General features: G+C 34.7%; 3 protein-coding genes across 3 annotated transcripts; all 3 read left to right on the top strand.

Moving 5' to 3' along the window:
• The first annotated feature begins 29,940 nt into the window (after positions 1-29,940).
• LOC123654483 (glutamate synthase [NADH], amyloplastic-like) lies at positions 29,941-43,784 on the top strand. Its single transcript, XM_045590383.1, has 10 exons — positions 29,941-30,008; positions 30,411-30,580; positions 31,855-31,940; positions 32,243-32,365; positions 32,456-32,565; positions 32,643-32,740; positions 32,988-33,239; positions 33,549-33,670; positions 43,349-43,471; positions 43,779-43,784. Exons 1-10 carry the CDS (start codon positions 29,941-29,943, stop codon positions 43,782-43,784), a joined length of 1,158 nt encoding a protein of 385 aa, XP_045446339.1.
• Positions 43,785-48,049: 4,265 nt separating this feature from the next.
• LOC123654185 (glutamate synthase 1 [NADH], chloroplastic-like) lies at positions 48,050-69,644 on the top strand. Its single transcript, XM_045590108.1, is given in 28 exon segments — positions 48,050-48,178; positions 48,278-48,365; positions 48,698-48,817; positions 49,521-49,648; positions 49,961-50,085; positions 50,832-50,976; positions 51,386-51,594; positions 51,753-51,898; positions 52,335-52,444; positions 53,311-53,444; positions 53,762-53,947; positions 54,618-54,766; positions 55,402-55,538; positions 55,826-55,952; positions 56,790-56,938; positions 57,482-57,623; positions 58,041-58,274; positions 59,652-59,914; positions 60,579-60,715; positions 61,645-61,728; positions 61,829-62,019; positions 63,091-63,291; positions 63,859-63,984; positions 64,365-64,453; positions 64,632-64,800; positions 64,802-66,465; positions 66,887-66,973; positions 67,415-69,644. Coding segments are annotated over 28 exon segments (5,580 nt in total). The 5' UTR covers positions 48,050-48,069; the 3' UTR covers positions 67,546-69,644.
• Positions 69,645-77,098: 7,454 nt separating this feature from the next.
• LOC123654482 (vitamin K-dependent gamma-carboxylase) lies at positions 77,099-100,281 on the top strand. The gene is made up of 10 exons (XM_045590382.1): positions 77,099-77,123; positions 77,196-77,360; positions 80,199-80,354; positions 81,688-81,853; positions 86,195-86,380; positions 88,236-88,399; positions 90,386-90,864; positions 92,352-92,847; positions 92,947-93,290; positions 99,170-100,281. The coding sequence occupies exons 1-10, from the start codon at positions 77,099-77,101 to the stop codon at positions 99,281-99,283; spliced, it is 2,295 nt and encodes a 764-aa protein (XP_045446338.1). The 3' UTR covers positions 99,284-100,281.
• The last annotated feature ends 31,412 nt before the right edge of the window (positions 100,282-131,693 follow it).

Here is a 131,693-nt window from a genome sequence, read left to right as displayed (position 1 = left end):
TAAAAGGATCCAATTCCATTCTTTCAATTTAGTTTGGTTTTGAATCTTCAAAGCATTTTGTTGACGTGTTTAAGGTTATCCAAAAACTCTTTGAAATCCAAATAGAAAAGGTAAAAAAAAAATAGTATCTCTTCCTAAACGTTTAACATAAATTTAGGAAGAGGTACTAATTTTTTTAACCTTTTCGTTACGCTACGCGTGAATGCCACTGCATAATGAACCTGTGCCATCAGACTTGTAACTTGGAAAAGAGTGCAATCATAGTTGCGAATTAGGAACGTGTGACCAAAGCGGCAAAGCGTTTTCTCGAACTGTCTACGTTCAGAACATTTTTAAAATCACAATCTTACCGGTATCCCTCTCTTTGCAACGTATGCTTTTTCAATTCATTACTTATCTATTTTGCTGTTTTATACGTCATTAACATGCAGAAGGATCCTAAGTCTGCCGTTTTAAATAGAAGATTCCACCATCATCGTCATCGCTACTCAAAATATTCAGTTATGAGATTGTACGTTCCCTATATAAGCGTTGGGTGTTGTCATTAAGCGTCAAATCATCCTCAAGTAAGAAAGTATGAAAGATCAGACCCTATTATGAATCAAAGCTAAAGCGTAAATGGCATGATGATCCTAAAGTGTGTCATGGGCAAGCCTGATCTCTATGTATTTAATCTGAGCGGTCAAGGGCATTTCGAGGTCATAAAGATTAGACGCAGCCGAGAAGCAGGAGGCAGTATTATTGCCTGATTTAGCTAGGACATGTCTTTCTTTCTTTTTTCGGTTTTTCTCTTCTCTTCCTCTCTCTCTCTCTCTTTCTCTTTCTCTTTCTCTTTCTCTCTCTTTCTCCCTCTCTCTCGGCTGTTTGGTAATACCCGCAAGACTTAAATCACCACCATTCAGTACAATTGTTGGAGAAATATTTTAGTTCATCATAATAATTTAGTTGGTATATGATAGTAAATAAAATCAATAATGAAATATGATACAAGACAATAATTATTAACTACTATTGATGTATTCATTCAAGCGGTATAAGTATCAACTACGCAGTCTTGTAATCAGATGATACAATAGTTAACTGTGGCTTGCGGTCTACCGATCATTGTTTGCACGCGACAGATACACTTACACTATATCCAGGTTTATATATAACGTATGTAAATCATTACAAATAAGTACATAATAGAATTACTATTGTCATAACACGTCTTCCTATTTAGAATGTCTTAAACTATTATCATTGTCATCTTAGGTTAACATAACGTAATACATAGCCTAGTAATATGTACGTCACACGTGAGATGTTGATTCTATGCATTTACACCTTAATATTCTTTAGTACGTTTTTGTATATTTGTGTTTCATATATATCGTTAAATTTATCTTATATTTTGACTAAATCGTGATTTTATTTAGAGCGAGAGGTCTTACAGGGTTTATTGCGAAAATTTTTGTACTCTTAGCTTGAAAATTCATACATTTTTAATTTTAAATTTTTGTACTCTTAGCTTGAAAATTCATACATTTATCATAAGAAACTTGTTATATTTATAGAGGTTTTACAGATGTTTCTCCCCACCCTATGCGCATTCTATCGGATGCAGCAATTTAAAGACGCATTATCTGATAAACGCTCGTAGCAAAGAAAACAAGACATAATGAAAATTGCTCAATGCACATAAAGCGAGATATGAAATATTTGTAGAGAATTATAAAAGTTTATGAAGAATAGGTAAATATATGACTACCGAATCATTCGTAGCAATGTTTAATGATGTTGTTTTTCATATCAAGAACTCAGTATAACTGATTTTCCAGTATCTTATTGATAATTAAATAGTTTTTTTACTTTAAAACAAATAAAATAAATTTAATCTAGTAACCACCGTAAGCTTTAGTGGATGATGATAGCGTACAAAACTATATTGATTACTAGCTGACCTGGCAAACTTCGTATCGCCTTATTTTTTTTTTCTTAAATATAATAATTACATATATCAAAACAAAATATACCCTATCTTTCAAGTTGGATCAAACTGCACACGGTGTGCAAATTTGATTAAAATCGGTTAAGTAGTTTAAGAGTTCATCGCGGACAAACATTGTGACACGAGATTTATATATATTAAGATTATTTGTCTAGAAGGAACTATTAATAACTATTCGAGGAGTTGAAAAATTGTAAACAAACTAGTCTTAGGATGAAAAATTGCTATTAACAGCTGTTGCCTCTCAAGCTTAAGTACTGCTAGAGTATAATACATGATTTATTTAAGTACTGACAAGAAAGCTTGAGTTTATCATTGTATTGAATCATACTCAATTGTCAGCTACTAATGTACTATGGAAAACGTTATTCTCAATTCAAAAATATTCACCGGGATAGTTTAATTGATACACCTCGCGGTTATTTTTATGCTAAAAAAATTATCAAGAGTGAATAAAATTTGAAGAACTATGTGATGCATGGTTTGCGACCAATGTGCGAGCTTCACGCGCATTCTTTCCGCGCACCTGCAAACTGTGGAATGACCTTCCTCCTGATGTTTTCCCTGAGCGCTATAATTTGGGGGTTTTCAAGCGTCGAGTGTATAGGCATCTTTTTCCTAAAGGCCGGCAACGCACCTGCAACTCCTCTTGTGTTGCAGATGTCCATGGGCGACGGTAGCTGTTTAACATCAGATGGCTTCGTATGCTCGTTTGCCCCCATTGTCACTATAAAAAAAAAATGTCAATTTTTTTATAAATAGGTACGTTTCTTAGATTTCCACTTGCCATGCTGTGTGCCAGTATTTTTCTGGATAGTGTATCTTTTAAATGTTAAATTTATAATAATATTGGAAATTACTTCGATTTTTTAAAATTTGTCAATTATTAACAGACAAGTATTTACTCATTATTACATAAGTTGATGTTAACAAGATATGAATTCTGATATGGCAACGTGTGGACAGTCTAAGCAGTAGTAGCCAATTATAAATACAGCATTGAAACTATATTCGTAATGTTTGGTCAAAGTTCAGTTTATGAAACTCGAATCGGAGCACTCGTCCCTGCTCAATCAAAACTATTGTCGTCTGACCCAACTGTAAGTAGATAATAGCAATCTCAATATATTATTGCGTCTAGTAACTACGCAGTTGCTGATTAACCGATCGCTCTTCATTTCGGTAATGCAGATCTAGAAAGGTATGATGTTGCAATTTTTGTATGGGGTAAACTTTGGTCAGAATTTTAGTCGCATGATTTTATGAATCTTTTAGAAATTTCTGGAAATAAAGTACCTTACGCGTTGTTTTAGATTTCCAAACATATGCAGCCCTAAAATTGTAATGATTTCAGTAGTTTTGCGTGTAAGACTATGTTTTTAAATATACACTGTTTTGTTCGTCATCATTTCAAATATATTCATTCCCATATTCTTTCTAAAATATCTTCTAAGAAGTTTGAATCGTTACAAAGGACAAAAATTATCTACTTAGTAATTTGAATAACTATTTACTGTGTTAATTACTTTGGTAATATGTTTAATGTTTTACTCTTTGCATATATTATTACCTATAATTATGTAGGTAATAATGATCTATACGAAATAATATAGTTTCGTTGAATTTGTGGTAGAATCCAAAAAATTAAGAACGTAAAAGACAAACAGTCTAGAGCAAGTTTAGGAGAAAGGAACAAATCACAGACACGCGAGCCATGATACAGTTTTAGTAACGAAAGTAATTAAGGAGTAAGGTATATATATAACTAGACATAACAGTCTATGGGTTCTTCGACCGTAACAGGTTGCATAATGTTTGATGAAGTTTTTTTGCGTCTGAATAAATACTAAAAAGAAGAATACGATAATATTTACTGTACAAAGAAAGACATTTTATCAAACGGTAATTAATACTTTTACAATAAAATTGGACTTGAATATAACAAAAAAAAAAAAAAAAAAAATAGTACTCATACCAGTTAAGGTTAATTTTTAATGGTTACATTTCTGATTAATGTCAAGTGTATGCAAAGTTTGATACGTTATTTACGTTTCAATATGCCATTGGTTGTAACCATGTCGTGTTGGTTTAATTACGACTGTATCTCAGATTAAATAGGCACTAATTGAGTTTGCGCTCCGAACATTGGTTGAAGGACTTTTATTGATTACCTATTACAGTCTTATTTGCGTCGAACAACTATTTATTAGCTACAAAATGACTAAATACCTTTTTTTCGTATTTATTTCGTACTTCGTTTTGTTAGGCTTCGTTTGTCAAGTTAAAAATTTGAAGCATACATTTTACAATATTTGGTACAAATTATAGGCGTAACTCAATTTATAAAGTCGAACGAAAGTGTCAATTACCTCATTTTCACGAAATACGTGACATCATATTTTATTAAATTTAGTGCACGGTATAATAAAACTTGCCTAGGTGATAGAAATTAATCCTTTAACCACGCTTTTATCGCGTGATGCCTTTAGTGCCGCTAAATATAGTTATATAATATACAGTATTTTGAAACAGTGTAACTTTCTGGATCTGGATTTATATGCCTTTGCTTCTATTCTTATAAAGCTAAAGCATTGAAATGCTGTCCACTACGCTTTATGATCCTTTGACGAATCTATCTTTGATTGGTAGCACTAAACAAGTATTTCATTTCCATTCTTCCGTGAATAGTACCTTTTTAAAGTTTTTTTTTTTTGTTTGACATAAAGTTCTTCTAATAACCATTATAACCTTCAGTCTTAGTAGGTACGAGCAAGTTCGCGTGACGAGAAATGGAAATTAGAAGACTTTTACGACTATTTCCTCGGAGACTACAGGTTACAAATTATTAGTATAGATCAGTATATAGATATAGTAAATGCGAAGTATATGAAAAAATATTGCTCTTAAATAAAACGAGTTTAAATCGTCCTTAATACTTACGCCAGAATGTGGGTGCGATAAATTCCTTTCTGAATTTCTTATATCAATAGGAATTCTTCCATGATTGGAAGCAATCATTTATGACTTGGCTTCCATTTATGTCTTATATTTAATTTACGTGTTGTATTTATGACTGTTTTATATTGTGAAGTATATGAGAGTATTTTAGTTTGTTGTATTCATCATTATCATTACAGCCTATACAGTCCACTGCTGGACATAGGCCTCCACAAGTTTACGCCAAAAATAACGTGAACTCATGTGTTTTGCCCATAGTCACCACGCTGGGCAGGCGGGTTGGTGACCGCAGTACTGGCTTTGTCGCACCGAAGACGCTGCTGCCCGTCTTCGGCCTGTGTATTTCAAAGCCAGCAGTTGGATGGTTATCCCGCCATCGGTCAGCTTCTTAAGTTCCAAGGTGGTTGTGGAACCTTGTTATCCCTTAGTCGCCTCTTACGACACCCACGGGAAGAGAGGGGGTGGCTAAATTCTTTAGTGCCGTAGCCACACAGCAGTTTGTTGTATTATTTATAATGTATTGCTTATTAAAATTGTGATATAATTTGAAAGGCCCGGCTAATGTCTGTATATTCAGAATTCTATATCTACTTCTATTTTTGTCTTATAAACTTTCAAATTTCCTTATTCATTAGCACGACTAAATTATTTTATCACATATTGCTATAGTACCTGCATACGATTCAGCCTGTAATATCCCACTACTGGGCATAGGCCTCTTTTTCCCGTGTAGGAGAAGGATCAGAGCTTATTCCACCACGCTGCTCCAATGCGGATTGGCGGAAATATGGTACCTACACGCTTCACAAATTCCATTGGAGTTCTTAAAAACAAGAAGGATAATTTCTGATGATTTTCTCATTCGCTTTTCATCATACCTTCCAATGCACTGTGATCAGAACATTCTGTTTGATTATATTGGCGAGTTTGATGAAAACCATTAAGTCAGTTTTCAAATTTTTTTTTTTTTTTTTTTTGTGAGAGCTCATATAGCAACGACTGGAACAATAACAATATTATGAAATTGTACAGTATTTGGTCAAATAAAGAATTTATTATTAAAAAAAAAACAAGCTCTGTTTTCCTAAACCTTCCTTTTCGTATCTACATTTAAGATATTTACAGAACATAAATTTTCTTATTTAAGCATTTTGAATTTTAATTTCAAAGAATGAACTTTATAATTAATCAATTTAATTTACTTTAAAAAAAAATTACCGTCATGGGAAATTTGAAGAAAATTTGTTATTGTATTTGATTAAAGAGATATCATTTAATCATTTCGTAAAAGTCAGTGACTTGTATTGACACCAATGTCTTACAGAATTGTGTAAAACTTGTATATACCTCTTATAATTTCTACTGCGCAATTACAAAGTTAAAATACTAAAATTGTTATGAGGTATGTAAAACTGTTTTTAAAGGATTTACGAATTGTCTTGTATTTAATGCCATTTGTATTTTTTTTATTTCCCTGTGTGGCTACGGTAGTAAAGAATAGCCACCCCCTCTCGTCCCGTGGGTGTCGTAACAGACGACTAAGGGGTAACACAGTTCCTCTACCATCTTGGAACTTATAAAGCCGGCCGATGGCGGGATAACCATCGAACTGCTGGCTTTGAAATCCACAGACCGAAGACGTCTTCGGTGCGACAAAGCCAGCCCTGCGGTCACCAAACAGCCTGCCCAGCGCGGTGACTATGGGCAAAACACATGAGTTTACGCTATTTTTGGCGTGAACTTGTGGAGGCCTGTGTCCAGCAGTGGACCGTGACAGGCTGAAATGATTTGTATTTATTTATGCAAAAGATTGGTCGGATGATTTACCCTTGCACGCGTAAACTATTGAGCCAATTGCAATGAAACTTGGTGGTATATAGAAAGCTGGACAACCAGAATTACACATAACCTTTTTACCTCGACATATCAATAGGGTTAGAAGTTATGCAGGTATTATCACGAACACACGTGTGTAAATTGCCCATTACGCTATAAAACTTATGATCTATCTTACATTTCTTACATATATATTGTGCAATAATGCAATTTGTTCCAAGAAACAAAATACATGAAAAAGATAAGTCCAATTAAAAGCGATTTGTCAGTAAATACGAAAATATTTACATTTATTTAATGATTAACTTTCCCTGCCCTTCAATCTGAGTTCAAGAATAAGATTAATTTATAAAAATATACATTTATAAATATTAATAATGAACTTTGTCATTATTAATTAAAATGTTGCGACAGCTTTTTAGATAGGAAAAGCTTGCCTAGTTCTTGAAATAAAAAAACTTTTAATCGTAGCTATAAAAAGAATAAAAATAAATCATATATACAGGGTGTCCCAAAAAGTAGTGATAAGCGGAATTCCAGAGATAGGGCACCCCTTGGGGTATCCGAATCACCCCTATGTATGTTCAGCGATTTTGCATAGTTTTCGAGTTATGAATTTTTTTATATGTTTTTGAGAATTTTCCACCTGAACAACTTTAAAAATTTCTAAAAAAAAAGATTGAAGACTTTTTAGAATTTTTGTTTTTGTATCTAAATAGTCATGAGCTGTCGCTTCCCGCTTAAAAGATTCAGCTTCTTAACTTTGATGGAAATTGTGAAAATCTAAGTGTAAAGTGAAAATTTTACGTTTTGAGAACTATGACTTCAATTTTCAACTTAGAATTAAAAATCTAAACAGGCAATTTTATGGTTTCTAATTAGGCTTAAAAACTTTTCCAAAGTCTCAGCTTTCATAATCATAAATAAAAAGTTGTACTTAATGGGGCTACTTTTGCTAAAATTTGCCTTCAAAGACATCAAGGTGGAAAATTCTTAAAATTACCAATTTGAATAAAAAAAATTTTTTTGCTCAATTTATTATTCCTTTAAGGTTAAATAGTTTTGTCGGCGCTCTAGCTGGGTCATACGTATAGGATTCGTGCGGAGGAAAATGATAAATCCGTAGACTGAGTGATATGGTTCCAAAACGATGGTGCTCCATGCCACTTTGCAAGAATAGTCAGACAACATTTAACAGAAAGATTTAGAGACAGATGGATCGGCCGTGGAGGGCCCATTGCATGGCCGCCGCGGTCCCTAGACTTGAATCCAATTGATTTCTTTGTCTGGGGATATTATAAAGAAATAGTTTACGCTAAAAACATTAGCAACGTAGCGGAGTTAAGACGAAAATTGAGGCAGGCAGAAGAAACAATTAAAAACAACAGAATAGCATTCGTAAGACTCAAAGAAAACTTTTTAAGACGATGTAGAACATGTATCGAGCACGAAGGTCGACATATTGAAAACTTATTATAATAAATAATTTTAAGACGATTACTTTTCGTTTTATTAAACCTAAATAACCTCCAAATGTTTATTAAATCTTCGATCTTAGTTTTCTTACAATCTTTTGGTTGGTTAACAGACTAATTAACTTTTACGAATGCTATTCTGTTGTTTTTAATTGTTTCTTCTGCCTGTCTCAATTTTCGTCTTAACTCCGCTACGTTGCTAATGTTTTTAGCGTAAACTATTTCTTTATAATATCCCCAGACAAAGAAATCGATTGGATTCAAGTCTAGGGACCGCGGCGGCCATGCAATGGGCCCTCCACGGCCGATCCATCTGTCTCTAAATCTTTCTGTTAAATGTTGTCTGACTATTCTTGCAAAGTGGCATGGAGCACCATCGTTTTGGAACCATATCACTCAGTCTACGGATTTATCATTTTCCTCCGCACGAATCCTATACGTATGACCCAGCTAGAGCGCCGACAAAACTATTTAACCTTAAGAGGCTCCCCCTTCTCAATGACCTTGAGCATTTAGACTTTGCCACACCCCACCCACCCGCACTTCACCTGATCAGTATTACGCAAAGGTTATTAAACTCGGCCATCTACCGGCTCTAGCTTGTACTACTTAGGACATGCGATTGATCCGTTTCCTAGAGCAAGAGCTTGCGTACAAGTTGTGATCATCCATAATTATTATTTAATTTTCTTCTTGTCGTGTCGATCATTTAGGCTATAAAATTATATTAATTACTAGTTGTTACTTGTTGTTCAGTTCGCAGTTATAAAATAAATAAATTTCTAAAATAAAAGTAGCCTAAGTTACTCCTTACTATATCAGCTATCTGCCAGTGAAAGTTCCGTCAGAATCGGTCTAGCCGTTTCAGAGATTAGGCGGAACAAACAGACGTACAGACAGACAAAAATTGTCAAAATGCTATTTTTGTGTATGTATCGTGTTACATCCATATGAATTTAGTAAAAAGCGGTTATTTTAATATTAAAAGCAGCCGCTCCAATTTTATTTGTATAGATATACTAAATTTATATTTTATTCTATTATCGGCTCGGTGAAGATCGACTTTAGGTTCGGATCTTAGACCACAAGCGTAAGCAGCTTTACATTTAAACAGCTCAAAATTAATAATTTAAATTATTTTTTTATTTGAAGTAAATACAACTGCAAAATTCAACAGTAAGTCTGTCTACCTGTTACATTTTGATGCCTATCTTGGATTAAAAAAAGTAAATAGATTGCGCGTAAGCAAGAGCAGCGTGCGATGACGAACGACACATGTTCCCCGTACAAAGGCCTCTGGCCGTCTGCCGCGGGCCGCCTGTCGCCCGGCAAATAACCAAAAATTATATTTTTACGATTTTCTAATAAAATACTGCACTTAATAAAAAACCCTTCTGTAGAAATATTAAGTACAGGATTCTTAATTAATAAAAAATATATTCACTATTGTAAGTATTAAAATTAGAAAGCCTATACGATTTTTGTACGCGAAAGGAGGTCCAGGTAAACAATTATTTCTCTTTATTTAGAGAATTTTATACAATTATCTTACAGTCACATTAATAAACTGAATCCGAGTTACAACATATATTTATTTGATATTTTTAACGTAACTTTAACGTATACTTTATAGCACATGAAAACGGCCGAATTTGTCTGGGATCCCCTTAAAGGAATAATAAATTGAGCAAAAAAATTTTTTTTATTCAAATTGGTAATTTTAAGAATTTTCCACCTTGATGTCTTTGAAGGCAAATTTTAGCAAAAGTAGCCCCATTAAGTACAACTTTTTATTTATGATTATGAAAGCTGAGACTTTGGAAAAGTTTTTAAGCCTAATTAGAAACCATAAAATTGCCTGTTTAGATTTTTAATTCTAAGTTGAAAATTGAAGTCATAGTTCTCAAAACGTAAAATTTTCACTTTACACTTAGATTTTCACAACTTCCATCAAAGTTAAGAAGCTGAATCTTTTAAGCGGGAAGCTACAGCTCATGACTATTTAGATACAAAAACAAAAATTCTAAAAAGTCTTCAATCTTTTTTTTTAGAAATTTTTAAAGTTGTTCAGGTGGAAAATTCTCAAAAACATAAAAAAATTCATAACTCGAAAACTATGCAAAATCGCTGAACATACATAGGGGTGATTCGGATACCCCAAGGGGTGCCCTATCTCTGGAATTCCGCTTATCACTACTTTTTGGGACACCCTGTATATTGCTAAATTTATATTTATTTTTTTCTTAAAACATAATACCCGGTATTAACAAACGTCATAATTTCAATTTCTGTAGAATTGTTAATCTATATTATTACATATAATAAAATGGTAGGAAAGTCAAAACTGTACATTGAATATTTTTTTTAAAGAATACCTGGGGTGTGAACTACAATCGATACTGAAGCCAAATACCTATACTCGTATATTTTTTAGAATTTTTGTCAGTTTGTCTGTTTTTCTGTTTGTCTGTGTGTATGTCCGGGATAAACTCAAAAAGTACTGCATGGATTTACTTCAAATTTGGCACGAATATTATTAAAAAGTCGGGTCAACACATAGGCTACATATTATCACGCTATCACCTACGGGGAACGAGCAGTGAACCTTTATTTTTTTAACGCATTCTGTAACAACGTGTTTTCTAACGACGCATATTTGAATGTTGTTGTTATTATGTTAATAACCATGCTATATGCTAGCTTCACACTATAAAAATCACGCAATATAAGTAACTTAGGCCGATAAACATAATTAAAATTTAAATGAATATAAATAGTAGGTATCAAGACAATTTTAAAGCATTTTAATCTTTAAATTTTTTTAATCTATGAGATTTCAAAAACATCATCATCAATCCCTTTTTGGATATAAATAATTTAAATTTGACTTTTACTTATAAATACTGTATATTATATATTATTTTTGAAAGTTACAATTATGTAATCCGGTAATTTATGGCGACAATGATGTATCATTGTCACAATAGCGAAAATGCAAGAGTCCAACGAGATTATTTATAGGTGCTATGTCTCCTCGGTAAAAGAGAAGCGAAAATGTAATCTATAAACATTTGTAGTAATCTATAACAAACACTTGTCAACATAGTGATAAGAAAATTTATGACATAAGATACTTCTAATCGTTTTTATTAGAAGTAATTATCGCTAAGAGTTGCATTCATAGAGATAAAGAGAAGTGGCGACGAGTTGAAATGTACTTCGCTACTTCAGAGCGTAAATATTAGCACTACAAGACAATAGCCGGAAAAACAAAGGAAATACTGTATTTAAATGCGCAAAGGGGTTCTTTTTTTAAAAGATCTTTAAAAAGTAGTGTTGTTATATAACTAAGGTATAAAAAGACAGTTCAATGTAACAATGTATTTAATAGAATTAAGTATATTATAGACGATACAGCTGGAATGTTTTATAATGTTCTAAGTAATCCACGTATTATTCTTTACTAGCGACCCGCCCCGGCTTCGCACGGTTACAAAAACTATCAGTGTTCCTCTACTATATTATGCATATATTATACATATAATCCTTCCTTTGGAATCACTCTAATACAAATAAATAATAAAACAGCATCGAAATCCATTGCGTAGTTTTAAAGATCTAAGCATACAGACAGCGGGAAGTGATTTTGTTTTATATTATGTAATGATGATCTCCAGCTATTCACATCTAAAATCATAACATTACTAATGATTTATATATTTCTTTAAAACATACAAGTCCATCTGATTGTTTGTGTATGTTTAAATGTTTTGTCATTTATTTATTTATTTATTTACACTTTTTGCACACCAACACAAAAGTAACATAAGTTTAATGAGATTAAAAAAATAATAAATTTTCATTAGTTGCAACAGGCGGTCTTATCGCGAAAGCAGTAATTTCTTCCAGGCAACTAGCCTGTTAGCTAGCCTAGCAGAGGACTAGAATTGATTGTTATTGGGGATAGGAGCGCAAAATAATTGCTATCAGTCATAAACATAAGTATATATTATATATATTCATACATACACATATATGTATATATTATATATATTCATACATACATTTGTGTTTTAGGCCGTAGATGAATGTCGTTTATATACTCGTCAAAAGTGTGTCTTAAAATCAAAATACATGTTTTAAAAATATTTTTCCGTAGAAGCAGAGTGAATTATGCAGTATAGCTATGTTCAAAATAAAACTAACGGCGTTGCTAACAAGAGGGCCTTTGATGCTAAGCTCTTGAAGTCTAGTAGGTTTTATTCTGCATCATGAATTCCGTTACGCAAAGCAGCTTTCTGAAAAATCTCGCATAATTTATATTCAATAGAGTCGTACATAAGTATATTAATATAATAAGTTGTAATATGTATAAAATTTCCTAGTAATATTTATAATGCAAAAGGTTATGAAGATAGATTGATAGAGTATGTATAAATATAAAATATCTTCATGAAAAACTATTGAAATTGTTGTAAGTAAAAATGAAAGATCTTTACAAATGCATAATGACGCATAAGGTATTATCCCAAAATGTCCGTAGAATTGAGTCACGTCAAGAGAAGTCAATCAGTGTTGTTCATAAAAAAAGTATGTTTCATCAATTATACTTTTATTTTATCACTCAATATATTCAAAATTCCATTTATTTACAGACTTCGTCGCGAACTTGTACATGTATTCTCGTATTTATGTTTAAATTACGTAAAACCGACTAAATCTAGATTGAGGTGCAAATCTGCAAACAATGTATTTTGAACTTTTATTAGATATTACGTACGATTATACTTCAGTATGAACTGGTTTAAATCAGTCAAACAACGGCACTAAAAATAAAATCAAAATTATATTTTATAATTTTTAACCGACTTCAAAAAAAGGAGGTTACTCAATTCGACCGTATATGTATATTATGTATGTTCGGGGATAACTTCGTCGTTTATGAACCGATTTTGATAATCCGTTTTTGTTGGAAAGAAAATCTGCATAACTTTTTACTGGGCGTACCGATTTTAATGATTTTTAATTTAATCGAAAGCCGATGTTTTTCAATTGTAATCTTTAATTATGCGTATTTACTTGACTATGTTTTCGTCTACCTACGCTGTATTACTTGTAGATATAATTGAAGTCGGTTTTTTTTTTCGTTTGCCTGCAAACCCAATTATGTATTGATAATAAGTGCTAAAGCCGTTTCGTTTAATTTCTTTAATTTTTCGCTCTCATTAAAGTATTTATGACGACCCGCAGTACATGTTGGTTCGAAGCGACCTTGTTACCATTAAATTTTTAATAGGTAGTAATAACTTCACTTTTAGACGGTTTATCTAGATGAAACCTTAGATTTTAGGTTGATCGTCCGTGATTTTTAAAACTGCGTCTAATTTCGTGTTGCAGAATATTTGTAATACGGGACTAAACAGATATATGTACATGTAAACATTTTAAATATAAATTTTGGTTTTATGAGGTAATCTCGCAATACAAGTCGTCTATTTATGTGGAGACGTCGGTCGATTTCAATTATATTATACGTAAAAAATATACGTTTTTAAACGATGGTCACTAAGAACACTTCTTATTTTGGAACTACCGATATTTTGGCGCCTTTGCTTGATGTGAGTCATGTGTAACCACATTGCGCCGGCGACATTGCCGAAATATTGAGAATTAAAAAAAAATCGCGGTAAAGTCCCGTAGAATAATAAAAAATGGAGATACTTTATTTGAAGAAATTGTCCATACAAATGTAACTATATAGTAGACTAGCTGTGCCCGCGACTTCGTCCGCGTGGAATTTAACAAAAAAGTTATTGTTCAGTTCGCACAGTTATAAAATAAATTAATTTCACAAATAAAAGTACCCTAAGTTACTCCTTATTACATCAGCTATCTGCCAGTGTGTCCTCCTGTCAAAATCGGTCCAGCCGTTTCAGAGATTAGCCGGAACAAACAGACGACAGATAGACAGACACACAAAAATCGTAAAAAATGTTATTTTAGTATATGTACTGTGTATACATCCATATGCATTTAGTAAAAAGCTGTTATTTCAATATTACAAACAGACACTCCAATTTTATTTATTTTTATAGATTGTATATCACACATTAAAATCCTAGGCACATATTGAGGTTACGACAAAAGTTTTGTGATTTCGTAAGTAACGAGAAGTGACCCTGAACTAAAATAATATATTTGTCATTTTAGTGTTCGTGCAACATTTATGAAAAATACGATTTCAGTAGGCAATGCGTTATTTCAATGATGACAGTTATATAATATCCAAGTTTATGTACAGCGAGCAGTTTTGTTTTGCAAATTTTGTCAGATTACCAGCTAATTTGTTGCTTAGACAGTCAATTCTGAGTTGCGGAACCTCGAATACAAAATGTTTACATATTGTTACGTAATTAATTTTCAGTAAGTAAAGAAAAATCCTACTGAACTGACAACAATTTTTTAGTGCTTATCAAATTGCTATAAACATTGATCTATAAAAAAACCGCTATAGAGATTAGATCTTATCGTCCAAATGAGTGGTATTTCGAACTGAATAAAAATAATTTTTCCAATACCAGCTGGAGCTTAATATAGCACGCTATCTACAACATATTCGTGAATAATATAACGGGTTTTCCATTATAATACAGATAAAATTTCCATTGTTATTATTCATGACAATAGTAAACGGTAAATTAATTTTTTGTACATTGCACATTTATATCTTTACTTTTATATAAATTGAAAACCCTTTTCAACTTATTCCCTCTCGTTTGTAGTATTTCTAGGCTTTGTTTATGTGCGTGCGTCTTAATACAGGATTATTAAGAAGAAAATAATTATATACAATTTGATTAATGTATCAAGAGGTTCATCATTACATCATTACATCGTTACAGCCTATACAGTCCACTGCTGGACATAGGCCTCCACAAGTTTACGCCAAAAATAACGTGAACTCATGTGTTTTGCCCATAGTCACCACGCTGGGCAGGCGGGTTGGTGACCGCAGTACTGGCTTTGTCGCACCGAAGATGCTGCTGCCCGTCTTCGGCCTGTGTATTTCAAAGCCAGCAGTTGGATGGTTATCCCGCCACCGGTCGGCTTACTTTTAAGTTCCAAGGTGGTAGCGGAACTGTGTTATCCCTTAGTCGCCTCTTACGACACCCATAGGAAGAGAGGGGGTGGCTATATTCTTTATTGCCGTAGCCACACAGCTTTAATCTATATAATTATATTAAATGAATGTTTGTCTGTATGTCCTTTATAGTAATGTAAACTATTGCATTTGATCATGTCATGATATTCAGCAAAGTGTTGTGAATGAGCCCAAAATTAAAAAAAAAGCGTAACAACGCGTGCTAGGTAGAGCTAGTATACTTCATATTTATAAACATTAATTTACGCAATTATACGTCAACTTTACGCTATCATATGTAACAAAGACACGCGTGCGTGGTTCATAGGTCTTGACTTTGTATTTATTATTATCTTAAATTGATTTACTGAAATGTTTTCTACAAAATATAAGACGGTTCGAAATCTAAACGAATTCGTTTTTTAAATATAGAATTCCATAAAATTCTTAAGAAACGTTTGATTATTAAATAATACATAGCTAATAGGTTTTTATTCCCAAACAAAAAAACCGACTACAAATAATAATAACTTCATAAGTGAATCATTAGGGGAATTAATAATATAAATAATTATAACAGTAATAAGCTATGAGATACACAACAATAATACAATTGAATTGCGAACCTTACTTTTTTAAAAGTCGGTTAAAATGTAGCTATATTTTAACCGCACTTAAATAAATTTAAAGTAAGAAAACTTTGTTATTTTAAATATTACAATCGTGAAACTGAATAAACTTTTCCTTAATGAAATTTCGCACACTTATCTTAATCTTAATATATATAAATCTCGTGTCACAATGTTTGTCCTCAATGGACTCCTAAACCACTTAACCGATTATAATAAAATTCGCACACCATGTGCAGTTCGATCCAACTTGAAAGATAGGCTATATTTTATTTTGATATATTAATTATTATATTTAAGAAAAAAATAAAGAAGGCGGTACAAAGTTCGCCAGGTCAGCTAGTAGGTATATATAAATCTCGTGTCACAATGTTTGTCCTCAATGGACTCCTAAACCACTTAACTATCCATTAATTAATTATCCATAAAAATACATAAATCAATAAAACATTACACACACTATCACGAATTTGACACACACACGCGCATATATACACTTTTAATTTAATGTTCAAACTTATAATTTAACTTAATTATGCTCGAATTTCGAACAATGGGCGACCATTAGTATCATATGAAAGCTTGGAGCGAGTACGAGGGACGAAATTGTAAAAAATAATAATAATAATTCAATGACCTTATTTAATTACAACAAGCATATTTATAACATACTAGCTATAACTGTGCGAATAATTCTCACTGAATAAGTATAATAATTATCTCCTTACAAAATAGTATTCATACGAGAGTTGATTTAAAATTGATCGAAAAATTTATCGACCGTCAATCATGTTGACGTTGTTTCAAAATTAAAGCCGTCATATATATAATTTTAAAAATTAATTAATTTACAAAAACAAAAGCAATAATAAATTTTTTAGTTGTTGATGCCGGTAGACCAAGTAATTATCTATAAAATGATATATAATTTATGTAGAGTAGTTGTGAGGTTTTATTCTAAAAAGGGAGGTAAACATCTTAACACTAAGCGTATTAATTTAATATATAAAATTCTCGTGCGGTGTTTGTAGTTAAACTCCTCCAAAACAGCTAGACCGATTCTCATGAAATTTTGTGTGCATATTGGGTAGGTCTGAGAATCGAACAACATCTATTTTTCATACCCCTAAGTTATAAGGAGGGGTTAAGGGGGCTTATAACATATTTTTATGAAGTTTTGTGTGCATATCGGGTAGGTCTGAGGATTCGCCAACATCTATTTTTCATACCCATATAAACATAAGTTATAAGGGGAGAGGGAAAATTAAGGGGTTAATAACATATATGGCAAAACAACGTTTGTGGGGTCAGCTAGTATAATCATATGATAGTTCTGTGACGACAGTAAAAGTGTTAAAGAAAAGTTTTATTTTATTCTTTTTAGCGCCTTAAAATACTTTTACTTTTAATTTATTTTTTTCTTTTTAATTATCGCTAGACAAATTTCTCAGTCTGGTATTTACAGCAAATCTTTTCATTTGATACCCATAAACTAGAAAAACATAAAAACCTACTCGTTTTCGAGTTACTCTAAGCTAGCCCTTTAATTTGATACACATATTGTAGGAGTGCATTAAAAATAACTAGTCCGCCATCTTGGGTTTTCCGCCATGTTGGATTTAGAATGACGTCACACAGCTAACCACGCATTGGCATCGAAACTAAATGTGTATTCAAAATTTCAGCTCAATTAGTTAAAGGTATGTGCTTCAAAATTGAGTTGCAAGATTCCACCCTTACAAACATACATACTTACATTGCAAGTAAAATAAAAGCTTGTAAAAAATACATTGTATTTTTTATAATTGTATTTTGCACTAGTGCCGCTTAAAGATATTCTGCGGATTAAAGATACTGTTTGATAAAGATTTATAATAGGAGCTCGCGAGCACGCGAAGAACTCGTGGGAGATACATTTTTGACAACAAAATATTATCGGTAGTTTTTGTTTATAAGTGGAAAATTTTAAAAATTAGTTGAATGAGAATATTTGTATGAATCTGTAAAACAAGCTGTACTCGCAATTTCATTCGCGATTACAATTTTCGATTTTTCTTCCCTCTTTTCATAGGGACTGTTGTACATCTAATTCGTAATATGAGCTCAAATCGTGCTTCTAGTAATTTCAGATCGTGCTTCTAGTAAAGTTCTTAGTAATTACCAAGTCATGCACGCCCGCTCATATACAAAGATAATGTTTAAAAAACGGTTTGCCTATAGATATCGCTCGTGGATAATATTTTTACGTATAAAATTGATCAATTTATTATGTTTGATTATTATAAATTTTGTTTCACCATTTGTATCGACTACTATAAAGATATTAAATAAAGCTGGCTTATGTGACTAGCTATGTCTAAAATCTGTGTAACAAATGACAAATGTGACGATCCATTTACAGTTATATAATAATAATATTCTTTATAAAAGTGTCCAGTGACTCATTTTGGTTAGTAAACAATATTTCTTACATACTATGTTAGTTTAATTATTGCAATTTTTTAAATAAATAAATGTTACAGTTACTGTTACAATACACACGAATCACCGCTGCACCGTTTCATTTGCAACGGCACAGCAATGATTCATATATATGCAATCCAGTCTTACTGGGTATCATGCCCAGAATTCCGTTGGCACTACCCAGTACTCTACGCACCAGCGACCCACATCTTTTTCTTATGAGGGCGTAAAAACAATCAACACGCGCTTCAGCGAACATCCCTGAGGCGCTGCAGTATCGAGGCAGCCCCAACAACACCCTGAACGCGTTATTGTATTGAACGCGAAGAGCACAGACACAGACTATTTTTTGGGTTATAAAACCCAAAAAACAGTTTAGATATGTTTGTGTATGTACATGTGTATTCAATGTAATGTTGTTTTTTTTTTTCTATATTTTTCCTCTTAAATATAAACTTTCTCATTGTACCTTTCTTGTCCTGATATGGCTGATAGAAAATACTTTTACCAAATTTTTTTTTTGTACACTTAAAATAGGATGATATATTGCGTAATAATAAATGAAAAAGAAATAAATTAGTATTATTGCGTGATAATTATTAATTATAATAATTAATTCGCAATAATCCTAATGAGCTCGATAACAATCATCATATTCAACAAATCATCAATTAATACAATACCCATGATCACATCGTGTACCTATCGGTTGAGCTTGTTAAACATCAGCTTATAATAAATGATATTATATCTTGTATCGCGATCATCAAACGTGATAACGCCGATATATGAATTTAAAATATAGGTACTTATAAAGTAATCTCTAATTATGTTTGTTGTTGTTATGTAGCCTATGGGCGCAGTGTGCTTACCCTGCTTAATGCTTCGAGGGTAGTGGGTTCGATTAGGAACTTAAATTAGGGACACAAGATCCCGTTTAAAAGTTACCTGTTTATTTATTTTTATTTATTGTGGATTCACAACTTAGTTATACAAAGAAAGTTTTTTAATTGAAGTAATAAAAAAATACATACACATTTTTAACATAAGTTATTATATAGTTACGTACTTGTGTATAAGTTTTTAATTTTTATTAAATAACGTTATACGGTTACATATCTCTCTAGAGATTCTTATTGATTCAAGAAAAGTTTCGTATATGTTCTGACTTGGTTATTAATCAATATACACACACACACAGCTCTATAAATTTTTTATCTAAATGTTATTGATACAACCGCTCTGGTGTAGTGTTGCGAGTAGTTGCCTAAAACACCGACGGTTTGCGAGTTCGATTCCCGTTCAGGATGGATATTTGTATTTGTACAAATATTTTTTTCGCATTTGGATGTCTGTCCTTGTGGGTCTGCCCACCATGCCTCGAAAAGCCGTCCGTCCCGGTTGTTATCATTAAATACCTGATAGCGATCGTTACTCATAGTAGGGAACATATCCGCCAACCCGCATTGGAGCAGCGTGGTGGATTAAGCTCCAATCCTTCTCCTGCAGGGAGAAAGAGGTCTTTTTAGGCCAACAGTGGGATGTTACGTATGTATCAAATCATAACAACACGGCGCGTAGAAAACCGCTGTGGTTTGATCCTATTGCGGCGTTATTTTTAGGCATACGATTCAGCCAGTAATATTCCACTGCTGGGCATATCTTGGGCTCTTTCTCCATATAGGAGAAGGATTGAAGCTCAATCTACCACGCTGACGCACTGCGGGTTGGCAGATAACCCCTTCATGAGTAACGATCGCTATCAGATATTTATGATAAAAATTAAAGAAATATTTGTAAATATGTACCTACAAATATCTATCCCGAGCGGGATCGAACCCGCAAACCGCCGGTGTGTAGGCGCCGGTACGTCACACGCAACGCTACATCAGAGCAGTAATTATTTAGATTTAGGAATAACGATAAACGATGATCTACCTCTCAACCTGTTAATAATATAACGTAAAAACAATCTTAGTATGTCAAATATATTTTACGAATGTTTTGAAAAAGAGTTTGACACACTTAAACTTTCAGAATGTGAATTACGTGACTTTTAAAAAACAGTGTAGATTATCTCATGTGCTAAGCTATGAAAAATAATAAATACTTCGCGTTTTCCAAAACTTTTTATTAATGAAAACAAACCTAAAAGAACCAGTAGCTTCTACGATTTTCTGAGGAACTCTTCAACTTTATATTTTTAGAGTATATGAGAGCGAAAAAGAATCCAGTGATTCTTAAAATAGTATTCCTTTTTGTAAAACGGAAAACAAACATATCTCTATCTTTTATATACCTAAAGAACTTTATATTATAATAAATAAATAAAAAAAAATTAACTATGTACATACAGAACAAATAGTACAAAATAAAACACACTAGTAATAAGTACTATGTATATACATATGTACGAGGTGCTATTGTCAATTTTTGAATATATTGCGCTTTGCCCTACATACGCACAACTGAAGCTTCACATATAAAACTAATAGGAGGAATAGTGGCTTCGCTGATTACCATTCACGATAACGAGTTGTTATCACGTGCGAGCTCCGTGATCGTAACAAATTTATCTTTAGTGCACCCTTGTATTATTATATTGTGTTAGGTATAACCAGTAATCTCTTCCGTGTGAGGTATATAACATATATTCAGGTCATAAATGACGTCGATATTAATGATATTTGAAAAAGTTACACCATTTATGTGGTAAGTTTATGCCAAACTTTTAACAGTAATAGATAAGATTTTAAGCTTTCTTGGTAATAATAATAATAATAAATACTTTTTATTGTACACCACAAAGAAACATTACAACAAAAGTGATACATGAAAAGAAAGATGTACAAAGGCGGTCTTATCGCTAAGAGCGATTTCTTCCAGACAACCTTTGGTCTTTTTTTTATATAACTAGATCGGAAAACAAACTTACGGCTCACGTGATGGTAAGCGATTACCGTAGCCTGCAACACCAGTAGCATCGCAAGCGCATTTCCGACTCTATCCCTAATCCCCGCCAGGAGCTCTGGTCACCTTACTCATCAACAGGAACACAATACTGTTTGAAAACAGTATTATTTAGCTGTGGTCTTCTTTAAGGTCGAGGTACTGTCGGGCTGCTCCATATTTTGAACAGGAAATTTCCTGCTGTGCCGTACTAAAAATACTAAAATTAACAATTTCATTCGAATGGGACATACCGTGATTATCATTTTGATATTCCTGATATTTTGGAGATGTCGCTGACGCCGTGATTACGGAACGACTCTAACAATAAGTATAATAACGGCGTGGTGGATTAAGCTCAAATCCTTCTTCTAAATATGGAGAAAGACGCTTATATATGTATACCCAGCAGTGGGATATTACACGCAGAATCGTAATCGTAACGATAAGTCGTAGTCGTGTCATAAATTGCGACGTAAAAACTTAATATTACAAATATTAAGCTGGTGATATATATACATATATACTGTGTAAAGTCAGCCTTTTTAATGCAGGAATGTGAAACAAATGATTATGAATAGGGTAAAGTTCGCAAGCATCTAGCATTATTAAAATTCTTAGCATAGTTTATGTTTAATAACTAGATTTTCCTTTTGCCATTGATAAACTCGTATTCGGTCTGATTAAGGGCGTATTTAGTGCAAACAATTTTTGAGTATTAATTTTAGTTTCTGACTTTAGAGCCGCAGCATATAAAATAAGTTGTTATTGTAACGCTATCAGTGCCTACATACAGTAACAAAACACAAAGCTAGCCCTGATTTACTTTCATCTCCACTATTTTGTCTTGTTTATATTATTTGCATATTAATATTATTCAGTTAGGGTTTATTTATTTTTTATTTATTTATTTATTTATTTTTATTAATCAGCACGGATTTACACCACTTACACTAATTAACATTTCAAATAAGTCACATTAATTAACATTCCAAAAAAAAAAAATTAAATTACAATAACAAGTTAGATTCATAAATTGATCATAATAAAAAGCATAAAAACAAACCAAAGAAAAAACAGAAAAAATAAGTAATAATAGTAGAATTAAGATTCAGCGTTACATCACGGTCCAGGAATAAACCCGCAAATTTTGTGTTTGAATGACGCGTTTGATTCTATCCGGGTCAGTTCAGTTCATGTTTTATATAGAACATTAGAAAAACTGAAAGAATAGATTATTTCCAGTTCTCACTTGGTAACAGATCCGCATAAACATCCTACTCTATGAATCAAGAGCACGAGTGCACGCGAGCCAAATCCTATCATGATCGCTATGAAATATTACCGTCAAGTGTCGTGTGAGTAATTCGTTTCCAAGTATGACCCCTAAATGCTCCAGTGTCTCTATCGTAAGACCGACACTATTTATCAAATGTATAAGTGTCTTTTCGTATCTTAAGATCAGAAGTAATGGATTATAATAATATGTGTAATTGTGTATGTATATATGTATACATGTATACTATATCAGAAAAAAAAAAGAAAATATGCGTTCGCACCTCTCTCTCTTGCTCCGTTCGCCTCGTTTGATCACACTTTTCGTAACGCTCTCGTCACGCATTCATCAGCTTACAAACAAGTTTTAACTTCAAAATCGAATGTGCTTTAGACCACACGACTTTTTACTTGACTTTTTTAGTTGCCTCTACAGTAATTTTCTATCTTCACTAACATATCTCCCTCTCAACTTCCGTTAATCTCGCCCGATCACACTTTTCGTAACGTTCTCATCACGCATTTACCAGTTTATTTCCTAAGTCGAGTCAAGTGTGCCTAAAGAAGTTTTACTTTAAAAACTTCTTATAAAAGTCGGTTAAAACGATCGATACTTATCACTACAACATACAAACGAAGGTAACAGCGGACACTACATAGTTTCATTTAGTTCTAAGTATACTTGAACGTGTGTTATCTATTACACTATTGTAACATAGATACATTAAAAGAAACTACTCATCTGCGAGCGCACTGGCAAGCGATCTAATAATTGTTTTTGTTATTGATCACGACTGACGATATAAGATGCCGTTTATTTGTTTATGCTATTCTTGTAACGTTAAATTTATATCATCTCAAAATATATCCTAAAATAACATCTTGTCAATGAGAATTCTCTAAAAGTTATTTATTAACTACTCAGATTGTATTTGAAATTAAATATATATATCCCACCAAAAACATTTTCATGTAAAATGTTGCCAAGACGAGATCATATGGCTCGCACTGTCAAAAAGTTATCAGATCTCATGTAGAGCCAAGCTTCTAACTCTACACGCCCTAACTCTACAAGCCCTAACTTCACAAACTCTACACCTTAGTCAAAACATGTGGCTTGGCCGTTTCGTTACTACCGGCCGATGTTGTAGATGACAACTGCTGGTGAGGTGGACTACTGCTGCTGGCGATACTGCCCCCTGCCTCTTCATTTTGGCCCCGTCGCGGGACAGCATGGCTGGTAAGTTGGTAACGGCCAAGCCACATGTTTTGACTAAGGTGTAGAGTTTGTGAAGTTAGGGCTTGTAGAGTTAGGGCGTGTAGAGTTAGAAGCTTGGCTCTACATGAGATCTGATAACTTTTTGACAGTGCGAGCCATATGATCTCGTCTTGGCAACATTTTACATGAAAATGTTTTTGGTGGGATTTCACTTCTTTTTGTAAGTTGCTTATGACAATATTATAGATGCATTTTACCTCCGACACATTTTATACCATAAATATCATCCAATTTTCACCATATTCGGTTCAAGCACGCTGTTTTTGATTTTATGTCTAACTGATATGCAAACGGTGATCTCCGCCAAAACTTAAAAACCAAAATTACAAAATGTAAATTTTCGACATAAACTAATAACCGATTTCAATTTTTTAATGTATTTTATTATTATTGTTATTTATAACAAGGCGTAACAAGGAGTCCCTATATCAATTTTCAGACTTCTAGCATCAAAATTTGCGGAAGTCTCATACAAACTTCCATCCCCTAGTTTAAGGGGTTGGGGGGTAAAAGTTCCAAGTTTTAGAATTTTTTTGTTGTTTGTGTACTAATACTAGCTTACGTACCAAATTTCAGCTTTCTGGGACTTCAGGAAGTACTCTAAGAATTTTGATGATCATCAGTGAGTGACGAAATCGGGGTTTTTTAGATATCAATAAAATCTAAAGTATAAGAGCTATGCAATTGAAACTTTATACGTTTAATAAGTTCACTATTGACATCATATTCCCAGAATTTTGTTTATCTGGTATAATCCAAACCCAAGTTATGAGGGTTCAAAAAAACGACGAAGCACTTCGAGAAAAGATAGGTAGTGCTTTTCTTTTTTTTTTTTTTTTTTTTTTTTTGTCTCGTCTTGGCGGGGGCACTACCGTGCCCCCAGATATATGTTTTAGGTAACAATCTGATTTATATATTTGTAATTATACGTATGTATATTATATCCAGTCAAGGTGAGAACACATGAAAATCTGTTTTATACGACCCGGGTGTAAACCGGAGTAGTATATATAAAAGAGAATATCCGTTGAATCCTCTTTGCTGGTTTTAGGTTATCAATTTTATAATTTTTGTATACTAATGTTATGTTGCGTTGTTTCTTAAAATTACTTAAATTGTATATTTTTTTGTGAGTTACAGCCGCGGTCGGTCTTATCTCAAAGGTCTTTGAACTTTATAATAAAACGAAACATGAGGAAATATTTATGTAAATTAAAACAAACGGTGTATATTTGTGTGCTTTGCTCAACTTTGACCTTTACATAATTTTGTTCATGCAAGCTCTGTTTCTGGCAACGTTGACTGAAATCTGAATAATATTCATATTCGTAGTTATACGACCTTTAATAAAAAATGTAACCATATTTAAAAAAAATTACGTAATACAGATTTCGTTTTAATATGAAATGTAATTTAATGGAAACTTGCAGTATTTTTTTGTTAAAAGTAATCAACCGAACACTTTGTAATACATCATATCCTATTAATCCTACTAATATTATAAGTCCGTAAGCTTATGATGATGGATGGATGTTTATTTGGTACTCTTTCACGCAAAACTACTAAACTGATTGTAATGAAACATGGTCAGTAGATTTTTTTTAAGTACGGCAACCTAATGGCAAGGGATTACCGTAACTTATAAACGCCTGTAACAGCAGAAGCATCGCGAGCTCGTTGCTGACGTTATACCTAATCCCCGCAGGCGCTCTGGTCACCTTACTCACCACAAGAACACAACACTCTGCTTGAAAGCAGTATTATTTAGTTGTGATCTCCTGTACTTCCACAGTCGGGCTATCCCATATTTTGAGGATATTTCCTGATGTGCCCTACCTCGGTTATAGAAAGCTGGAGATCGAGCATAACAAATAGGCTAATTTTTATCCCGATATTCCCACGGGATCGGTAATATATAATTGATTAAAAAAATACAAATTCTCGTACATAATAAAGTACAAAATCTGGCCTTGTAAATAAATTAAAATTTAGACTAGCCAGCCTTATCTCATCTTAGCAGTTTCTAAAACAGGTTCTCGTAAATAATTATCTTTTTCACCGTCCACTAAGTTCAGCGTCCGGTACCGTATCTGTGCGCCCGATTCGTTCGCCACATTGGCACATCTCCAGCGCAGCATTCCTAGTGTCGTAGTAAACATACAGCGCACCATGTGCTTTATTTACCATGTGATAGGATACCTATATAAAATATGTCTACCTTGTCAATTAAAAGATAATAAACAAGTGGATAAAGCGAGATGTATTAAACTACATACAATTTCTAAAAGATGTATGTGATAGCACGCAAAAAATGGCAAATACTTGTTGATTATTTTAAAGAGTTTAAAATGCAGGTGGGTACAACTCAGTCGTATTAAATTAAACCACCTACTGTGTAACATATCTAACGATAAGCCATATACCTACGGGAAAATACAAGCAGTTGCTTACGTAGAAAATAGGTTTTTGTTTTTTGGTAGATTTCATATGTATCAGAAGTTAAATTACTGTTGCCTAAGGCCTTTGAGCCTAAATTACTGTTTCTATTTGAATGATTTTTCGTGTGTATAAGCTTGAGAAGTGGTGTGTTTGACTTCCAGTAAACGTGTACACGACTCCCACGACAGCGTGAGTCCGAAACACTGTCAAGTATATGACATATATATGATAATAATAATAATAATAATACTCTTTATTGTACACCATTAAAAGAAACAACAAAAAAAAAACATAAAATGAAGATGTACAAAGGCGGTTTTATCGCTGAAAGAGCGATCTCTTCCAGACAACCTTTGGGTATAGGACAAGAAATAGAAACTGCAGTTAGGTAGTAAACAAATAATTATATAAATATGATATAGATATGGATAGAAATTGCAATCACTAACGTATCAGCCAATTACGGTGACTTTGCAAAAGAACTGTCAAAATGTGTAGAGAAGAGTTATGGATACACAATTTTAAGGTGTGTCGACTAATCTATATTATATAGTCGACTTCGACGTTCATCGGAATCGTACCCTGGAATTTGGGTCGGGGATCGAAAATCGATGATTAGAAACGCGCGGTAATGTGGGTGTAGTGCCTACTCGCCTAGTCGGTGACGTTTATTGATAATTTGTTGTGTCCCTTTTCCTATCGTTTTCGCGGTAGTTTTCCACTTGGTGTAAGTGCTCTCTGTTTCGATCTTGTTAGTTGTTTTAATGATACTCAAACTATGTTTACCGTGTTTCCATAAACTTGGATATATATGTAAAACAGGATCTTTCACATGTTTGTTGTTGGTCATCTCGAGTTCCCGATATTTTGGCACTATTCAAGTGCCATTTTCATGAGTGCACCGTAGATACACCAAATAATAAACTTAAATATATTGTTTCTCTAATATAACATAATCATGCAATCATGATTGTAAGTTACGTTATAAGACGTACTTATATATTAATGTTACTTTAAATTGATTATAGTAATATAGCACCTTTCTGTATTAATCTTTGTTTACGGTATTTATGTGTATATACAATGGTTGTTATAAAATAATGACACTACATTTGCGGATGCTACATCTAAACATATTACTGCTACATTGTGTTTTTGATTGAGGAATGTGGACTGCGCACTATTCTGAGATAAGGCTAGTAATTTCTACGTGAGCAAATATTCTCAATCATAATATTATGATAAAATCCTCGTGTTTTGTTTATATATAATAATTCTACAATAGTCTCCTATGACATTATTATCAAAGCTCTTATTAAGCGCTCAAAGATAAAGATCCTCAGAAACAAGCCTCTTATAGACTGTTTATCACTTATATTATAAAATCGAATATTTAGTCTCTAACGAGGTCGTTAACCCAAATTATATTTTATTACCTGAAAATATATTTAGCATAAAGTCGAGATGAAAGACGCAAATTTATTTTAAATTATGTTAATGAAATTAAAATATAACGTAGGTACTTTGTAAAAGTTACAGACATTTAAAAACAATAAGGGGTGGCAAAAAGTTTTGATTTAAAGAAAATTCAAAATGTCAACACCAATCGCTCGACAAATCGAAAATAAAACTTCAAAGTAATTAATAATGCTTATGTAGAATACCTTATATATCTAATTGAATCATTTTCGAAAACAAATATTTACAACTCAAAAAGATAAAAATAGAAATTATTCATTAGGCCATCGATAATTTTCACCCTTTTGAAATTTTCGTGGTCAGGAACTCCAATACATAGAACTAAATAAATATTTATGTCATTAATCATTCTGAGCTTTCAATATAACGGCACTGTTGCAAGTGCCACCCTCGTGGGCAGGTACGTCAGGTACTATGTACTAGGTAATGTGCGTAGTGTTGTATTTTTTAATAATTGAAATCCCCACTCTTAAGTATCACATATGAATGCATTTGTTATCCCTCGACGTTAAATCAAAGCCATATTTTGCATAGTTTCGCTCGCTAAAATAACAAATAACCTGTCACTATCTTAAATGACGTCAATATTATTGCGACGTTTTTCCATTGGAAATAAACGCTGTGCCAAAAAGATTTTTTCGTCATTTAGTTCAAGACTGGTCTAATTATTAATGACATAGGAAGAATTGGGCGCTACTTGAATATTAATGACAATGATTTTTCTTCAGCGTCGTATTGTCATCGGCCCGATTACGATTAAGTAATATTTCTCAGTACATAACGTAATGCAAAATAAGCTTGAAACTGAACCAGCCAACTGTATAAGCAAAGTGACGATTATGTGAAACATAGAACAAGAAAAATATTTTAAATTTGTTTTCGTAACGAATTGAGTTAAATATGTCAATGTTACAAAATCAGAAGGTTACGGTACGGAAAATTCCTCAATAAATTTTTGATATAAAAAACTTTGTTTTGAAGTCCAAAGTCCGGTCTAGATTTAAGATTTTTTTTACTTTAAATGTCAACTTGTGTATGAAGTATGTGGAACAGTATTATAATTGGTGGCAAGCGTCAGCTTTGATGTAATGCTGTATAAAGTTGTGGCTGTAAAGATTGATGCGATATTATTTTTTGTGCTCGTCTATTGGTCAATAGTGCTAGGTTTCAGCCGTGACGTCATGCGCGCGCATATTCCATCTCGCTAGTGCTCCTTTGACCTTTATATTTATGAAAACTACTGCGGAAATTTTGTATTCTTTTCACGCATAAAATATTTTCACATTGACAGGTAGATTATTAAGAATAATATTTCACAAACCATAATAGCGTTGTTTTGTTTTCATGTTAGAAGTAGACTTGTAATATTATAAAGTTATTATTAATAGAACACGAGATGAGATTTGAGATGAATGCCTAGTAATATTTATGTGTTTTTATGTGTTGTCATTTTGTTATCAAATACACCTAGGGTAGCAAATTATCATTTTTGTAACATAAAAATTGAATTCATCATGCTAATTTTATAGATTTTAAAGCCTTCGGTTTTCACAGCTTTGCTATCTACTAGTTCAATCCGTCAACACGTTACATTTCTGACGTTCGTACGCGATGATGTTTATAACGTTGTGTGCACAGTACAGTATTTTCTTATTGTGTATCTAAATTAAAGATGATATTATACTATACGACTAGGTTTCCTCCGCGGTTTCATTCGCGTTAATTTGAGAAAAAAGAGGCGCAAAAATATTTATGCAGCTCATAGCCTTACTAGGAAAGTAGACTATGGATAGTCTCAAAAATAATTTTTCAATTTGAAACAGTAGTTCCTTAGACTAGCGCATTTAAACAAACAAACTTTTTAACTGTAAATTGTTAGTACAGATATATTTTTTTAATTTTTATATTAAGCACACGGCGTATTTCTATGTAGATCTATGTAAATATTTAATCGTTAGAGAACGGTTTTCACTACAAGCATATTGTTGGATGGTCCAAAATCAACGATTATTACAAATAAGTTACTAATGTCCATAAAAAATTCTGCTCAATTAAAAGAAGATGGTACTGGCAACAGTGCAAACAAAATGAATGGGCGCGCCTTGCGTTTCTGCCTAATTTAAGACGCTTGTCAGATTGAATGACTTTTATGTTTACGGTTTAGCTTCTGTTAGTCACGGTCTCTATCTAGCACAAAAATAATAGACAAAACAAAAATAATTTATGTACCCAAAGAGCGTTTAAGTACGAGTGGCGTCTATTCTACATCATAAATCTTAAAAAAAAGAATATGTAATTACTAAAATAGAACATTTATAAAGACGGGTAGTATGAGTACAAATTCAATTTAGTCTGTAGGTATGAGTGATTTATCTTTTTATTGTTTAAACTTCCTAAAATTTTATGAACCTTAGTTATCAAGATTTATGAATGTTGAATTTATAAAATGATTGAAGTAAATTAGTAATTACCTACTAAAATTAATTTACCCTTTCAGGAGCAGCCATCAAATCGACCTGCCGCCTTTTGGTCAATATGCCACTGGCATCTTCTTTTTGGACAAGCTACATCATGAGGGCATCGAGAATAAGTTCACAAACCTTGCCGAGAGCCTCGGACTCAGCGTGATCTGCTGGAGGACTGTGCCTACTAACAATTCTACCATTGGTAAGATAAATATTTAAATTGGTTTTATAATAATTTCATTTCATTTCCTTCATTTGGTTTTAGAAAGAAAAATAAATGATTCATGACGACAATAGTACAAATGTCTTCATTTTGCATTTAAAATATTTTAATACCGTAGATTCTAATAATTTATATGTAGCAATATCATATTTTTTGTTGATATATTTTTAAAAATGTGCGAATAAAAGGGTTCCTTTCATATACCTTACTGATAATTGTTTATAGAGGAAATCAGAGATTTATTAGAACAGTTGAAAGTAGCCCTTATTAAAATTACTAAAATATTATCACTTTACTTGTCAATAAAACGTTTCGATCATCACCATGGAACATTTGTTCAGCTTGTGCTGTTTGTACGGCATTTTGCGATTTGCGACTATCATTCCAGGTCGTACACGTAGTACCTAAGTTGGTTGGGTCGTTAACGCGGCCGAGCGGTCTTGCGATGCTTGACCATACGGTTTGTTTAATTTAAAAATCTGACGGTATTTGCTCGAGAAACTCATATAAAATTTTCCTACACCTCTATAAACTTTTGGGAATCTTATGATCAATTTTTATACGTTTTGAAACCTAATTTTATATACAATAATGTGAGTTTATCGTGCATTATATCTTTATTACGTAGATACATGGTTCATTTGCACTTATGGTTATAACTGGTTTATGTTATGTAAGTGCTAATGAATTGAATTATTGCTTGCTCCTTAACGAGGTGACCGGTACGGATTTTCAAGGCTCGGAACATGCACAATACTTTTATTATTTTGATATAAAAATTGTACTTTTATGTATTTTATAAAAATTGTTGTCCGTACCGTGAAACGTATTATGAAACATTTTTTTTATTTACTTATTATGTTATTAGGATAATTATTTATGAAATTTGATAAAATGTTAACTTTGGATTTGATCTCGAGTTTTTAAGTTAAACTAAACGCTTCGATGGTAAAGTTATTAGATCCGCATTAATAAGACTTCTGATGACATAAATGCTATTGAATGATTGCTACTATTTAAACTATAAAATAGTATGTCGTTTTGTAAATTTTAATTTTAATTTGAAGGCATTTATGACACGAAGCTTCTTCCTGCACAGTATCAATTAAAATTAATTTTATTACCATCAAAGCGGAATACATTGAAATCAAGTTTTCCACGTGTTCGTGTAGGTACCCTTCTTAGATTAAGGAATTAATATTAGGGAAGACAAAAAGATCAGTAAGTAACGGTCCTATTTGGCTCGCTTTCAGGTCAAGTGGCTCGAAACTCGGAGCCATATATGCGTCAAGTGTTTGTTACCGGAGATAACACCGACGAAAACCATCTCGCGCGTCAGGTAAGAACACGGGAGCGAGACACGTTTCACAGGAATAGGTACACTAACTGTAACGACAAACGACGCGAGTATGAACTCGCAATCGCGTATCAAAATTGCGATTTCAAACTCGTTTCATAATCACTAGGACCCAAAGCACTCTTGAGGCATTTTTTTCAGATCGTTGAGACGCGCGCTGCACCGGCGGATCGTCGCTCGACGTTGCAAACGTAAATTAAAACATACCCTAATATACATTGCCCTTTCCTTTCGTGTGTCGCTCTCTGAATAGTGTGTGGAATGGTATTGTACGATGTTCGCAGATATTCGTTCTGCGCAAGCGTGCTTCTCACGAATTGGTGGTGCCAGGAGCGCGGTTCTACATCTGTAGTTTGTCTCTGAGGACCATCGTTTATAAAGGACTTCTTACTTCGAACCAATTATGGGTACGTAAATTGGTCAAAAGAATACAAACAAAGTTTTTTTTGGAATTAGTAGAAGTTAAGCTAATGGTGCCTAATTGTTCTTGATCGCAGGAGTATTTCAAGGATCTGAGCAACCCAGCCTTCACTACATATCTAGCGTTGGTCCATACGCGCTTTTCTACCAACACCTTCCCAAGCTGGGAACGTGCGCATCCTTTGAGGTGACCACACTACCATTATCATAATATTTATTTAGTCAGAATTGTCTGCTTTAACCTCATATGATTAAATATTGCAGAGTTCTTGCTCACAATGGCGAAATAAATACGTTACGAGGTAATGTCAATCTGATGAAAGCCCGCGAAGGTGTCATGAAGAGCGAGCTGTTTGGTGATGGTACGTTCATTACTTTTATACGCCAAATTGTGTTTTTTGGCAATTCCATTGAAAACCAATTTTCCTATAATTCAGCAACTTATCTGTTGCCGTATAAAAAGTTTCAAACATCATATTCTACTTATACTTAATATAAATTAATTTTAAACATTGTAAATATGATAGATACGAATTGAAAAAACTTAATTAAATACTTGAAACTAGGTATAACTACATCATTTTATACATTAAAATGCCTCCTTTTCAGACCTGAAGAAGCTTTACCCAGTCGTGGAACCGAATCTCTCTGATTCTGGATCAGCAGACTGTGTCCTGGAATTTTTGCTGCATTGCGGGAATCGGTCACTGCCAGAAGCAGTGATGACGATGGTTCCGGAGGCTTGGCACAACGACCCCACCATGCCGAAGGAGAAGAGAGATTATTATCAGTGGGCCTCTTGCGCTATGGAACCCTGGGATGGACCCGCTCTAGTTACCTTCACTGATGGAAGATATATTGGTAAGATTTTTTTATATTCTAAGAGTTCATTAAGAAACTTGGTTCTAAGCCTACGACAGAAGCCTATCCGTGGCTTCTGTAAAATATAGATAAAGATGTGTAAAATTGTGTATATCTTTTTACTTTTTTTTCGTAAGATTAATGTGGACATTATAAGAATTGGTTATATCTGTATTTGCGGGACTTTTGCAAAGCCAGACAAAAAATAATGGTTAATTCCAATTATTATAAAATTTTATGATTCAAGATTCTTATTTTGATGGAAATAAGTTACTGTGAACTATATTTTCATTTTTAATTCCTCGACAGGTGCCATATTGGATAGAAATGGTCTGAGACCCTCACGTTTCTATGTAACAAATGAGAATATACTTGTGATGGCGTCCGAGGTCGGCGTTTATGATGTCGATCCCGAAAAGGTTATTCTAAAGGTCTGTAAAATTTATTATTTATAATTAGATAATTGAAAAAACAAAAAAAATAATACTTCTTGAAGTAATGTTACAGTATCGCTTTTTGGGCTGGGTAGTGTTGCATCATCCTAAACGTTGTTTAATATCGAATGACGCGTTATAGCATCACATCACGCTCTTTGTGGAGTTCGATGTAAAAGTAAATTTTACTAATTACTCATTACTTTTTATTTTAAAAGAATTAGCACGCTAATTTTCTAGAAAATTTAGAACGCTAAAGATAGAGTTATCCTTTATTATTTGTGTGATATATAAATGGTTTAGTACATGGGTTATTGTGAAAGATGCGTAGTTATGTGTATCAATTTATATGGTAACGTGAAATGTTGCAGTGCGTTGTTAGTTTTAACATATTACGAGAAATGTTTTACTAGCAGTTTGCTCGTGTACAGTCCGGCCGCTCTAAGAACCCGTTTCTGACAGATCGTAATCGACCGAGCGATGTAACTTTGAACTGGCGTACAATTTACGGCAAAATTTTAAATATCTTTTATTTAACTTATGTAGAAATTTATAAAATCTACATAGAGGGCCTAAAATATTATATAATCATTATAACAACAATTTTATACCTCTTTATACCACATGAACTATGGTTCATCTTTCATGCATTATAACTATCAGACTGCTTGCTCGCTCTCACGCTTCATGGAACTGTTGTACGAACACACAGTACAGTAAAGATTTTTCGTAAACTCTCGGATATTTTTTTTATGTTATATGCTCTTAAACCACTAAAAATAAAATTTCATGCTTCTATCATTTCTGCTTCCAATATGATTGGAAAACGTTTAAGATGTGGAGAAAAAAATTACATCAAGACTAAAAAATTACATTTGATTATTTATTTGTTTTAAAAAGATTAGGTATATTTTTCGAGTCTAAAAATCAAAATCAAAAACAGCTTGATTCAAATAGGCGCCAAGAGCACTTTTGAATCGTCATTCCCCGTGTAGGGACGGGCAGTAGAATACAATTTCCATGACGCTGAAACTAGCAGCCACTCTTTATATCTCTGCTTCTAAACAACAGATTGATTTGTAACTTTACACAAATTAGTATCGTTTGTTCATCTAACTATGGAAAAAAATCCAAAGGGTAAATACCACCCCTTCTTTTTTTTTTAAATTTAAAAACTAAAAAAGGAGGTTAATTCGATATAAAAGCTAAAAAATTAATGTTACTAACCATAAAATAGGGTCAAAATTTGAAAACAAAGGTAATTTATAATAACAAGAAAGATTATAAAAAAAAAAATTTACTTTAATTTTTTTTTTTTTTTGGATTTTTTTCTAAGCAGACGATTAAATAAAATTTATTAAAGTTATCATATCTCGGCTCATAGACACTGCATTTTGTTGTAACTTTGCAGAAACCTTTTCTTTACTATCAAGAAAAGATAAGACAATTTTCAAAGCGGATACTCAACCCCTTCTATTTATTTTTTATTTTATTTTTTTCTCTAAGACAACGCCTATGTACCATTTCTTCAAATGTCTATATCTCTGCTCGTGGACACTACATTTTGTTGTAACTTCGTAGAAACCTTTATATTACTATCTAGAAACGATGATAAAAATTTCAAAAGGGATACTCAATCCCTTCTAATTTTTTTTTATTTTTTTTTTCTCTAAGACAATGCCTATATACTACTTCTTCAAATGTCTATATCTCTGCTCGTGGACACTACATTTTGTTGTAACTTCGTAGAAACCTTTCTATTACTGTCTAGAAACGATGATAAAATTTTCAAAAGGGATACTCAATCCCTTCTATTTTTTTTTTTTTTTTTTTTTTTTCGCTAAGACAATGCCTATATACTACTTCTTCAAATGTCTATATCTCTGCTCGTGGACACTACATTTTGTTGTTACTTCGTAGAAACCTTTATATTACTATCTAGAAACGATAATAAAAATTTCAAAAGGGATACTCAACCCCTTCTATTTTTTTTATTTTTTTTTTCTCTAAGACAACGCCTATGTACCATTTCTTCAAATGTCTATATCTCTGATCGTGGACACTACATTTTGTTGTAACTTCGCAGAAACCTTTCTGTTACTGTCTAGAAACGATGATAAAAATTTCAAAAGGGATACTCAATCCCTTCTATTTTTTTTTTATTTTTTTTTTTCTCTAAGACAACGCCTATGTACCATTTCTTTAAATGTCTATATCTCTGCTCGTGGACACTACATTTTGTTGTAACTTCGCAGAAACGTTTCTGTTACTGTCTAGAAACGATGATAAAAATTTCAAAAGGGATACTCAATCCCTTCTATTTTTTTTTATTTTTTTTTTTTTTCTCTAAGACAACGCCTATGTACCATTTCTTCAAATGTCTATATCTCTGCTCGTGGACAATACATTTTGTTGTTACTTCGCAGAAACCTTTCTGTTACTGTCTAGAAACGATGATAAACATTTCAAAAGGGATACTCAACCCCTTCTATTTTTATTTTATTTTTTTTTTCTCTAGTTACAACCCTTTTGAAATTTTTATCATCGTTTCTAGATAGTAATATAAAGGTTTCTACGAAGTTACAACAAAATGTTGTGTCCACGAGCAGAGATATAGACATTTGAAAAAGTAGTATATAGGCATTGTCTTAGAGAAAAAAAAATAAAAAAAAATAGAAGGGATTGAGTATCCCTTTTGAAATTTTTATCATCGTTTCTAGACAGTAATAGAAAGGTTTCTACGCAGTTACAACAAAATGTAGTGTCCACGAGCAGAGATATAGACATTTAAAGAAGTAGTATATAGGCATTGTCTTAGCGAAAAAAAAAAAAAGAAAAAAAATAGAAGGGATTGAGTATCCCTTTTGAAATTTTTATCATCGTTTCTAGACAGTAATAGAAAGGTTTCTACGAAGCTACAACAAAATGTAGTGTCCGCGAGCAGAGATACAGACATTTGAAAAAGTAGTATATAGGCATTGTCTTAGAGAAAAAAAATAAAAAAAAAAATAGAAGGGATTGAGTATCCCTTTTGAAATTTTTATCATCGTTTCTAGACAGTAACAGAAAGGTTTCTGCGAAGTAACAACAAAATGTATTGTCCACGAGCAGAGATATAGACATTTGAAGAAATGGTACATAGGCGTTGTCTTAGAGAAAAAAAAAAAATAAAAAAAAATAGAAGGGATTGAGTATCCCTTTTGAAATTTTTATCATCGTTTCTAGACAGTAACAGAAACGTTTCTGCGAAGTTACAACAAAATGTAGTGTCCACGAGCAGAGATACAGACATTTGAAGAAATGGTACATAGGCGTTGTCTTAGAGAAAAAAAAAAAAATAAAAAAAATAGAAGGGGTTGAGTATCCCTTTTGAAATTTTTATCATCGTTTTTAGATAGTAATATAAAAGTTTCTACGAAGTTACAACAAAATGTAGTGTCCACGAGCAGAGATATAGACATTTGAAGAAGTAGTATATAGGCATTGTCTTAGAGAAAAAAAAAAATAAAAAAAAAATAGAAGGGATTGAGTATCCCTTTTGAAATTTTTATCATCGTTTCTAGATAGTAATATAAAGGTTTCTACGAAGTTACAACAAAATGTAGTGTCCACGAGCAGAGATATAGACATTTAAAGAAATGGTACATAGGCGTTGTCTTAGAGAAAAAAAAAAATAAAAAAAAATAGAAGGGATTGAGTATCCCTTTTGAAATTTTTATCATCGTTTCTAGACAGTAACAGAAAGGTTTCTGCGAAGTTACAACAAAATGTAGTGTCCACGATCAGAGATATAGACATTTGAAGAAATGGTACATAGGCGTTGTCTTAGAGAAAAAAAAAATAAAAAAAAATAGAAGGGGTTGAGTATCCCTTTTGAAATTTTTATTATCGTTTCTAGATAGTAATATAAAGGTTTCTACGAAGTTACAACAAAATGTAGTGTCCACGAGCAGAGATATAGACATTTGAAAAAGTAGTATATAGGCATTGTCTTAGAGAAAAAAAAAAAAATAAAAAAAAATAGAAGGGATTGAGTATCCCTTTTGAAATTTTTATCATCGTTTCTAGACAGGAATAGAAAGGTTTCTAAGAAGTTACAACAAAATGTAGTGTCCACGAGCAGAGATATAGACATTTGAAAAAGTAGTATATAGGCATTGTCTTAGCGAAAAAAAAAAAAAAAAAAAATAGAAGGTATTGAGTATCCCTTTTGAAAATTTTATCATCGTTTCTAGACAGTAATAGAAAGGTTTCTACGAAGTTACAACAAAATGTAGTGTCCACGAGCAGAGATATGATTACTTTCACAAATACAATATAATTGCCTCCTTAGGGAAATTGCAATATTAAAAAAATAATCAAAGTGAATTATTTATTTTTTTACCTTTTTTTCTAATTTTTTTTTTAATATTCTAAACGACCTTTGATTTAAATTTTAACCTTATTTCATGCTTAAAGACATAGATTTTTTGCTTTTATATCGAATTAACCTCCCTGTTTGGGTTTTTAAATATAAAAAATAGAAGGGGTGGAATTTACCCTTTAGATCTTTTTCATAGTGAGATGATATAACGTCACTAATTTCTGTACAGTTACAACTTAATCTGTTGCTTTTTTAAGAGATATAAAGCGTGGCTTCTAGTTTCAGTGTCATTTAATTTTGGCTGCTAGCTGCTAGCTGCTAGTTTCAGTTTCATCAATTTCCTACGGCCCGGCAAGAAGGCCTGTCGTAAGAGCCGACAAAATTCTTGAGGTGGTAGGCTTCGGCCGTGGCTTAATTACCACCCTCTGGGTAAAGTCGCGCCGCCAAACGGCAATTGCCGTGTTCCGGGGCGGGTCCCAGAGCAGCCATTTGGGGGATGTGTCTGGGTAGTTGTGGCACTCTATGTGACCGATTCTGTCTGCTCATCACTGCCGCATCGGGTGCCTGGCTTCGGAGGGTAGCGGGATCCGAGGCACGGTGCCGCCGCTGGCCGACCGTAGGAAGTTGGGGGCCCAAGTAGCAGGAAAGCCACCTGTGAAAGGCTGCCCCGCCACCTGACGAAAAATCCCAGAATGTTCTACCTTGCCGGTTGGCGACCGGAAGGGAGGACCAGGTAGCCATTCTGGGGGGGCTCGGGCGTCCCCGCAGTCTCCGCGTCAGGCTCCCTACGTGCGGCGGTGTAGAGTCTGACACCTGGTAGGTAGGATGCCGCCTCGTCCAGTTCGCATTCCCCTGCACCTATTCACTCCCCATGAAAGCACACAAGAATAAAAAAAGGTATACACAGCGGCTGCACGTCCTCCCACTGAAAGTGCACCTCTCTAACATCCGAGGTCTGCACTCCAATCTCGAATCTGTCCACCACCACCTAGAAACAGAAAAACCGCAGCTGCTGTTCCTCACTGAGACGCAGATCAGATGTCCGGCTGACACGGCGTACCTCAGCTACCCCGGGTATTCTCTGGAGCACAGGTTCATACCTCGTGCCGGAGTCTGTGTGTACGTCCGTGATGACATTTGCATCAAACGTCTTAAGCACCTTGAGACATCCAGTTACTCCATCCTATGGGTTCTGGTGGACACAGGACAGGAGAAAATCCTGTATGCCTGTGTCTACCGTTCGCACAGTGGAGACGTGGAGACAACTCAGTTATGTGACCATCTTACCCTAACGGCGGATAAGGCTCGAGAGCGTTACCCTTCGGCACAGTTAGTCATCCTGGGGGACTTCAACGCCCACCACCAGGAGTGGCTGTTCCCATACCAGGTGACCGACCATGCTGGGAGAGAAGTGCGTAAACTAGCCTTGACGCTGGACCTCACCCAGCTTGTAAATTGTGCTACCAGGGTACCAGACGTAGACTCTCATACCGCCAACTGCTTAGACCTATTTTTAACAACTGATCCAGAAAGGTACTCAATAACAGTTTCTGCACCACTGGGTACTTCTGACCACTGTCTGGTAAAATCAATATCCGTCTGTTCCCCACCCGAAGAATCCCCATGTGGCCCAAGACGGGTGTGGCGATATAAGGCAGCGGATTGGGATGAGATGCGTCACTTTTTCTCGTCCTATCCTTGGCGAGAGGTATGCTTTTCTTCTGATGATCCGTCCAGCTGCGCTGAAGCCATTACCGCGGTTATACGCCAGGGTATGGAATATTTTATACCATACTCTGACGTAGCGACGAATGGAAAAGCTCGCCCATGGTTTGATGCGGAATGCTATCGTGCAGAAGCCAAAAAGCGGTCGGCATACACTGCATGGGCTGAAGCTCGAGCGCGCAAGTCTCCAAATTCTCGGAATTTGAAGAAATCTTTTAACCAAGCCGCCAAGGCATGTAAAAGGACGTTACGCAGGACTAGATTCAACCATATCAGCCGCATTGGGGCCAAACTAGCTTCTTACCCTTCTGGGAGCAAAGCGTTTTGGTCCCTGGCAAAAGCCGTTGAATCTAACTTTTGTCGGCCGTCACTTCCACCATTGCTGAGGACTGATGGATCACTGGCCCACTCTGCGAAAGAGAAAGCGGATTTGTTTGCATCTCTTTTTGCTGAGAACTCGCGTCTGGATGTTGCAGGAAAAGCTCCACCAATCTCAACTCGTGCTGACTGCATTATGGCAGAAGTACGCATACGCCAAAAAGAGATCCTTAAAATCCTGCAAACTCTAGACGTGAACAAGGCCAGCGGACCGGATGGTATACCAGCGATAGTCCTGCGTACCTGTGCCCCTGAGTTGTCTCCACCTCTTACACGCCTGTACCGCCTGTTACTTAAGACTGGCAAAGTGCCGAAGTCTTGGAAGCTTGCCAACGTGCAGCCTGTGCCCAAAAAAGGTAGTCGTGCAGACCCTGTCAATTACCGTCCCATCTCGGTCACATCCATACTCTGTAAGACTATGGAACGTGAACTTAACAACAAACTCTTGGCCCACTTGGAAGGTAACGATCTCCTCAGCGACCGGCAGTACGGTTTCCGCCAGCACCGTTCGACTGGGGACCTTCTAGTGTATGCCACACATATTTGGAGTGAGGCCATTGACAAACACGGCGAAGCACTTGCCGTGTCTCTCGATATCTCGAAGGCCTTTGACAGGGTTTGGCACGCGAGCCTTATAAGCAAGCTTCCTTCATATGGTATTCCACCTGGCCTTTGCACTTGGATTTCTGACTTCCTGAGCGAACGTTCAATACGAGTTGTCATTGACGGGTACTCGTCGGACCAAATGGCTATCGACGCTGGTGTTCCTCAGGGATCAGTCTTGTCCGCTACCCTCTTCCTGCTGCATATTAACGATCTGCTCGTCCCCGGTACCTTTGGGTACGCTGACGACTGCACAGTGACGGACAGATACTTTTCGAGTGCAGGGGCTAGTAAGGATGTTATCCAGTCTTGTCGAGAGGATATGGTCAGCCGCTTGAACGTCGCCCTCCAGGCAGTCTCCGAATGGGGCGATGCCAACCTGGTCACGTTCAACGCTACAAAAACACAGGCGTGTGTGTTCTCCTCTAAACGGAGCCCTTTACACCTGGCTCCGACTTTCCGGGATGTTTCTGTGGAAATTACCGACTCCCTACAGCTCCTCGGTGTTGAGCTATCGTCCAATCTGAACTTTGGGCAACACATCGAGTCCAAAGCAAAAACTGCAGCAAAAAAACTAGGTATTCTCTCTAAGGTCAGGCGATACTTCACTCCAGAACAGCTGCTCCAACTATACCAAGCACAAGTTCGGTCTTGTATGGAGTATTGCTGCCATCTTTGGGATGGATCCGCCAAATACCAACTGGCAACTTTGGACTCGGTGGAAAAACGAGCTAAGAGACTCATAGGTGACCCTACTCTGACAGACACCAAGTTGCAGAGTCTCGATCATCGGCGTAGGGTAGCTCGTCTGTCGGTGTTCTACAAAATATATTTCGGTGAGTGTGCGAAGGAATTACACGATCTAATTCCCCCAACAACCTTCCGCCATCGGGACACTAGGCGCGGTCGATCGTTCCATCCTTATGTCATCGATATGCCACCTACGCGCACAAAACGCTTTGGCTCTACTTTCCTGATGCGCACAGCTAAGGAATGGAACTCGTTGCCCGCGTCTGTGTTTCCCGAACGATACAATCTGGGTGCCTTCAAGGCCAGAGTGAATAGGCTGTTATTAGGCAGGCATGCTCCACCTTCGACCGCATCGTCACTTAACATCAGGTGAGATTGTGGTCAAATGCCTGCCTATTTGTCGAAAAAAAAAAAAAAAAAAAAAAAATTTTACAAATTATAACTTTAAAAATAAATTATTATTTTTGTAAAAGTAAAGTTACCACCGATTCGGAATGTAGATTCTTCAGAGAAGAATCGGCAAGAAACTCCGCAGTTCCTCTTTTGAAAAATAATATATAAACTGAGTTTAGTACAAAATAATATAAAGGGTAAAATAATATTTATTTAAAAATAAGACGCACTTTTATAGGAAACGTCAATGATTTTTTTGATGTGAGTGCTTTTCCATCACTTTCAAAATTGATGATCAAATGTCTATGGAAAAAGTTTAAAACTTCGAACTCCAGAAAAAACGGATGTCTATACGTTTCCTAACTATAAATTACCTCTGGGTCCAATTTCAAGTTTATAATACAAACATTAGGAACTTTTATAAAATATTTCTAGAGCCTTCGACCTTTTTATACGGCCCTGTTGGAAAATTAGTTTTTAGTAGACGTTTATTAACTATTAACTATCTTCCTGCTAAATTCCAAGCTTGTAGCATAAAAAATGAAATACTTTCATACAAACTCGTAAGAACCCTTAGACTCCTTTAATTTGCTTCCATAGATATTCATATGGTTCACTAGTTAAATATATGATATTATCGGCTACTATAACGCCATTTTCGAAATCATAGGTCATGTTTGGTAACATATGTTACTTTTATATTATTGCTTATTTAAGTTATAAATATTTATTGACGATTGATTAAATTTGTCTTTGTCCTGTGAGAAAGTATAATTTTGATAGCGTCATTTACTTACATTATGTACATAAATTTATCTAGTTCTAATATCATAAGTATGTAAATAAGTGAATTGATTAATTTGTTTAATTGTAATAGTGCAATACATATTAAGTCAATGTTTAAATAAAAATATAAAGCGATTTGTTAATAATATATGAATTGACATATTGTAACATTTTTCTATTGATGATGTAATGATTATGTGAAAAAAAAAACCATTCGAACAAGACTTAAAAAAATTATTAGCAAGTTTGAAATTACTGTCAAATTTACGGTTAGGATTTATCCTGAAACATTTCTTGGATCAGATATATCTTTATGTAAAGGTGGAAAATGTTTCACAGATTTATTATATTCAAGTGTTATTAAAATTATACTTTTCAAGTTTGTTTTACGTCGACAATGTCAGACAAAAAAAATACAGAATCCACTTATCATATCATAAGATGGGTTATTTGCATGCTTATTCATTAAAATATACGTTCATTACAATGAAACACCTTTTTCGGATGTTAACACGGTTGGAGGACCCTTGACCATGGTTGCTGTAAAGTATACGAAACGTCGGGCATCTAAAAAACTTAATAAACCGCGATAAAATCCGAAGAAGTTGTTTCATTATAATGAGTGATATTGGCGTAAACATTAGACAACAATAAAATATACGTTTTCTATCACGTAGAGTCGTCTAAAGCCCGGAAGAATGTTGCTAGTCGACACATTAGAGAAGAGAATGATTGAAGATGTTGAACTCAAGTTGAAGATCGCCCGCAGTCGTCCACACTCGCAGTGGCTGAAGGAAATGGTGAGTTTTATTTATTTATTTATGCCTAAATATCCAGTAAACAGGGTGATAATTGTCATTGCCTTATTTTAAAGTAGACTCTACTAACTACATAGCTTTTACCAACTTTCACACGTACCGGCATATACAAAAACACCATTACTATGAATTAACATCAGAGAATGCTTATTACACTGTGTCACTGCGTAAGACTCCACTTCACTCACTCACATTAAATAATACACCACTGCTGTTGGAACCTTTAATGTGAGATGTGAGAACTAGCTACTTAAATCTATATTAAACACAATATTTTGTCATCTCATAGAAGTAATATAGCAAATTGCTATTAGCAATTAACTATGGACTTATTTTAATTGCAATAGTAAAAACAACTTGGTACTTACGTTGACTCAGTTATCGTTTCTTTTTTCCATGCTGCGCTATTTTATGGAATAACATATTCCAACTTTCGTAACTTTGTAGATGGTGAGTTACATTTGTAGAAAAATAAAATGAAGAGACACAATAATTACAAAATATTAGGTATTATAAGGTTACGTATATAAAAAAAAAGATAATTTAATTGCTTTAGTACTTTCAAGTTTCTCAACAACAATGAAATGTAATGTATTTGTACAAGTACCTTTAAGGCGTTAACCAAATTGTTGTAAAAAATTATACAAGTCACTGTCCATTTAAATATTTTATGGTGGTACAATAATACAGTGAGTAGATAATTTGAACTCAACTACATAAAGATTCCACTTTTTACTATCAAGAAATCATACAATATATCAAATTTGTTTCCAGATAACAATGGAGGACATCCACAAATCAGTGTCTCCCCAAGTTACGTTACTTGACACTACAGCCAACGGTTACAACCACTCTGCTATATCTGGGTTGGGTGACAAGCGACTGGGGCTGTTCGGATACACCATTGAATCCATCAATATGCTACTGTTACCTATGATACAGAACAAGTAAGTTTTTTCTATCAAAAAGAGTTTGTTCAAATTCTGTACTTAAAATAAATTGAAAGAAAGAAAGAAACAAAAAACGTTTATTTAGTTAAAAAATATTACAAACAGAAAGCAACGAGAACAAGTAGAGACTTAGTATCAAAATACTTTTCCCCTAAAAGATCTTCACTCAGCTTGTGCTGCATCTGATTCAATACAGTTCTGTTCTTCCATGAAGCCATTCTTTTAAATTTTAATCTATAACTATGACTTAAAATTATCATCAAACTTTCAGCTGTACTTGTTCCTTAATTTTGTTTTTGCTAAAAAATATCATTGCACCGATTTTTTTTGAAATTTATGGTCATCTTCTCATTATTTTGGTTAAAAAATGGTAATATGTCTTGATATGTTTATATTATACGAGTATGTAGTATATAATTTGTCACTTGTGTTTTATAGGAAGGAAGCATTGGGCAGTATGGGTAATGATGCACCACTAGCCTGTCTATCGCGCTTCCAGCCCTTGCCCTACGAGTACTTCAAGCAATTATTCGCGCAGGTCACCAACCCGCCCATCGACCCCTTCCGGTAATTCTTATTATATTAAGTTTATTCGATTCTAGAATAATCTCGCGTTTATGGTCATCATTCCGTGGGTCATCGTGTCTGTGTGTGCGTGTCTGCAAAATAAAACTAAAAAATCAAACAATGGGTTCCCGAAAAAAGAGCGTTTGAAAATATTTACAGTCTTGAAAAAAATAACGTTAGAATTACTAAATTATAACAGCATTTTAATATCGCCTTACTGTGCAAAAACTTCTCAGTCATACAGAAGAAACTAGGTTTATCTGTTTATTTCTGACTTATCACTCCTTCACTCAACCCATTTCCAGATAAATTTCCTCAAAATATCGTCTAAATTGTGCAGGTTTCTTCTTAATCATTAATCGACAGAACTTTCAACGTTATGTTCCTAAATAGTCTTCTTTATGAAGTACTAACCATTAAATATTATTTTCTTCACAGTGAGAAGATAGTCATGTCGCTGCTGTGTCCCATCGGTCCTACTGCGAACATTTTACAACCTAGTGCCGAATTTGTTCATCGCCTGATCTTGCCCCAGCCTATTCTGTCCATACCAGACTTAGAAGCGCTTAAACGAACCTCACACAGAGGATGGAAGGTTTGTTAACTCTTCCTACTTACTTTGCAAGTAAGAAACGCCGGATAACAACTAGTAGATAAGTGTCTATTTTTTAAGTCTATTCGCGTTAAGAAAATAGTGACTCACCGCTGTCACGCCCTTTGAACTTACTACCATTTAATTTGTTAAAGGGCATGACTAAGCTACGTAACAGTGATAAGTTACTATTTTCTTAACGCGACTAAATTATAGCTACTATTGACACAGCATTCATTGACTGGTTGCACTGGCGGTCGCGGTTCCGATGCCCCGCAATTGGCAAACATGCGTTTTTCTTGTGTATTGCGTGCGTTTATTTTCGGACCTTCGACACAGGAGTAAAGTTGCATACCTCCTGTTGTTGTTGTTTGTTGTGTTACAGTTTGCTTAAAATTTAACAAAAAAGTTATTTTTCAGTTCGCAGTTATAACATAAAGCAAATTTCTAAAATAAAATTAGCCTAAGTTACTCCTTATTACGTCAGCTATCTGCCAGTGAAAGTCCCACCAAAATCACTCCAGCCGTTTCAGAGATTAGCCGGAACAAACAAACAAAATCAAGAATTTAATGACTTTTAAATTTTTGACGCTTAACACAGTAGGGTAATAAATAAATGTTTAATACGCAGACGAGGGTGCTGGACTGCACGTTCCCGACGAGCGCGGGCCCGCACGGGCTGGAGCCGGCGCTGACGCAGCTGGCGGGCGAGGCGCACGCCGCCGCGCAGCAGGGCTGCCAGCTGCTCGTGCTGTCCGACCGCGCCGCCGGGCCCGCCCGCGTGCCCGTCTCGTCGCTGCTGGCGCTCGGTGAGTTGCTCCACCAGGCGAGGGCGAGGCGCACGCCGCCGCGCAGCAGGGCTGCCAGCTGCTCGTGCTGTCCGACCGCGCCGCCGGGCCCGCCCGCGTGCCCGTCTCGTCGCTGCTGGCGCTCGGTGAGTTGCTCCACCAGGCGAGGGCGAGGCGCACGCCGCCGCGCAGCAGGGCTGCCAGCTGCTCGTGCTGTCCGACCGCGCCGCCGGGCCCGCCCGCGTGCCCGTCTCGTCGCTGCTGGCGCTCGGTGAGTTGCTCCACCAGGCGAGGGCGAGGCGCACGCCGCCGCGCAGCAGGGCTGCCAGCTGCTCGTGCTGTCCGACCGCGCCGCCGGGCCCGCCCGCGTGCCCGTCTCGTCGCTGCTGGCGCTCGGTGAGTTGCTCCACCAGGCGAGGGCGAGGCGCACGCCGCCGCGCAGCAGGGCTGCCAGCTGCTCGTGCTGTCCGACCGCGCCGCCGGGCCCGCCCGCGTGCCCGTCTCGTCGCTGCTGGCGCTCGGTGAGTTGCTCCACCAGGCGAGGGCGAGGCGCACGCCGCCGCGCAGCAGGGCTGCCAGCTGCTCGTGCTGTCCGACCGCGCCGCCGGGCCCGCCCGCGTGCCCGTCTCGTCGCTGCTGGCGCTCGGTGAGTTGCTCCACCAGGCGAGGGCGAGGCGCACGCCGCCGCGCAGCAGGGCTGCCAGCTGCTCGTGCTGTCCGACCGCGCCGCCGTGACCAGACGGAGGTCATCGAAACTCCTGCTCTCGGACAGAGGTCAGCTCACGTAAACTCTAATTAAAATAAAGAGAAAGTACATTTGCCCGTAGTACCACTTGCTAATTTAAGTTCAACCGTATAAACAATACTAAATTATTTATAGGTGCTGTTCACCATCACTTGATTGAGACCCGACAGCGTATGAAGGTCGGCATCATAGTGGAAACTGCTGAGGCCCGAGAAGTACACCACATGTGCGTTCTTCTCGGTAGGTGTTAAAGATTTCATTAATTATTCATACTATTTTTTTTTTTATTTATTTCACTGTTGTCGTAATTGACCAGTGTCAAATTTACAGGTAAAACGCACTACTTCACTGTAGTTTTACATTTACTTTATAAATTTAGCAATAATTTTTTATTTTTGTTTCTCAAGCTCAATTGCTTATTGGAAAAAAATATTATTAAATTTAAGTATTGAAACATCACAACGTAAGATAAACTAACTTTAAGATAGAATCATTGATGAAACGTTTTAGTATAAATCAATTTGATATGGGTACTTTTTTTCTTGTGTTAACAGAACCTTTGTCAGATGCAGCAAATTTGTTAGTTAATATGATCTTACATCATAAATGATTCTTTCTCCATTTCTTAGACATAGTGAGTATTAGGGTTAGGTATTTAGGGTATGATGAGGCTGGCATGTCTGTGTAGACAAAAGTCCGTAAAAAAAATAAAGAATAAAAAAAACTGTTAGATAATTAATAATAAATATCTCTTATCTAAAACGATGTAATTCTTTATTTCAGGTTATGGAGCAGACGCAATTTGTCCCTACTTGGCCTTCGAATTGGCCTTTTCGTTTCGTAACGACAACCTGATCGACCCAAATTTGTCTGATTCAGACATATATTTGGCCTACCAAAAAGCTATTGAGACTGGTTTGGCCAAAGTTATGGCTAAGATGGGTATTAGTATGCTACAGTCATACAAGGGTGCCCAGATCTTTGAAGCTGTTGGTCTAAGTGAGGAGGTCATCGATAAGTGTTTTAGGGGAACACAATCAAGAATTGGTAAGTGAAAAATATGTCATATTAAATTTATAGTAAATTTGCCCAATATTTGTTGTTAACGTCATCGAAGTATTTATTTTTAAATATCTGTTTTTGCAGGTGGCGTTACTTTCGAGATTTTATCTCAAGAAACCTTTGATAGACACGCCTTGACTTATGGCGATTGTAAAGACATGCTTGTCTTAAGGTATTATATATTATATTTACATACTAATAAAATATTTAATTTAATTTACTTTAAGCTCCTCATTTTACATAACTTTATAATTTCAAAATTCAATATAATGTTGGATTCCTTAACGTACAGAGCCATGTTTTGCCATGAAACTTTTCATAAACTAAAATTGAGTTATGGTGTAAGCAAATCAGACTCACAGATTGTTTTTTTTTTTATACTCATACCCCACGACTAACGAAACTGACTTTTCGATAACCATTAGCAGTAGATAAAATTTGACTGTGGCGTGAGCAAACAGCTCTTACAAAATACGTTTTTAAATCAAGCTAACATGTTTCCAGGAACCCGGGTACTTACCACTGGCGTGCGGGCGGTGAAAAACACATTAACGATCCATTATCCATCGCCAATCTGCAGGAGGCTGCTGTGGGAAATAGCAACTCCGCTTACGATCGTTACCGGTAAATACTAACCTACTCTTCGTTGTAAACTACAAGGTATTCAAACGATTCGTTTTGTCCACAAACCGCACAATTTTGAACAACACACCACATACACTTAAGAGACCTACAATAGTCTTTTCTTTTTCTGGAAATGGAAATTTTAATTCAAGCGTGATTATAATAGTGACTAGCTTCTGCCCGCGACTTCGTCTGCGACGAATATTAACAATTTTGTCATAGATGATTGTTGCGAAACTGCAGCGCCCGCAGCAGAAGCTCTCAAAAGGAAAAAAAAAACCGATTTTGAAACATTCTTCATTGGTGCTCTGCTTCTATTGGTCTATGCTTGATGATTATAGCCTACCTCGATAAATGGGCTATCTAACACTGAAATAATTTTTCAAATAGGACCAGTAGCTCTTGAGATAAGCGCGTTCAAACAAGCAAACAAACTCTTCAGCTTTATAATATTAGTATAGATTTGTATTGTAATAACATATGGTATAAATATTTTTTTATTATTATTTGAGTCCTTGTTATTACTAAAACTATAATAAAGTAATATACAATTATGTTTTAATTTTATAATGGAATGTTAAATTACATTAACTTTAGTAAAAGGGGCTGGTTTTAAAAATATTGAATAAGAATTTCTCAATAAAAAATTACATATTGAAGATTCTCTTGATCTCAATTAGTTTTTTCTTTTTTCGGTGTGTAGAGAGAGCGCGTTGGAGTCAATACGTGCTTGTACATTACGTGGTCAGCTAGAACTTGTGAAATTAGATGAGCCCTTACCGTTATCGGAAATAGAACCCGCTTCTGAAATCGTCAAACGCTTTGCTACAGGTAACTAATACATTTACCTACGAACATACTTCAATTTATCGTAAACTTCATATAAAGTTTTCCATTTACTATAAATATTAAACTGTACGATAACACTAAGTTTACTTGTACTATTCTGGTTAGAATATTAAAGATGATATTTTATCAACCCTAATTGGTTTATGAACCTGGTTTTCACTATTTCATTCAAACTGATCCTTCAAGCCGGATATGTGTAAATTTTTATGGAATTTAAAAAAAAAATAAGGGCTTTGTAAAACATCAAAATTTTAATGTAGCTAAATAGTTTATTACATAAATATTATATTTCAGGTGCTATGTCGTTCGGTTCAATTTCCTTGGAAGCGCACACGACATTAGCTGTCGCTATGAACCGTGTAGGGGGCAAGTCTAACACTGGAGAGGGGGGAGAGAACGCTGACAGATATCTTAATCAGGTTTGACAAATATATATATCTGTCTTATAGTCTATAAATCTTCCCCAATCCCACTAATTTCGAATTTCTGGCAAAACAAACATTTTAAATAATAACTAACTGACTCGGCAAACGTTGTCTTGCCGCTAAACGCTGTTTATAAATAGGGTTTAGTGGTAGAAAGATGAAAATTTAGGGTTGTGTGTATTTTTCAACGCCAAATCATAATAAAATAAATAAATAAATAATTTATCTAAAAATTAAAAAAAAAATTAGGGGTACCCTTAACATTTAGGGGGGTGAAAAATAGATGTTGTTCGATTACCTACCTAACTTACCTAATATGCACACAAAATTTCATGAGAATCGGTCTAGCCGTTTCGGAGAAGTTTAACTACAAACACCGCGACATGAGAATTTTATATATTAGATTTTATATATAAAATTTTTTATAACTTAGTACCTACTTGTACTCAAGAACACTAGCGATTACATGAATCGCTAATATTCTCGACTTTTATGTCTTGCAAGGCAACGGCTGGACCAATTCGGCTAATAATATAATTCTGTTTTTTTAATACTTCTTTTTTTTTACATACTACACTAAAAAACAGTCTTACGGAAAGAAAAATAAAGAAAATTAAGTTTTCCGAAAACTTACGATTATTAAATTTTCACGCGTTTGACAGTTCACAAGACATAACAGTGTCTGTCTGGTCAGCTAATATAGTTACAAATAAAGATTAACATACAATTACTAACAACAGGATCCTGAGTTCAACAAACGTTCTGCGATAAAGCAAGTCGCGTCGGGTCGGTTCGGAGTGACCGCCTCATATTTGGCGCACGCTGATGACTTACAGATCAAAATGGCTCAAGGAGCCAAGCCGGGCGAGGGCGGGGAGTTGCCTGGTAAGTCTTATTTCAAACTATTTTTCCGATGCTCTACCGAAGTATTATAACTTATATACGATATATTTTCTAGGACCTGATAGAAGGAACTAAAATTTATGTCGGAATAAAGTTATTTAATTATTGAGTCTTATCAGTTAGAGAAAAGAGAAAGTGAGAACTCTATAGATCTGACAATCTTCTCCAAAGCCAAAAGAGAGATAGGAGTACGACATGATATATATTAGGAATGATAACGTTTAGATACTTGTAATATTGTACCTATTTAAGCTATACCCTCAAACTTGTTTAATAACAAATTAATTGACGATTCGTTACTTATAAAGAACTAATTACTATTTTATAGTAAAAGTTTGTTTCTTTTTTGTACACCTGATTATATCTAATAGGATCTAAATATTTTCTATAGGTTACAAGGTGACAGAGGAAATAGCTAAGACACGGTGCTCAGTACCGGGCGTAGGGCTGATCTCGCCTCCACCACATCACGACATCTACTCCATTGAGGACTTAGCTGAGCTGATCTACGATTTGAAATGCGCCAACCCTAAAGCCAGGATCTCTGTGAAACTTGTCTCGGAAGTCGGAGTAGGAGTTGTAGCGTCTGGTGTTGCCAAGGTATATTTTAGGACTCATATACTATACTATACTTAATTACCATTTTACTGTACTGTATTTTTTACTTTACTGTAAAACATGTAAAAAAAAATTGTAAAAAAAATTATATATCAATTGTAAAAATTATATATATAAAGTACGAGGGTCGGTGATTACAGGGCAAAGCGGAGCACATAGTGATCTCGGGGCACGACGGGGGCACCGGGGCGAGCTCGTGGACCGGCATCAAGAGCGCCGGCCTGCCGTGGGAGCTGGGCGTGGCCGAGACGCACCAGGTGCTCGTGCTCAACGACCTGCGCTCCCGGTGAGCTCGCGCACGCGCACACGCACACACACACGCACACACACACACACACACACACACACACACACGCCGCGCTCGCGCTATCACAGGACATACATTAACGCACACACACACGCAAACATTACCCATAATAGTACACACTCAGATGAAATGGAGGAACTTCTCAATTCGAATTACTTATTTAGGGGTCGTCCATTAATCATGTGATTTTAAGTACTTAACCCCTTCTACTATACTTAACCCCCTCCCCCTCCAATACCCTTAATTATCGATACCGTTAATTATCGTGACCGGAAATCACGCGTTCAATGAAAAATAAATACACGTGATATCTCATTATTGACTCCCTTCCCTGTGATATTAGGTTTTTTTTAAATGACTCCCCCCCCCCCCCCTTCCAGATGAATATTATTTTAAATTGAACTATTACTTGCAGAGTTGTGGTACAAGCAGACGGTCAGATCCGAACCGGTTTCGACGTGATGGTCGCTGCGCTGCTGGGTGCTGACGAATTCGGCTTCAGTACTGCGCCACTTATTGCATTGGGTATGTTTTAAACAAACCTTTATATTTTAGTTACTTAACACATTTAAATTACAAATTATTATTTATGTCACACTGACATTACCACAGAATATTTTCTTTAATATTGAACAGTAAACTTTTTATTTATTTATTTATATAAAAATCGCCAGCAGATGATACACAAAAAAAAATATATATAAAAACCTTTCTCACCATGCTCATCTTATTGTAGACGATAATAGCTTTCATATATGCTATATAATTACTTCATGCTATAATACTCAAAAAATATTTATAAAAAATGAACAACTCAACCATCCCAGAAACATTTTAATTACAATGTATTTAAAGGCATATAAAGGCGTGTTCGACTCCTAACTGCGTTCTATAGGTGTAAAATAGAGTATGTTCGATGAGAAAAAAAATCCTAGCCATTTTTTAAATTTGACGACTCTTTGAAAGACTCGTTTCGCATGATACTTGTGAGCGCGTCAGCGCAGCTATAATTTACAATGAAAATCAACCTACGAAAAAAATAATTTGTTTTCATATGCGATTCTTTAGTTGTATGCGGCAGTTAGTGTTAGTATTTCACTTTATCGACGTTTTTTAGGTCTGAGAAAAATAGTATTGAACTGTTATGCAGAAGCGTGTTGTATATTAAGACAAATTTAAATTTAAATATGGGCTAGATTTTTTTTACGCGGATTGTGATCCTATAAATCTACAGAACCCACCATTTAAATTAACGTAGTTAAGAGTCAAACACTACAAATTAATTCCTTCAAACAATTGATGTTTGAATAACTCAACAGATGGCGTTACTGCCTATATTATTTTAATTATAAGAATTGTACCACAATATAGTAATAACTATTGTATTTTAGGTTGTACAATGATGAGGAAGTGTCACTTGAACACGTGTCCCGTTGGTATCGCCACGCAGGACCCCGTTCTACGCAAGAAGTTCGCGGGCAAGCCCGAACATGTCATTAATTATCTGTTCATGTTAGCTGAAGAGGTTAGTGACATTTACTATATTTTATGAAATAAGATGTAAACAATTATTTCATTATTTATTTAAAATAAAAACATAATCATGTTTCGTATTATTTAAATAATTTTAGTTATATATATACAACAAATTTCAATGTATATAAAGACTGAAAAAACTTCAATTTAAGTATTGTGCGACAGCATGACTCGTAACATCGTTCGCCTAGCCCGGCACCACACGCGCACGTGTAACCTGTAACATGTAACCTGTAACCTGTAACCTGTAACCTGTAACCTGCACCCTGTAACTTGTAACCTGTAAGCCGCCCGCGCCGCCCGCAGGTGCGCGCGCACATGTCGTCGGTGGGCGTGCGCCGGTTCGGCGAGCTGGTGGGCCGCACGGACCTGTTGAAGGTCCGCGAACGCAACGACAACCCCAAGGCGCGCCTGCTCAACCTCGGCCTCATCCTCAAGAACGCGCTGCACATGCGCCCCGGGGTCAACATCGTGGGGGGCTCCAAGCCGCAGGTATACTTGTCAGCGATAATTGCGCGATCATCGTTGTGTAAGGATTTTGCTGAAGGTCTTTGAATAAAAATAGAAAAAAAACTACTTTTTAAATTTTACATTTTTTATTAGGTTCTCAGAAAAGGAACTGATTCATTGTGTTCTGCTAAATACTATCGGCTCATATGTTCCGGTTTTTAAGGTAGAGTGGAGCAGGTTATATCCTGCTCGAAATTTAGAGAAGCCCGACTGGGGAAGTACCTCAACCTTACAGAAGATCACACTCAATTAACACTGCTCTCAAATTGTGTTGTATTGCTGTGGTGATTATGGTAGCCAAAGTTCCCGGGGAGCGTTGTAGATAGAGTCGAGAACGCGTTTGCATTGTTCCTGGTATTGAGAGCGTCCATGAGCTACAGTATACGCTTACCTCTAGGCAGACCGTACACTTCTTTGCTACCTTTGCAATATAAAACAAAAACGCGCATCACCGTTGAATAAATTGCTCAATGTCGTTTATTACATAATAGGTACAAACACCGTTATAAAATCATAGCTTGGTATTTATAATATAGCCTATATTTTTTCTTAACAAACAGGATATCTAAACCACAAAAATTTAGTACAAATTACATTTATCAAAAATATTGTATAATATAAGTATAGGTAAAAAGTTATTCTCCTTTGGTAGGACTTCCAACTGGAAAAACGTCTCGACAATCAAGTGATACAACAATGCAGCAGTATCCTGGACGGTACTCAGAAGCATATAGATATTAACATGAAGATTACAAATGAAGATCGCGCCTTCGCTTCCACACTTTCGTACCATATTGCCACGTAAGTATTTAGATATATGGTATTTATTTTAGAATTTACATTATACAGAATGCACCATATCAATTTTCTGTATTTTTATTTTTATTTTATTTTATTTTATTATGCTCTTTCATTGTTTTTGACTTCAAGTTCCACTAAATAACTAGTAAAGAATGCCGTGGTCAAAGTGACCAGTTTAAGCAAGTCATTCAGATAGATTTTCTAATTTACTACGATTTAATCGGTCAAGGACCATGGCTATACTAAGTGACAGGGACGAGCGACTAATTGCTTAGCGGGAATTAACAGTGTATTACATGTCATGGTTTTTAAAAAAAGTGTATATACGGGATGCATAAACATATATACATATGTTACCGCAAATTCAGCAATCTCTTCTCAAGTCTGTCAAGGCCTTGCAATATAATAACCTCCTTTAATTTAGATTACTTATTACGGTTTGCCTGATGATGATAGCGTCTGTACTTCTGCCTATATACACTCTTGGGTTTCGTTTACTTCATGACCTTCCCTCATATGTCGTCTCTTACTCAACTGTAGACTGTACCATACAGTTGTTTTTGGTCCTTCGAGCCGGATATGAACCAGCGACCTATGGATATAGTCCACAGTTTAGGCATATACAATTTTTATAGGACATTCGGCGAGGACGGTTTGCCAGAGGGTACATCGATAAATATTTCGTTGACTGGCTCTGCGGGACAGAGCTTCTGCGCTTTCCTGTCCAAAGGTGTTACGGTTACTTTGGAAGGAGACGCTAATGATTATGTCGGTAAGTGATATGCGTCGTTTATTATTATTAAATCAACCTTTTCTATGAATGAGGAGATCATATAAATCTTAAATTACTTTTATAGTGACGTAATGAAATATAGAACTTAAATTTATTCATCTTGTTAGATTATTTTTTTTTACTCACTGATCGTAAATACATTTACTGTTAGAAATAAGATATTTAATAAAATAAAAATATTTAAGCCTTTTACCGACCATAATAATCCTTTTAAATGCGATTTTTGTAATCGATAATAATAAATTCACAACTTTTTTCTATTCTAGGAAAGGGTCTGTCAGGTGGTAAAGTTATCATATATCCACCTAAGAATTCACCGTTTGAATCGCATCTAAATGTCATTGTGGGCAATGTGTGTCTATACGGAGCTACTTCTGGAAGAGCTTACTTCAGGTATGCTTCCTTACAAATTACACATTCCTAATAATAATCTATTAAGCTATCATACTTTTTAATCAATACAAATTGTTTCAAAATCGTGAAAAAATTTAAAATTGTCGATAAAGTTCCTAGCATTGAGTTCAACTTCAATGTACGTAAGTCCAACACCAATTTCAGTAAATGAGTAAAGCTCGGTTTCTATATTAAAAAGAAATCGGCCCGTATTGGTTACAAAAGGCTCAAATTCGATCGACGAATGTAGAAATTAATTTGAACAGGATGTTCGACTCCTAATTTCGTTCCTTCATATGGGGGTTCTGTAGGTGTAATAAACGATGTCCCGCGTGAAAAAACAATACCTAGCCCATTTTTTAAATCTTTATTTAAATAGACGAGCTACATTGATAGACTCGTTCCGCGTGATACTTTTCGTGAACGCGTAAGCAAATTTATGATAAAAAATCACTGTGAAGAAAAAAAAATCGTTTTCATAAGCGATTCATTAGGTATGTGTAGCATTTCGTATTAATTTTTCACTTTATTGATTTTTAAGGTTAAAAAAATAGTAATTGGACGGCTATGCAGAAGTACGTAGCCAGAGTAGGTCATATATTAAGTAGTAAAATAAAATTTAAAAAAGGGCTACGATTTTTTCTCACATGGCGTTCCATCTATTACATCAACAGGAATTTGAAGGAACGTAGCTAGGAGTCGAACCCCCTAAAAAAAACTCATTTTGTTAATTAGCTTGCTCTCACCGAAAGCGTTGTTATATTAATAATTTGAATATAGAAACCTGGTTTAAGTCAGCAACATGAGGCAATAAGCTGGTATCGCTTTGATGCGCAGGGGTATAGCGTCGGAGCGGTTCTGCGTGCGCAACTCGGGCTGCGTGGCGGTGGCGGAGGGCGCGGGCGACCACGCCTGCGAGTACATGACCGGCGGCACCGTGCTCGTGCTCGGCCTCGTGGGCAGGAACTTCGCGGCCGGCATGAGCGGTGAGGCGCGCACACACACCACACGAACACACGCGCACACACGCACACATACACACACACACACACACACACACCCACACACACATACACACACATACACACACACATACACACACATACACACACACACACATACACACACACACATACACACACACACACACATACACACACACACACACATACACACACACACACATACACACACACACAGAGAGAGAGAGATTGATGTACCTATGTAATCTATAAAAGTGAAAGTTTGTGAGGATGGATAAATGTGTTTGTTACTCTTTCAAGCAGAAGTACTGAATTGATCGTAACGAAACTTGATACGTAGGTAACAGGGGGATATGTAACTGGGTATCGAGATAAAACCGCAGGGCGCAACTAGTTAGCTTTAAATATTATAAAAGTACGATCAAAAAGTGCATTATGGAGGAATATTGATAAACATATATTAGACTGTGATATGAATAATTTTTCGTTTTATTATTTATGTTTTATTTTACAACCTAAAACCATATAAACATCTATTTCGTCCAGGTGGTATCGCATACGTGTACGACATCGACGGTTCATTTAAGAGTAAATGTAACCATGAGATGGTGGAGTTGCTTCCACTGGACAGACAAGATGACTTAAACGAAGTACAGAAACTTCTGGAAGAATTTGTGGAATATACTGGGTAAGCACACGATTATATAACTATAGAAGATTATATTGTATATTAATATTTCATTTAAAATGTAAAAGTTACCTTTAAATCATACAAGAGAGGTTTCCAACTGAACTTAAACGATTGCTTCTATTTGACTGATTGTTTGTATATAGGTTAACAAAGTATGTACAATATTTCGCTTAATTTAATGCCTTCGTATACTTTAGCTATGTACTAAACTTTTTTTTTATTAATAAATAATTTAAGACAAATTTTATCACCTGTAAAACAAAAAGGTTTCAAGACAACTAGATTCAGTATTTCTTTCTCTTATTACAAGCAGTACATTATTGTATCCTAGTCTTCTATATAAAATATACAAAAAAGAAAGAATTGTAACATTAAATAGATTCAGTGATTATAAAATTAAATATTCTATTTTAGTTCAATAATCGCGAAGAATCTTCTCGAAACTTGGCCGGAACCAGCCAAGATGTTCATCAAAGTGTTCCCTTACGAGTACCAGCGAGCTCTGAAACAAATGGCTCTTAAGAACGCTTCGCCGAAGTTAGAAAGCAACGGAAAAGTTGACGAAAACGGTATTGTGGACATTGAAGAAGCTGTCCGCAATGTTGAATTGGATAAAAAAAATCTAGAAAAAGTTTTGGACAAGACAAGGTTTGTCGATGTGAATTCTATAAAATTGCTGCTTTCGATGACAAATATTAAATCAAAAATTGAAATTAACTTTTCTCAATGTCAAATTTTTAGGCAATTTTATAAATCAAATTAAAGTTTGAATATTTTTTAATTACTATAACATCACTAGTCTACTTCTTTGTTAAATTATTCATTAATTTCATGTGAGTTTTTTTATGTATTATTTTATAAAATAGTTCTCCAAATGATTTATTCTCTTTAAGCTAATAAAATAAAAATGTACTTAAACGAGTTAATCGAGATGTCCTTGCACTGTACTGAGGAAGGCTGCCAGTAAGACTGGGCTAAAATCTCCTTTGCTATAAAATACAGACCAGAATCAGACAAATTGTAGTCCTGCTTCTTCTAAACCAATCCTAATCTCCTCTAAAATAAATTGAATCGAACCATGTGGTGTTCTTGTTGATCTCCCCACCGTGCCTCAGAGAGCACGTTAAGCCGTCGGTTGCGCCGTTATCACGTACACCTGATAGCGATCGGTACTCAAAGTAGGGATTATATCCGCTAACTGGATTAAGCTTTTTTTAACTGAGGAACAGCAGGAATTTTTTGCTCAAAATATGGAGCAACCCGACTGGGGTAGTACCTCGACCTTACAGAAGATCACAGCAAAATAATACTGTTTTCAAGCAGTATTGTGTTCCTGTTGGTGAGTAAGGTGACTAGAGCTCCTGGGGGGATTGGGGATTGGGCCGGCAACGCGCTTGCGATGCTTCTGGTGTTGCAGGTGTCTATAAGCTACGGTAATCGCTTACCATCAGGTGAGCCGTACGCTTGTTTGCCGACCTAGTGACATAAAAAAAAGCTCTGATCCTTCTCCTACACGGGGAAAGAGGCCTATGCCCAGTAGTGGGATATTACGGCTGAAGCAGAACTATTTTTAGTAATACTTGTATAACAAATATGTATTTTTATTAATAAATCTCTGAGAATTATTATAGAAATAAAAGCTCTATCACCGTATTTTTTTTTTTTCATTATATTGCTCTTCAGAATTAACATACTAGTCCTGCAGTCCTCAATTATTTTTAAAAATAAACTATAGATATAAAAACATTTATTGGGATTGGGGATTGGGCCGGCAACGCGCTTGCGATGCTTCTGGTGTTGCAGGTGTCTATAAGCTACGGTAATCGCTTACCATCAGGTGAGCCGTACGCTTGTTTGCCGACCTAGTGACATAAAAAAAAAAGCTCTAGTCCTTCTCCTGCGTGGTGAGAGGCCTATGGCTAGTGGGATACTCCCCAAATGGAGTAAGCTTTAATCCTTCTCCTGCGTGGTGAGAGGCCTATGGCCAGTAGTGGGAAGGTCCGGGCTGAGCCGTGTGTCCGGCAGGGGCTTCATGAAGTACCCGCGCGAGACGGCGCAGTACCGCGCGGCCGAGACGCGGCTGCGCGACTGGGACGAGATCTACAGCCGCGGCGTGCGGCGCGGGCTGCGCGTGCAGGCGGCGCGCTGCATGGAGTGCGGCGTGCCCTTCTGCCAGGGCGCGCACGGCTGCCCGCTCGGCAACATCGTGCCCAAGTGGAACGACCTCGTGTACCGCGCCGACTGGCGCCAGGCGCTCGCCATGCTGCTGCAGACCAACAACTTCCCCGGTGAGCCCGCGCTGTGCGCTCGGCATCTTACTGCCCTACTGCCCTACTGGCTCGACCTCGCGGAAGATGATTCGTACTGCCTTCGAGCTGTGTTGCGTTCCTGTTGGCGAGTAAGGTGACCAGAGCTCCTGTGGGGATTGGGGATAGGGTCGACGTCACGCTTACCATGCTTCTGGAGTTGCGGACGTCTATAAGCTACAGTAATCGCTTCCCATCAGATAAACTATACGTTTGTTTGTCAACCTAGTTAAAAATAAAAATGTATTGATAAACGCCTCGCACTCGACGGTCACCAATAGGGTTTAGTCCTGAGTAAGTACAGTAAACGCTCATACCACGGTTCATTAATATAGAATACAATAGGATCCTTCTCACGATCCAGAGCAGCCTAACCTACAAAAGATCGCAGGCATATAACACTGCTCACAAGTAATGTTCTGTTCCTAAAGTGAAAAGTTGAGGGTAGAGAAGGCAACGCGCGTACTGCTAGTGTCGCAACCATCAGTAGACTACAGTAACAACTCATTATCAAGTGAATTGTAAACATGGTACCACCCTAATAAAACAAGTGTTGGCTATAATTGCCAACGCAACAAGTAGTGCTGTGCGAACACACCGTTGCCACACAATCACCAGCAAGCCACTAACAGCGGTCCGTGCGCAGAGTTCACGGGGCGCGTGTGCCCGGCGCCGTGCGAGGGCGCGTGCGTGCTCGGCATCTCGGAGCCGCCCGTCACCATCAAGAACATCGAGTGCGCCATCATCGACCACGCCTTCGAGAGCGGCTGGATCGCGCCCGAGGTCTGTCCGCACACCGCATACTTGCCACGTTAAATGTTTCGCGATTTTATGGACTCACGCGAATTTTTAAGACTACAAATATCCGTCAATTCTTATTCATTAATGGTTTATGTACTGTGTGGCTACGGTACTAAAGAATATGGCCACCCCCTCTCTTCTCGTGGGTGTCGTAAGAGGCGACTGAGGGATAACACGGTTCCGCTACCACCTTGGAACTTAAAAAGCCGACCGGTGGCGGGATAACCATTCAACTGCTGGCTTTGAAATACACAGGCCGAAGACGGGCAGTAGCGTCTTCGGTGCGACAAAGCCAGCCCTGCGGTCACCAACCCGCCTGCCCAGCATGGTGACTATGGGCAACACACATGAGTTCACGTTATTTTTGGCGTAAACTTGTGGAGGCCTATGTCCAGCAGTGGACTGTATAGGCTGTAATGATGATGATAATGATAAATGGTTTATTTCCTCGCCGTGTCAACTGTGAAACGTTTTGAGAACGCCTCCTGTATTTTTTTTTTAATATCTTTTATACAAGCATTTTTACAAATAAATTATCTATACTAATAATTATATCGCTGAAAAGTTTCTTTATTTTAGTGCAACAATCTCAGGAAGTACTTAACTGTATTCGAATTTTTTTTGTATTGGATGTTTTTTTTTTTTTTTTTTTTTTAATTACAAAACGACCACGGGCTAACTTGTAGTTGCCCGAACCTTCTTCTTTTAAAGATCTTAAAATTTTGAAATTATGGATTTATAGACCAGCAGTCTACAGACTCCCTAGAGACCTAGGACATAGGTGTACACTGTGGACAAGAGTTTTACGAATATGTTATCATTTTATTTAAATATTATACACAATTTTCTTAATTTATAAGAATCTTTTATTTCTGACACGAATAGATCAAAATAATAATAATACTTTGCAGATTCCGGAAAATCGTAACGGAAAAACTGTTGCCATAGTCGGTTCGGGACCGTCTGGGTTGGCTTGCGCTCATCAACTGAACAAGGTACGAAATCTGTAACTTTTTAACAAGTTTAGTTGACATATAAACGTGCATTACCATATTCTGCTCTGTCATTATTGATTATACTATTTTACCTTTACAGGCTGGATATACAGTAACAGTGTTCGAACGTAACGATCGCCCCGGCGGTTTGCTGCAGTACGGTATTCCAAGTATGAAGCTAAGTAAGGAAGTCGTTGCTCGCAGGATCAAGTTGATGACCGCTGAGGGCATTTCCTTCAAGTGTAATGTTGACGTCGGCAAGGATATATCTGCTGCCGATTTGTCTAATGAGTAAGATATTTATTATTTTTTTAGTATAATTGACTATTAACTAATAATTAAAAATTTATTGTAAAATCTCAACTTCCAATCAAAATCAAAAATTATTGTTGTAAAAATAAAAGACTCCAAAGCACTTTTAAATGTTCGATTTACAAATTAAAATTATATGTCTTTTTAATAAATGAATTATTATACTTAATGTGAAGGCACCACCGATTCGGAATATAGATTCTAAAAAATAAAATGCAGTCTCCCTAAAAGCCCACCATATTATAAATAATTGTGTTTGCTCGCAAACGAAAAAAACCGACTTCAATTACATCGACGAGTAATACAACGTAGATCGACGAAAAAATACTCAAGTAACTGCGCGTTATCAAAGATTACTCAAAAAGTAGTCATCAGATCTCAATGAAATTTATATGTGACCACATGACAAACATCAGCTTTCGATTAAATTAAAAATTATTAAAATCGGTACACCCAGTAAAAAGTTATTGCGGATTTTCGAGAGTTTCCCTCGATTTCTCTGAGATCCCATCATCAGATCCTGGTTTCCTTATCATGGTACCAAACTAGGCATATCCCCTTTCCAACAAAAAAAGAATTATAAAAATCGGTACACCCAGTAAAAAGTTATTGCGGATTTTCAAGAGTTTCCCTCGATTTCTCTGGGATCCCATCATCAGATCCTGGTTTCCATATCATGGTACTAAGCTAGGTATATCCCCTTTCTAACAAAAAAAGAATTATTCAAATCGGTACATCCAGTAGAAAGTTATGCGGTATAATACAACGCAGGTCGACGAAAAAAGCGTCGAGTAAAAACGCATTATTAGATATAGCTCGAAAAGTAGTTGTTAGATCTCAAATAAATTTAAATGGGACCAATTGGCACACACCACCTTTCGATTAAAAGAAAATTTGTCGAAATCGCTCCACCCAGTCAAAAGTTCTGATGTAACATACATTCGAATTGAGAACCTCCTCCTTTTTTTGGAAGTCGGTTAAAAAACAACATTTAATCACAAATAATATTTTTTTCCCTATAAACGTAACAATGAATTACTTTGTACACAGATACGACGCGCTGGTGCTGTGTATGGGTGCGACGTGGCCTCGCGACCTTCCGCTGAAGGGCCGGCAGCTGGGCGGCATCCACTTCGCCATGGAGTTCCTCGAGGGCTGGCAGAAGCGACAGGTCAACGCCGCACCCTCCAAGGCGCCGCTGCTGTCCGCCAAGGACAAAGACGTGCTCATAATCGGCGGTGGGGACACCGGGTGAGTACTGCAACCGTACCGCAAACGTTACTTCTCCGTACCGGTACCGTGCTGAAACCGTACCGTGAGTACCATTATAGAACGCCTACCGTACCATACGCCGCTGTTGTCGGCTAAGAACAAAGAGGTGTTCATCATTGGCGGTGGAGACACCGGGTGAGTACTGCAACCGTATCGCCACAGTACCGTGAACGGTCAGTGCTCGTACCGCTACCGTGTTGAGACCATACCATGATACCGCTACCATACCACACGCCGCTGTTGTCCGCCAAGGACCAAGACGTGCTCGTCATCGGCGGTGGAGACAGTGACCGCTACCGTGCCGTAACACCACCTAAGCCGCACCGTGACAATACTGTGATAGTAACGTAATATAATCTAATCGTTAACGATTAAAGATAATATGTTAGTTAAACTTATTTTCAGAAGTAGAGAAAAAATTATTTACCATCAAAAATCATCTTCGAATATATAGCGTGTATTGGTACTTTGGTATAAGTCCAAGAATAAAAAATACATTTTACAATAAAAAATGGAACAAAGAATGACTATTCCTTTTGCATTTAGGTGTGACTGCATAGCTACAGCGCTTCGCCAAGGCGCAAAGTCGATCACAACGTTCGAAATTCTTCCCGAGCCGAAGAAGACCAGAGGACAAGACAATCCGTGGCCGCAATGGCCCAGAGTATTCAGGTATTTCACACAGTCTGTAGTCAAAAATAAAATAAGAGAATCCCTGAGTAAGGTTCTACTATTAAATTTGTGTAACAATTCTTAATCTTTAGTTTCAGTCTGAACAGTTGCTCTCATCAATTTTATTCTATAATGAAATTGGTAATAATACCGCTGTCATTTATGACCTTTTATATGTCAAATAAAAGTTAACATTAAACTTAGGATTAGTTATCTAGTTGTAATAATTTTTTTCTTATTTACTCGGTAAGAATACACGCCGAAATCGTTTTGTCTCGTATTGTCATTTCATTATTTTAGTACTTATTAAATTAGTAATAAAATTTAACTAGACGATCTGTAATACTGCAATTAAACATTCAAAAAATTTCTTATCATAGGGTTGACTATGGTCACGAGGAGGTGAAAGTCAAGTTTGGCAAGGATCCTAGAAAATTCTCCACGCTCACCAAGGAATTCATTGATGATGGTAACATACTTTATATATAACTAAATATATGAACAAATACATTTTTAATAATGCTCAAACTTATATTATTATATATTGTATTTTCAATTATCATATATTATTGATGATTTTTTTTTATTTTTTGAATATTTTGTTAGTGCTAGTGCATTGCTAATATTTCTCTAATATGGTCGCGTAGGTTCAGGCAACGTGTGCGGCGTGTCTGCCGTGGAGGTGGAGTGGACGCGCGGCGCGGGCGGGCGCTGGGACATGCGCGAGCTGGACCAGCGGCGCGTGTACCCCGCCGACCTCGTGCTGCTGGCCATGGGCTTCCTGGGCCCCGAGCGCTACGTCGCCTCGCAGCTCGGTACTGCCGCACACACGTACACACACACGCACACACACCCCAGCGGCGCGTGTACCCCGCCGACCTCGTGCTGCTGGCCATGGGCTTCCTGGGCCCCGAGCGCTACGTCGCCTCGCAGCTCGGTACTGCCGCACACACGTACACACACACGCACACACACACACACACGCACACACACACACACACACACACCCCAGCGGCGCGTGTACCCCGCCGACCTCGTGCTGCTGGCCATGGGCTTCCTGGGCCCCGAGCGCTACGTCGCCTCGCAGCTCGGTACTGCCGCACACACGTACACACACACGCACACACACACACACACACACCCCAGCGGCGCGTGTACCCCGCCGACCTCGTGCTGCTGGCCATGGGCTTCCTGGGCCCCGAGCGCTACGTCGCCTCGCAGCTCGGTACTGCCGCACACACGTACACACACACGCACACACACCCCAGCGGCGCGTGTACCCCGCCGACCTCGTGCTGCTGGCCATGGGCTTCCTGGGCCCCGAGCGCTACGTCGCCTCGCAGCTCGGTACTGCCGCACACACGTACACACACACGCACACACACCCCAGCGGCGCGTGTACCCCGCCGACCTCGTGCTGCTGGCCATGGGCTTCCTGGGCCCCGAGCGCTACGTCGCCTCGCAGCTCGGTACTGCCGCACACACGTACACACACACGCACACACACACACACACACACCCCAGCGGCGCGTGTACCCCGCCGACCTCGTGCTGCTGGCCATGGGCTTCCTGGGCCCCGAGCGCTACGTCGCCTCGCAGCTCGGTACTGCCGCACACACGTACACACACACGCACACACACCCCAGCGGCGCGTGTACCCCGCCGACCTCGTGCTGCTGGCCATGGGCTTCCTGGGCCCCGAGCGCTACGTCGCCTCGCAGCTCGGTACTGCCGCACACACGTACACACACACGCACACACACCCCAGCGGCGCGTGTACCCCGCCGACCTCGTGCTGCTGGCCATGGGCTTCCTGGGCCCCGAGCGCTACGTCGCCTCGCAGCTCGGTACTGCCGCACACACGTACACACACACGCACACACACACACACACACACCCCAGCGGCGCGTGTACCCCGCCGACCTCGTGCTGCTGGCCATGGGCTTCCTGGGCCCCGAGCGCTACGTCGCCTCGCAGCTCGGTACTGCCGCACACACGTACACACACACGCACACACACCCCAGCGGCGCGTGTACCCCGCCGACCTCGTGCTGCTGGCCATGGGCTTCCTGGGCCCCGAGCGCTACGTCGCCTCGCAGCTCGGTACTGCCGCACACACGTACACACACACGCACACACACCCCAGCGGCGCGTGTACCCCGCCGACCTCGTGCTGCTGGCCATGGGCTTCCTGGGCCCCGAGCGCTACGTCGCCTCGCAGCTCGGTACTGCCGCACACACGTACACACACACGCACACACACCCCAGCGGCGCGTGTACCCCGCCGACCTCGTGCTGCTGGCCATGGGCTTCCTGGGCCCCGAGCGCTACGTCGCCTCGCAGCTCGGTACTGCCGCACACACGTACACACACACGCACACACACACACACACACACCCCAGCGGCGCGTGTACCCCGCCGACCTCGTGCTGCTGGCCATGGGCTTCCTGGGCCCCGAGCGCTACGTCGCCTCGCAGCTCGGTACTGCCGCACACACGTACACACACACGCACACACACACACACACACACCCCAGCGGCGCGTGTACCCCGCCGACCTCGTGCTGCTGGCCATGGGCTTCCTGGGCCCCGAGCGCTACGTCGCCTCGCAGCTCGGTACTGCAGCACACACGCACACACGCACGCACGCGAGCACACACACGCATACACACGCACGCACACAAACACACACGCACACACACAGTCGCGCACGCACAAACGCACACGTGTACACTTAGGCGCTCTCAAGCACGCGCACGTTACGTACATAATTATCATTTTTTGTATTTTTATCGTACATATCAACAATCAATCTGTCGTATACCGTGAAATCACAAGGATGACAGCAGATGTCTTTTACGATAGTAGATATAAATATTCTAAACAAAAACGTTTGTTCCTAGATCTGCCACTTGATGCGCGAAGCAATATCGAGACATCAAAGGACAACATCTACAAAGTACCTAAGAGCAATGTGTTTGCTGCGGGAGGTAAAAACACGGCGTTTCTCTCACAATTTAGTGCTTTAAAGTTTACTTTCCAGTGATAGTAACGCTACCGTTCATTTAATTAGCACATTTGAAGAATCATTATTTATATCCACCATAATATTTTGTTCAAACTATTTATAATGAGTAAATAAAGTATATTATTAACTAGCTAACATGGCGAACTTCTTTCCACCATTTTTTGCTTTTCTTGATTATATCGCTGTTTACTTTGTTTTTATAATAATAAAAAAAAACAATTTAGTGCAGTTTTTCGACATTCGTGCAAGTACATACATTTAAGGCGATTCATTTTAATGTAACTTGAACATTGCTAATGACGCAATTTAGTTACACAAGCTAGTAACAATTATCCATAACTTCTATTATTTATCATACATTGTTATAAAAAAAAACAGATCCCTATAAAATATTTCATTTCAGATTGTCGCCGAGGCCAGTCTTTAGTAGTGTGGGCCATATCAGAAGGCAGACAGGCCGCCCGAGCTGTGGACAAGTATCTCTCAGGAAAGTCTTACCTTCCGGGCCCTGGTGGAGTCATCTATAGCGACTAAATTATATTATTAGCTTAATCGTGTCAATTCTGATGTGCCACTGTCAAAATTAAACTGAAATTTCCTACTTTTGTTCAATAATTTAAAGATTTTATTTACAGAGTACATACAACAAATGTGTTAGATTAGATTTTATTTGAAATATGTGAATTTTCTTATTATCAATACACAAAATTTTAAATTAGTATGATCTGTGACATCAGAATTAGCACCGTTTTCTAGAAATTGTATTTTCTAAAAATATATTATTCGGCTTTATTCTCGGGCTTATGTATAAATACTAGATTTTGCTCGATTCCTATGAAACGTTGCAGTCGTGTAATTTAATCTCTGAACTTATCAAAAAAATTAAAAATATAAATTTGCTTTATAATTATGAACATATTAAATATTTAAAAGATATAATTATAACTGTAGTACGGCTTTAGTTCCAAAGTCTGGAATTCTCCAGTGCGAGGATTTTTAATTAATTATTAAATAGAGCATAGCGTAAGTTTTGATTATTTATTATTTTAAGATATGTAATTAGTGTGAATGGTCTGACAATTGTGTAATTTATTCAACTATGAGATTTTTAGATTGTCACCTTTATAAAGTTTTTAGCTCCATTCTGATGAGTACAACGACCACTCTGGTGTAGTGCTGCGATTAGTCGCCGAAAACACCGACGGTTAACGGGTTTGATTCTCGCTCGGGACGCCGTGGATTAGCGTGGTGGATGAAAATCAATTAGTTAATGAGTAATAATTACACATTGAAAATTTATACATTTTATTTGTAATTATTTTACTTGAAATTAAGTGAAACATGCTACAAATACCAAACCTCATAGTAAATATATTAAAACAAACGTTTATCGAATTTTCTCGAAATATGTTCGATTATAAAAACAACATAATCCTATTGATGTTATGTTACAAATGTCATTTAATAATAAAATACATAATTTATGAACACATAACGACATAATCGTTATTTATAAATATTCTGTTACGACGAATTGTTGATAATATCTTATAGAATTACAGTAATTTTATATATTATTGTACACTGTTGAGAATTTTCCCTTGTTATAAATAGTGAACGTTATTATTAAACATTCCGTTTTAGGACATTTCGATTTTAGGTAAACATTGTTCATCACTAAATCAGTAATATCTTCAAGTAATGATCTCCATACATTGTTATTCATTGGAAAATTTTATTATTGGAGAAAAAGAATACTTTGTTTTGTACATTTTAATAGTTAAATAAATCTTATAAAGACTATAATTCATTGCATATATGTATATCATAAGTTTGATAACGATATGTGCCATGGTATAACATAATGGCTTATTTAATTGCCAAACACATTATTCTTATTTATTTGTATACCTTTTTTTGCTCTACGTCATTTACAAATATTAATTACGTTACAGAAAAAAATCTAATTTTCTTCCTTTATTTTAATCTTAAATCTGAAATGTCTTATTATTATTTTTTTGCACAAAAAAATTTTCTTACTGAAATACGTCGAAAAACGTTGTTTTAGATTTAATTGTGTAGCTGTGATTATATTTTGTTTTTAAATTATAGTTCATGATTTGTAATGTGTATCGTTGCGTTTGAAAGTTCCTAAGTGATTTTGTCGTTAATAATATCGATTATTAGTTAGAATTATACTATTTACCTTTTGTTTCCAGACAATTAATATTCAAATTTTAAAAAGCACTTGATAGAATACGATTTTTGGTAGACGTGAATTAATTTGTCATTAACATAATGTACGTACAGTGGTATTTGTTAACAGTTTAACGAGTTAATCATAATTAATGTTTTATTCAGCTTATTCGTAATGCTAACAATATATTGTAACGTATAAATATCTATATTATTTAAAATCTATAATACAAATAAAAAATGTTAACATTAAATTATATTGAAGTAATAATTATGTACGTCTGTTTGAGATTATTTATATAATATGTAATGTCATTACATACAGCTATAAAAAGTAATAAAAATATAATTTTTATGCCTCATCAGTATTTAGTAATTCATTTTTTCAAAATATTTATTTTTAATTACTGTATATTAATTACATTTGGTTCTCTTTATATTGTATTTCTTTATAATGTTGATTTTATTTATTTACAATAAAGAAGTGAATTTCTTTTATTATTTTTTATTTTATTTTTCTGTCTTTGAGCCTTTAATAATAAAACTGCAGTAGTGATATTTAGTCCATATTTTAAATGTTACAATTATACCAATGACAATAACATGTGTCTATTGTATGTAGCGGAACACTATATATGTAGTATGTTGTATTGAAAGAATATAGTCAATTGCAGCGAAACATTTGACTATTATTTGGTTTACTTATATTTTCTACCAGCTTTAAATCCTAAAATAATTTTGATCGTTGATCCAAAAATGATGCGATGATTCATTTTTGTTTCAATTCAAATAAACGATCAAATAACTTATTAAAAAAGGAGGAGGTACTCAATTCGACTGTATATATATATATATATATATATATATATTTATTATGTATGTACAGAAATAAATTTGTCGCTTATGAACCGATTTTGATAATTCTTTTTTGTTGGAAAGGAGATATCCTAAGTGTGGTACCATGATAATAAAACCAGGATCTGATGACGGGATCCCAGAGAAATCGAAGAAAAGCCTCGAAAATTGCCAAAACTTTTTACTGGATGTACCGATTTTGATGGTTTTTAATTTAATCGGAAGCCGATGTGTATCATGTGGTCACATTTAAATTTCATCGAGATCTGTTACAACTTTTGGAGTAATCTTTGATAATACGTATTTACTTGACTATTTTTTCGTCTACCTACGTTGCATTAATTGTCGATGTAATTGAAGTTGGTTTTTTTCGTTTGCCAGCAAACAATTATTTATAATCAACTTTTGTCTCTTGACACTAAGGGCGCATTCAGTGGTGCCTCCAAAGAGAAGCGTTGCAGTGACGCTACTGTGGCGTAGCAGACGTGCGTCTGTAAGGCTTTGGCAAATGCTAGTGATGCTCTCGTCAGCTACGCAATGGATTCGGACGAAGAAGCATTAGCTTGCTCTTGTTACTTTTGTTACAAAGGAAAAATAATTTAACAAATAGTAAAAAACGTTCCTTCCCTTTATTTTATCGAAATAATCATAGTGAATATTACAAGATGCGGCAATATAGTGATCAAAAGTTCAAAAATTACTTTAGAATGAACAGAAACCATTTTACGGAGTTACTTCAACTTATAGCTGGTTATTATTCGTCGTGACACGTCCTAATTCCAAAATTTGTTATACAAAAATTGCATACATTTTTCTTATGTATGCGATTATCACGATTATGCGTATTGCAGGGTGATTTATTACTTCCTCAATAAACACTTCGATGTCAAGTTGATCTGTATTCATATTGAAGTTCAATAATAATTAAAAGCGTCCCTGCTGAAAGTTCCACATAAAAAACGATGACTGTATTCCATATAGATCTATCTGGATCCAGATAGCCCAGATAAAAATTATTATTATTATTATATATACTTTATTGAACTGATTGATTTTACTCAAAAAATAGATATAAAACATAAAATAATAGAAAGGTTTATGGCAAAGGTGCACTTATCTCTGAAAGAGATTTCTTCCAGTCAACCCATGGTCATGAGTAAGTGTTTCATATAGCGAGGCAAACAGTGCAAGAAGTATTCATTAAGAAGAAAAAAATTTTTTTTTTATTTTTTATTACGATATGGGCTTACTCTTGACCTCAGTAGACTGAGCTCTAGAGCACAGACGAGGTCGAAGATGGAGCGAGTTCGCCCAGAAGAAGCCTGTTCACTCGCGCTTTAAACATGTTCGGGTTATATGAACTCGGAAATACAGACGCCGGCAGGGAATTCCATTCCTTGGCTGTGTGCATTAAAAAAAGATGATTCGAAGCGCTTTGTACGTGAAGGAATATCTTTGTATGAAAGGTATATCAATCAGGTAGGGATGAAAGCCTGCGGTACGTCTGAAAGTCCGATGGAAGAAAGGAGATGGGGGTATGAGCTCGTGCAGCTCCAGGGCACACTCTCCAAAGTACAATCTGTAAAAGACCGTTAGACTGGCAACCTTTCTTCGGTGAGCCAGAGTATGAAGAGATTTCACCAAACTTGGCATTACCGATAAGCCGCTTGGCTCTGCGTTCCACTGAGTCCAGTGTGGCGAGTTGATATTTAGCAGAGCCATCCCACAAGTGACTACAATATTCCATGCACGATCGGATTTGAGCTTTGTGTAGCGTAAGAAGCTGTTAAGGCGTGAAATATCGCTTAACCTTATTTAAGATGCCAAGCTTTCTGGCCGCAGTTTGCGCTTTGGACTCAATGTAATTGCCAAAGTTGAGGTTAGAATTCAACTCTATGCCAAGGAGGTCGAGGGTATCGGACACAGGGACAGGTGTACCACGGAAAGTAGGAGTCAAGTTGAAAGGACTCTATTTGGTGGAGAATAAACAGGCCTGCGTTTTGGCGGCGTTGAACGTGACCAGGTTGCAATCACCCTATTGGGATACTTGCCCCAGTATTGAATTTGTTCGTTCCACCATGGCCTCTCTCTGAGAACGTATTACGTCCCTGCTGTCTTTTGCGCTGGACAAATATCTCTCAACAATCGTACTGTCATCTGCGTATCCAACAATGCCTGGTCGTAGCATGTCGTTAATATGGAGCAGGAAAAGAGTTGCAGAGAGAACAGAACCTTGAGGGACGCCGGCGTTTATATCCATCAGGTCAGAGGAGCAGCCGTCCACGACCACTCTGATCGACCGTTCACTCAAAAAGTCTGAAATCCAGCTACAAAAGTCAGCAGGGATGCCGTAAGCAGGAAGTTTGCTAAGGAGACTTGCGTGCCAAACCCTGTCGAAGGCCTTCGAGATATCTAGTGATACAGCGAGCGCTTCACCATGTTTCTCAATGGCTTCGCCCCAGCAGTGTGTGACATACACCAGAAGATCTCCAGTAGACCGCCCCTGACGAAAGCCGTATTGGTGGTCACTGAGGAGTTCATTGTCCTCTAGGTAGTTCAGCAACTTGCTGTTAAGTACCTTTTCCATGACTTTGCGGAGCATGAAGGTGATGGCGATTGGTCGGTAGTTGCAGGGATTCACTCGGCTACCCTTTTTGGGCACTGGCTGCACATTAGCCAGCTTCCAAGATTTTGGCACCGTTCTAGTTTGAAGAGAGAGGCGGTACAGGCGCGTGAGAATAGGAGACAGCTCAGGTGCACAGGCCTTTAGGATGCGCGCAGGTATACCGTCAGGTCCACTAGTCTTATTCACGTCAAGGTTCAGCAAAACTCTACGGACCTCTTTATTGTGGATCGTGATCTCTTGCATAGAAGAGTCACATCGAGGCAAGGATGGTGGTTGTGTAGAGCTAGCGTCAAGACGCGAATTGCTCGCAAAGAGAGATGCAAACAAGTTTGCCTTTTCCACTGCCGAGTGAGCTAGCGAACCATCAGGCTTCTGCAGAGGCGGCAATGTAGGGCGGCAGAAATTGGACTCTACTGCCTTCGACAGAGACCAGAATTGTTTACTACCAGGGGGGTAGGAGGCAAGTTTAGCGCCTATACGACGGATATGGTCGAATCGGGCCTTTTGTAATATCCGTTTGCAGGACTTGGCGGCTGAATTAAAAGCTTTCTTCCTCGTGCGAACCCTCCGCGCTCCAGCTTTGGCATCGCGGACTTGTACCCAAGCTTTGTAAGCAGACTCTTTAAGGGCTTCAGCATGGGCGCACTCAGCATTGTACCAAGGTCGGGATTTGTGGTCGAGCGATATGTCGGAGAATGGTATAAAGTATTCCATTCCCTGTCGAATCACGCCCGCAACTGCCTCAGCTGAACACGAGGGGTCACCCGAGGAAAAACAGGCATGCCGCCAAGGGAAAGATGCATAGAAATGCCGCATCTCTTCCCAGTCCGCTAACTCATATCGCCACACTCTTCTTGTGCCCCTTGGACAGTTGTCCGGAGGAGAGGCGGTCGATATGGATTTCACCAGACAATGGTCGGATGATCCTAGAGGGGCAGATACTGAGACCGAGTGTCTGTCTGGATCTGTAGTCAGCAGAAGGTCCAGGCAATTAGCTGTATGGCAAGCAATATCTGGTACCCGTGTTGCAACCTGTACCATCTGGGTAAGATCGAGTGCTAACGCGAATTTGCGTGCCTCCCTCCCAGCGTGGTATGTTTTCTCGTACGGGAACAACCACTGCTCGTGGTGGGCGTTAAAGTCCCCGAGAAAAACAAGTTCCGCTGTCGGATACCGTTGCTGCGCTTTGTCTGCCATCTCTGTAAGGTGGTCGAAGAGCCTGGTTGTCTCCTGATCTCCACTGTGCGACCGATAAACACAGGCGTAGACAGTCTTGTCCACGCCGGTGTCCACTAAAACCCACAATGTAGAGAACCCGGTCGCTTCAAAGCACAGACCCCAGCGTGTTCCTTGAACTTATGTTCTAATGAGTAGCATGGGTAGTTGAGGTACGTCGCATCTGCTGGACATTTGATTTGCGTCTCCGTTAAGAAAAACAGATGCGGCTGCACGGTCTTGAGGTGGTGGTAGACCGGGTCAATATTGGAATGCAAACCTCGGATGTTAATGAGGTGCACCCTCAGTGGGAGGAAGTGTAGCCGTTTTTTAACTTTTTTCCTTCTTTGTGCTTTTTTCATATTGAGGAGTGATGATGGGGAAGCAGTTGGATGTCGAGGCGCAGCTTTTACCATGCGGATTCCCTAGGCTAAGCCGACTATTAGAGGAGCTCATCTGGAGACTGCGGGGACGCCCGAGCCCCCCTGGAATCGCCAAAATATATGAAATTAAAAAAAAATATATAAAATATGAAAGTTTTGTAATCCCAGTTTCAAACAATCAATAGTTAACAATAACTTTCCATACAATCATCGCTTTTTATTCGGAACTTTCAGCAGGGGTGTCACTTCCTTAGGCGAAAATGACGTGGACTCTGCGACTGCGTTTCTAGAAATTGTATGAATACTAGTGGCGCGGCTAGCGTGCCACAATGGCGCTACTGCAGTGCTTCCTCACGCCTCTAATTTAGGGGAAAGCCCTAACGCTTAAGCTCTTCCATCGAATCGCAGTTTTCTATTTTCCTAAGTCACTTGAGGCGAGTGTTGCGTCTCGTAAAATAGTTGGTTTGTCGGTCAGTCCCTAGACTAGACAGTAGACCCCATGTTTTTATGAGGTTTATGAGACTTTTCTATAGGGGAAGTGCGATTTTTTGTAACATTCTATAAATTAACGCTTTCCCTCATCGTAAAACATGATCAGACATAGCTCTCTCTTCTCGTTTGTAATTAGGACTCGATACTGTACAATATCAAATCAAAAACAACTTTATTCAAATAGGCTTCAAAAGCACCTTCGAATCGTCACCTCAAAAAGTAATTGTTATTTTAAATGATTGTTATTTTTAAAAAAAGCTAAAACCGATTCAAAATATACATTCTGCATCATCAGCAAGCAGCACATAACAAATACATTTAACATAAAATAGCAGGTTATTTATACACATTAAAAAAGAAAAGGACCTAGAATTGATCCCCGTGGAACGACACACGACATTTTTAATCCAGATCCAGAAGACTTCTTTCCGTTTATTGATACGTGTTGAATTCTATTAGAGAGATATGAAGGAATAAGATTAAGAGCTTCACCATTAACACCGTAATACTTACTCAAGTTAACTTAATAGAATGTCACGGTACACGTAATCAAATGTCTATGATAAGTCACAAAATACACCAATAGCATTTTGTTACCTTCTGAACCTGAAGCTTCGCTTGATAAGTGCCATACCATCTGTTGTCGAGTGACCTCTAGTGAAATCGTATTGTTCACTGTAAAAAAACGCCGTTAACTTTAAAATGGAAAAGAAGTTAATTTAGTATAATTTTATAAAAAGTTTTGATTGAAATGGGACTATAATTACGAGAATCGCTATGATTTCCCTTTTTAAAAAGTAGTAAAAATTTACTATAGTTTAACAAATCTGGAAAAGAATCCACTCTCATCGCATTGTGAAAAATATTTAGGAGCAAGGTCATCAATGATATTACTAATTAATTCATATCTTATAACAATCAGTTTTTTTTTTTATTGCCAAACATTATATTTAACAAATTTTCTATTTGATGGTCATAGCTCGCACCAGGTGAACAAAAATTCAATAAATTCTTTACATTGATATTAAGCAAGTAGCCAAATCCTTGACCCGGCTTATCTGGCACTGAATTTGTTTCCTTGGCGACTGACATGGCATCTAAAGCACCTCGACCCAAAACATTCCCGTGAGATGAACAGTGATAACCGATGAGTCATGAGCGTACGAATTCTTGTGTCCGGGTTTGGTTCAAGTCTTTCTGAACACGTCAAAGGTGTACAAGAGGGTGGACATTACTCAGCCGTCATAAGCTCGGACAATTTTGACCCCCAACAAATAGCTCCATAGAACTTTAATCAGCTGTCCCAAATGATAATATCCCTGAATTCAGTAATGATAACGTTAATTACTACAGCACTTCGCAGTACCGTCAGCATTTTGACGTCATCCATGTAGAAAAGGGAGACTTAATACCTCCTCTACACACAATTGAAACGCTTATTTTTATGTTTAAACATTAGTTTTACTCGAACATTCTAACAAATAATATAATAATAAAAAACTTAAATAAGAAACATTTAGATATACATAATAACGAACATAAATATAAAAGGATTAAAGATTTGCATTATTGAATAACGATGCCATTATGTTGAGAATAATCATGTTCATTTGAAATCAAATATTGAGAAAATTGTGACTTACGTCCCACATCAAAATATCACAAGCGAGAGGTAAAAAATAATTTATCAATGTAAGCACGACATTGTGTCATTATCATTTAAATTGAAATATAAAATAGATATAATGTATCACTCTATATGTAAATAAATTTAATTTGGTGAATCTATCTAAAGAAATTGAAGCGCAAAAAAAGTTGTCATAAATTATTTTATAGGCGGTTACAAAATTATTGTGACGATGTAGGAGAGGAATGAAACATCTCTTTTTTAGATATTTGACTTTTATGTATTAAGAAAATTATATACCTATGTATCATTATTTTTTTTAGTAGTCTCCCTCTGCATATAAACATCTTTAATATAACAAGCAACGCAAATAAAGTCACATGTAAAAATTGTGTAAGTCTTTAAGTGTTTATTCATGATTCCATACATATATGCAACAGTATACGTATTAGACACAATTATGTTTAGATTTATTTACGCATAAATTTGTATAATCTAAACTAAACCAACACTAATTTACCTTGACGCACGATTATGCAACCAATGACATGGAAGCTCATATTTGCTCAACTTTGTGCTCATACATAATTGCTTCGACAAATTGTTTCATAACTTAATATTTTAAATTAAATGACGTAGCCCATCAACCCCTATTCACCACAGTCTTCGTTTTGTGTTCAGTGTGTACAAACCATGAGCAAAGCCTTACTCCTACTATGTAAGTAAAAAACCATACATGTACAATACAAAATTTACGTCCCTGAGATTATTTTTACTAATTTATTTCTAGGGAAGAAAATCAGAACATGGGTCGAATGCTTGTATACGAATATCGATGGAAAATTTCAAGAACAATTCGGTTTTCATATGACACAACTTACTTTAGCCAAGCTTATCAACTATTTATACAGACCCAAGGATTCCTCCAGTTTGGCGATCACAAGGATTTTATTCGGTAAATTCATATATTTAAGATGGTATTATATAAACTCGCTTCTAAACGTGTATACTTGTAAAATGTCTGTATTTATACGTATATCTATACGATATTTTTCTTGGTTTACGGACCGTGTCGAGTTATAAGTATTATTTTTTTGTCTTTGAACCATTTATAATTTTCTTAATAAGATTTAAGTACAAATGAAAATTAGTTTTAGCTTTGTACGATTTGAACACGATCTTTATGAGTAACTAGCTGACCCGGCGAACTTCGTATCGCCTAACAGTGACTTTTAAGTATTATCACAAATCTTTTGTATGGGAGTATAGAAAAGTGTTGTTTTTAGACTTTTTCAGGAAATTTAATTTTTTTTTTTTTTTTTTGAATTTTTCTCTCCGTAAGAACCATCCTCGTACTTCAAGGAATATTTAAAAAAAGAATTAGCGAAATCGGTCCAACCGTTCTCGAGTTTTGCGCTTAGCAACACATTCAGCGACTCATTTTTATATTATAGATTGTACGTTATAAAATTGCTCGTTATATGAGAACATTAATTTTGTTGAAATACGTCAATAATTTTAAGTTGTGTCAGCTACATATCATTCATAGTATAAAACAAAGTCGCTTCCCACTGTCTGTATGCTTAGATCTTTAAAACTACGCAACGGATTTTGATACGGTTTTCTATAGTAAATAGAGTGATTCCAGAGGAAGGTTTATATGTATAATAAATGCATAATATAGTAGAGGAACACTGATAGTTCTTGCAACCGTGCGAATCCAGGGCGGGTCGCTAGTTATTATAAATTAGAGAGAGACGTTACATTGCTTTAGTGAATTTTTGGCTTTACATGTCACGAAAGAAAACTTAGTTAATATTATTATGTAACGGTAGACGAGACGAAGACATATACTTAATTAAAAATTGTAAAATAAAGAACTTTTTTTATTATATATATTTAGAATGTTTCAAAAAAAAGTTGTTATTAGTTCAGTGATGCCGAATTATTAATTATTATGGACACAAATTTACAATTATACTTCTCCATAAATGAGCAAAAACTTACTCTAGCAAGGAAGTAAAAAGTCATAAGAAAAATTCGTAAATTGTTGCTAGTTTAAATTTTCGAAGCAATCTTCGAATCTAATGAATAATCCAACGGACGTGACTCCAAAAATTATTTTATTTTTTCCGATATAATACCTAAGTAGGTATCATTGGATACAAGTAGTGTTGGATATATCATATAAAACATGTTTGCAAGGTGAAGTGATGGTATTGTCTTCAATTTAGTAGAAATTCTTATCAAAAATATTAAACTTGCCTTGACAATTTCATAGATAATAAGATTGGCCTTAGCGTTACATTATTTAAATTACATAAAAGCATGTATTTTAATATAATTTAAAATTATAAAAACTTTATTTGTACAAAACTAGAATATGAACTAGTTTATACTAGTTCTTATACTAGTTTATTCCAAAAAATTCTTATGAACTTTTTGAAATATATTAATTTTTAACCGACTTCCAAAAAAGGAGGAGGTTCTCAATTCGACTGTATTTTTTTTTATGTATATTACATCAGAACTTTTGACCAGGTGGACCGATTTCGACAAATTTTTTTTTTAATCGAAAGGTGGTGTGTGTCAATTGGTCCCATTTAAATTTATTTGAGATCTAACAACTACTTTTCGGGTTATATCTAATAATGCGTTTTTATTTGACGCTTTTTTCGTCGACCTACGTTGTATTATACCGCATAACTTTCTACTGGATGTACCGATTTTGATAATTCTTTTTTTGTTGGAAAGGGGATATCCCTAGTTTGGTACCATGATAAGGAAACCAGGATCTGATGATGGGATCCCAGAGAAATCGAGGAAAACTCTCAAAAATCCGCAATAACTTTTTACTGGGTGTATCGATTTTGATAATTTTTAATTTAATCGAAAGCTGATGTTCATCGTGTGGTCACATTTAAATTTCATCGAGATCTGATTACAACTTTTAGAGTAGGTAATCTTTTTCTAATAATGCGTATTTACTTGACAAATTTTTCGTCTACCTACGTTGTATTACTTGTCGATATAATTGAAGTCGGTTTATTTTCCTTTGCCTGCAAACACAGTTATGCTTATTAGTAAATCGTGTTATTTGGAAATCATATTTATAAACGAATTACATATTGATAAAACATGAATAATATTTTCCGATTTTACCAACAAAAAATCATGAGTGCAATTAGAATACGAAGGTAAATTTCGCAATCGTCAAAAGCTAATAGCTCAGGTGGAAAATCGGCCGATCGGAGAAGACCACGGTTCAAATCCTCGTGTTTCCAGATCGATATTTTTTTTCCTAATTGCACTCATGATTTTTTATTTATATAGACAGTTCTTCTTTTTATTATTATATTGGTAAAATTGAAAAATATTTTTCATAATTTATCTTTATTATCTTTTAATTATTTCTTATTATTGATTTTATAGATCACAATCTATCTATATCTATTATAGACAAGATCCACAAGGATCTTGTCTGGACGAGCTTTGTGGATCTATTAATATCTAGCCGTTCTTCATTATATTATATCCCTTGAGCTAACTTGCTGTAGTTCATTATTTTTATAAAATATAAAAATTAAAGCAAAAATAATTTTTATTAGTTTTATCTACCTACTTGCAATTGGAATTGCTTAAATTTAACATAAAATATTTTTTATAACAGCAAATATTAGATTATGAATTAAAAAAAGTCTAAGTTCGTAAAAGATATTCTAAAACGATTTCTTTTACGCTTTATGTTATAATCTATACCGAAGTTTTTGTTAATAATTCTTTCAACTTACAGGACTGGCTATGTTGTTCGATATACCAGATGAGCGCGGAGGTTCTATTATGGACAAACGATGGGGTGACCCTATGGTCTGTCACTTTCCACTTATAAAATTCATTATCGCTATCCCTATGCCCTATATGGCTTTAGTGTATGCGGCACTGTGGCTCGGTACGTATCTTCTATAACTTAAGTTTCCTAGGGCCTACATAACAACCATAAATAAATAAAAACTTCACACTTAACTCCCCCAGTAGGATTTTCTCCTGTGTCGGGGGTCCAGAAACACACACATACAAAAGCACAAATGCCCAGACCACGACAAACATCTATATGGCTTATACAAATGTTTGTGATGTGCGGGGATGGAACCCGTGACCGCTAGCGCGACAGCCAATACTTAAACCGCTGCGCCAATGCGTCAGGACATAAATAAGTGTTAGCAAAAAAAAAATAAGCAAATATTAGCAGTATTTGTATGAATTAGTTGAGAAGGGAACGGGATTGAAAGATTAGTCCGCCGACTTGTCGCGCTATCCTAAGCTATATAGCCTAACTATATAATACTTTTTTTTATCAATATTTCTTATGTATTATAGTTTATGATTGACATCAACAAAATACATTTTTTTATTAGGTTTAGGTAAGGTTATGTTTTTAATCATAAAACTCATAATTAGATATTACATACACACTATTTGTGATTTGTGTTCTGAACACATACAACACGACGCTGGGGATATAGGATTTCATCGTACTGGGGGCAATTGAATGTAAAATCTTTATTTTATTTTTTTATAGTTATGACATACATGTAATTCGGTAAATGCAATTTCATACTTGTCATAGCATATCGTTTACAACTTTCCGAAAAAAAAAACCCCGTGGCTCTCGGGGACTGCCGCGGTAAAGCTATTGCATAGCATTTTTTATCAACTTATGCAATTATATATTTTTTTATGTTTTATTTTTACAGTATTTTTTTTTCTTTCATATTAATTCAAGTTACACTTTTTGAGCGTTATGACCTTTTTTCTTTTATTGAATAAATGAGAAGTTAATATCGTTTAAAATATTTTTATTATCTTACAATACATGGAGCAGCTCGTCTCGATCCGTGCGAGCTTCGTACAGTCGTACCATATACATACAAACGAACGCTCAGCCGAGCTACATGGCAGGCGGAGTAGGGGGTGTTAGGTTTTATTTACGTTACGGGATTTCTTGATTCGGTCGCCGCGCTCAAAGTCTGCGATAAAAGCTATAAAATAGCTTAAAAGGTTTAACAAGTTATGAGAGAGTAATAAAATTATCATCATTACAGCCTATACAGTCCACTGCTGGACATAGGCCTCCACAAGCTTACGCCAAAAATAACGTGAACTCATGTGTTTTGCCCATAGTCACCACGCTGGGCAGGCGGGTTGGTGACCGTAATAAAATTAAAGAGAGAATAATTTAACAAGTTGTGACATATTTAAATAATATTAAATGTCATTTTTAGGAGCTTTAGGCATGACGCTGGGCTACAAGTATCGCTTGAGTGCGTCAGTATTCACGTTAAGTTACTGGTATCTATTCCTGATTGAAAAGAGCTACTGGAACAATCACAGCTACTTATTCGGCGTGGTCGCCTTACTACTTACTACGACCGAGGCCAACTGCTACTGGTAACACACTCTTTCCTTCTCTCATCTTCATCCTTTATCATTCGTTTATGCACACTGTTTCGCTTCTTTGCATCCTTATATTATTAACACAAATTTATAATCATCTATGATAACCAGCGGATCAAACAAACAATAAAAATCTGTCCCTTTAAAATTTTATATAGATTAAATACTTTTAACCGATTGCGAAAATAGGAGACATGGTCATTTTATTTTTATACAATGATAGGCTTGCGTTTGACCACTATTTCACCTGATGATAAGTGAAAATGCGGTCTAAGATGGAGCACGCTTACCTAGAAGTAACCTATTCACTCGCGACTTAAAGATCCCCAGGTTATAATTTTCTGGAAACACAGAAATGTTTGTGAAGACCAAATATGAACCGTATACAAAGATTCTGGAGACGCTCATGTTTATTTAATTTGTCTCCCTTAAGTTCGAGAAAACAAGTATCAGCATAGTCAAGAATTAATCATCCAGTATTGACATTTCACAGGACATACACATAGACCGAAACATTTATACTAATAAATGTTTCTGGTATACCCTTATTGGTCACCTTACTGGACTTCGGAAAACACGCACGGTTCTAAAATCCACCTTAACTTCTTACCTCCGTCGTTTACTGCATGTAAATTTTCATACACCGTACCTAAAGGATATAATATTTAATACTTTTGTAAAGTAGTGTGTACAAGTAGTGTTTTGTAAGTAGTAATGCCGATGACGAAGCTTGAAATATAATATCGATAATGTAACAAGTTTGCTTAAACTATATTCTACGATAAATGTACAACAGTAGATGGTATGTACACACATAGATAGTTTTAACTAAATTTCAGTCCTTTACAGTAGTAGATATCGTAAAATGGGACTTGCGTTTTTTTTTTTACAAATAAATATTGACTTGATTTAAAACCACGTACCTATTATACGTGAAGCAAAAACTTTGTACCCCTTTTTACGAAAATTGGGCGGACAGAGGAATGTGAAATTTCGCACACTATATTAGAGAAGGAGTGCAGAAAGCTATTTTTTTTTAATTTATGCGTAAAAAATACATTAAATCAATAAAAAAACGTTACACACACTACCATGTATTTGACACACACGCACGTATACTCTTTTGTTTATTATTTTTTGTATTATTATGGAAATTTATATAGTCTTTGTCAACAGAAAATTAATAAAGTTTTCAAACTTATAATTTAAATTAATTATGATCGAATTTCGACCACTGGGCGACCACTAGTACCTACATTATTTTATAATTTTCAAAAATGTCTTTTTGTTTAAATAAGCATCACTGCTAAAATACTAACAATAAGTGTATGTTAAAAATAACCATAAAAATCGTAAACTATATCTACAATATTTCTTTACTTCATTACGACAAAAATGTGCTTTTTAATTTATCTAGTACCTGGGTGACCGAGATTAGCTCGGTATTTTTAGTAAATTGTGTTTTATGGAAATCATATTTAAATACGAATTACATATTGATAAAATATGAATAATATTTTTCGATTTTACAGACACAATAATAAAAAATTTGAACTGGTTATTTGAATAAAAAAATCATGAGTGCAATTAGAAAAAGAGGAAAAAAATAACCGATATGGAAAAATGGGGATTTGAACCGTGGTCTTCTCGGTCGACCCCGACCGGCCGATTACCCACCTGAGCTAGTACAGCTTTATTGACAATTGCGAAATTAAACTTCGTATTGTAACGATATTGCAGCCATTTTTCCATTGCCTAAAAACAAGGATAAAACGACATTTTCTAAAAATTAATCTAGGATTATATCGATTTGTCGCCCCCGAAATCCCTTTCATACTAAATTTCATGAAAATCGTATTAGATAAGATTAACAGTGCGCTGATGTATAATCAATTAATCAGTCATACCTAAATCAAATAACCTATATGATGATAGTTAGTTTTTTAAGAGGACGTTATTCTGAGAAAAAATAAACTCTTGAACATTCTCAATGAGAATTGAGATTTCACACCTATAGATCAAGAGTAAGATTAAATTGTTGGTACCTACATTAGCATCGTTCGTCCTTTTTATATATTCTAATTTTTGTAGAATTTTGCATTTGTACAGTCGAGAGCACAACAATGTGATAATCGGTGCATAAACTAAAGAATAAGACAATTTTTATATTGAATAGGTACACTTGAATACTAACGTTATATAATTGTATGCAACTTAACTATAATATTAACGCCTGATGGTACGCGGATACCGTAGCCTATGGATGCCTGCAACACTAGGAGCAGTGCAACGTTGCCGATCATAACCTCGACCCTTCCCCAAAATAGTGGCATTTAGCTGTCATCTTACCAAAGTTTTAGTTATATCTTCATTCGGACTGCTCCAAATTTTATGCAAGGTATTTACTGCTGTGCCCTGCCTCATAAAAGAGTGCTAAAATCTTTTATGACAGATGAGTATATATTTACAAAACGAGATAGGAGGTGTATTAAAAATATTTTATGGGAGGTATAAGCCATTGGAAGAGCCCTAAATCTGACAAATTTTCGCATTTTTCTCTCGTTTAACCTGTGATAGACACGAATGAATAACTTTAAATATTTGTCGTATACGGTAAACATAAAAGAAAATACCTCGTTTTCAATCGGGAGCAGCCTACTGGGAAAGTTTACAAATGAATAAAGAATAATAAAGCTCTCAATCAAACCTTGTGTGGTGAGTAAAATAGAGCTTTTGAGGATGCGTTGTCTAATAACGGGGTTAGCGTCAGCAATGCTCTTGGTAATCAATTCGCATTTCACATTCGATTACCGCTTTTAAACAAACAAGCAAACAAACTTTTCATCTTTATAATATTAGTATATATTATATAAAATAATTAATCACCATGACATAATTTTTATGATTAATTTTATATAAACGTAGTTACAACTTAAGTAAATATGTGATACATCTTATATATAAATATCTCGTGTCACAATGTTAGTAAAAATACTCCTCCGAAACGAGTGGACCGATTTTTATGAAATTCTGTGTGCATATCGGGTAGGTCTGAGAATCGGCCAACATCTATTTTTCATAACTTTAAGCTATAGGGCGGGATTAAGGGGGCTAATAACATATTTGGCGAAACAACGTTTGTGGGGTCAGCTAGTCATATGATAAAATTGTAACTGATCAAAGTCTCTACTTGAGAGGTATTCATAAAAACTTTATTACCTATAGTGATCCTTTCCAGAGCAAACGAAACCAAAATGTTTATTTTTTAGAATTATATTATATTCACCTGTATTTTTCCCCCGTACACCGCTAAATCGGCAGCAGGAAAATAATAATAAATAATTTTGTTTGGTCGCAATCGAAAAAAACTAACTTTTCTTTAAATTGACAAATAATAAAATCCAGGTAGACGAAAAAAGGAAATTAAATACGCATTATTAGGAATAACTCAAAAGTACTAGTCAGATCTCGAGAAAAATTTTATGAGACCACTTGACAAGAAATAGCTTTCAGTTAGAAAAAGAATTATCAAAATCGGTACAACTAGTAAATAAATCTAAGGTAACACATATAAAATATTACGGACGATCTTTAAGCTTTATTTTATAATATGTTTGTGGTGTACAATAAAGTATAAAATAAATAAATAAAATAAAGTCGACGTTTTCTGCAATATAATTTTTGACAGTCAAGATTGAAATAGTATAAATTGCGAATAGGTTTTTTACAAGCTTAAGCTTAGAACTCTTCACTCCATTAGCAACTGTTACAGGTATAGTCAATAATATTCGCAACGCTATCCATACATTTAAATAAAATTCTTGTAAGTTGCAATCTTTTATATATAATAAAACTTGATGGGGGCAAAACGATTTTAGATTTATGAATTCCTCACACAAAATACATCCATCTATATCTGATTTAGAATCTATATCTATGATCTGTAAATATTTGTGTAAGCACTAAAAATAACTAATCGATATCAAAAGCAAAAATCTTAATAATTTCCAGGTAAAGTGGAAAATGAGCGTCATACACTTCAAAATATCATTAAATGTACCTGTAGTAGACTAACGATGATATTAAAACCAGTATAGTAATAGTTCAAAATCGATTTATCGTTTCTGAACTATAAAATAGCTTAGAAAGAAGTTTTTGTTTAAATCGTCTTTTAAAATAATTTTCATTATTTCTTTAGTGGCGTACATAAAACGTGGAAATTTAAAAAAAATTCTATTACAACAAAAGCTCAAACCGCTACAACTCATCTCATCTTCACTACACTTAATTATAAGGTATTAATCACTTACCAAGCTTATAAATTATTATTTTTAGGTCATTAGATTCCTATCTGGATCCCTCTTTGTCGAAGAAAACGGTACCATATTGGAATTATTTTATTCTGAAGTATCAATTTTTCATTCTATACTTCATGGCGGGTATGAAAAAGGGAACAGCTGAATGGTTGACAGGATACTCCGTGCAGAATCTCAGCGAGCACTGGGTATTTAGCCCTTTCAAGTAAGTACAAGCATAGTAGCTCATAAATAATAATTAGTTGAATAATACAATTTAGTTAAGTAATCGTAAGCGAGAAATGAGCAATAATAATATTTATCGAATTAACCACATTTGGCAATTTGTTGTACGTAACTTGTAAGTCGAAAATTATTGGATGATTTTTTTTTTTTTTTTTTTTTGATAACATGGCATTTAAAGCAAAAACATGCCTGCCATAACCTGCGTCATATGTAATAACATGCCTGCCATAACCTGCGTCATATGTAATAACATGCCTGCTACAACCTGCGTCATATGTGAAACAAACATTAAAAAACTGGTTGGTAAAACGCAAAATATTTTCAACCCTGTTTATAAAAATGAAATATATGTCTTAAAATGACTAGATCATTAAAAAAAATTGTTGAATATAAATATTACATGACATTACATACATGAATATGAATATTACATAATACCCGAATATCCTAAATTAATTATTTTACATACTGGATGTATTATATTTGCAAGTTGGTGTACTTCCTGTTTGTATTGGATTTATACTGTTAGGTTGATCATTTGATTTGATGTTGGTAAAAAATAGCCAAGTCAAATCTTGGACTTGATTTACATCCCGAGTGAAAACAAAATTTGGCACCCATTTAGATCTCAATTCTTTTGGCGGTGAAGTCGAAAACGACGCATTCTTCGATATTAGCTTGGCTCTCATTCCTCGTCTATGTTTTTGATGGAATATTATTAGTTTTTGTAAAGATATTGTAACTGATACTGGTTTTGGTCTTGAATAGATATATTGTTATTGTTAAAATCGCTTTATGTATCTACATTTACGCCATATTTATTGTACGCTTTGGTTGATGATCTTTTAGCGGAGGGTTTGTTTTTTGCTTGAAGGACTCATTATGTGTGTTATGAGTACAAGACATATGTATATTATTATCTTCTTTCACTGAGACACAAACGCCATTAGACCGTGCTAAAAGGTTTTACCCGAAAAGCAAAGCGCTTTGTAGGATCCTAATATACTTATATCTTTACGATATACAAATCTTCTGCGGCATAAACTGCTCTGTAAGTCGTTGATCAGAGCATACTAGGATATATAATTGTGAATTTTGAATATTTACTTAAAAATACACATAGTACGTGTACTGTATAGGCGCTTAAATACCGGCGGTTACGGGTTCGATTCCCGCTCAGACGGATATTTGTGCACATATACAATAATGTATCATAGTATAACATTCAAACATTGGCTATGTGGCTACGGCATTAAAGACCACCACCCCCTCTCTTCCCATGGGTGTCGTAAGAAGCGACTAAGGGATAATAAAGTTCTACTACCACATTGGAACTTAAAAAGCCGACCGATGGCTTGACAACCATCCAACTGCTGGCTTTGAAATACACAGACCGAAGACGAGCAACAGCGTCATCGGTGCGTCACCAACCCACCTGCCCAGCGTGGTGAATATACGCCATTTTTGGCGCGAACTTGTGGAGGCCTATGTCCAGCAGTGGACTTTGATAGGCTGAAGTGGTGATTGAGGTCTGATTTTGTTCTCTCGCACATCTGTACCTCGCGATAACACCATCAGTCACTCCCATGAATGAAATTTAAGAAAAAAATATTTCACATGCAATACTTTAAATTAAAATTTAGTCAAGAAAAGAAATGAATTTAAATAAAATAAGGTTTGGTTCTAAAAGAATCATCAAAATTCGGTACATCCAGTAAAAAAATTACTATCAGCTAACAAACATAAAAATGTTAAATTGAGAACCTCCTACTTTTTTGACGTCGCTTAAAAAAGAGCAGTGGTTGTTAGAATTTGAAATAATTTTGTCTTTTCAGATTATTCTTAACGGTTCCACAAATAGATTATATCATAGTTCACTGGTTCGTGTTCACATTCGACCTCACCGTGGCAATATGGATGATGTGGTCTCGGACTCGGCACGTCGCTATGATCCTCTGCGCTCTCTTTCATCTTATGAACAGCAGGCTTTTTAGAATCGGTTTGTGTTGTTTAAGTTTTAGAATGGCGTATACTTACATACTTGTGCATTAAAACCGAATTTGCCGTTTCACGATAAAAATATCAGTGATAAATTATAATTTCAATTGTTAATGTTGAAATTTGGAAGTAGATATCGTTTTTTTTTTGCTGTAGTGACCTTTTAAATATCTTAGTTTGATTTTATACTATATTTTGTTCAAATTGTGCTTTTGTCATATTCGTTTAAAAAATAGGTAATACCATTCTTTTGAAGTTTTATTTTCGCTTTTTATATTTTTTACGCGGATTTCACTCATTATAATGAAACAACTTTTTCGGGTTTTTATCGCGGTTAATAAAGTTTTTTAAATGCCCGACGTTTCGGATACTTTACAGCAACCATGGCCACGGGGGGCTGGTCCTCCGAAAAAGTTGTTTCATTACACAACTAAGATATTTTTTTATTGCTTTAGTATATTTTACACTGACGAGTGCTTTGTACTTTTATGATTTGCTCTTACTCTCATATAAACTATGCTTCATGCGTTTGCAAATATATATTTACTCATATATGTTTTTTATTTTTTTCGTAAATCAATAATTTTAGCAAAAAGCTTTTTTTTATTTGGAGGATAAATTTCATTGGGTCTTAATGTACATATATAAACTTTTTTTATACCCCTAGATCAGTAAATAAGCGTACAACTGACCTGATTGTAAGCGGATACCGTAGGTTAAAGACGCCTGTAACGCCAGGATAATTACAAGCGCGTTGCTAACCCTTACCCTGACCCCCCCTCCCCCCCCCAAGAGCTCTGGCCACCTTACTCACCACAGAAACGCAACCCTACTCAAGTAGGTAGAGCAGTAGTAGAGCAGTTTTATTTAGCTGTGATCTTCTGTAAGGTTGAGGTACATCCCCATTCGGGCTGGTCCAAATTTTGAGACTACCTTAATAAAATTAATATATTGGGATTTTTATGGTTAGTTAAAAGTATTTGTACGGGATATAATGTAAATGATATGTAAATTTATTATACAGTTAGTTACCACCTTTATTATTATTAAATACACAATTTTAATTTGAGTTATTTGGAACAAATCACCGATTACGTTTTTTAGCGTGTGATGAACAATAAACAATGAAAACTAAAAATAAAACTTTTTTTGATTAATGTAAACAAAATATTTTTCTGTATAATAATATTGTGAACAGATGATTCGAAAAAACAAAATTAATTTATGTTACTTAGTATAACAATCGTACTCTAATTATTTAGTTATAAAATTTTCCTTACTTAATAGAGGTAACGTCTTATGTTTTTATTTACGTTTAAATTATTGTGATTTTATGGTAATTAATACAAGTGATGATACAGTCTGTACACAGATGAAGGTTAGTTAAGAAGATCTGACAACGATTTCCAACATGTGCATACTTATGTATTAATTAGGACATTGTTTGCAAGTACCTATAGACTACTTCCATTACAAACCAAAACTTTGTCTATTCGGCGGGCAATATCCTTTTTTTAGAGTATCGATCGTTTTCAGGTATTTGTGATAACAATTGACACCGAAAGTTTTACGTTAATTCCAAGGGACAAGTGGAAGATTTACACAAAAATTCCCCAAAACAGAAACAAATATTTGTACAAACATAAATATCTACCACGCCTTTGAATCGAATCCGCGATCGTTGGCGTGAAGTGACAACTCGTAACACTATACAATACAAGTTTTTATAACAACGTTCGAACTTAAATTTCTTATTTGTTTATCAATTACTAACTATTCTTAGTTTTATGGTTTCCGACAATCAAATTGTAAATTATGTATTTAAAACATTACGGGTGCTCTGTGCACTAAAATTAATTATACAATAGCTCAACAAAATACGAAAACAGCTATATTAAGTCACGTTTTAGAAAACATAACTTAGTTATGTTACTCATAGTTTATTTAAATAGATTATTTATTTATATTACGAGTGATTTTATTTCAGGAATGTTTCCATGGGTCTGCTTAGCAACAATGCCCCTGTTTTATCCTTTTGACTGGCCAAAAAGAACAAAAATTTTTGCAGAAAAAGTTATGTCGAAAGTAAAAGGAGAATTTTTCAAATATACGAAAAAGTTTAATATTAATACAACTCATCATAAAAATCATGCTGTTGAAGAGATAGAAAAACATGTAGACAGTGTACATAATGAAGATAAATCAAAAAGTTCGTCGGATGTTGATAGAATTAAGGAACAAAATACTAACGTAAATTATCCCATTGAAACAAAAATTGACGGCGAAAAAATAGGGAAAAAAAAAGAAAAGTCGTTTGATACAAAAAATAAAGAATTGGATACGAAAACTAATGTTGCTGCAACAACAGGAGAAGATACCCAACGTCGGAAGCTAATCACTTTCATGTTTATCGTCCTACATGTGCTATCTCAAGCTTTCTTGCCTTATTCACACTTTATAACAAAGGTAGGCTCTTAAGAAAAAATTTAATATAAATTAGTTTTACTGTGTCGTTACGGCAGTAAGAATATAGCCACCACCTCTCTTCCTGTGAGTGTCGTAAGAGGCGAGTAAGGGATAACACAGTTCCACTACCACCTTGGAACTTAAAAAGCCGACCGATGGCGGGATTACCATGCAACAGCTGGCTTTGAAATACACAGACCGAAGACGGGCAGCAGCGTTTTCGGTGCGACAAAGCCAGCCCTACGGTCTATGGGTAAAACACATGAGTTCACGCCATTTTTGGCGCGAACTTGTGGAGGCCTATGTCCAGCAGTGGACTACAATAGGCTGAAATGATGACGATGTTTTTTTAACAGCTCATTCGAGGTGTAACCTCCTTGAGTTTTCTTATATATTCCTCAAGTATTTAAAAAGTGGTATAATGTTGTGTTGTGTGTCAATTAATAAACGAACGCTTTACACGGACGACAATACACTCGATTCAAAAGTAGAACACAAGCGTCCAGACCGCGAAACTTCATTATCTGTGAGCTATGCAAAAGCGCACCAGCCAATTGCTAAGATCAAAGAGGCAACCCAATTCCAGCATTTGTAATTTAAACTTAGCGTAGTTTCAATTCCGAACGATATATAAAACAGACTAAAAAAACATCATGAATTGTTATTGTTTTGCTTAAAACTAGCTTCTGCCTGCGACTTCGTCCACGTGGAATAGTAACAATTCTGTTATAGGTACTTGATTTTTGCAAAACTTTTACTGTTTACGCAGGGCACACAGGGGAAGCTCTCAAAAGAAAAAAAAAACGATTTAAAAAACATTCTTTATTGGTGCTCCGCTCCTGTTGGTCTTAGCGTTATAATGTATACCTCTAGCCTTCCTCGATAAATGGGCTATCTAACACTGAAAGATTTTTTTTAAATTGTACCAGTAGTTGCTGAGATTAGCGCTTTCAAACAAACAAACAAATTCTTCAGTTTTATAATATTGGTATAGATGTATAAGCCTTATACCATATTACCTTTATAAATTAAATTAATGAATGCTGAAAAAAATATATAATTATGTTTAGTACTAAAAAATAATTTATTTGAAAGTGAAATACGATGACACACTTCTTATGATTTGTTTACAGTATTAGTGTCATCTAAAAATTTGAGAACGTTATTTCGGTAAATAATGCTCTTCTTAAATAAAAATATTTAATAAGACAATAATGTTATTTATAACGATTTGTTAAAATTCTTATAGTTTACACAGTAATTATAATAACTTTTCGGCTTGAATGAACCTACAGTTTTCATTTTCTACTCTCGTGTAGTCCATATTAGCCTACGGTTGAGAAATATGATTGATATAACGTTACACTTTCCTTTTTAAAAAGTTTTAACGAAACTGTCAAAAGTCCTCCTCGATCGGAGTGTCGAAATAAATTTTGTTATTATATCCAATGTAATATAATGACATTGACATTAAATTAACTTTTCAGGGGTATAATAATTGGACAAATGGCCTATATGGTTATTCTTGGGACATGATGGTCCATACTTGGGAAATCGAGTCAGTCATTGTCAAAGTTGTTGACAATGAAAGCAAAAAAGAATTTTACGTTGATCCGTATATTTATTCACCAAACGATAGGTGGACAAGACATGGTGATATGGTCTACCAGTATGCAGGATGTTTAAAAGACAATATAATAAAGAAAATCAAAGAGAAAGATTCGAACCGTGGAAACGATATTTCTGAAGATATTTCAATTTACATCGACGTTTGGTGTTCGATGAACGGAAGATTTACACAACGTATGTTTGACCCTAAGACTGACTTATTGAATACGTCTTGGTCTCCCTTTGAACCTATACCATATCTGATGCCTTTGCTCGATGAAGCATTGGATTGGAGAAATATTTTACAGGATATTAAGGACGACGTACATACTTGGAGTGATTATAGTGACGTTACTTTCATTGCCGATTTTCCAGGTAAACAAATTTTGTAGCATATCATTATTTTTTGCACTTTTACTCTTGGAAATAAAAACAAATAATCGTAAGTTTAGTATAATAAAAGTATTTTTTCAGGATATTATTTAGAGAAATTTATTCCAATTGAAATATCAAATGTTACGATGACTGTGTTAGATGGGTTGGTTGCCTACGAACCCGATGAGACAAAGTTTATGCAAGGACAGTCTTTTAAACTGAGTAAAGGAAACCAAGTTATAATGAATTCGGGAACTTTCCATAGAATTATCAATATTGGAACTAAACCAGCATTTTATGCTTATACGTTTATTAATAGTTCAGAAGCAGGAAACACTGAATCACTTGCTGCACATCCGAAATTACCATTGGGTCAAGAATTATTTAAACGTTTTCAAAATATGTTTAAATTTTTTAAAAATATAATTTCAAATGTTTTTAAAGTATTTTTCCAGTGTTGTTAATAAATTTTAAATAAATTTGTCCACATTTTAAATGTCTATATATCTTTTTATCATAAAGTATGTATTTGTAGCGTCATTCGCATATGTAACCAAAGTGAATTCTTGAAATTATTTAACTCTAATATTCGTTGTAATAATTACTTATTATACATTATGTACGTTTAAATGACGTGTAGTTTCATTTCAAATCATTATTATATTGTTGAAAGTGTTTTTATTATTTTAAAAACAGATACTTAACATAATTCTAAAAATAAGGTTATATAATACACAGAGAAAAGAGATCTTGAATTAAAAATTTGCCACGCGTTTATTTTTTTCCTCCTACCTTTAAATTTTTTTTTAAATTATATTATTAAAAGAGGGGTTTCATAAGTTTAACGCGTCTTTGTAACTGTGTATCTGTCTATCTGTCTGTGGTATTGTAGCTCCCAAAGCCCAAACGGATGATTTTCGTTTAGTTTTTTTTTGTGTCATAGATAATTTTACCCAAGTGTTCTTAGCAATGTCTCATTAAAAACTGTTCAGCCGTTTGAAGATAATCAGCTCTTTTCTAGTTGATTAGGGGACCTGACTAACTTCCTTAAGTACTATAGATTCGAAATTTGGTACCGTGCTAGTTCAGTGATATTGAAAGTAAGTGGTAAGGTAACCATGACCAGATCAGCCGTTTAAAGATCCTCAGCTCTTTAATAGTTGATAAGGGAATCTGACTACCTTCCATATGTCCTATAGATTCGAAATTTGGTAAAAAATTAAAACTAATATGATATCTACCTAATACTTAACTAAGTTACTAACTTAAACTAATCACTATAAATACCTTCCTAATATTTATGCCTACTTTAAAAATATTTATACCACTTTAAAAAGGACAAAATGAAAGTAAAATTAAAAAAATTAAATCCCCGCAAAAAAAAAACTCTAAAAACTAAAAAATAACGTTCTAAATCTATTATAATTATTATCTTCACATCGCGTCGGGGAACCGCTTACTGCTTAGTGAGAAAAACAGGTGTATTATAGTCACAAATTACAACGACCCTCGCGCCGCGTACCGCACAGCGCACACCGAGCTCGCTGTGCGTAAGATCGCTCGTACCTAAATGTAATTCGTAATAAATATTTAGCTGTTGTTGGAAAAAATACTTTACAATCTTTAGCGGTCCCCCAGCGCGACGACGCGCGACGCTTCGAAAATTAAAATATTTGAACTTATATATGTGACGATAATAATTATAATAGGTTTAGAATGTTATTTGTAGGCTTTTAGAGTTAATTTATTGTGATGGGGAGTTTTTAAAATTTTTAATTTTGCTTTTATTTTCTTATTACATTAATTTTTGTATTGAAACATATCGGAAATATAAGTCTTTCGGCGTCGCTTTATTCTCTTACGTTGACGCAGTGGTAAATACAAACAAAGAATATACTAAAAAAACTTAAAATTTTCAACAAAACTCTGCGGCTGTATATCTAGTAGGTAAACCACAATAAGGCGTTTGTTTTGGACTCAAAATTATAATTTAAAAAAAAATACGAGCATTTATAAAGGATGACATAAATTCTTGTGAATTAAGGTTATTTAATCACACAGACCATGGTACTTTAGAGAGACTTAACTGTTAATAGTATTTTATTGAGGTAGAGCGCAGCGTCTCACACGCTGATTTTCAGTGACTGCACATTGTCACTCGCTTGGAGTGACATCACTGACAGCACCCAACCAAACACACACTCCCACAAATTATAGCTCACTTAACCAAAAATTAAAATAAAATAAATATAGACTATACTTAGAATTATATAAAATAATGTCATCATAAATGAAAGAGCTCAGCAAAGTAAATACGGCTTATCTAGTGCAAAACAATTTAGCACATCATAAAACCAGAGAAAACAGAGCATAATACGTTACATATTATAATCACACTTCAGCCTATCGCAGACCACTGCTGGACATAGGCTTCCGCATATTCGCGCCAAAAATGGCGTAAATTCATGTGTGTTGCCCATAGTCACCACGCTGGGCAGGCGGGTTGGTGACCGTAGTGCTAGCTTCGTCGCAGACGCTGCTACCCGTCTTCTGCCTGTGTATTTCAAAGCCAGCAGTAGGATGGTTATCCCGCCATTGGTCGACTTTTTAAGTTCTAAGGTTCTAGTGGAACTGTGGTATCCCTTAGTCGCCTCTTACGACCACGGGAAGAGAGGGGGTGGCTATATTCTTTACTGCCGTAACAACACAGCTATTAAAGAGTTATTTTAAAGAGTAATTGCAGAGTTTGAGGGAGCTGTTTGTATGCTTAGATCTTTAAAACTACGCAACTGATTTTGATGTAATTGAGAGGAACACTGATAGTTTTAGAGGTTTCTAATGTGATGTTGTCAATAAACACAATTTTTGCGCTTACATTTCAAATATTTTATATTTAGTATCAGTATTGGGTTACTAGTATTTTATAATTTTATACTTATTACAGTCTAGCTAATTAATGAAAAATGTGGGTGAATACACATTTTCTTATACTTACTTATTATCATTTTGATACATTTCGACTATTAAGAATAAATGCCATTTCGTTCACACGAAGAGTTATATCATTGATTAAGTTGGCGTTAAAGGAAAATATGATTTTTATGTTTTCTTGTGAAACAATTCTAATTTTTCTTTTCACGAGATCCTTGATTAAACTGCAACGAACATTCGAAAAAATAGTTTAATAGATCCAAACGTTTTCGAGTTATACACTAACACTAGCATAGCTAGTCATGTAAATTTACATCGGTACATACTCTTAGAACATTTATTTATACTTTATTGTACACCAAAACTACATCAAATACATTAAACATAGTAAAGTTTAAGATATTTACGGTATGTACATTACAGTGGGCGAACTTAAATGCATTTCTTTCAGACAAGCCAAGTAAGAAAGATTTCATTTTTTACTTAACAAATACGTCGCATAGCTTTCTGCGTAGAAAATATTCTGTATCTATGCAAATTCACATCATTCACACAAAAACACATCAAGAACTTTAAAATATACTCTTAATTATGTTGTATAAATAAAGAAATAAACAATATAAATAAATATCTACACAATACACACACGGTCGTCTGTTCATAAAGTAAGCAACTTAATGCTTGTGTTATAGGTAACAGCCGACAGCTTCATGTTTCTTTTTTCAATAAACATACTTATAAATAATACATATATAAATACATAAATAAATACATATATTACACCCAGACTTGGGGTAGGAATCGAACGCACAACCCCCGGAACAGAAAGCAGGGTCACTACAAACTGCGCCAACGGGCTAGTCAAATATATAATGTGACAATTTGTATAAAGTATTCAATTATATTAAATCTAACGATTACGTAATTCTTTATCATTCTATGATTCTACTTAAAACGTAGTGGTTTTATTCTATTTGATTCTACTGTGTGATCCGTTCGGAAACGTGCGTGAGAAACTGTCAAAATTTAAAAAAGTTGGTACTAAATAACAGTTTGGTATGTTTGGTTGGCAGACATTCTTGATAGACTAATAAATATTTAAACCAAAACTATCTCTAAATATTTAATTCTTAATTGTGAATTGTAAATATTTAAATCATTTTAAGGTTGTCAGGGCTTAGAATACCGTTTAACATTCGGTAACGTTAATTTTTCTCTGCAAACATAACGCTATTTACCAAATAACGCCAGTACATTTTTTACCGGTATTAACTCGTATAAATATAACGTTACTTATCTGTACCGTTCGTTACCTTAAAATGCATCCGTTAATTATAATATCTTTATAAAAATATTAGGCTCGTACAATGGATGAAAAATACAGATTATATTATTATTTTAGAATCATTTTTATTGGTTTTTAAATATTGCTGAATACGCTCGGCTTACTTTTTAGTTTGCACATTTGTGTTTTATTTTCGAAAACAATTATCGAATATGAAATAAGCCACTGTTAATTGTTTGTTATAATTTTTCTGTTTCAAAAGGTATCGGAAAAAATTTACGCTATTTACCGGTATTTTATATGTTAATTGGTAACGTTTTCACAGCCCTGGTAATAGTGTCATGTGTGGCGTGACTATGGCGTGAGTAGATTCTGAGTTCATTCATCATTTCGTCTTGAGGCTGTGACGAGTAAACTAAGTTCGGGCTCGGGCCGACGCCTCGTCATTGCGAATATATATCCATCGTTTCAACATTCCGCAATCATAACAAGAAATAGTGTCTTGTCGGCAATACGCCTTACCGCCCCCTGAAAATATTGACATTTTAGCCATCTGTGATATAATAACACCTAAGTATCTTCTTAAAAGTTTTGAGGTTAATCCTTCGCCGGTGATATTAGTGAAAGGTTTTTACTCATTTGTGACTTTCTTATTTTAATTCGGTGATTTAGTTACGGACAATAATTCCAAAATGGAATCGTCGATGAGTTACAATCTAGACGTAACGCCGAATTATTCCTACATTTTTGAATTTGAAAACGAGTTCATACACCAGAATTCAAGGAAATGGATGAAGGAAAATTGGACTGTGGCTTTTTACTATGTTGGAATTTACATGGCTTTTATTTTCGGAGGTCAATATTATATGCAGAATCGTCCCAGGTAAGTGATTTCAAAAACTTATTTAAACTTCCTATTCTTTTTTTTTTGTGTATTTTACCTCTTAAATATATATACACAAAATTGAAAATAAAATCATTTATGTATTTAAAAAAAAATCGCGTTAAAAATATTTAATAAAATTAACACAAGTAAAAGTGTTAATTGTCATAAAATAACACAAGTAAAAATTATTAAATTTACGTCTAGAACACCTCTGTTAAATTTTGATTTTTTAATTTTATATTCCATTTAATTAATAATTCAATCTAGCTTAAAAAGAGTGTAACAAAAATTTGCAAATTAACATTTACACTAGTATCAACAATAGGCAGCATTTGCATATGTCAACATGGACCAGATTATTCAAAAAAGCATTTTTATCCAATTTGTTAGTAAAGTTTACTGCAATAAAAACTGCATAAACTATTTAATACTTCCAATTTTGATTGCAAGATTTACACAATTGAAGATTTAGATTTAACGGTTTTTAATATCAGTACAGTTTTGGTAACAATAAAATCATGCTATATTTAACATAACAATTACATAAGTGTATCTGTTTAATTTTATTAGTTTATTTATTAATCACAAAAGTACAGAAATTAAGATAGAAGTAACTTATTTTATAACTAAGTATGTAGAAAAAAAACATTCTTTATATGATATATTATATCATATATAAATGTAGGTATTACCAGAATTAACTAAATTTAATTTAAGTACTAAAGGCATCCTACAATTTCAATTTCTTTCCTCAAAACACTAACATAATTGTAATTTCACAATAATTCAAAATACTATTAATTATACAAAATTGAGTATTAGTAATGTCGATTACAAATACCTCAAAAAATTAATTACATCAAAGTATATTTTTCCAGCCTAATTTAATTTAAACTGGTATTGTTGTGTGCCAACTTCAATATAGACACTAAAATCTGTTTTATTCTTAATTCTACATGATATTGGCCAAATTATGTGTGGCCTATTTTTGTACTATTATATTCATACGAAATGAATTTATTAACATTCGGTTTCTATCAACAATGCTAAAACAAAAGTTACACGTTTAGCTCCAATGTCTCTTGTGTCTTTGCAGCTCGCAAAAAACGGGCCGATTTTGAAGCAGTAATTTTTTCACATAATTGTAGATTCTTAAATAATTCGGACGTACACAAATGATGCAAAATAAGTTCTAATCGTTTAATTTGCACAATAAATAGGTGCTACTAGATGTAACATCTCAATGTTTGTTATACGTGATAGAATGTGAGAATGTGGAAAACGATAGCGACATTATAATACAATTTTGTTCTAGTGAAATCTTTAATACTTAATAAGATTTTCTTGAAATTGCTAAAAATGTATGTCGTAAATTTTTGGAGACTTCAAAATTCTTTATTATCAATTAACTTCCAACAAACACAATTCTAACACGTAGGTAATAATATATTATAGTCTGTATTTTGTAGCTATATATGTTTCATAGCCGATAGTAATGCGACGTTGCATTGTTAAAATAAGTATAAAATCACAAAAATTAAAGTTTCAAATTAATCTTCGTTTATTTTATAATGTATATAAAATTTTCTTTAAATTCATTTTACAAATACTTGGATTAACCAAGTAATTTGATCACACTTAATCAGTATGGTCACATAAAACTTGCCGAAGACGTACCCGACTGACACCGATTGTTTAGTAGTGGAGCCATACAAGAAGATGAATGTATCAATTGGTCATCAATTTAAAGTCACAAACCGTGAATTATTTAGCGCCGATTCGTAATACAGTGCCGATCATAGTTCGTTTTTGAGCTAGTGTTATTAATAAAATTGCTAGTAGTATTATTAATTGCGCATACGAAAAAAAAATCAATTAGGACGGCTGGGTCTCAGTACCCGGCCACCCGGGTGACGCTGTAAAGGCCGATAGGACCAACAGCAATACACAACCGAAAAAAATAAATAAATCAATTAGGTACATCGACAAGTTATGCAACATAGGTAGACAAAAAAATTTGTCAAGTAAATACGCATTATTAAAGATCACTGAAAAACTACTTCTCAGATTTTGATTAAATTTAATGGCACCGCATGACTGGCACCGCCTATCGATTGACAAAAGAATCATCGAAATTCGTCTTTCCAGTAAAAAGTTCGGAGGTAACACTTTGTCCCTTTTTTGATTGGTTAAAAATGGTTTAACAATGAAGTCAAAGTTTTACTACTCAAGTTTTAAACTCAGATTTTTAACCATTTCATGGTGAAATTCGCTTAGGTACAAAATTTTAATGACAAAGCCAAGTAATAAGAACTGAGCGAAAAATATAAAATTAAAAAAAAACACTGTTTGACTTTCATTTTCATGTGAGAAAAAAGAGATGCCATTTATTGCTTGCATGTGATCACGACAATCACATTTTTGTGTTGCGATGTGTTTTTTGTTTTGATTGTAGTAAAATATTATATTTATTATACGTTTTCGTTAAATCAGGACCTTAGAAAGAGAATACTAGGAGGTTGATGCAATGAGCCGTTTGAAACTAGATGGTGAGACTGACTATAGGAGTTTACTACTTACTCATTTGATCCAATCCACTCGTCACTTTCTCGTTAGAAGCGTCACTATGTAAATTATCCGCAACAAAAGTCCAAAGTGCATTTTAAAGTTCGTTTAATGATTCCTTTCCGTTTCTTCTGCTCGCTAATTTCTTTTCATTGGATTCGATTGTAGGCTAGATGACTTGTTGCTATGCTTGCAGTTTCTCACTGCAAAGTGGGCGAAAAAATACACGCCTTTATTTTTGCGAGTTATAATGGTTAAAAAATTAATTGAAGCAATATACGTCAACACAATTTTTTCCTTACAAACTCATAAGTTCTTGGATAAAGTTCAATAATTAAAATAAACTACTTGGATTTGCTAGCAAACGAAAAAAACCGACTTCAATTACATCGGCAAGTAATACAACGTGAGTAGACGAAAAAAATTAACAAAACGTACTAGTCGTCACTACGATTTTCGAGGGATCCCCTCGATTTCTCTGGGATTCCATCATCAGAACCTGGTTTATATATATGTCGGTTAATAAGTGATTGATTTACAAAATTACGATGTAGACGGATTTAACTTCTTACATTTATATTTATAGACTTCATTGTGTGCCTTATTATAATCGATAAAAAATTAGAAGGGACGTATGTGTATTGTCTTTTGTTGTAAAAATTACTTTCATATTCTTATAAATCGTATTAATTTGTTCATGTTAATAGAAAATATTTTGTTTTCCGGTTCAATTATATAATTATTAAAATTATTGAAATTTATCTCATTTACATTCACCAGAAATTTATAACACATTGCTTACGTTAATTTACTACGGAAACTACGGAACGACCTTATTACGTGCATTTACATTCAGTTTTTCGTCCAAAATGCATGTAGGTACACAAATGCCTTTGAAAAGGCGATCTTATCGTTAATGCTCATGATAAACGCCTTATATTTCAAGTGCTCTAATATCTGTGGTTTCAGGAAAATGTATTATTATTATTTCAATAAATTTTATTCATGTCTGTTTGTGTGTGTGGTCAAGTATGTATGGATATGTTCGTTAATTCTTTATAACGGCGAAGAGGAAACTGCCATTTTTTCTGTTTCTGGATTGTGAGCTCTTTAAGGAATTATGTTATAATTTAGAAGCTTTTGAATGATAACGTTTCGTCGTAATTGTATACCTACCTACGTAATTAATATATTTATAACCAATTTAAAAAAGGAGTAGGTCCTCCAATTTACTGTTTTTTTTTGTGTTTGTTACCTCAGAACATTTTACTGGGTGGATCGATTTCGATGATTCTTTTATTAATCGAAATTTTGTGCTTGTCATTGTAGTCCCATTTAAATTTAATCGAGACTTTCGAGTTATATCTAATAATACGTATTTACTTGACAATTTTTTCGTCGACCTACGCTGTATTACTGGCAAGTCGGATTTTTTTTTTCGTTTGCGAGCAAATACAATTATATTGAAGTACCTAAGAAAGATTTTTTGCTTTTTGTATGTACTAGTGGTAACGTACCCCACACACAATTTGCACATGCAATGGACAATGATTGTATATTATAAAATATTATTATAAACTTAATATTATATTCGTTGGTTCGTTTAGCGTGATCGAGTGAATCGAGTTTAAGGTCTACTAGTACCATTTTAAAGTAAATTTTAGCCTTTGAAAGCTTTTATATGTAGGAAGGTTATTTTGCTATAACGAGACAAACTTCAAATTAAGATGGCGAAGCAACAATCTCTTATATTCAACACAACTTAAATCACAAAGAATGCTTTACAAATCGGTCTGTAACATCCCACTGCTGGGCATAGGCCTCTTTCTCCATGTAGTAGAAGGATCAGAGCTTAATAAACCACGCTGCTCCACTGTTGATTGACGACTATATTACCTAGTATGAGTAACGATCGCTATCAGGTTTATATGATAACAACCGGAACCGACAGCTTAACGTGCGCTCTCTGAGGCACGGCAATGAGACTCACAAGGACAGACATCCGAATCGGAACGAAATATCTGTACGAATACAGGCATCCAACCCGTGCGGGAATCGAAGCTGTACGCTAGAGCGGTTGTCAGACAAAATGTTGCTTGGTAAAATATAAATTTGACAATATATGTATATTATGTATATTCGGGGATAACTTCTTCGATTATGAACCGATTTTGATCATTCTTTTTTTGTTGAAAAGGAGATATCCTAAGTGATATAGAGTAATATCACTATACTAGCTCATAAATGGACACGAGTGCACAGGTGGACATAATATATACTGATTTTAGTAAGGCCTTTGATCGTATTGACCACTGTATTCTGCTTCAAAAAATCTATATGGTGGGAATACACGGAAATCTATTTCGTTGGTTCTCGTCCTATATAAATAATCGTTCCCAGGCAGTAGCTTTAAACTGCTACATCTCTGCCTGGGTGTCAGTTCCCCCTGGAGTGCCTCAAGGCTCATTATTGGGGCCACTTCTCTTTGCCCTATTTCTGAACGATGTATCATCATGTATTCATCATTCTCTTTGCTTATTGTATGCTGATGATGCTAAAATAATAAAACGTATTTCTTCAATGGATGATTGTCGATTACTGCAGGATGACCTAAACAGATTCAATAATTATTGCGATACTATATATAAGAAAACCAGAATCTGATTATGTGTTCCCAGAGAAATCGAGGGAAACCCTCAAAAATCCACATAACTTTTTACTGGGTGTACCGATTTTTATGATTTTTAATTTAATCGAAAGGCGATGCTTATCATGTGCTCATTCATTTCATTGAGATCTGATTACAACTTTTGGAGTAATCTTTGATAATGTGTATTTACTTGACTATTTTTTCGCCTACCTATGTTGATTACTTGTCGATGTAATTGAAGTCGGTTATTTTTCGTTTGCTAGCAAACAATTATATGAGTAATTTTATGTTTTTATATATTGTATATGGTCTGAGCCAGCGATAAGATTTAATAACTACGTTCGATAAAAATATACAGACGTCATTTGGTTTATAGACGCTATTGATATAATATTATACAGATAACTTTGGTGTCTGATATTGTGATCCTTATGATCGATGACTGTTTGTTGGTATTTGGTTGTCCTATATATATTTTCAAGTTGTTTAACAATAAATTTAGTCATATTGTATAATAAATAAATATCTACACAAGGGTCAAAATTTAGGGTTGTATGTATTTTTCAACGCCAAATAATAATAAAATAAATAATTTATCTAAAAATTAAAAAAAATATTTAGGGGTGGACTACCCTTAACATTTAGGGGAATGAAAAATAGATGTTGTTCGATTCTCAGACCTACCCAATATGCACACAAAATTTCATGAGAATCGGTCAAGCCGTTTCGCGGTGTTGTAGCCAAATTCCTCCGGAGTTTAACTACAAACACCGCGACACGAGAATTTTATATATTAGATAATATATAATATAATACATCCAGACTCGGGGTGGGAATCGAACCCACAACCCCCGGAGCAGAAAGCAGGGTCACAACACAAACTGCGCCAACAGGCTAGTCATATTTTGATTAGTTTTATTGTTCGTTCTATACTAAGAAAACTATTAACAAGTAACATTTTGTATGATTGTGTGGGTATCTATGTTTCGTGTATAGATACGTGGGTTCTATGTATTATACAACTAGCTGCGCCCGCGACTTCATCCGCGTGGAATTTAAATAAAAATTATTGTTCAGTTCGAAGAAGTAATAAAGTATATAAATTTCTAAAATAAAAGTACCTTAAGTTACTCCTTATTACGTCAGCTATCTATCTGCCAGTGAAAGTTCTGTCAAAATCGGTTCAACCGTTTCGGAGAGTAGCCGGAACAAACAGACAGACAGACAGACAAAAATTGTAAAAAAATGTTATTTTAGTACATGTACCGTGTATAAATCCATATGTATTTAGTAAAAAGCGGTTATTTTAATATTACCAACAGACACTCCAAATTTATTTATTGGTATAGATTTGAATAAGGAATTTAAATTTACGTTTAAAAGATAAAAATCTATGTTAGATTTTGCGTCAACTGTCTGTTTTTGTAATCTCATTTGTAATCTTATTTTAAGATATTATCAGACAATGAATCACTACAGTAATAAAACTTCGCTTTAGTGCGGTCTATAAACCAACTTAGATTATTTACTTATTTTTTTTTGACGAAATTAATTTTTTCTTAGTTCATCATTCGACCGTTCCAAGTTCTGGTACTGGTCAAACCAAATTTTTTTTTGCCAAATTTAGTATGCGGGATATTCCACTGAGTAGATAATTAACAATGATATTATGATTCTGGATTTTGAAAGAATTCATATTGAGTTTTTGTTTTAACAAATCCTTGAAACATACTTTACCTTATGACTGTTACCTGACCTGTTACTGAAACATAGTTATTGTGGCATAATTTAAGTTACAATGAGAGAGTCACCGACGATTTCTCTACCCCATATCATCACTACACATACGAACAGTAGCGCTATATATTTCTTTTTTCAAAAAGTTTTTCTTCATCGTCACATTTCCGAAAGAATTCCGAAGAATCTTGTATTAGGATTTAGATTATCTGTATATTTCACAAATTCTTCATACTGTATAAAGCATTAAAATATGTATTATAATTATGTTAGACACTGAAGCATAAAATTCTTCTAACTTGAGTATAATGGTGATTTGAATTTTTCCATCCGTCAGCCATTCTTACACTTTTTATTTCAGAAATAATGAAGAATTTTTTTTTACAAAAAAAGTATTTTTGTGTTCAAAATAATTAACAGATAAGAAATTATGTCATGGTTTACTTTTAGTATAATTTGATGATGATTATTAAATTGTTTTAAAAGTGGCGAACAAATTTGATTAATTCGAGGTCTAAGGTCAGACTATCAACCCTTAAGGGAACCATGGATGTCAAAAGATTAGAGTTAGAACAACTAACAAAACAAATTTCTACGATTTTTTTTTAACACTGCACTTCCCTAGTTGATGACGAAGGCAACTTTTTTTTTAACCTTTAAATTTTATATTCAGACGAAGGCAGACAATTATCTAACATTTACAAAGTTACCGTTGTTAAAATTTAAATTATGATAATTTCTACCAGGCGGCACTTCTCATAATTAAATTACTTCTCAGAAGTAAATAGAAGAAATATATATATTTTAATTTCCTGAAACAACAAGTCGTGATAAATTTAATTAAATTATGGTTTGTACAGTGATACAGTAATTGGACTTCATTATCTTAACCAGTTGACGTTAAAGAGTAGGTACTCGTATGTGGTCGGTTTTCCAAATGTAGGTACAACGTGACCCTTGTCAGCGGAACTAGCAAAATTAATGCCATAATTGTTGACACTATTTAAGCTTAGGTTTTTTTATATTAATGATTTTTTTTTCTTTAGTGAGAGTGAAACTTTGTTAGTTTATATAAAACCTACTTGGTTGTTCACTAATGTAAAAAAAAACAGTTTAACGATTCATTAAATAATAAAATTACAATTTTTTAAAAATTCGCTCTCACTATAACCGTAAAAACAAATTTCGAATCCATTTTATTACAACTCATTATTACTGCGAATAGTGAAAAGTATTGTTTTGCGCTTTTATAAAATTGACGTAGTTTTAATATTTTTTTTGTCGTTTTGATCGTTCGTTGAAACTGGTACGTTTAATTACGTAGCACGACTATTAAAATCACTTGATGACGCAAATGGATTATTTACTATTTTAAAATTTCATTTAAAAAAGCAAATCCGTTCAAAATAATTACCAATTTAGTGCGTATTTACAAACAAAAGTTTGCTTGAAGTTTGATTTATGATGATTATACAAATAATCGTTGGATTGCTTGTCTTAAATATTTATAACGCTATTTGACGGATGACGACGTCGAACAGATAAAAGTTTTTGATATATTTTTTTTTTTACGTTTGAATTCTAATTCTGAATAAAATGAATGTAACATTTTGTTATCGTTTACGTAAGCAATGCGTGCGTTACGCGCTATCCATTATAGAGTAATGCAATTAAGTACTATGTCGACGCATTAATCGATTTCAATTTGATATAGATAAGTAGGGCAAAGATTTAGTAGTACAGGTCAACTTCAACGGGTCTATGATTTATTTTACTATATATTATATAAGGAAATACATAGCCTATATTTGTAGTTGAAAACATATTTCGTGTGATTTTACTTGTGTTCAGACCCTATAAAAATTTTGCGATATTCTGTAGGTATTGCTTATAACAATATAAAAACAGCTTGTCTAGTTGCTTGTAAAAAAATATCCAAATGGTGTCATTTAGTTTCAGCGTGAAAGTAACAGTGTAAGCTTTATCCATCTATCTATCCCTTATCTTAACAAAATTTCACGATTTTGATGACGTGCGTTGATAACGTCTATCTTGACCTAATCAATAATTAATTTGTTAGGAACAATTGTCCTTGTTAGGTAATTGCTATATTTTTGTCTGTTTACTGTAATACCATAATAGTTCAACGACCGGTCGGAAGACTGGCCCTGAGGTAACCTTAGTGTTTTCTCAATGCTATAGCTAGTACGAGGTATTTTATTGTAAACTTTTTATCTGAGTAATTACAGTTCATTAACACTTATATATGTATATTTTTTGTTTGTTTTAATTACATCTTGCGGATTTAAATTTATTAGCTCTACGTACAACGATATTTTCGTACTAAGAATTCGTTTGAATAAAATTATATAAATGGTTGTTGATGTATATAAGAGGAAAATTTTTATGTAATTATGTTGTAGTTTATCTTGCCGTGATCTTTGTCATTTCGTTCAATGCTAACAACCCTATTATAATGTTACATGTGTTGATTTGATAACTAAACAGCAACAAATACATAATAAAAAAATAAGTTAACAATTTTTGCTACCGATTGTTACAAAAAATTCCTTAAAAAGATTCTAGTAGATTCTGAAAGGGTGACCGATCAGAGCGTAGATAATATTCATTATCAGAGACAGATTGTAATATTGATTTTTTTTATTGGATAACACATACATATATTCACATACGGTCATCTGTCCCTAAGGTAAGCAACTTAATACTTGTCTTATAGGTAACAACATACACAACACAAGCATACTTTAGGAACAGATGACCGTGTGTGTATGTTGTAAATATTTATTTATTTATTTAATTTAGATTCCTTGCTACGATGTACATAGAAATAAAATATATAAAATACATAAAATATATATCGTAGCTTTTATAAAGTATATCTGAAATATTAACGGAAGCGTTGCGTTACTTCTCGTATAAGTTTGAAGTTGTTTACGGAAATTAAATATTTTTAACTTTCTACCTTAAATTCGGCTAAAAATAACTTGACAAATATATTTATTCCGGATTTATGTTACTGACTTTAACGTTACGTTAACATAAATAGCATTAACATTATGTGTTAACTTTGATACTGGCAATAACTTGTACACAACGTCGTAACTTTGATTACAGTTTAAATAGAAATTCAAGAAGATATCTAAATTATCATACTAAAATAAAATTAAAAAGACATTGAAAATTTTAGAGATACGTCTTTGTTGTATTAATTATGCGTTGCTGTACTTACGAGTAGTAGGTACTTTAATGTTGGCAGGTCAAGTACCAGAATCACGTGACACCAAAGCATTTAAATTAATATTGTATAAAATTATGTTAAAAAAAATGTAATATATTGTTTGATAATTACTAATTGATTAAATAATAACTTTTTAAAATACGAATAAAATTGTAAATTTGATCATGTTTGTATGATTATGATAAGGAGGTAAGGTTAGTTTCTTAGTAAAAGAACTTTTTAAGGGTCATTGAAAGTAAACTATTCCTTGCGACCTTTCACCCCGCGTTACAAGTTTAGCGGTACCAAGGTCGACCAGACTTAAACTTTTGTTTTAAAACTAAACTTATACTTTCATTTACACACATTATTAATTGTTTACAAGAACATTTTTTTATCAATTATATTTCTAATTTTTAACTAATATTACTCAATTATCTCTATATTAAATTTAGAAAAATTGATTAATTATTTAGTTAAATGGATACAAAATTAATTTGTTTCTTCTATATCAAGTACAAATGGGATAAATGCCTCTTAAACTTAGTCAATCGGCCAAAAACCTCGCACCAATGAACGAACTAAAGGTTACATGAGTCATTTTATATTTACAAGATTTCTATTGTTGGTACATTAGCACAAGCACACCAATACTCACAACACTAAATAAGGTTCTCAGTGTGCATATGTGAATACGCTTATCAAAGGAAATGTCAGTCCGATATAAAAAATATTCTGGCTTAACTGTAAGGACAATAAAACATAGGACAATAAATGGTAAGTAAGACAACTCAGAAAATATTTTGCAAAACTAGTTAATTACCTGTACGTTTCCACAATTCCATATTCGACAACATTGGGATGTAGACTCTTTTGTAAGGGATAGGCTGTATTAAAAAAAAATTGGAAAAATTATGACAGGGACGGATATTTTAAAAAATAGCCTATAATATTTTGTGATAAATAATATTTAAATAAATAATAAACAAATAAATATCTACACAAAACACACACGGTCGTCTGTTCCTAAAGTAAGCAACTTAATGCTTGTGTTATAGGTAGCAGCCGACTGGCTACATTTTTTTTTTTCGATAAATATGCTTATATAAATATATAAATAAATATTTATATTACACCCAGACTCAGGGTGAGAATCTAACTCACAACCCTCGGTGCAGAAAGTAAGAAAGGTCACTACCAACTGCGCCAACGGTTTAGTCATATTTGTCACAAAATATTTTGCGTCTAATCAAGCCGAAGCCTTCTTCGTCGAATCTTTGCTGAAGTTGCGGCAAATACATAGTTTGTTTATTAGAAATGTTGACTATGTTAACGTTTATGGGAGTGATGACAACCTGTAACCTCTGGCTTACTTGTCTGGTTTTCGTCTATGAAAAGCAGTATCTAAATCTTGAGATGGGTACTACTTACGTATGTAACTTACTTTGATTAGTTTATTTATTTTTTCTTATGTTTTTGTGTTGGAGTTTGTACTTCGAAGCTTCAAGCTTGCTAGTAGGTACTTAGTAGGTCGGTATATGACTTTATTTTTTTTTTTCAGTCAAAGTAAATTTTTGCGTACAATTTTGAATTAAGCCTTTATTAGATTAGTCTGAGAAGAAGAAGAATTTGATTATTCTTTATATCATTTTTAAAAATCTTAACACTTCTTTAATAGATTGCAACACTATTAGTGTCGTGATAAGTAAGCAAAGCAACTTGAAAATATTTAAGTTATCTGTGACATATATTATTTTATTGTTCAAGTTAGCTAAAGATATATATCTTCTATACATACAACAATACAATAATTATTATCATAAATGAGTTCAGTTTTTAGGTGTTTTTATGACAGGTCCGTTTTATATCAAATACTTGATTGCATTATGCAAAACCAATATTTTCATAAAAGTATCTTAAAGTGCAATGAAGCTCGGGATGAGCTTTCTTGAACATATTCTATGCTGTTTGTGGATTATCGTCTTTGAATCAGTGCCAAGTTCGCTCCAACAATATGTTTACTTTTCTATGGTTATACATAGGTTACTATTTTGTAATCAGTCATTTTTAATATGTAATAAAGTCGTATCTGGACCAATTTTATAAACATTGAATATTTATCTAAACCAATCATTGTTTGTCATTATAACATTAGCAACTACATTTTTTTTTTTGTATTTCTATTCGTATGACTGCGATATCCTCAAAAAATTTAAACCGGTTTGATAAAACTTACCGCAATAATAACTTTTTAATATTAGACTGTAAAGTATAGTGACGTAACTCAGAAGCAGAGCAGTAACTATTTGCTTTAACAGGAGCAAAGCAGATTGGCAAGCAGTATGGAAATCAACATACATAGTATACCTCCATGAGATTTATTTATCACTGACAATAATAAAAACCTTACTATATTCTATATACTTGGTTATTCTATGTTAATTACAAACTTTACTTTTCGTGATTGCTCTGCAACTATTATAAATATAAATATTAATTTTGTATGTTAAATACAATACACATTCGTTACCACTATAAAAGTACAGAAGTAACTAGGTCTAACTAGGAATGTCTGTGACACTTTCATTTAATTACAATTTTGGTTTATCAATGGAAAATTTTTAATCCTTGTATAGTGAAATATATAAGACACATCAGTTTTGTTATAATGTATCAAAATTGCCACGATGAAACTGGCAATGACCTTGCTTTTTTACCACTGAGGTTTTTTGCGAAAAAAAATGCTCGCGTTGATTTTGCTCGTAAAACGACGAACTAATAATCATGAATTTGAACCGAGTAATAAAGTATGAAATATTAAATGTATGTACCTAATATATGTATCGTTATTTCCAAAGCATTCATTCGTATAGGAACGTAACGGTATTATTAATTTATAATGTAGATACCCAAAAGTTCAATGGGTCGAAGAACAAGTCCTTAATTCAATCTCAAGTGAAAACCGATTCAATAATTTTCTTCGATAATTAAAGGAATCGGTATGTCGATACTCTGAAAATGTCTTAGGCTTAGGAAATCAAACGCTATTTACACGTACCCTCTTGGATCGGTTACTGAAGTAGAAGTTATTTATTGAAATTTCGAATAAAGATGAAATTACTTAGTAGAAATCATTTCACATTCTTGAAAATGGATTGCACTAATTTATAACGAATACTAGATGTGTCTATTTAGTTAATGTTAATAATAGAGGATATACCTATAACACACAATAGTTACATTCTCTTTTAAAGCATATATAACGTGTAGATAGATATATTGCAGCGTTTATGCTGAAGAAGTATTATATAATTGACTTTATATTATTTAATTACGGATCAATACTAGCTGACCCCGCAAACGTTGTTTTGCCATATGTTATTTATAACACCCCCCCCCCCCCCCATAACAAAGGGTTATGAAAAATAGATGTTGGCTGATTCTCAGGCCTACCCGAATGCACACAAAATTCAATAAAAAACTGTCCAGTCTTTTCGGAGGAGTATGTTAACTGACATTGTGACACGAGAATTTTATATATAAGGTTAAATTCTCTATCCGTCTTACAGTTGAAACATATTTAATAATGTATCCATATTATTAAGATGATTGTGGTACGAAACGTGACATAATAGATATTCAATGTTTCTATATAAACACACGGTTAGAGTAATTACAATATAGTTTATTTCCAATTGAAATACCATATAAGATGAATTCGTTAATAATTCAACGATTCTGAAAATTCCCATATCGTTCCCAACAAATAAGGTAGATTTTTAATACCTTGCATTAACATAGAATAAATCACACGTCTAAAATGTAGGTATACATCTATTTTGTATTCATTCCTATGAATATTTTAAAATCGTACCAGTCCAGGTATCGACTCAATATAACCAATTAATATAACCTATATAATATTTTCTAATAGTTCATAATGTGATAGTTCAGAATAAAAATTATGGTTATTGCGAAAAATATAGGAACAATTCAGTAAACTTAACAAATATTTACTTTCATGCATTTGACAGTTCACAAGACGACTAACTAAATCAAATCGTTACTTTTCTGTTTAGAGCCTTTTTTAACTGGGCCGGTAGGGCACAGCAGAATGTATCCTGCTCAAAATGTGGAGTGGCCCGACTGAGGTAGTACTTCGGCCTTACAGAATATAACAGCTGCATAATACTAAAGGGCCTGTTTTACCGGTTGTTGATAGAGTTTATCATACACAAAAGTTACGTAAGACACAACAAGAGGTAAAACAAGCTACCTACTAAAGACCTGTTTTGCTTCAATTCATAAACTACTAAATTTAGATTCACAATTGCGATTAGAAATATTCCAATACCATAATTAAATTCGACGGTGAAAAAGAATAATATATCATAAACTTTTATCTATTGGATACCGTCAACCGTTAGATAACAACAGACGGTGAAACAGGCCCTTAATAGAATAGGATATCTGGCACATAAATAATAGATTTTTCTGAATACAAATATCTAGTTTCTTTTTTTTTTCATCTAATATTTAAACATGTTGAAACTTATTATCCCGATTCCTGAAGGTCACAACTTGTTGATAAGAATTTCTGCCATTTTACATGTAAAGAGACTTTTCAGTATGTACATACGTTTTCATATGTTTATCCACATTTCCATAATCCGTTTGCTATTCCGATCTAGATTTGACGTCTACTGAACAGTGATCGCTATCTGACATTTCCTCTTATGAATAAACCCACAACGCTTAGAATAATTTACCTTTCGAAGTCAACCTATATCATATGTCGGTCAACAATGTTGCAAAGATTTCTGATTGTACAAAGAAAACACCTACAAAAAATATAAATGGCAACTAAAGAATATATTAAACTAATGGAACCATAGGTATATGTCGAGATCTAATCTAATCGACTAAGATTCGATTGAAATTCGGATAAGGAATTCATGTTTTAAGGATATTGTGTCACAATGATTTGAAGTTTTTAGTTGTAATCATCATGATTAGTAGTCTCTAAAACGTTGGGCAGCTCTCAACATATTCTGAAATTAAAATTGAGTTTCGGTTGGAAATCCAATCATAAATCTTTTTATTCTGAAAATCTGAAATAACGATTTGGTTTTCTATATCGAAAGTTACCGATATTTTTAAGCCGAATTAGTTGTTTAACGTAATAAATTTTTAACAAATTCATTTCTCACATTGCGTAAATAAACAGTTCAGAACTGCTTCAAACATTTAAATGTTGTTTTATAAAAACATACATAATAGAGAAATAATTACAATTAAAACCAAATGCTAGTTGTAAATAATTACCTAAAAACTTGGTTTATTTTATTAGTTTAGACTAGCTAAATTCCAACAAAATTTATTTCATATGTTATTTATAGTAGAGTAGATAAAATAAACAAAAAGTCGGTTAAAAATATTAACGAAAATATTGACCTTGACCTTGAAATGGACTAAGATTAGTTAGGTCTACTATTGTGCGCGTATCATAGAAAGTCCTGTTAAATTAAGTCTTAAGTTTTAAACCGACTAGAAATAGAATGACATGTTGGCCCACTAGTGTTTATTTTTGTTAACCCGGATGATGTAATTTTTATACCTCATAACTTTTTACTTGGCTTACCGATTTTGATAATTCTTTTTTTAATCGAATTTTGTCATGTAGTCTCATTTAAATATAATCGAGATCTGACGAGTCCTTTTTGAGTTATCTCTAGTAATGCGTATCTACTAGACTATTATAACTATAGATACTACTTATAGTCCTTCCGTTTTTTTTTTTGTTTTCTTTTTGTTTTTTTGTTTTTTTTTGTTTTTTTGACGAAGACGAATTCGCTAGTATAAGTTAATATTACACAATGTTTCTGAGAAACTTATTAAGTTGTCACTTATAAATATTTCATAAATCTAAGAAACAAATGACACGTCGACAGCTCATCAACTGCTTAGGAGAGGGGTTCAACCGGGTCAATTATATGACGTCTGTATATTCTGCGTGTTCGTCATAGTCAAATGTTTATACGAGTATAACTCTCTATTTTGTATTCATAAAATAATCCCTTTAAGTTTGTTTTGGACGCTAACGTTTGTCTACTTATAACGTTAACACAACAGTTTTCAATAAACATACTCCCTTACCGCTAAATTATTTTGAATAGAGATCTTGGGTTTTACAAGAATTTTCTTTCTATTTTTTTTTTTTTTTATATTATCATAAAGTAGGTTTCGACACTCCACTTCTTTCCTGTTAAAAAGTTAATTTTATACTTTGATTACACGTGTCACAGTAATAATTCAGTAAAAAAGTAAGTTAAAAAAGTAATTTATTCGTGTTATAATGGTTTCATGGCGATACTCCAATTATGTGCCAATGAAATTAAAACCGTAATAAGGGAACATCTCTGTTACAACATAACTTCTAAAGAATCACATGAAGGTTGCAAATAGGAATTCACATATCACACCCTCTTTTCTCTTATACGAATATCTAAAACTGATGAGCTATAAAACATTAACGATACACACCAAATACTAACGATAAAAACTAAAAAAATATTTTAATCAAAATAATTTACAGATACCAGTGTCTTTAGCGATATTCCTACTATCCTCGTTAAAGATTGAGTTAATCTTTCGTTTTATTCTTTTATTAATTTTAGGGACTTTTGTCTTACACGGACACGCTAGTCCCATTGTAACTTTTACAAAATAATCGCAACACGCACAAAAAATAAACGAAAATACCTCAATTACTAAAATCTAGTTACATAAATCAACAAGGAGTAATTTGTGAAAATCAAAAATCATTCTAGCAGATTCTAATAAGGGATCCGATAGAAGAGTTAATCTTGTAAATATAAAATTAGAAATCAATGCATTTTTTATTTTTCTTTAAAAAAAAAATAGGAATTGTTTTACCAGTTGTAAATAACGCTGCTTGACGGATGACAGTATCTGACAGTAAAAAGTTTCATTATTCTTTTTTACCATAGAATTATTCTTCTAAATTTATGAAATATCTCTATTCGCATATATTAATTTTAAAGCTGTAGTTTATTAATTGAGGAGAAACAGATCCTACCGGCGTATTCTAGCTCCCGCTGTCAAAGTCTATTTGTATCATCATGCGTCAAATAGCGTAATCCACAATTGGCGAAACAGGCCCGTAGAATACAGTGTCGGTGTTTGCTTACGACATTTCTATATATCATGAATTGACATTACTTAGTAAGGACACGTTAATTTTACTATTTCAAAACGTTATTATTCTATAAATTGTCAGCAGAAACGTAACTCGTTAGTTCCAGTTACCGTCGTCGCATCTGCTGTTTCCACTTTCAAGTGATTCACCGTTACGTAACAACACGTTGCAGTTATCTCCGGTAAGGTCAATGTTGGCCTCGTTCTGTAATCACGTGGACAACGGACAGTATCGCTTATGTAGGTTTATTATGTATTTCAGATATTGTTTTCGCTTATCAATTTAAAAAATTATCGCTGTTTTATTTAACATGTGAAATTAATTTACAATAAAATTATGTATTGTTGGAATCGGTGTGATTCTCTTTTAACCACATTTATGCTTTAATAATATCCTATTGTGTAACATCGAGAAACTAATCTGAATAACTGATATACTTTCGGAAACATTTTAATATGATAAAAAAATTAAATACAATAAATTTAAAAATGCTGCATCGTTATAGCGTAGCAAATTGCATAGACGACGCGACGGGTCTTTTATCGGCAACCTCACGGAACGAGCAATACTTTTAAAAATAACAAAGTCATTCTCTTCATAGTCCTTTGGGAACCTACCTCGGTGAAAAAGTCCTTAGAATATTTTTTTGACTCTAAATTCTAGATCAACTTGTAGGTAATTGAGCTTTTTAATTCTAAAATGATCACCGTGTGTACGCGCACAAGGAAGCGCGATGACGTCACGGCGACCGGTCTGCGAAAAATGCGAAAATGAGAAATAATTATTATTGTATACTTATTATTATGCATTAAAGTTGTCTATATTAGTACTTCTATTTATTTTGCTGAATCCATTGCAAATGGATTCAGCAAAATAAATAGCCGTGCTAAAGTACAATTTTTCCTCTCGCTTCAGCCTGTTATATCCCACTGCTTGACCTCTTTCCCCATGAAGGAGAAGAAACAGAGCTTAATCCACCACGCTGCTCCAATGCGGGTTGGTGGATATATTCCCTACTATGAGTAACGATCGCTATTAGATGTACGTGATAACAACCGGGACCGACAGCTTAAGGTGCTCTCCGAGGCTCGGTGGGGAGGCCCACAAGGATTGCACAAACACCCAGACCACGGCAAACATCTGTATGGCCAATACAAATGTTTGTTATGTGCGGGAATCGAACCCGCAACCGCCAGTGCTACAGCCACATACCAGTGCTGTGACCGTTGCGTCAACGCTCCGTCTTCGTCCGTCTGTCATAATTTTTCCTCTACTCGTTAGGTATATATCATAGATCAATTACAATGTAAAATTTATATAATATTTGTTGATAAGATAAACTCGTATGATCTTTGACGGAAAGGTCGGCAGTGAAATTAAGATAATAATTTAATGAGTAATTTATGTGATTAATAATAATTATTACTTATTTTATATAAGAATTTTATAGTGCTATGTTTATTTTTATAGTGATTGGAAATGTACGCTCTATTAAATAGGAATATTTAAAGTGTTAATAAATTATCTTTATTTATTTATTTATTTTTTGATGATAATTATTATTAACAATATCAGTATTGTGCATATTGATTATAACTTAATTTATAATATTTTAAGAAAATGTTATAAAATTGTCATTGTCCGGAAATTTTCCTAGTCTGTAAATTTCAGAAGAAAATTCATATAAGTACCTGAAAGACAAATTGAAATACCTGAAACCTAGTGGTGTCAGTCCGGATTATAACTTACGATTATTTGATCCATGATTATATGGTTATTTCGGCTTGATGGGAAACATAAAAGTGTTGGTCACCTTCGATTCTTGTTTTCTGTGTTCCGGTAAGGCCGTTTTTTATGATGTTATTTAATAAGCGTGTCTGAGTAATGGAACTTTCGGGAAAAACGTATAAGGAACCGCGTGTCGCAAACACGAAAGGTTTTGTACGGTAGCGTTATTGTGTTGATAATTTACGCTGTCGCATATAACTCAAGTTGAATATTTATTGTATGGTACACCTTTTAACGTCTATTCCTGTATAATATATATAGAAATTAAGTGTACTAAGGTCATCGACAGGGATATTGGTCGGAACTTACGGTATCGCAAAAATATATGTTGCTAAGATGTAATAGTAAAATAATTCTTTCGTCCATCATATGTCGATAATTAGATTTGAAATTCTAAAATGATCAAATACAATAAATTTAAATGAATAATCTTCAGTTTGTAGTATGTGACATCTATTTATATACATTACCTACGTGTAATTTGTATTTAATCCATGATCGATTTTTCTAAGCTATCGCTATTCGCTATCGCTTAAAGATTGCGTTGCTTTTGCAAATGTAATTTTATTATTTGTTGACTGTATCGCACCTTTAATAAAACAAAGATGTAACTCAAAATTTGTGGATTTGGAGATTTTACAAGAAAACCCGTCTTCGTCGTGTAAAGAATAGGTAGACTTCGACTCCGGCGTTTTAACTATAAGATACAGAGAGATACGCGACTGTTGCTCTCTTTTCTATGAACTGGAACTGACAAGTCAGTTCTTATAAAGTGGCGTGATTCAGAGATGCACCGGCAGTGAGCGGAGATTAAAGTGCTGCCGTTTTGAGTAACATCAAATAATTCGATATTAGATTAAAAGGGATTTAAAATAAAAAGATGATTTTTGTTATACTTCATTCTCTCAGAAAACGTATTTGATAATGATGTGTAAGATTTGGATTTACTTCGGTTTTGTTTTAAAAATTGACAAATTTTACAAAGTTAACGCCTAACACTTCAGTTTTATATTGAAATATATGCCTTAGTTGTTGGAGTAATTGGTTAAGTATCACTTTATTGTAATAAATAAGGCTATTTATAAAAGTCACTTTTGTTTACTTCTTTTTATTATTTAGAATGACGAAAGATAAGTAAAAACTTTCAACATTAATTCCCTTTTCGTGTAAAAGTTAAGAATAACTTGTAACTGTTGTGCTTATTTGTATAGGTTTTGTAAAAGGAATCGTCTTAGAGCTCACAATTTTTGTTAAGTTTCAGCGTATCGAGCGTAAAAGTTATAAGATAAACATAATAGTGTATCATTACAACCTATACAGTCCACTGCTGAACATAGGCCTCCATAAGCTTTCGCCAAAAATAGCGTGAACTTATGTGTTTTGCCCATAGTCACCACGCTGGGCAGGCGGGTTGGTGACCGCAGGGCTGACTTTGTCGCTCCGAAGACGCTGCTGCCCGTCTTCGGCCTGTGTATTTCAAAGCCAGCAGTTGGATGGTTATCCCGCCACCGGTCGGCTTTTTAAGTAATATAATAATAGTGTAATAAGTTATAATTTTTTTTCATCTGATTACTGTAATTAATGTGAAAGTTTATGAGGATGACGTATGGATGGATGATTGTTACTCTTTTATGGCAAAACGACTGAATAGATAATTGTCATTCAACAATGCTGCTATTTTGACGTTAAATAATTATGATTATTATTCATCCTTAAAATATACTACAGTGTTATGAATTATTGTTATTTTAGACTAAAGAAGTTATGCAGGTTGAAGAGGAAAATCAACAAAATACATATATCTCCAGAGGCCAAAAATGTAACTGCAGAGCTGACGAAAATGATGACACCGACTCAATATTTTACTGTCACTTATGAGTTGACGAGAAAAATGACACCTAAATAATACTAGCCATTTACAGTCCTCTAGTTCGTCTTCAAGATCATCTTAATCTAGTTCCGATTCATCTAGCTCATCATCGTCAAGCTCTTCTAGCTCATCTTCATCCAGTTTTTCAAGCTCCAATAGTTCAATGCCTACCCAAAACCCTGCCCCACAAAACTTTACAACGGATTGTGAAGAAAAGACGTCTTACACCAATTCACCACAAAATACTGAGCAAAATATGAGCAAATTCAGCTGAGAGAGCGACGAAATTACAATAGTGTGGCCAGTTACAATATTTCTCCAGTATAATACACAGATCTAAGTGACGTCGACCTGAGTGACGACGATGCACTGTAGATTTTAATACGTTGTTTAATAAGCCTGTCAACAGAAGAAATTTTATGTTTGAAAATCAAAGTTCTTCTGACTCTGACTGCAATAATAAACCAAATATTTGTCAGTCAGTTCAGCCTATTGCAATGCACTGCTGGACATAGGCCTCCCCAAGTTCGCGCTAGACATCCCGGTTTTCCGCAATCCTCATCCAGCTTACACCGGCAATCTTAGGTAGATCGTCGGTCCAACGGGCCAGAGGACGTCACACACTGTGTTTGCCAAGACGCGATCTCTTCTCCAGGACGCGTCTGCTCCAACAGCCACCGGTCCTGCGCCACAGATGACCAGCCCACTGCCACTTCAACTTGCTAATTCTGTGGGCTATATCGGTTACTTTCGTTCTCTCGCGGTAGTCTCGTTTCTAATCCTATCTTTGAGGGAAACCCCAAGCATGGCCAGTTCCATTGCACGTTGAGGGACTTTATATTTGTGGACCAGTCCCTTCGTCAGTGTCCATGTCTCGGCTCGGTAATGTTAACACAGGCAGGACGTATTGCTCGAAGATTTTTGTCTTCAAGCCTTGCGGAATCTTCGAAGTGAAGACTCGACGAATCCTGCCAAATGCCGCCCAGCCCCACCGAATTCTCCTATCGGCCTCCTTCTCAAAGTTGTTGCGGCCTAGTTGGATAGTATGGCCTAAGTAAATATAATCCTGAACAACTTAGAGAAGGGTACCATCGACCGATACCTGTCTCGGTATGACTTGGTTGTTAGACATAACTTTCGTTTTGTCCAAGTTCATACAGAGAACGACACGTCGGGAGGACTCGTTTAGACCGGCTAGCATTTGGCCTAACTCATTTAACGTGTCCGCAAAGATGACGATATCGTCGGCGAAATGAAGGTGAGATGTATTCACCGTTGACATTGATGCCTTGTTCAAGGTCTTAAAGATATCCTCCAGCGCAGTGGTAAACAGTTTCGGTGATATTACATCTTGCTGTCTTACCCCACGCCGCAGGGAAATAGGTCTTGTTCTCTGGTCCTGGACATGAACGGTCATCGTCGTTGCGTCGTACATACATCTCAGTACCACGATATATCGCCAGTCGATATGACATCTCTGCAGAGAGTCCAGGACAGCCCAGGTCTCGACACAGTTGAAGGCTTTCTCGCAGTCCACAAATTCCATACACAGCGGCTGATTATATGTCTCTGTCTTTTGAATAATCTGTCGAACAGTATGGATGTGGTCTACGGTGTTGTAGTCATTTCGAAACCCAACCTGCTCTGGTGGTTGGAATTCGTCGAGTCTTATGGCGAGACGATTCAAATGTGCAGAAAATATTGATTGCGACGGTATTTAACTTAGGGTTTCACCAACCAAAAAAAGGTCAGTGTGATATATGTGTATCATATGATAATTCAAACAATGAGCAAAAACAAGATGATAGACAATATAAGAAAGAAGAGACTGCTGATTTTTATACTATTTACTAGCTGACCCCGCAAACGTTGTTTTGCCATATATGATAACTTAGGGGTATGAAAAATAGATGTTGTTCGATTCTCAGACCTACCCGATGCACACAAAATTTCGTGTGAATCGGTCTAGCCGTTTCGGAGGAGTTTAACTACAAACACCGCGACACGAGAATTTTATATATTAGATTATTTGTGGTTAGTAATTATTTGTGATTTTAGGAGATATTTACTAGAGACTCATCATCATCATTACAGCCTATACAGTCCACTGCTGGACATAGGCCTCCACAAGTTTACGCCAAAAATAGCGTGAACTCATGTGTTTTGCCCATAGTCACCACGCTGGGCAGGCGGGTTGGTGACCGCAGTACTGGCTTTGTCGCACCGAAGACGCTGCTGCCCGTCTTCGGCCTGTGTATTTCAAAGCCAGCAGTTGGGTGGTTATCCCGCCACCGGTCGGCTTTTTAAGTTCCAAGGTGGTAGTGCAACTGTGTTATCCCTTAGTCGCCTCTTACGACACCCACGGAAAGAGAGGGGGTGGCTATATTCTTTGGTACCGTAGCCACACAGTACTAGAGACTAATTGTACCTAATTCTTATAATAGTGTATAGTTTTTGTTTTGTTTAAAAAACAATATTTGTAGCCATAAAGAGATATATAAATATCGAAAGATTAATAAAAATTTGTTTAATTTAAAAAAAAGGTGATAAATTTCAGTTTTCGTTTTATAAAAAAATGATGCATTAGTACATACAACATCATAATTACAATTAAATAATCATAAAACGAAACATTGTGATTTATTTTTAAAACTTTTTGTTATGTTTTAATACTAAAGAGAATTTTTTTGAAATACTACCTAAAATATTAAGTAATTTTTGGCATAAAGAGATTTAAGTCGGAACTTTTTTTTCATCTCCATTTTACAGCTATTATAGATTTTAACACAGTTGTTTTTCTATTATTCTATTAATCTCTGTACTTTAAACTACTGATATCAATACTAAAAGTCATTAAAAGCATTACAAATAATTGGTAATTTTTAATCAAACACAATGCGGAAAAAGTGCTAAACTTCAAACGCCAATTCCCACAAATTGCGATTTTTGAGTTACATCTTTGTTTTATTAAGGGTGCGGTATAGTTATAGTAGAATAGTGATTGTGTATCTTTGAGTAAAAATCGTTAATGTGATTACGATTTATCAGTCTTGTTAACAAAGCTTAAATATATTTCATTTATGTATGTATGTTATCGTTTGATAAGTTTGGATAGCGACAGATTTTCTTTGTGAACGACAATAATTTACCGTTCATAATGTAAATAAAAGTATTTAAAGTGACAATAGCCATCATTAATTATATGTTTTATTTTGTTTCGAAGCATAATAGTCCGAATTAATTTATTTCCTCAGTTGAAATTACATTAACTCGCAAAAATCATATAAAAATTACATTATATTGTGATTCTATTACTTAATTTTAAAACAGTACCTATATATCTCTTGACTTTTGTTCAAATTGCTCTTTTTACGTTTGGAATAAAATATTGACAATACTGCTATGCTTTTATCACATTGAAACAATGATATATTTCTTTTAGCGTCATTATATGCGTTTTTAAAAGAAAAGATGTGGCTTCCAATTTTTTCTTTTTTTATAAATAAAAAAAAAATAGTTTTGAAATAACTTACTTTACTTAAAAATATCTTTTATTGACACTAGCAAAAGTATCATGCGTACAAAAATATATAAATATTTTTGTAATGTAAATGAATGTGGCCTTTTTTATAAATAATAATTGTTAATGTAAAGTTATTTTGTAAGGTTGTGAGGAAGTCGTACTTTTGTGTATGGCCTTCTATAAAAAAATAAAAGTTTAATGTTCCGTATTCGTGTAAAATGTTACAAAAACAGTCACTGTCTACTTGAGACTTACAGAACTATATTTTTAAAACTGTCAAAATTACAACAATTATATATTTAAAAAAATAACACAATTTGTTTTTAGTGTTTTTAGCTCTGTTAAAAATATACATTTTTAAATATTAACATATGGAACACTATATTAGGATTATTAATTGTCGTCTTGTACGTAACGTTGGTATAAAAATCTTGTCCATAAATTTGATTTAAGATTAAAAATCCTTAAATTTTACCTATGCTTCAATATTAAAGATTTATTACTTAGGCTTTGTCCCTTGAAATCTGGCCAATTCAGTCACTATTAATTCCTTCCCTAAAAATTAATTTTAGAAATCCTCTCTTTTGGTTTACACAATGAACATACAAGCATAATTTAATATTTTACAGACATTTAAATTCTCGTTTATTCAGTAACTTACTGGTGCATTTTTTTGCAGGTTCGAGTTGCGCCGTACTTTAATAGTTTGGAACTGCGCCCTCGCCGCCTTCAGCATCATGGGCGCTTGTCGGACGTTGCCTGAATTCATCCATGTGCTACGGAACTATGGGCTGTATCACTCGATTTGTGTGCCTAGGTAAGTGAGATTTTTTTTGACGAGACTACGTCTAACAAATCGATGAACGTCGGCTGCTTGCACGAAAATGGATTGTAGCGTTACGTTCATTGTCTCGTTGCGCTCATTGTACGCTTGCACCGCATCTATCTCTCTTCCACTCGATTGGCATATTATGCGTCTTAGCAGATGTATTGTTATGACGTTGTTACGTTAAACTCGTCCGTAAACCAACTTTACAGACAGCCAATTTTTTTTAGATAAGTTGTAAAAAAAAAATCAGATTAGTTGTAAACCAATAGCTTCGTAATGAAAATTTAAGCAAAAAGTAGCGGTTCATTACATATTTCTCGTTTAGAATCTAAAATAAAATCATTGGAAAAAAAAATTATGAAAAATAAATTTAAATGTTAACGTTATTTTTTGTTATCTGCTATTTTATTAAATCTTGGATAATGTAGTAATCGTGATTACACAATCGTGTAAAACAATAAATACTCATGTTATTGTAACAATGGCAAATTATCATTAACTTTAAATTTTTTTTACGAGTCTATTATAAGCACTTTTGTTTAAACTAAGTATAATACATACGCTTAGGTAGATTAACTAAATTCAGTATGCTTTAAACTTTCTACACTTTTTTCCGATTAAAATTACTTAAAAACATTTTTTATTGATATTACATAATCGGAAATATCTGCGATTCAGAATTACTTTTTTTACCAATTTTATTTACGCATTTACTGTAGTCCTTATTACTTATAATGATATGATACTGTTCAAATTACTTAAGTAACATAAAATTTGCACACAACTAAGAGAAAGCGGTTGCACACTTAGATACGAGAAAATTCCAATTATAATTCTTTAAAAATTCGTAACCGTATTAACGAATTTAATGCTTTAGTGTCGTCGTAAAATTAATTAATTAATTAGTGTATATTTATTACCATCAGTGATTATGATTATCATCAGTGACGTTGATGTTCAATGACTTAAAAAAAAATTATACGACTAGGCTGGCAAACAAACTTACGACCCACCTATTGGTAAGTGATTACGGTCGTCTATAGACGCCTGCAACAAAAGAAGCATAGCAAAGACGTTGATTTTTTTCGCTGGGAAATGCTTTTACGCGCCCCGCCAACGAGGCCGGCGGGAGTGTGACCCGATGAAGAACCCAGACTACCCACTAAAACCCAGCGGTGCCCCCCATCGTCATAGCGTGGTGCCATAGGATCGCTTTCGCATGCTATCACGACGCCTCGACGGTTGGCCGCCATGTGTGGGGCCGCCTTTGTCCATAGAGCACCCAAGGGCACTGTAAGCGCTCTGTCAGCCCGGTGGTGAGTGGGAGGAATTGTGCCCTTCTTCCACTCTATTGTGAAGGAGCGCATAACGACGTCTCCTTCCCAGCAAAGACGTTGCTAACCCTACTTTCCTAACCCTCCCCAAAAGATGTATGATGATGATGAGATGTATATACTTGTGTAAAATCTGAACGAATAAATTCGATTTTAAGTCGAATAGACTGAACTGAAACTAATTTTAGACTGCTATAATTGTTACACAAAAGGTATGACGTTTTCCTGTATGCCTATATCAAATCGTCGCTTCGGATCACGTTGGTATGCGCGACGCGTAGCCGCGCGTGTCTACTACTTTATTCACAAACCATCGTCGAGCGAAAGTTTTATAGTTTTTATTTAAACAAAACTGACCCTTATGTTTTGCTACACATACACCTCTGTTTTCTTTGTAATTTATTTTCAGTTACGTCAAGGTAAAAGAAAAAAATATTTGAATATTGCTTCTATTACATGTCACTGATGCATTGAAAATAATGCAAAAATGTTTACTATAGAATACATTCTTTATTATATATATACCATAAAAATACAACTTGTACAGAGATAAAAGTAGAGGGGCAATAATTGATTCTTATGAGAGAAATTCTAAAAGGTATAAATAAGTACACGTAAAAGTATATATAATAATAAATTGTAAACAAAATAATAAATATTATTAAACATATATATATATATATATATATATATATATATATATATATATATATATATATATATATATCTATCTGCTAACGGCATCGTCGGGATTGTTCAGAGGTGAGCCGGACAGACCCCATGGAGGAGAAGTCTAGCCTTTTCGAGGCCAGCCTGTCGCTAAAGGGATCCTGTTGCCTGCCCTCCAATTAAAGCGGCTGTGGCTCCTGCAGAGGTTTGGTCGGTATTGCACCCCCAAGTGCTGACGCCGACATACGGTCTCGGACCCGGGCGTCCAAAAAAAAAAAATATATAATAACACTATCAAGTTATTCAATGACTGCTTATCTGCATAAACTATAAAGTGATACTTTTTATATCTTAAAATCATCTGATATGATCGATAAAATGATAAATTATAAACTTTGCTTTTTTGTGTTAAAAAATAAATTAGAAGTTCTCGAACATTGGGAAACAAAAACTGTTTAAGTACCATGCAATGTACGAGGAACATCCGTACGTGAATAAAAAAAGGTTTTATTACTACCTCGGAATTTTTTTTTTTTTTTTTACAATAAATTTGTTTTTGAGGCCATCCTGCATATTTAAAAGAATTAACGAATAAAATCAAGCGATAACTACAGCTCTTTCGAGAACTTTTTTAAAATTGGGGAATACCTAGTTTTATTTTTTTAGAAAGTATTTTTAATAATAAACTGTTACTTACTGACATTAAGCGTATTTTTTGTTAGCGCGAGCTTCGAACACATCTTCTTTAGCATAATAATATAATCGTTTTATTTTTTCGCAATTTTTTTATGATGGTCCTCGTGTGCCATAAATATAGTTAGGTGCTTCAAATTTCCGACGATGTTAAGAGTAAGACAAAATCTGCTATTTTATTTTTTTAATGTAAACTGCGCTTTAATGAATTATAAATTTTCCTATACATATTAATATCTATTACTAATATACTATGTTTTATTTGCAAATAACATTTGTTTAGTTAAATAGTTATTATGACGAGTGACATGACGTTTGTTAATGCTGTATGAATAAGAAAATCAAATACTAAGAAGTGATTGTCGATGGTGTCAGCATTTGAAGTAACAACTTTATTATTTACAAATAAATAAATTTTTCTACAGTTTTATCTGAATTCTGTTCATCATAATGTGGTCATTAGATTGGCTTGTGTTTTGAATACTCATGTGATAGCGTTATGTTTTATAGCCTATTCAATTCTCTATGTAAATAGGCTTGACGACGTGAAAAGTTTTTGAAGTGAAACTTCTTTAGACGCTTGAGGGTAAAAATTTTACGGATGAAACGGCAACGTTTTGATAAAATGGCAACGTTTTTGTCGATGGCACTGGAACGGAAATTTAAGGTTTATATTTTTATAAAAATAGACGAGATTTAAACATTAGTTTGCTGAAATGTTTCACTTCTGACATATGTACTTTGTACGCACGCACTTTTTTATCAGTGTTAGATCTGACATCAAACGAATATGAGAAAACTTTTGAAATTAATTGTACATAGTATAGTTTTAGTTATAGTTTTTTACACAATACATAGGTGATACTATAATAATAAAATAATAGCTTTTTTTAAATTATTATCTTTATGAAGCAAAATTATATACATATTGAAGTAATTGCATACAATGCCTATGTATCTTTATTGTATTTTATTTCAACAAAGGCAAAGGTATTAAATCATTATTGTACTTATGATTACTAATAATTTCGCAATTTTCCGTAATTGCAATTTGCTGCAGTTTCTAAGTAATGTCATATGTTTTATCGAAAAGTTCATTCATGTTTTTCTTCATATAAGTATCTTTTAGTTTCGTCTTTGATTGCTTTAATATACCTAATTAGTCTTTTAGACTGTAAAAATATTTCTTAAAAAATTGTATTTCAAAACGTCGATGTATAACCATATGTAAACGTATACATATAATCACATCATGGCCGTTGCGGGCCGCTAAGTGTGAGGCATTATGTTAACTTTGTCTACGATTTGTTTGAATACTTAGAATTAATTTCAGTCAACTGTTTCACAAATTTAGTCTTGCTATCGATACTAGCCATACCACCACCACCTAACCCACCACAACAACACCTAATATAAAGTTCAAATATAAGTTGTTCGACTTCTAGCTGCGTTCCTTCAAATGGGGGGTTCGGTACGTGTACTGACTGCTTCCACGCATGCATCATCAGAAAGCGGTGTGCCTCGCGACTATATGCTCGAGTACGCGGAGCATCGAACACCATCCTGAGCGAGTTGGTCGACCGATGGGACTTCCTGGGTACAGCTTTCTGCTCTTTCTGCTATCATCTTTAGCACTGGAGTCTCATCGGAAGAAAAAAAAATATAAGTAATACTAACGTAGTAACTAATATAAGTAATTCTAATGTAACTAACAGTTGGACTGTGTCTCAAATAAATAAATATTATTATTATTTATAGCCGTGCTTTAACGCTCATGAAAAGTATCATGCGGAACGAGTCTATTAAAGTAGCTCGTCTATTTAAACGAAGTCAAATTAAAAAATGGGCTAAGAATTTTTTTCCACTTTGAACGTAATATATAACACCCACTGACCCCCCATTTGAAGGAACGCAGCTAGGAATCGAACATCCTATATATTCACAGCAATCTGCAAAAAGTACCTATTTGTAAAATTAAGTAAGTATTTAGTCCAAGTTTTACATATCAATTGCATTTATATTGATTTTCCAAGCTCAGTTAGTCTGTTCGCTTCACGATATACGAAGCTAGATGAAGAACGCGACCTAATTCCCATCGAGACCTATTTGTCATCATTTATTTGATCTATCTGTCACTGAAATATTAACAGCTTCTCTTTTAACACGATGTAATTTTTCTGTAGTTTCATCTGATTTGTGTTTGCCATTGGTTAGCTTAGATTTTAGTAGTTGGTAGTAAAATATTTTTCTATGTACATAGGCTTATGTCAACCAAAAGTTTTTTTTAAATCAGTTTTACGATCTGATTGTTTTAATAGTTGTAGCGTTACGTTTATACCTCTACAGCCTGTTATTTTTCTGTTCATTTGCACGTGTTTTTATTTATTAAGGACCTGTTTCTTCGGCACTTAATAATGTTTATCCATATATATAGGTATATAAAAATGAATGTTTGTCTGTATGTCCTTTATAGAATCGTAAACTATGCATTGGATCATGTCATGATTTTCAGTAAAGTGTTGTGCATGAGCCCACAAAGGTTTTTGAGTTGGTACGACCAAAAAAATAATTAAAAAATTATGTGGTGTCATGCGACACCAGGTAGGAACCAAGTTCCTTCGGATAGTAAAGAAGCAAGACAATTTGAAAAAAAAAATGTTGATTTATATATATTTTCTAGTTCTTGATTTTTTTTTTAATGTTGTTGATTAGTTTTTAATTAAATACATAAAAGTATTTAGGAAATTTAGTATTTTAGAAAATAACAAATACCGTCAAATAAAATAAATCAAACAAAATAATAATAATAATAATCATTCAAACTATTAAGTGAAAAAAAAACACGTGTTTATTTACTTTTGTCGACAGTATAAAATTACATAAATAATTAAAAAAAAAGTTTACTAGTAATATTTTAGTTTTACAAACGTCATATTATACAGTCGTGTGGCTGATATTACGCCACTTCCGTTATATATTTTTCTTACGGTTTTAGTATCACATTTTTTTTAGTTCGGTCGCCCAGCCAAATGTCAAGCCTGCCGTAAGGAACTTCGTTCCAAAAAAGCGTAGCAACGCGCGCAGGGTACAGCTAGTATCGTATAAAAGTTACGGATAGGTTTTATCAGATAGAGATAAAACAGACTAGACTAGTAGTGTCTTTTAGACTTGTGTCTTTGAGACTGTGGATTTAATGCTACAAATAGAAATATTTAACAGATACCGTGGAGTTTGATGGAGAAAAATCTGTTGGGTGCCCTTATAAGTATGATATCTTTGTCACAAGTCCCAAAGTTGAATAAAAGCGTTGTGAATATTTTTGGTTAGACTGAAAACATGTACTACTAGCAGAAATAGATGGTCGTCTCGTGTTAGCCGTGCCTTGAGACTTTGTATTCACGTACTGGCAGTGAAGAATCCTTGAAAGAGGCTTATTCTATCTTAAGGTTGATTCGGAATACAACGACTCTCACTGTTTTTTAACCGACTTTATAAAGGAGTTTCTCAATTCGATTACTTCTTTTATGTGTGTTCTCGTAACATTTTACTGTGTTACTATATTTGTTTTTTTTTTTTTTGTTTTTATTCAATGTCGTGTGGGACCCCACTTTAATTTGAGCGTGATCTGATGAGTAGTTATTGAGTGATAAATAATGTGTGTTTTACCATACTTGTAGATGTAATTTGAAGCCGATTTTTTTTAAATTAGAGAATAAACGAATAGTTTTACTATTATTTACCTTATCATAGAAATGCTAATATTTTTTTTTAATGTTCAGACTAAGATCGCTTACGCAAGCTTAAAACATTCTTGAATAGGTATATGTAAAGAATTAATATTATTCATTCATTCATCACATTGTGCTTAAAAAAATGGATTTTTTCAAAAATGTATGGAATTTTGGTTGACGTTCTGCGTTAGGTATAAGTTTGTATGACAAGCTAGGTCAAGAATAATTTTATTTTAATACAATTCATAAATGATAAAGTAGGCGAAATAGTTTACTCAGCCAGTTTCTGGTTCGTCTCTTATCAAGACTTGACCCTCGCGTGCAGGAGTGGTTTGAGGGCTCTTGTATTTTGTCTTTTAAATTTCTTTTATGTTTCCACAGTTTATTAAGGGGAAATATCGTTTACTTGGCTATTTTATTTGTTGAGTTGGATTTTTATATAATATTTGCTTTTAGGTTAAAATTAACCTACATAAATATCAAGGCTACATAAAATTACATACACATACATAAAAATATTTGTTACTGAAAAATTTACTTTTTTAATTTCACATGAATATTAACTCAATTATTGGTGTTAGCATACCAACTTTGTTTTAACGCACTGTCCTTAATAATTTTATGTTAATGATTATTAGAATATAAATAGTCATTAAAATTTTAATTTAAGAGATATATTTGTACCAATTAAGTCTTAACATAACATTAATCTTGGTTTGGTATATGTTGGTTATCTATGCCCCTATAATTCTTACCTACAAATTAAGTAATAATAGGTGTATTCTTTAATCTATTTTTGTATAAAAGAATACTATAAAAACGTTTGAACTTAATGATAAACGGATGATAGTTTTAGCATATAAAAAATATCTTTGGGAAGATCATAATTCTATATTTAATTATCGAAGCAGTTTCCATCACGTTTAAACCCACGTGTCAAGGACGTATCTTGTAAATAATTTCTGGGAGAGGTCACATGAAGGGGAGATTTATCACATTTAGAAATAATGAAACGTGCGTGTAATACCGACCTCTTAAGTTCAATTACGATAAAATTAAAATATGAATTTATAAACACGCGTGTTCTTAGATACACGATATTAATTAAAAATATATATATTTTTTCTTATATTAGAGGATCATGAGAGATATATTGATTTATAGAATGTTTATTCATATACTGAATATGCCACCCTCACAGGAGCAGAGCCCGATAACTTAAAAATATATATATTTTTTCTTATATTAGAGGATCATGAGAGATATATTGATTTATAGAATGTTTATTCATATACTGAATATGCCACCCTCACAGGAGCAGAGCCCGATAACTTAAAAATAAATTTAATAACTTGCCGCTTCGATTGTTACATCACATGCATATTTACACTACTTATCTTTACCGTTTCGTAACTATGTACTTATACCTACTATTTCGTTTCTATATGTTATAGCGTGATTTAACATGGCCCATTTCTTCCCCATTAAACATACTGAAATCGACCGCTAGTAAGCGTTGCAAAGTAACATATAAACCTTGGCGCAGTTTGCAGTGATCCTACCCTGCTTTCTACTCCGGGTTTATGGCTTCGATCCCACCTCGAGTCGCCTAGAGAAAAAAATAGCTATATCGGCCGACTGCGACCTGTCACACAAGCATTAATTTGCTTGCTTGCCTTAGGAACAGGCGACCGTATGTGTATGTCATACATGTGTATTTATTTTTGTCATATTATATGTTGATTGATTGATTGGTTTAATTGCTATCATATTATATCTTAATTCAGTGCTATCTGTTGTAATGATATAATTGAATTTGATTTCAGTTCTATAAATATGTATTACCCATTTTAAATTTATTTACTTATTTATTTATTTATTTAACAATTTATGTACAC

This window comes from Melitaea cinxia, chromosome 6 (assembly GCF_905220565.1).
Source record: "Melitaea cinxia chromosome 6, ilMelCinx1.1, whole genome shotgun sequence".
Lineage (NCBI taxonomy): Eukaryota > Metazoa > Arthropoda > Insecta > Lepidoptera > Nymphalidae > Melitaea > Melitaea cinxia.
The sequence above is the reverse complement of the archived record's forward strand: the minus strand, read 5'-3'. Positions and strand labels throughout refer to the sequence as shown.

Excerpts from the sequence above, each read along its gene's own strand:
- LOC123654483 (XM_045590383.1), top strand. The coding sequence starts at position 29,941 with ATGTCCATAAAAAATTCTGCTCAATTAAAAGAAGATGGTACTGGCAAC. Across the intron at positions 30,009-30,410 it reads AGTGCAAACAAAATGAATGG|GAGCAGCCATCAAATCGACC; the intron begins GCGCGCCTTGCG and ends TTACCCTTTCAG. Across the intron at positions 32,566-32,642 it reads GAACGTGCGCATCCTTTGAG|AGTTCTTGCTCACAATGGCG; the intron begins GTGACCACACTA and ends TAAATATTGCAG.
- LOC123654482 (XM_045590382.1), top strand. The coding sequence starts at position 77,099 with ATGAGCAAAGCCTTACTCCTACTAT. Across the intron at positions 80,355-81,687 it reads GTATGCGGCACTGTGGCTCG|GAGCTTTAGGCATGACGCTG; the intron begins GTACGTATCTTC and ends TGTCATTTTTAG. Across the intron at positions 93,291-99,169 it reads TAATTTCAAATGTTTTTAAA|GTGCTACTAGATGTAACATC; the intron begins GTATTTTTCCAG and ends CACAATAAATAG.